Genomic DNA, 101039 nt, shown 5'->3' with positions numbered 1-101039 from the left:
AGTTTATTAAAATTAAGTTTTTTTTTTCTTTTCATATTATCAAAATAATTAACGAAAAAAAAAGTTGGTTGCATGCATGCACAAAAAACTATGCAAGAGAAAGAAACTACCCCTGCAATTTGGAGTTGTGGGGTATAATAAGGACAATTTTTTTTCCACTTTTGAGGCTACCTCGCAACTCCAAGTAGAGTGGTACCAAAAAATCTAAAAAAGTAAGGTATTTATGTAATTTTTTAAAAAAGTATGATAGTTTTGAATTTTTTTGACAAAAAGAAGGGTAGGAAAAAAAATTCTTGGATGAATGTTGAAAAACATACCCATTTTGTCACCCCTAATTCAAGTGCATTTTCAAGATCATAAATTACCTCTAAGAAATGTTTCTCAAAAATTGAAATGGTTCTTTTTTTTTTTTTTGTGACAAAAAAGACCTAGAAGAAAAAGAAGAACCGACCAATCATTAAGAACTAAAATCCAAAAGAAAAGCAGGAACTAAGTCAAAATTTCTAATCAGGCCATCCATAGAGAAGTCTATACTTTGTCAGACCATGAACCACGTGATTGACTTCTTCAAGCATATGATATGACACCAAATGCATTATCTGCCAAGGAAAGCAAGTATATCTTCAGATTATAGCAAGCAAGGGTGGGTATGTTGACACCAATAAGAAAGAAGCATGTTGCCTTGTTGGCTACTTGAGAGTGAGATTCTAACAAATTATTTTTTTGTGTTTGCTCTTGGCACTTCCAATGCTAAGTAAAATAACTCATTTAAGGTTGGTCTAGTGGTTGATTTGAGATCTTAGAGTGTGATTCTCTCAATATCTTAAGCTCGATTTTCTCTGGTGTCAATTTCGGTGGACAAGTCTACACAGAGCTTTGCTCTAGCTTAGAACGTGACCCCTGCAAATAGGCGATGATATTGATCCCCTCGAATTAATCGATCCTTAAATCGGATATTAAATTTAAAAAAAAAAAAAGAAGGTAAAATAACCCAATGCTCAATATGAGCAATAAAACTAAACACCCAAATTAGAAGGAAAGATAAGCGATTAAACTCCCCAAAACCCTTATTAGTAATCTTTTTAATAACTAACACCATGTTATTTTATTTCAAATCAGTAGAATAACTAACTGGATAATCTCTTAAAAAAAAAAACTAACTGAATAAAATACAATTTCAAACGTAGTGATTTCTAAAATGATAATAAATGCGGAAAGAAATTGTTGACAAGAGATAGAGTAAGAGCCAATCAAAGGTGGGTCAAGTGGTAATCATCTTGACCACATAAAGAGAGAACAAAGCTGTAAGTGAAAATCATATCGGTCTTATAAAGAGGACACGGTCATGAGAACATATGGACCACGGTCATGAGAACATATGGACCTGGTACCTATTAACTACTTTCGTTAGGAAGAATCTTATCAAACCAAAATCTTACTTAAGACCTCAATCTTAAGTAAGATCCTCACTTTTTTTTAATATTAAAAAAATTAAAATGTAATGATATAAAATGTAGGGGTGCTAAACCTTGAGTTTATTTTAAAAAATTAATATTAGTAAATCTCATTTAAAATTTTTTTGTGAGATGCTAGGTTGGATGCAGTGGTGGATCTTGAGTTTATTTTTTTTGGAGTGTCAAACCTTTTTGAAATATATAATGAACTCTGCCAAAAAATTGCATATGTTATAAACTGAAAGAGTGGTAAATTTTGCTTGAATTCAGTGTAGGGGTGCTCCTACCTTTTTCAAACCGACCTCATTCCTCTACCTCCCAACCGATCCAAATCCTTGAGTTCCGATGTAGCTGTTTTGTTTTGGTGATGCGACGAGTGACTTCCGTCCTCCGCATCACCATTTTGCCATCCTCTCCGATGCCGATCTTTCCTTTACACTCTGCTCCTTCTCCCCCATCAGCTTCCTCCTGGTTTGTTCTGTTTTCGCTGGCATTTCTTTTGACGGCGGTTATGGAAGATCCAACTTTTGTAGGTGGTTTGAAGGTGCAGGCTGTTGCAGTTTGCTCCGGTTCCTATTCTCTAGGTTGGTGGGCCGTTTGGTCTCTAGGTCAGTAGGATTGGGTTTTCGTTTTTGTTTTCGCCGATTATTTATGTTCGTCGGTTTTCTGTCATCGGTGGGTTGTTGGTTCGTTGGGTCTCCGGCTTCTTGGTGTTGTTGTTTGCGTTGTAGGTTGGTGGTTGGTGGAGTTGCCATGTTTGTGTTTGGTTTGCTGGTGGTGTGTTACTATATGTTCTTCACGTGTGGTATGTTTTTTGCTTTTTGTTCGTGATCAGAGACTGGGTGGTTGAAGACTTTGACCTCTTTTGATGTGATTTGGCTTCAAAAATCCCAAAGGGTGTGATTCCGTTAACCCGAAAGGGTCTGGTTATTAACGTATTGGACTCATCCCTGGATCTGAGTTCTTACGCGTCTGTTTGAATTCCGTTGTGTTTGGTGACATGACTGCTTTGATGTTTTTAGGTATGTTGAAATCTGCAGGTTTCAAGTCTTCGTGTCTGCCTACACTTTGGTATATGATGCTCGAAAGAGCTTTTATGCTTGCTGCTTTGTTCAGGGAGCTTGACACTTGAATTTTGATACTTTCATATTATGTTATATTTTATACTTTCAATCATATTTTTTTTTCATTAATTTTATTTTATTAGTATATATTAATTTTTCATATATTTAAATGAATTATTATAAACTAGAATTGAAATGTCGTATAATATAATACATAGTTAAAAGGTTAATTAATCTCTTTCATCTATTATTGTATTTTTTTAATTTGTACTCAAATCAAATTCAATATTTAAATATATTCATATGAAAGAGACTTTTAATCAGACTAATAAATCATAACATCATTTCAAAAAATAGATTCAATCTCAAAAATATTATGATAGACTCTGCAGACCCCAATCTTAAATTTTTTGACAGAATAAATTTAACTCACTTATAGCTTAGCTTGATCCAGCTTATCTCCATCCTCACTCGTGAACTTATGATAGTGAAGCACCCTAATTATAATAATTTGTTAATATAAAAATAGTGAGAGAGAATCAGAAAGAATGACAACTGTATAAACTCTGACATAAGTATTTTTGTGCGTATGTATTAATTATTGCACAGAAGAAGTCGTATTAGGTGTGCTAGTAAAAGTAAAATTGGCAAATTTGTTAATGATTAGGTTAGCTAATAAACCTCTCAAGCCGATTTGTTTGGTTGTTGTCTCGTGCGTGCAATTGTCTCTATTCTCTTTATTTTTATTTTTATATGATGATAGCTAAGTTATCTAGAAGATAGAATTCTTCACAAAAAAATAATCAAATCATAGATAGAACTCTTCTAAAACATAATCAAATCATACATATAATTATTCTAAAAAATAATCAAATCATGTGATAAAATAAACAAGCTAAGATTGATTGTAGTTCCTTCAAAAAGTTGGACACATTCACGCAGTTAAAATATTCGTGATCGTTTAATCAAGATCAGATGATTCAGATTTTAAGTTTGATATTTTATACTTTGAAAATTATATTGAAATTTTTACAATCCAATCTCAATTAAACAATGATAAATGTGTTGAATGTGTGAATGCTTCAAATTTTTTATTAGAGGGAATTGCAAGGAATCTACTTTCAAAATAAACCATGTTACATTGGAACAAAATCACATGATTAAAAAAGTGTCAAAGTAAATATACAAACATACATACATAGTACTCGAACTTGTCCTAACACATTTGACTATACAATATAATAATAAATTAATAACAACTCATTTTATTATCTTATATTAAGAAAAGTGAACCATACCTTTCATACCAAACAAAAAAAAAAACAATATGTGAACTATAAATTAAATATTATGTCCCTAGTTTGTGCACATCCATTCACTTAGATTCAATTAATCATCTATCTATGGCAATTTCAAAAGAAAGGTACTTTTTATGTTTATTTGGACCAATAAATGTTAAAAGACCCCTTTAATTTCTTTTATTAAAGTGGTAAGAATTTGTTTGTGCTTTTTCAGATATGCTGTTGTTACAGGATCAAATAAAGGTATAGGATTGGAAACTGTTAAAAGATTGGCTTCAAATGGAATTAAAGTTGTTCTTACTGCTAGAAATCAGAAAAGAGGGATTCAAGCTTTTGAGAAATTGAAGAAAGAATTTGAATTTTGTAATCTTGTTGTTTTTCATCAACTTGATGTTACTGATCCTTTTAGTATTGCTTCATTGGTTGAGTTTGTTAAGACTCAGTTTGGAAGACTTGATATCTTGGTAAGAATGATCCTTTTAGTATGATTTAAGATAATGCATATTAGAATTTTGGAAACTTTGTTATTCACTTTCTATGTTTGTTTAATTGTATAAAATGATTCTGAATTACCATTTATTTTGGTGAATCTGGTGAAGGAGTTTTCTGTGTTTCAATGATTTTCTTGATTCTTCATGCTCATAGGCCTTGTTTTGATAAACAACTTACTTAAGTGCTTTTGCTATAAGTTTTTATCATATAAGTGTTTATGTATAAGCCATTTTTGAACGTGGGATAAAATAAAATCAAACTATTTTCTTATTAGTTGTAAGATGTTTTCATAAGCTATCCCAAAAAGCTTCTGAAAATAACTTTTGGACATGTCATAATTTGTTTCCATAAGTTATCCCGAACAGTCTCTCAAGTACTTATGCTAGTAGATCAGCTTAAATAAGTCAATATATACAAACGCTTAATACTTTTGTAGACCATATAAATATTTTAAACTACGACAATTAAGTGGCATGTAGCACAAACACTTCAGATTAAAGGAGTGTGTGTTGTCTGCTGAAAATTTTGAATGAGTTCGCCATAATAATAGCCTGGAATTTTCCTTCTCTTTATTATATACATGAATTAATCATTTTAACCGCGTTCCAAATTCATGTGCAGGTGAATAATGCAGGAATCAATGGTTTCAACGCAGACGATATGGTAAGCGAGCTTTGTTTTCTTTAAACCGTTTGGGATGATAGAATTGTTCTTCTGTGTATAATAGAATCTGAATAAGCTTTGGTTTCTTTGTTATGAATATTCAGGTGGAACCAATTATTAATTGGAGAGAACTGAGTCAAACTTATGAGATGGCTGAAAATTGCATAATAACAAATTACTATGGTGGTAAAGAAACTACTGAAGCTTTTCTTCCTCTTCTTCAGTTATCTGATTCACCTGTGATTGTTAATGTTTCCTCGGCTGCAGGATTATTAAAGGTAAGGAAATGACAGAATCGTTGTTTTTTAGAAATTCTTTTGAGATAGATTAAATGCACAAATTAGTCCTTCAGAAAAATTCAGACTTATATAGTCCGCTAGAAAAACGAAAAATATTGATTCAGTCCTCAAAAAATCTCAATTGCCAGTCTAAATAATCTCTGATAGCGACTAATTTGCCTGATATCTGAGACTTTTGAGGACTAAATTGGTACCTTTCGTTTTCCGGGGACCAAATAGAGTTCATCATTTTTTCTCAAGTACCGAAATCTGTCTTCACTCATAAATATGTGTAGCGGTATCACTAGTCTCTGAATGTATCAAAATTACAAAAATAAATTGTGTTATGGTCTGTTTCATTTCAGTACATATCAAATGAATGGGCTAGGAGTGTGTTAGATGATACCGAAAATCTAACCGAAGAGCTAATCGACGAGGTACTGAAAGAGTTTCTGAAAGACTTCAAACAAGGTTCACTTGAAAACAAGGGTTGGCCAACTTATCTTTGTGCCTATAAGCTCTCAAAAGCAGCTGTGAATTCATACACAAGGCTTCTAGCTTATAGACATCCAAACTTATGTATTAATTGTGTTTGTCCGGGTTTTGTTAAAACAGATATGAATAGAAACACAGGTGATTTATCTGTTGAAAATGGTGCTGCTAGTGTTGTTAGATTAGCATTACTTTCGAGTAATTCAACTTCTGGAAACTTCTTTGCTCGTCAAGATTTGTCTTGCTTTTGAATGGTTTTCAATGTATTAGAAGCTTGCATATTAAAATGGGGGGATATGATAGGATATATGTCTTGGATGGATTTTTTTTTACCCATTTGTTCATTGCTGTTTATTAATCAAATGAAATGTGGGGAGTATATCTTTTCAAGTTTATTTCCTGTTAAATTTTAACTGGTTTTAGTCCCTGATAAATCGACTATTAGCAAAAACGCTCCGCAATGTTAAAATGGCGTTGACATGAAAGACGGAAATCTGACTGAATCTCTATACGTGAACTTTTAAAACAATGTGATGTCCACATATCAAGTATTGAATATTCTGGTGTTAAAATGGTACAAAATTTTATAATATGATTGACTTTTTTCTAGGATATAATATGATTATAAAATTACATATTAACGAAATTTAAAGGATAATAAATTACATAAACATGTAGTTTTCAGATAACATAACAGAAGATTGTTTACTTATAGTCCAAATATAAAATTTTATGTACATGTTTCCACTGGTTAAGACCCATTCTATGAATACACCGCCAACACATGAACTTGCCATAAATACATTCAATTAGGGTCGGCTAAAGGGATCTGAACCGTCTACTCCGGATCCTATGCTAACTTGCTTTAATCTGCTCACAGGTGTCCAAAGATAGTTGTTCGAGTTAGGATTGGGAGGACCCTAAACCTAGTTCAGTACTATAAAGGTTAACTCACATCCTCGATCAAGTTACATACACTTTCTACCCTCAAAACCTCACACATTCGGTGTTTTCTTACTTGATCTTCGGAGTGTTTGCAAGTACACCACCTCTCTAGTGAGACGAAGGAGGAATTTCAACAAATCTCTAGTCCAACCAGATTACTGTGTATAAACACTCCGCATTCTTAGTTTCAAATTTAAAAAAATAAAAAAAATCATCTTCCATTCAAATTCATGATGTTGAGAAAAGCCTTTCCATTTCAATATTTGGTTCTTCTTCTCCTTGTATTCAGCTCTTCTTTACATTTAGCATCACATCATGAAAATGCATTTCCTTTATCAACTTAATCAAGATGGAATGGATCATAGATGAATCAACAGGTGAACGTGTGAAATTTCTCACCTTCAACCAATGATTCTTGAAGGTCTTGATAAAAGACTTTTAAAGGAATTTGTTGACGAGGTTGTGATTTTTTTTTTTTTAATTGTGTTAGATTAACATATGCAATTTTACAAGTGGACAAGACATGAACATGACATTGTGAATGATACTTTTAATGCTTTGGATGCACCTTAGGTTATGGAAGGTATTGCTAAGTATAATCTTCTACTTTGAAAATGACCCATACTGAGGCTAAGTTCCTTAACCTTCAACCAATGTATGAGACACATTTCTAGTCTCATGGTTAAGAATTGGGAATCCTTCAAAAAAATTAAAAATTGGGAACACTTAAATTGAAAGAATTGGGAATACTTATGTTTGGCTTTACCTTAACTTTTTGTCGACAACGTGTTTAATGTTAAATATATAACAACATCCTCAACCACACAGCAAAGCACCAGTGGTCTAGTGGTAGAATAGTACCCTGCCACGCTACAGACCCGGGTTCAATTCCTGGCTGGTGCAACCCTTGAATGAGCTATGATGATAATGTTTGTGGTGTTGGGTAACATCCCTATCCTGAAAAACTTGATGATAAATATACCTCTGAGCTCCTTCTGTTTTTTTTTTTTTTTTTTTTACTTCCTCAGATTTATGAGTCTTAAATATCAGCTTCATTTAGAAAAACATGTATATTTTATATTTATTAACAATCTCAACAACAGAACAAAGACCACGGTTCAGACCCGGGTTCAATTCCCGGCTGGTGCAATATTTGAAGGTGCTATGATGTGATGATAATGATTGTGGTGTTGGGTAACATCACCTATCCTGAGATACTGGATGACCAATATATCTCTGAGTTCCTTCATTTTTTTTGTCCTTCTTGCAAGGAAATAATCAATGAATTACCACATAATTTATTTTTCAAAAATAACTTTATATTAATGAAAAACATTCTATAATTACATCTACTTTTACACTAGCTGACTTCTTAATTAATGTACCTATCAAAAAATAAAACTTTTTAAACATTATAGTTAGTATTTCATTTGTAATAATATTCTGGATACAAGAATCGGTCAAGATTTGGAAAGTAGCAAACAACGTGACGATCCTTGCCAAAGTATTAGATGTCTTATTGGTTTTTCCTCCTAACAATCTCTACTTTTTAGTTTCTAAAATGAAAATTTATCAATGTTAAGACAACTACTAAGAATACAACCAAATTCAATAACATATTTGTGTTGTTATGCAATACATCATTAACTCTTTTAGAATCTAGTTCTAACCGTAGATCTTTAACCCACTATAACCCGGTAACATGCCAATAGCTTCACCAATATTCTAACTCCCCAGATTTTGGTTTAAAACATTATTTTTAAAAGTATACGTAGTTGTCCTCATGCTGCTACAACAACATGATCCGAATATAGCATCATCCATACCAATAGAAAATTCCGCGCAAAGCTGGACAAAGTCGTAACCAAAATACGCATGAAGCCACAACACACACAGAGCCATAACCAAAATACGCGCGAAGCCAAAATATGCACAAAACCATAGGCAAAATACGCGCGATGCTAAAATACACACCAAGTCATAATCAAAATATGCACGAAGCTAAAATACGCACAAAGCCATGAAGATGAATACGTCATGTGATGTGGATCCAATAAAGATTCTCTATACAAGGATCTTTAACCTTAGTTTAAATTTCTTGAATGAAGATAGAAATGAATGAAAATTAAAGAAAGCCTAAGAAAAATCTACAATGAAGAAATAGAAAAGAAACCTACGAAATAGAATTAGATGATAAGTGAGAAGAATGATCGGATAAGATCAACTGCAAATCCGCCAAAAAAAAAGAATGATTATAATAAGAATATAGAATTGGTTCACCCAAGAATCTTGAAGAGCAAAACTATACCTCTCTTCAATAAAAAAAAATTGAATATTAAAAACCCATCTATCAACCTAATGAAAGATTATGACAAATTATTTATTTATACCTAAACCAAGGAGGAACTTGACACATCACCTATAAGGGATAAGAAACTAGAAAAACAAGGAGTGCTATACAACTTCAAAATAAAACAATCTAAATTTTAGACTAAATATCAATACAAACAAACACAGGAATATTAAAAGAAATTGTCTTCACATTTAGTGTGGATACACCATACGTTGATCCTCATTATAAGTACCGGATAGAGCATCACAAGACAAGCCATTAAGATACTAAGCAACTTTTTTGTCATGTAAGATCTTTGGTAAATAATGAACATCACACACAAAATGAGATCAAATTTACTACAATACCTTCAATAAATGTAAATGTTAACTGAGGTGAAAGAGTGAGAGAGACGGGAAAGGGGGGAGTGACAAAGAGGCGAGAGGAGGGAGAGATATAAAGATAGATAGAATGGGGAGAGAGAAAAGAGAGAGAGGAAAGACAGTTTTAAAAACTAGATCGGTCAATCCGGTAAGGTCACTAGATCACTGAGTCGTTGATTCAACCACGGAGTTATATTGGTTGAACCGCATGACTGAACCAGATTAAACATGATAACATGGGTATATAAACCGGTCTCTATAAAAAAAATTAAAAAATCAGTCCTCCATTTTTTAAAAATTAAAACAAATGTAGGAGGGAGTACTATCTTTAAAATGTTAAGAAATGGGATCAAATTTTGGGTCTATACTAAAACAAAATAAACATCTATTGTACTCTAATAAATTAATGAGATGTGAATATATTTAGGTTCAATTGGTAAGCAGTTGTCTTATATTTCGTAAAATGTGAGTTTAACTTCGGCTATTAACATAATAATTTTATTGTTGAATAATTTATAAATACGTTTATAAATATTTTGTGGATTTGTCTAACATGTACAATATTGCACAAGTTAAAACAACTAAAAATGATAACTTTTTATTGTAAAACATTAATTATTTATTTATTAAAAAGTTATATATTTAATATTTTAAAGACCTATTTTCTTAACATGTGCAAATTTACACATGATAGAAAAATCCATATTTTATCATCTTCTTTAACTTTGATGAACCCCGTGATAAATTCAACTTACCTGAACTTTTTACTTCAAAAGACACCAAATAAAATTGATCACATCTCATGTGACAATTTAATTTAGGTCCCCCCCGCACAAAAATTATGCAACTCAAATTAGATGCTTGCATGAGAGATGTTTTATAAATTACATATTAAAACGAACAAAATATTGCGGGCCAACGGCAATTGATTTTGTTGATAACAACAAACCTTAAAATCCATAAAACGTACAAAAAATAACATAATTAAAACAAAAATTATTGAACACCAAATTTGACTTAAAACTCTTGAATATTTAAAGACGTACGGTTGGTTGATTGAGATAAAAATAACCACAAATCCCTTTTAATTTGTGTTAAATATGTTTTGGTCCCATTAATATTCTAATCTTTTATTTTAATTCCTTTAAAATTTTACTTTGACTTTTGTTGTTTCAAAAATTTTCAATGCAGTTTTTTATCTCTTCTTTTAAATCAATATGTTTCATTCAAAATTTTGATTTTTTTTTTTACTATAATGTTTAGAATATTATTAAAATATCATAAAAAAATATTATTAAAATATCTCCTAAAATAATTAGATTTTTTTTTTTATCAAAACATGAATTAAATATGAATTTTATGTTTTTTCACTGAAAAATTCATACTTAATTCATGTTTTGTTAAGAAATTTTAACTTTTTGAAAAATATTATTATAATATTCTAAACTTCCCTGCAAACTTTTGAAGGACTAAAAGTAAGGACTAATATTGTAAACTGAAAATTTTTGAAGGATTAAAAGTCAATTCTTTTTCTGAGGAGGACTAAACAAAAAGTTGGAAATATTTATAGGAAACAAAAATATATTTATTCCTTTTAGTTAACATCATCATTGCTATTTAAGTACACTCACATTTGCTTGCACTTCACTCTTACCAGAGCAATGACAGAAGCATCAAAAAGGTATAGTACCATTTTCCTTAGCCTTTTTTTCTTCACATATATATGCAATTAACAACAAGCTTGATCATAAGGACTAATAATGTTACCTTGTTAATCTTGTTTCTAGGTATGCACTTGTAACAGGAGCTAATAAGGGAATTGGTTATGGGATATGCAAGAAATTGGCTTCAAGTGGTGTTATGGTAGTGCTTACTGCTAGAAATGAGAAAAGAGGTTTAGATGCTGTAGAAAGTTTGAAAGAGTTAGGTCTTTCTGACTTTGTGGTTTTTCATCAACTTGATGTCACTGACCCTACAAGTGTTTCTTCTTTAGTTGAGTTCATCAAAATCCAATTTGGGAAGCTTGATATCTTGGTGGGTATATATATATATATATATATATATATATATATATGATAGTTTTCCATTTCTAATTCTTAACTTGTTAGTCAATAAAGTTTATTTGCATATTTGGAATCATTGTGTAGGTGAACAATGCTGGTGTTGCTGGAGGAATAGTGAATGGAGAGAATGTTGTTAAACAGGTAAGATTCTTTGTTGTAGAAAACATGTTCTTTGTTATTGGAGATTTTTCCATGCAATCTTGTTGTTAGCATATAAGCATCGTTTAGTCTTGATCGGACGGTTCAAATATTAATCTCAACTAATAAATTTTTTAAATAAATTAAAAAGTAGGCTTGAAAGTATCATTTAATTTTGATCGGATGGTTCAAATATTAATCTCAACAAATCAAATTTTTAAATAAATTTAAAAAGTAGGCTTGAAATTGAAGTTATCAAATCCAACTAAAATGGTGCAAGTCATCTTTTATTTATTCATGTATGTTGTATTTATTTTTTTTGAACAAGTTATATGTGTGTGTGTTTTCTTTTTTTTTTGATAAATTGAACAAGTTATATGTTGTAAAAAAAGAAGACATGACAACTTCAATTGTACAGTGTTTGATATGTAAAATTGTTTTATGGAGATGACAAACTAGAGGCAAGAGACATAGTAAAAACTCAAACTCTAGTTCCCCACTAAACCACACTACAACTTTTTGTCTCATGTACAATTTGTCTAAAATACCAAAATAGTCTTTTTTGCCTCAAAAATTGTATAAGACTAAAAATACTATAATAGTTTGTCCAATATTATTCGGCCTTATGTTGTGTTGTTATGTCTTGTGTTCTATGAAGCACGAACACTCATCGGATTAGGCGTGTCTCGGTGTCGGATACATGTCGTGTATGACATCAACACGACACCGACACATATAATTACACTGAGTTATGTGATTTTATCAAATTATTAACAGTGTCGGCGTGTTAGCATCCGTGTCGTGTTTGGTGTCCGTATCTGTGCTTCATAGCTTGTGTTGTTCCATCCAGTAGATAAGCGCACCTTTAAAGTATTTTAGAGAGAGCTTTATGTTCCTGCAATCGGAATAATTTTTTGGTCAAAGACAAAAAAAAAATTGATTACACCGTATTGATTTGATTTTGTAGGTAAGGGGTGAAATATCTGATTGGAATTTAGCACTGCGTCAAACTTATGAATTAGCCGAAGAATGTGTTGAAATAAACTTCTTTGGTGCTGAAAGAGTAACTGAAGCTCTTATTCCCCTGCTCCAGTTATCTACTTCACCTAGAATTGTCAATGTCTCCTCTAGACGTGGAAAATTCAAGGTAAAACTATTTCCACATTTTTCTCTCTCTCACATGGTATCGGACACGCTACTGACACGTTGACACACTGCCGATAATAACTTTTAAAAATAGAATAATTGAATGTAACCGATTGTGTCAATATCGTGTCAGTGTCAAACACCAGACGTACACATCTTCAATCTCAAGTGTCAGTGCTACCTAGGGTTTTATTATTTTCTTCTTTTATCCTTTCAGTTTATGCCAAATGAGTGGGCAAGAGGAGTATTTGATGACATCAATAACGTTACAAATGAAAAACTTGGTGAAGTGCTTAGAGAGTTTCTGAAAGATTACAAAGAAGGAGCATTGGAAACAAAAAATTGGCCAACGTTTGTTTCTGGTTACACAATGGCAAAAGCAGCTTTAAATTCTTACACAAGGTTGCTAGCTTTGAAGCTCCCTCGTTTCCGCATAAATTGTTTATGCCCTGACTTTGTTAAGACTGATATTAATGAGATGAAAGGGTTTTTAAGCATTGATGAAGGCGCTGAATGTCCTGTTAACCTAGCATTGTTGCCAGATGATGGCCCTTCTGGTCTATTTTTTTTACATGATGAAGTTATTTCATATTAATAATCCATCAACTTTGTCCCTAAATCAACACTCTCTCTCCAATTTAATCCTTAAAGTTTATACATATAATGTAACAATCAATACTTAGGTATTGTTTGGTTCTAAAGATTGTGTGAGGACAGATAGCAATATTAAGGAAAGTTTTTTGAAATCTGTGCCTTCCATTGTTTGGTTATTTGTCAGAGAGGAAAGAAAGGTTCAGTTATGTGGGACCCATGGGTTGAAAACTTTCCGTCCAGTAGAGCGAAGAAAGCAGCGTGGGAAGTTTCAATGTGCTGAAATGTCATAACTGCCCTTCATTTTCCACTTACATTTTTGCATATCATTTTTATTTTTTATTTGCGATTTTGGCTAACACGTCACTTGTTTTTCCTTTTTTTTATGTTATTCTTTCATAAATATTTTTTTTATAGTATTATTGGTGCAGTGGCAGTTTTTAATAAAAAATAAATAATTACAAATACAAAATAATAATCAAATTAATATTATTCTATAAATATATACGTATATAAGGATAGTTATGTCTTTTACTAAACATACATCTTTCTTTCCTCTCACTATCCATGCACTTTCACTTATACCAAACAACTAAAAAAATCATCTAACTTTCCATTCAATTTCTACTCACTTTCATTCTTTTAACAATCTTTCCTCTTACTATCTTTCCTTATACTTTCTTTAGTCTTCCAAACAAAGCCTTAAAGTATATGAAGTTCGTCGATTTAGTCTTTGATATTAAGATGTTAAGGACTAAATCCACTTGGATAATGTTGGTATTGGCTTGAGATCTGGAAATGTGCTCTTCCTTAAGGTCTCAGTTCAATTCTCTCTGATGCCAATTAAGGTCAAAATACTTTAGGTCAAAATAAACGACTTCATACGTACTACTACTTATTATTTTTATATATTTAAGGACTAAATTGGAGATAGAATATTAATTTAGGACAATGATTTCTTTTGGATTCATATGACTGCCCTGCTTGTTTGTGGCCTATTATATGTGTTGTTTATGATACTAGCAAAGTTTCTGAATGTGACTGTATTAAATAATAATCTGTGCACTATAATTAATTTTCTAGCTAATGTGTTACTGTCAAATAACATATATTGGTTGTTTCATATATATATATTTTTTTTAAGAAGTTAAATTAACCCATCCAAATTGACACTGGTAAGAATCGAATATGAAACCTCGAGAAGGAGCACACTTCCAAATCCTAAACTAATATCATTAGACCAATTCAAGTGGGTTTTAGTTGTTCCATATTGAAATCATAGGCTAAATGTTTAGCATATCTTAATCATTAATATCTTAATAATTTATTTTAGACATTCAGTTTTACTTTAATGAAATTAATGTGAAAATTGTAAGATTGTTTTTTTTTTTTTTTTGACAAATGAAAATTGTAAGATGAAACTGATGGATTTCATCACCCCCTCTTCAATTTAATAAATAATATATAAATATAATGAAATAATTAACCAATACTTAAATATAAGAAATCCATCAATTTAGTCCCTGATATCAAGATTTTAAGGACTAACACGATGAATTAACGATTTAATACTAATTATTTTTAAAGTTAATATATGTTTACCTCCTTTTTTTTTTTTTTTTGAGATTCCAAGTTTTACTTTCCTGTAAATTGAAGTTTTTCAAAGGGGAGAGGAGAGGATCTCTTTAAAATTTTATTGCATTACCAAAATTATCTTTAGATTAATTTTAAAAACTCAATATTATCTTTGTGATAACTTTTATTATTATTATGTTTCTTTTAAACATATTATTATTAGATTATATTATCCTTGTAACAACTTTTATAATTATTTTTTAAAAATAAGTACAACTTTTATTATTACTAGCGAAAAGACGGGCACCCACGTGTACGTCTTTCCGCTCTTTTAATTGCGCTAACATTTTTTTTTTGACACGGATTGTGCTAGCATTTGAAAATTATAAACGGTGTTTTTATTGAAATTTTGATTTTGATGAAAAGTAAAAATATAAATGTTTGTTGCATTCAAATTATAACAAACCAAAAAATATAATATAATTTTTTTAAATGATACCAACAACAATATTTATCATAGAAAAAAATTGTTTAAGGGGATAATTGTGATAATGAAAAAGTAAGTATAAATATACTCATCTAGTTTGTTACACTTTTTAAAGAATAAAGGAAAATAATTGGAAATATATATACTCATATCGTGTTTGTTAAACTTTTATTTTAATATTTGAATTTACTCTTATCTATTTGTTATATGTGTTATTTGTATTGAAAGTTGAGGGTAATTTTGAAAAGAGAAAAACGTCAGTGCAAAAGAGCCAAATCATGCTATTTTCTATATATATAGTATAGAAGATTATGTTATATTATCCTTGTAACAACTTTTATTATTAGGTTATATTATTCTGGTAACAATTTTTGTTATTATTAGGTTATATTATCTCCGGTCTATGAAATCGTAAAAACAAGCATTTTCAAATATTTAATTAAGTTTAAGGGTAAACAATAAATAAATTTTAAAATCCGTCTCTTCTCCTTGTGAATCAAACACACTTTTAATTAAAATATCTCCTCTCCCCTCCCCTTTTCTCTTTTGAACCAAACATATATTTAATTAAACAGTAATGCTAAATGGTGCGACATATATATGCACGAACAGTTAAAACATGTGATTTCTAAAAAAAGAATTGGTGCATGTTTATAAATTGTCTTTAGCCTGTGTATTTCTTAAATTAAAATCAAAATATCAAACAAAAATATAATATCCCACATCCAAGATTTTCACTCGACATCTTATCTTTTTTAAGACATCACCTCACTGCTTCAACAAAGGCTACTGTCCCCATGTTGAGATTATCTTTCAGAGTCTAGTATTAAGCACTTTTGAAAACATAATACATACTTTGAAAACCTAAACCCTAAAATCTAATCCTAAAAAGGTAGTCCGCAATACATTTATAATGTTGTGGCTCTGGCTGGAATTCCAGGAGGACAATTGGACGGAGAGGCAGTTTTACTTAAATTATCATGATTTACTTAACATGTCCATTGGCAATAAGTTCAAAACAATATTATAGTAAATTTTATTAATACATTTTAATTTGAGAATGATTTGTGGTAATAGGAATATGAAATTTTGTGTAGTTATTAACCAAATTTTAGAAAAGGTCAGTGATCGCAATAGATGGGATGTGATATTATGGTTTCTATGTCATCGCAACCATGGTTGAAACTGCATCAACCTCTTTGTGATTCACCGCAATGCCAAGAATTGCGATCGTGCGACTGTTAAAGCAAATTAAAACATTGGTTATTACTTCATTCAATATAGAGAATGATTATTTGTGTATATATGCCAAACAATTAAAGACATCTGAAAATTATTTCTCCCTTATATTTTATTTTTGCATTAAATTTCCGGTTTCCAGGGAAGCGTTCCCTTGGTAATCCTAAATTATGTCGAGGAGTAAGAAAAGTCGGCCCAAAAATTGTTTCATCAAATTTGAGCTCTCAGAACACACTACAAGAAATTATGTGATTTGCTACACCCATTTCCGGAGCTAATTAGTAGCTAATTCCTAGCAAATGAGTTTAGCTAGATATATGCTAGGGAATACCTATTGATTCGGCCGTAGCATGGATTGAGAGGCAAATTTGCTAGGGAATTATTTCCTAGCAAATACATAGCTAGTAAAACAAAATTCCTAGCAAATATTTAGTTAATCCGCAGTAAAAAAGCATTCAAAATGAATTTTTCGCGCGAAATAACCATGACTTATCATATCAATTTCGCAACAAATCTACAACAACATAACTAAGACTCGTTGTAGCAATTATATAACAAATCAACAACAAAAATTTAACAAAATTTTCTTTAATGGATCCCCCTGATAGATCTAATTAACCAGTTGAGGAAATCACTTGACTAGTTATTCCCCCTTGTATGAAGAAGAAACATATTGTTAACAATAGTCAAATTTACTAACGGTTTGAAGTCATGCCTTCTTGACATTTCTGCGCATTTCAAATCACCCAAATTGTTCCTTGCCTAATAATCCAATAACATTTCCACAATTTTCCATTTAAAGCTTCGCTACTACAACATTCAAGTGAACAAACAAATTCGAAGGAGTGATAAACATAAACTCTAACCATCGCATAGCCAAATTCCATACCTTTCTCGACACCTCACAAAACAAGAAAAGGTGACATGAAGTTTAAACTTCCATCTCCCACAACGCACAATTCACCGATGCATCTAGAGAAATAATATTTCGAATATCAAGATTCGTTCTTGTTGGAACATGATCAAGCAAAAGTTTCAAAGTGAAAGCAACCACTCGAGTAGGAGCTTGGCCTTTCCAAAGGTAACGAAATACCTTCTTCTCAACTTCACCCCATCTCTCTTCCCACACCATCAATTTTTCCAATAAAATATATGTTGAATTCACCCAAAGTAAGCCATTCTTCTCTGGTCTCCACTTCCAAGAATTCGTCCCTTGGGAACAATAGAATCCCTCCAACATATCATTTAGTAGCCTCCTCTCCCATACAAAGTTCTCCGCCATGATAAATCAAATTCCTCAAAACCAATTGTCAACTCCGACATCTCCCTAAAGGAAACTTCTTTATAGATTGAAATAGAAAATAGTCTAGGAAATTGTTCACATAACTTTGAATTCTCCCTCCATTTATCTTGCCAAAAATTAGACCACCCACTATCACCAACGCACCTCACCACTTTCAAATTGAACCAACTAAAACCTACACTTTCATCTTAAAACAATAAGTCCTTCCACCAAGTAGATGCGTACCACTACTAGAAAAAGCAAAATTAGCGAGGGAAATTAGTGACGGAAAAATGAAATTCCTCACAAATTCCTTGGTCGCAAAATTTAGTGACGGAATTAGAGAGGGATTTTACGTTTTCCCTCACTAAATTTAGTTTTTTTAGTAGTGTACCACGGGCACGTGGCGCCACCTCCTTCCAACAACCTCCCCACTTCCCTTTCGTATTTCTCTACCAACACCTCTCTCCACATCGGTTTCTCACTTTGTAACAACCTCGATCTCCATTTCACCAACATCCCTCACACCTAGTCCTCCATTCTCCTTCGGTTGACACTCCTAGTCCACCAAGTTTTCTTGTTTTTGGTTGAAGGAAAAAGGTGGCCAAATTGATTGGAGTAAAATAATAACTCAAACCTATGAACAAACTTAAGTTGGTATTAGAACAAACTTCTATGGAGGCAAGGACTTGACCGAAGCACTTATTCCTCTTCTATGAACAATAACTTTGGTAACTTTGGTTACTTTGCCTCCTTTGATAGCTTATTTGGAAACTTAAACTAATAAAAAATATCTCAATAAAATGGTTTATTGTAGACAAATTTTAGCAAGTTAGTGGTTTATGTTAGTACACAATATGAATTTTGGATATCCTAAAAAACCATTTGTTGTCCCTTAACTAGGCAGGTTTCGTGATAATACAACCTTTCATAAATATTTTTTCTCTGACACGTTTCAACTCCGCAGCCTGTTGAGAATTTAACTAGATGTTACGGATTATCAACGATATAACAATTTGTTATATAGATTATATATCCTAGTGAAAAGACGGGTACATGCATGAGTGTCCGTCTTTTCGCTCTTTTTATTGCGCTAACGTTTGAAAATTATAAATAGTGTTTATTTTATAAAATTTTGATTTTGATTAAAATTAAAAATATAAATGTTTGTTGTTTTCAAGTTATAATTAACCAAGTAAACTAACTATCTATTTCATGGTTAGTTAACAAAATAACAAAATATATAATCTGTTTTTTTTTTAATGACACCAACAACAATCTTTATTATATGATAAATTGTTTGAGGGTATAATTGATATAATGAAAAAGTAAGTATAGAATACTCATCTAGTTTGTTACACTTATTAAATGATAAAGGAATAATTGATATAATGAAAAAGTATAGAATACTCATCTAGTTTATTACACTTGGAAGAAAAAAAATAGATGTAGATTGTTACACTTATTAAATGATAAAGAAAAAAGTAAGTATAGAATACTCATCTAGTTTGTTACATCAAAAAAATATTACTGTATTTGTAGATGTAGAATAGATTTATCCTTCAAAAAATTTATACTTATCTTCTAAGTGTTTTGAATTGTATTTTATTTTTATTTTTATTTTTTTTGAAAAAAGAAAAGATATCATTAATGAATTAAATCATGAAAATACACCTCACTGATTTGGGGAGGAATCTCCTCTAACCAAATCTCATTGGGATTTAAATGGGCTAATTTGGCCATAGCATGGGCCGTTTTATTACACTTCCTAGAGATAGATTGGAATTGCCACGCGTCAAAACTCCATTGCATGGCTTGGATTTCCTTTACAACACTTCCCAGATAAGATATGTCTTCTATATTGTTACTTTGAGCCAGTCGAATAACTTTCTCATTGTCACCTTCAAAGCAAACACGACGAAAACCACAATCAACTGCGAAACAAACTGTTGCAAGTAGCGCGTGTGCCTCTGCTAAAGTAGCATCTTCAAAACCTTTAACCTTCCACGTTGCAGGTGCCATTGCTTGACCAGCCTGGTCTCGAATCATGGTGCCTAAACCCCACCATCCATGGTGTTGCAAATTGGCGTCACAGTTCGCCTTGACCCATCCATTTTCTGGCGAATTCCAAAAGCTAGATTTTGACGAACGCTGGTGAACTGAAGCAGCAGCGAGAGAGGTGTTACTAGATGTATCAGTTGCAATCCTTGCCTTTTGATAGTCATGTATACTTCGTTCGGCTCTTCGGATGATTTCATCTTCAAGTAAGTCTTTATCTTCATAAATACTTAAGTTACAAGCAAACCAGATGTAGTAAACGAGGCCTGCTATTTGAATTAGAACATCTTCACTGTTGTTTAGAATAGCGTATGTTATCTAGTCTTGGAAGTTAGAAATGGGTTGGTCCGTAATTCTGAGATTAAGTTGTGAGCCAAACCAAATTCTAGTGATTTTTGGACATGTCATGAAAACGTGCTCCATAGACTCAATTTTTGAGTTACATCTTGGACAAAGGGGGTTGCAAAGGATGCCCCTTTTCCCCAATTCACTTCTCAATGGTAGAGTGTTATTTAAGACTCTCCACAAAATCATTTTGTGTCTGGGAATTGTGTGTATAGTCCACAATTTTTTCCATAAATTAGTCTCAATGTTGCTATTAGAAGGCTCGGAAATAGTAGTAATTTTCCAGTTCTGTATAGCTTGATAACCACTTCGCACTGTATAATTGCCATCTTGGTTAAAATGCCATATAATCTCATCATCATTGGCCAGATTAATAAGAGGGATACATTCTATTTGATCTTTGTCAATAGAAAGAAAATGTGTATTGAGAATACTGTTATTCCAACTAGGCTCGTCCGTGTTAATTAAATCCTTAACCAAAACAACATCTGGATTCCCCATATTGGGAGTGAAAATTCTGAGATTTTGATGAGTGGGTATCCAGTTATCCTCCCATATTCTCACTTTTTGCCCATTTCCTATTTTCCAGCAACTCCCTTTTTGAATAACCCAAATAGAATGGAATATGCTTCTCCAAGCATAACTTAGGTTATAGCCTAAATTAGTCTGGAGAATGTCTTGGTAAGGGAAATATTTTGCTTTGAAAACTCTGGAAATAAGGGATTTTTGATTAGTCTGAAATCTCCAGACTTGTTTGGCAAGCATGGCCATATTAAAATCTCTAAGAATTTTGAAACCCATTCCACCCTTATGTCTGGGTTTAAAAAGGTTTTCTTTTTTGGTCCAGTGAATCTTCCTTTTACTATCACTGCCACCCCACCAAAAGGCACAAACAGCTTTCTCAATCTTCTCACATAAGCCTTTAGGAAGTAAGAAACAGCTCATAACATATGTGGGAATTGCTTGGGCTATTGCTCTTATGAGAGTACCCCTTCCTTCAAAAGAAAGGCTCTTTTCTTTCCAACCCTTTAGTTTTTTCCATATTCTGTCCATTATGAAGTGAAAATCCTGCTCTTTAGATCTTCCAAATTGAGTAGGCATGCCCAAATACTTATTGAAAGACGTGTTGATCTTAACAGGTAGATTGTCTTGAAATATTTTCTGAAGATCAATAGAAATGTTTGGGCTGAACACCATCTCTGATTTATCCAAATTAATTTTCTGACCAGAAGCCTCTTGATAAATCTGAAGGATGTTCATAATAATACTAGCCTCCTCAGGTTTGGCCCTACAAAATATTATACTGTCATCAGCATAAAATAAATGAGATATAGTTGGGGCATTAGTGGCAATGGAAACACCATGAATTAAACCTTCATTTTGACATTTAGAAATTAAACCAGAAAGAACCTCAACACATAATATAAAAATATAAGGGGAAAGAGGGTCCCCTTGCCTTATCCCTCTTTGGGGGGAGAAAGGTTCAGTGGGTTGACCATTAATAAGAATAGAGAAAGTGACAGACCTAATACAAAGCATAATAGTGTTAATAAGATTGATAGGAAAGCCCATGGCTGTCATTGTATTTTCAATAAAATTCCATTCAAGACTATCATAGGCTTTTGCAATATCAAGCTTTATACCAACATAACCATTGTTATTAGTCCTAATCTTTCTAATGTAGTGAAGAGTTTCAAAAACTATAAGGGAATTATCAGTAATTAATCTACCAGGAACAAAAGCACTTTGAAAGTCATTGGTTATGTTGGGTAAAATATACTTAATTCTATTAGCTATAGTTTTTGTAATGATTTTAATAATAACATTACATAAACTTATAGGTCTGAAATCAGAGGGAGTAAAAGGGGAGTTGCTTTTAGGGATCAGACTAATAAAAGTGTGATTTATAGTTTCCATGTTACCCTTATTATTAAGGATGTTTAGAATATAGTCCATAAGGTCTTCCCCTATGATATTCCAGTATTTTTGATAGAATAAAGCAGTTAAGCCATCAGGTCCTGGAGCAGAATTTGCCTTAAGGTTTCTGATGGCTTCTTGTACTTCTATAGCAGTAAACACAGCATTAAGGTGCTCATAATCAATAGGGGATACTCTATTATGGATCACATTGAAAATATCCTTATTATTATTAGGGAAGGAGGAAGTAAAGATATTTTTAAAATAATTTTAAAAAATAGAATGGATATTGTGACTATCCTGCCAAATGTTTCCATCTGAATCAGCAATTTTGTAAATGGAATTTTTCCTCCTTCTTTGACTAGCTTTGTGATGGAAATATTTAGTGTTAAGGTCCCCTTCCTTAAGCCAATGAACCTTTGCCCTCTGTGCCCACCAGAGCTCCTCTTGCTTAAGCAGATCATCTAAAATAGTTTATGTATGTTTGATTTTATTGATGCAATCCTGATTTGGGATATCTTGTTTGAGTCTGCCAAGGGTTGATTGAGTCTCCTTTATTCTTTTAGGAATGTCTCCATATTTGTTTCTGCTCCAGTCAACTAGTTGGGAAAGAGTTTGAGTAAGTTTCACTGGATTAGTGACCTTAGACATTTTCCAAGCCTTTTTAACAATCTGAATGCTTTCCTTATCTTGAGCCCACAATTGTTCAAATCTTTGGATTTTTTGAGAATTGTAAATGGGATTGTAATTGGTTGTAACTTCAAATTCTAGGAGGATAGGATTATGGTCAGATGAGTATCTGAGAAGGTGCTTGTTGACATATATGGGAAACAAATTAAGCCAATTAGTGTTGGCACAAAATCTATCAATTCTTTCTTTAATATGCATATTGTTTGTTTGGTTATTAGCCCAGGTGAATATGTTACCAGTGAAACCTAAGTCTTTAAGATCACAGGTATTAAGAGTTTCATTAAACATCTTGGTATGATGAAAATCTATACAATTACCTCCTAATTTTTCAGAACTATTAAGGATAAGGTTGAAATCATAAAAAATAAGCCAATTTTCATTAACTCTAGTTTGATTAATATCCTGAATATGTTTACATGTAAGGTGTTTAGAAGAATAGTAAGGATATCCATAGAAACCAGTAGCATACCAAGCAATATTTAAATCAAGAGAAGTAATATACATGTCAATGAAATTTTTATTAGAAAGAATTATATCAATAGTTACAACATTATTCCAAATCAGGGCCAAGCCCCCAGCTCTACGACCATTAGTTATGGTACAATCTGACATATACAAGTTTGATAAGGGACCACATAGTAAAGATGACTTAGCTTTTGAATCTGAGGATTTTAATCTTGTTTCCATGAGGAACACAAAGTCTGGACAGTGTTGTTTAAGGATCTTCTTAAGAGCCCTGACTGCAGCAGGGTTCCCAAGCCCTCTGCAGTTCCAGGATATACATTTCATTGCTTCTGGCTGGCCTTGTCCTCAAGGCCTGCCATTCCTTTTGTTTGTTGTTGATCTGAAACAATATGAGTAATTGTTGAGTCTGCACTATCTTGCTTCCTTTTCATAGAGTTGTTAGCAGCTAGAGTATACCTTCCATTCATCTTCATATTATCATGATGACCTTCCTTTCTTTGATTAATCTGAACAGAAGTGATGTTATTTGAACTTGGCTCTTTGTAGAAGATATGTGTAGGAATAGTTGGAGTGTTATTATGAGCATTCTGAGTTGTAGTTTTCCTTAGGCTCATAGTTGCCATTTTGTCCATTAGTCCCTTTGGAATGGGACTGAATTGACCCCCACTCATTGATTTTCTGGGGTTACTGCTGAAGTCCTGTTCTTTCTTCTCTATAAGCCTTCTTCCATAGCTCTTTGATCTCAGCCAAGCTCCTCTAGGGTTAGTACCTTTTTCAAATGGCAGAGGGGAATTCCTGCAGTTCTCCTGGTTATGCCCTACTAATCCACATCCAAAACAAAACATAGGTAAATTTTCATATCTGAAATCCACCCATGTTATCCCATCCTTGTCATTTCCAATGAACATACCAGCTCTAATGGGGTGATTTTTGTTGAATAAAACTTTGACTTTTATAGTCTTAGCATTATCAATAAATTCATATAACCCCACATCTAGCACAGTTCCTAGTTGATTGCCCATCTCTTTTCCCATGATAGTATTTTTACAATGAAGAGGGAGATTCCAAAATTGAATCCAGAGAGGGACATAAGAGAAATCCAAAGAAGAGATGTCCACATTACGCTCCCATCCTTGTAATTTGAGCCAACAGTTACGAATGATCCAAGGACTACCTTTGAGAATCCTTTGCATATCTTCCTCTCTATCAAGTTTGATTTGGAGAACTTTACCTTCAATTTCTATGATCTTGAACCCTGGGGGGTTGCACCAAATCCCAGCCAAAGAACTATATAGAACCTGAGATGGTATATATTTATCTGCCAGAATTTTTCCAAAAAGACTATTTTGACATTAATGAACACTTTCTTGGACATGACTGTCTTCATAGTAGAAAAAAGGTTCTGCACAAGATCTTCATTTACATTTTCTTGATTCTGATTAAACTGTTCTTGTGTAGGTGATGAAGAGAATTGATCTTGATTTTGGTGATTACTGCTAGTGCCTTCTCCTGTGTACTGTTGCTGCTGATAAGGGGTAAAGAAATTCATCTGATTTGGTGACTGAATTTGGAGTTTTTGTATTTTGTAGGGGCGCTGAGTTTGGTTAGGATTCTCAAGAGGAGAATCAGATTGTACAATATCATTGATGATATCCTTTTGTTTGGATTGATCCATGGGATTTAGAGAGATGATAAAAGCAAAGAATAGATGAAGGAGGAAGAAAAATTGAAAAGGGTGAAACAAAAGAAAACTCAAGCAGAGAAAAAGAAAAAAAACAGCACAAAGATGGGAACAGAAATATCAGATGGAAGGTAGAGAATCAGATAGAAAACTAGGGTACAAACACCAATAGGAGAAAACTCACCAGGGGAAGATGGAAACAGAAAATCAACTATCAATGATCATACAGGATCAAAGAAGGAAAAGAGGGGAAAAGGAAGAGCTTGAAGGAAGGATATTTGTTCTTGAATTGTATTTTATAATATTAGGTAGATTTTTTTTATTTTTTTTTTAAAAATTGGGTAGGTTGTTATTACACAGCGAATATCTTGATAATTATTTTCTCTATTCAAGTAGGATTGTGTCCCTATAAATTGGAGTTATTGGTGCTTCACTCTTTGCTTATTCACAACAATTCTCATAGAAAAAAATGTCTCGCTCATATGCCTTCAAATACATAATAATCGGCGATACTGGAGTCGGAAAATCATGTCTTCTACTTCAATTCACAGACAACCGCTTTCAACGCTTCCACGACGTAACAATTGGTGTCGAATTTGGTATCAGAACAATCAATATAAATAATAATTCAGTCAAGTTACAAATATGGGACACAGCAGGTCAAGAAAGGTTCAGATCAATAACAAGATCATATTACAGAAAAGCAGCAGGTGCATTACTAGTTTATGATATAACTAGGAGAGAAACATTTGATCACATGGCTACTTGGTTAGAAGATGCAAGACAACATGCAAGTTCAGATATGATCATTATGTTGGTCGGAAACAAAAGCGATCTCGCGGGTAATCGCCTTGTTAGTACTGAAGAAGGTGAGAAATTTGCAAAGGAGAATGGTTTGATGTTTATGGAGGTTTCGGCGAAATCTAGAGAAAATATTGAAGAGGCATTTGTAAAAACTGCAGAAAGTATATATAAAAATATCCAGGTTAGGGTTTCTGATTTGTTGGATGAGACTCATGAAATCAAAGTTGGATATGGTGGACTACCAGCAGAAGGTAGGGATAATCGTGAAAGCTCTTATGATTTGGGTAGAAGGTGCTGCAGTTGAAATCATTAGTGAAGTTTATAATGTTTAAATTATTTGCGGTTTTTTATTATTTAATATTAGTGAAGTTTGTTAAATGTAGTTGCAAGTTCATTAATATTAGTACAAATAAGTTTAGTTATCACTACTAATGAAATCCATTGTATCAATCGACTTCCGAACGTGAGCAAAATAGATGATTGATTCAATGACTCGATAGTTGAATATTAATACAAACCTAACCCTATGACTAGGCCTAAGTATACTTGGTTCAAAAAGAGATCCTTTGAGTAACAAGTAGATGTATCACACTTGCTAATTCAAAACATTGGGTACAGAGTGCACGTCAGAGAAAATATAGTAAAGATTTAAACCAAAGGTTATATTGAATACATAAATCATATACAATCGACTAGATTAAAAGTAATACATTAGATTCCTAGCTAACTAAAAAAGAAGAGATGAATGTTGTTCGAGAAGCATCCATAAGCTTGAACTCAAGCTCCAAATCTCTCCAATAGTTGAAATTGATGATCTTATCTCTGTTCACCTCTCTCTTTATTTCATGTTTCTTAACTTAAGAAAAAACATTAGATGATTGGTTAACGAAGCTTAATCCCAACAATATGATCTCTTTTGTTACATCACTTAGATTCAATGTATAAAGTATATTTTACACCAATCCTAATCAACTTTTTCTCATTTATTCAATTTTAAAGCTCATCATTTTTATTTAAGTTTATTCTTCTATTTGTTTTTCTCTACCAAACTATTCAACATTAGTTCTGTAAGTTCTCTAAATTAAAAAAGTTTATAATTTGACTTTTAACCTTTTTCTAATCGAGCATTAGTTTATGAATAATTTGTTATTTAATTCTTCAACCAGAAAAATTCAACCGGATTCGTAAACTTTTAGAACATTTTTAATTAATTTCCTTGTAAACTTTTAAATACTCAATTCTGAATACTTCCCAAGTGATATCAGTATCTACAGCTTCCAACCTCTGACGAGTGTTCTCTCGCCAATATTCAGCTTCTTTAGCCAGCATGTAAGTCTCGAACAACACCTTATATGCATCAGGGAACATCATCATTATGTAAATCTTCTCAATCGCTTGGATCCAAATCTGGAATTTTTTTTTTTTCTGACCCTATTGGTCAAAAAAATTTCAGCTCTGACCCCCTTTGAAAAAAAAATTCCAAAATGACTCATTTTTTTTTTTTTTGTCCTTTAGCGCGTTCCCGCCATTTGAAACGGCGGGACTGACCGCCGGTCTGACACATGTCACATCGTGACTGGTCAGCTTTTATTTTTTATTTTTTTTTTGTTTTTTGCTTTTTTTAATTTATTTGAGAAAAAATTTGAATTTTGTACCCAGGGGAATCGAACTAGGCACATATGGGTCATTGCCATTCAGTGTTACCACTAAATCAATGTACATTTGATGTTAATTTTTCGCATCCAATAATATATATACCATTTTTTAAATCAGTTTCACACACCATGAGGCATGAACCATCCAATTTTTCATTTTTGTTCCCTCAAAAAAAAAAAATCATTTTTGTTTTTCTAATATAAGTCTTATAAAAAAAATAAATATAGGGTCCCCATGAGCTTAGATTTTAAGGTAAATTTCTCTAGCTACTAGGCTATTTAACAAAAAAAAAAAAAAGGAGATTTTATAATTTTAATTGGATTCTATATTTTATTTTGAAAAATTACTCGAATATGAACAAAATCTAGATTTTATTTTGAATATATATATATATCTTGAAATAATATATATGTCATTTCGTCGGATAATTTATCGGTGAAAAATATATATTTCGTCGGATAATAATAATATATATATATATAATTTATCGGTGAAAAAAATTATTTCTTCGGATAATTTTTCACCGATAAATTATATATATATTCGTCGGAGATCCTAAATTATCCAATTAAAAAAACAAAAATGAAAAACTGGATGGTTTGTGGTGTGTGAAACTGATTTAAAAAATGGTATATATATTATTGGATGCGAAAAATTAACATCAAATGTACAATGGCTTAGTGGTAACACTAAATGGCAATGACCCATATGTGTCTGGTTCAATTCCCCCTGAGTGCAAAATTTAAAAAAAAAAAAGCTGACCAGTTTCGATGTGAGGCGGGACCGTAACAAAATTTTTAATAGTTAAGAGACCAAAACGAAACCAAAAAATAAGTTAAGGGACCAAAAGAGTAATTAAGCCAATAAGTTATCATCATATTCTTCTAACATTTAACCGTATATTAGATTTTTATTACGTACCTCCAATCGCTCCAATTGAGAAAAGAACAAAACATTGCTCATATAAAACCAGTGCTGCTATCATCCATAGAAGAATAGATGATGCCTTTTCCATTATATCTATGTAACCTCTCATTCTACCTTGGACTGACAAAGAAGCTGATGCAAACCCTTTATTTTTCAGGCGTAACAAAAACTATGCAAAACAGACAATGATAGCACCCATCCTAGTTGATTTAACATACTCAGCTGTCACAACAGTAGGAGCAAAACATCTAGCACTACAAAAATATATAAATTGTGATGAAAATGAAATGGAAAGTGAATTAAAAAGGCTTAATTACATTTTTGGTCCTCTAACTATTTATTTGGTTTTGGATTGGTCCTCTAACTTTAGAGGACCCAAATAAATCAATTTTTAGTTAGAGGACCAATCCGATACCAATTAAATAGTTAGATGACCAAAAAGGTAATTTAGCCTAGTAAAAATGTAATTAAACATGTGAATTAGTTACCAATCATAGAGAGGAAAGTAAGAGAATAGCAAAGGATATCAGGGGATAATTTGTGGTATCCCAAAAACACTGAAGTGATTCACGAGACAAACTTACTACACTATGGCGTAAGTTTGTCTCGGGATCTTCAATATCATGCTGCTGAAGCTTTCTTACTGCAAGTACAACGCACACACTTGCGATAACAGCTGCAAAAACTACGGCAATCTTTGTCTTTTTGCCACCATAACCAAGTTTCTTAAAAGAACATCAGCAAGGAAACTTAAAATTAGCTATTAAAAAAAGGTAATGACGTAGTAGGGTATAGAAAAGTAAGCATTTAAATCCATGGAATTCTCACACAAGGGAAGCATTTAGAGCCCACACAAGGCAGGGGCGGATCTAGAGAGTTGATATTGGTGTGGCGAAATTTGCAAAGAAACTATATATATTAACAACGTAAAGCTTTGACTACTTATAAACTACAGCAAAGTGGTTTGGGTGAGAGCATTATACCATGGTGTTACAGGTTCGAATATTTTTAGAATATATATTAAACAGTTTTACAAGAATAACAAAATTGTGAATTGGTGTAGTGGTTTGCTTTGTTGAAACTAACATGGAAAACAGCGGTTCAAGTCCAATCAGGACCACTTTTTTTGAATAAAATTTTTTTAATACAAAAGAAAATAAAAATGATGGCTACAAGGATCGAACCCACATCCTAGAGGAGTTAAGGAGCGCGCCTATCCGCTGCAACACCATATATCACATGATATTTTGTGGATAATATAATAATTATAGGTAAGTTTCGACTGCAGTGACACCTATGGTCTCCTACGAGATTCGGGACTGAGCCCGGGCACGTGCCCAGGCTAGCTGGGTGGTAAAACCGCCCCTGACACAAGGTAAGCATTTAAAGCCAAATGTAGCATATTTGTAAAATAGGCAATAGCACTTGATAGCAATCATGCTTTATTTCATCTATGCATAAGCAACACAAATGTCAAATCTAATAAGGTCTAATTCTGATTCCTATCAGTTTCTAGCTCAAATGCTAACGATTCTTCATCTACGAAAAAATCCTTTTAAGTTACTAAACTAAACTGGCACAATTCGAAATTAACATTCTTCTATTAGAGAAACAGAAATTCCAATATCTAGATCGTTTAGTTTTTACCTTCGTAGCAGTTGTGATAGCTTCATGCAGAGAACTCTGAGAGAAATGAGACAAAATTCTTCGCTGAGAAGAAATTCCTTGAGAAAACGGATGTTGCAACATCGTATGCAAATTTGATGCATTGTTCATATTCCTATAAATTTTCCACAGAAATCAGTAATATTCCTTAGCATATCACAGTTCACATGATTCAAACATAGCGTTATGCAGAATAAGCTAAACTCGGAAATTCCGAAGTTCAAAATTCGAATTTAAAATTTGTTGTTTCAGATTGAAGTGAAGTGAACCTGGAGAAAATGTGAGGAGCAGGGACGACGGAGATGGAGGAGCGATCGGTGTTGAGAAGCTTCAAATGCATTTCTCTGAACGACGGAGATGGAGGAGAGGTGGAGGAGCGATCGGTGTTGAGAATTAGCTTTCCGACTTGGAATTGAAGTGAACCTTGAAAAAACGTGGGGAGGAGGGATGATGGAGATGGAAAGATCAGAGACATTCATTTTCTTTGGAATATGAAGAAAACGGTTGGCTTGCCGATGGAGAAGAATACAACCAAATTCAATAACATATTTGTGTTGTTATGCAATACATCATTAACTCTTAGAATCTAGTTCAACATGTCCTAACCGTAGATCTTTAACCCACTATAACCCGGTAACATGCCAATAGCTTCACCAATATTCTAACTCCCCAGATTTTGGTTTAAAACATTATTTTTAAAAGTATACGCAGTTGTCCTCATGCTGCTACAACAACATGATCCGAATATAGCATCATCCATACCAATAGAAAATTCCGCACAAAGCCGGACAAAGTCGTAACCAAAATACGCATGAAGCCACAACACACACAGAGCCATAACCAAAATACACCATACGTTGATCCTCATTATAAGTACTGGATAGAGCATCACAAGACAAGCCATTAAGATACTAAGCAACTTTTTTGTCATGTAAGATCTTTGGTAAATAATGAACATCACAAATAAAATGAGATCAAATTTACTACAATACCTTCAATAAATGTAAATGTTAACTGAGGTGAAAGAGTGAGAGAGACGGGAGAGGGAGTGACAAAGAGGTGAGAGGAGGGAGAGATATAAAGATAGATAGAATGGGGAGAGAGAAAAGAGAGAGAGGAAAGACGTAGTTTTAAAAATTAGATCGGTCAATTCGGTAAGGTCACTAGATCACTGAGTCGTTGATTCAACCACGGAGTCATTGGTTGAACCGCATGACTGAATCAGATTAAACATGATAACTTGGGTATATAAACCGGTCTCTATAAAAAAAATTAAAAAATCAGTCCTCCATTTTTTTTAAATTAAAACAAATGTAGGAGGGAGTACTATCTTTAAAATGTTAAGAAATGGGATCAAATTTTGGTTCTATATTAAAACAAATTAAACATCCATTGTACTCTAATAAATTAATGAGATGTGAATATATTTAGGTTCAATTGCTAAGCAGTTGTCTTATATTTCGTAAAGTGTGAGTTTAACTTCGGCTATTAACATAATAATTTTATTGTTTTTTTTGAAGGAAACATAATAATTTTATTGTTGAATAATTTATAAATACGTCTATAAATATTTTATGGGTTTGTCTAACATGTGCAATATTGCACAAGTTAAAACAACTGAAAATGATAACTTTTTATTGAAAAACACTAATTATTTATTTATTAAAAAGTTATATATTTAATATTTTAAAGACCTCTTTTCTTAACATATGCAAATTTGCACATGATAAAAAAAATCCATATTTTATCATCTTCTTTAACTTTGATGAACCCCGTGATAAATTCAACTTACCCTTAACTTTTTACTTCAAAAGACACCAAATAAAATTGATCACATCTCATGTGACAATTTAATTAAGGTCCCCCCCGCACAAAAATTATGCAACTCAAATTAGATGCTTGCATGAGAGATGCTTAGGTACCGTTTGGTCCGGCTTTTTCCCAGTTTCTCTATGTTTTTAAGGAGAAGTTAGGTCAAACACAATATCAATAAAGTACTTTCGAAAAAAAGTACTTTTTTTAGAATGCATAAAATTGAATGAAATGAGCTTTAATCAAAAGTTGTTGAATGTTACTTCAAAAAACTATTTCTCCTCAATTTATTTCACAAGCACCTCTCTTCAACTCACGCTAGAAACCTTTTATTTTATTTTTTCAATATGCTTTTTTCTTCCATTTTATTTTATTTTATTTTTTGAACCGATCCATTTAATTTTTTTTTAATGACGGTCCATTTAAGTTTTATTATCTATTTTTTAAGGAATTTTATTATCTTTTTATCACTTATATATTAATTTCAATATCTTTTGATTATCACAACCTCGCAAATATTTTATTCACGTTGTCAATGAATGACACCGAATATTTTTATTCTCTTCCTTCAACCTCGGAAATATATACACACACATTAGCGTTTAGAGTAATACTTTATGTTCGTCTGTCTGTTTATTTTGTTACGCTAATGGGTATAATTTTTTTTAGTGTTGTATAATGCGTAATGCGTATAATTATTTTTATAAACTTTTGATTTTAATTAAAAGTACAAGTGTAGTTGCCTAAAAAAATTATACTTTATATATTTTACACATTTGTATTGTAACAAACTATGCATATCTTTTTCTTATTAAAAAAACTAAACATATCTTTTTGAATGACACCAGCAATGTAACAAATATAATATTATATAATATAAATTCTTATCTTTTTGACTGACATTAAAAATATGGTATTCTTATAACAAAATTTGTTATAGAGTATAATTGGAAAAGAAAAAACCAATTATTCTCATTATATGTACACACACATATACATATTATAGATGTTATCTCTGAATATATGATTGAGCGTGACGAAGAAAGCAATATAAACGAAGAAATCAGTTCATATAATCCAGGAAGAGTACAAGATGGAGGCTACATGAATAAAGTTAGAAATTAAATAGGAGTTGCATTGATGGAGAGTAGAAATGTTTGAGTTTGTAATGATTTATGTTTTTTTTTTTTTTTTAAAGATGACTATTGTTTTTAATTTTTCAAACTACTTTGATATTATTTATGTTATTATTTGAGCCTCCTTAAATTATTTCTCCTATTCAAATATTTAACAAGTCCTTTATATGATGATACAAATTTGTATTCATGTTACACAAAATAAACATCATTGAGTAAATATAGTATTTGTAAAAATATATCTTTTATATTTTAAACATTTTTCCTTCAAAAAATATTTTAGACATTTTTTTATTTATTATGTTAATTCATAATGATTTTTTTATTTATAGACAATGCATAAATATATACAAGGTCCCGGGTTCGAACCCCAGACACCACCAAGAAAATAATAAATTCAAAGTTTTGTACAATATTTTGTCAAACAGCTTTTAACTTAAAAATAACTTTAGAACTGAAAAAAAATAAAAAAACCAAACAGCTTTAGCTTTTTTCTTAAAGGGTTTTATTTTAACTTTGTTTTAAAGTAGCTTTTAGACCGAAAAAAAGCCTGGTCAAACGATACCTTAATAAATTACATATTAAAACGAACAAAATAATGCGGGCCAACGGCAATTGATTTTGTTGATAACAACAAACCTTAAAATCCATAAAACGTACAAAAAATAACATAATTAAAACAAAAATTATTGAACACCAAATTTGACTTAAAACTCTTGAACATTTAAAGACGTACGGTTGGTTGATTGAGATAAAAATAACCACAAATCCCTTTTTCCCTAAACAAAAACCACAAATCCCTTTTAATTTGTGTTAAATATGTTTTGGTCCCCATTAATATTCTAACCTTTTATTTTAATCCCTTTAAAATTTTACTTCGACTTGTGGTGTTTCAAAAAAATTTCATCGCAATTTTTTATCTCTTCTTTTAATCAACATGTTTCATTCAAAATTTTGATTTTTTTTACTATAATGTTTAGAATATTATTAAAATATACATAAAAAAAAAGAATAAAATAATTAGATTTTTTTTATCAAAACATGAATTAAATATGAATTTTATGTTTTTGACACTGAAAAATTCATACTTAATTCATGTTTTTGTTAAGAAATTCTAACTTTTTGAAAGATATTATTATAATATTCTAAACTTCCCTGCAAACTTTTGAAGGACTAAAATTGTAAACTGAAAATTTTTGAAGGATTAAAAGTCAATTTTTTTTGAGGAGGACTAAACAAAAAGTTGGAAATATTTATAGGAAACAAAAATATATTTATTCCTTTTAGTTAACATCATCATTGTTATTTAAGTACACTCACATTTGCTTGCACTTCACTCTTACCAGAGCAATGACAGAAGCATCAAGAAGGTATAGTACCATTTTCCTTAGCCTTTTTTTCTTCAACGTACCTTACATATGCTTGCAATTAACAACTAGCTTGATTATAATTAAGGACTCATAATCTTACCATATTAATCTTGTTTCTAGGTATGCACTTGTAACAGGAGCTAATAAGGGAATTGGTTATGGAATATGCAAGAAATTGGCTTCAAGTGGTGTTATGGTAGTTCTTACTGCTAGAAATGAGAAAAGAGGTTTAGATGCTGTAGAAAGTTTGAAAGAGTTAGGTCTTTCTGACTTTGTGGTTTTTCATCAACTTGATGTCACTGACCCTATAAGTGTTTCTTCTTTAGTTGAGTTCATCAAAATCCAATTTGGGAAGCTTGATATCTTGGTGGGTATTATATATGATAGTTTTCAATTTCTAATTCTTAACTTGTTAGTCAATAAAGTTTATTTGCATATTTGGAATCATTGTGTAGGTGAACAATGCTGGTGTTGCTGGAGGAATAGTGAATGGAGAGAATGTTGTTAAAATGGTCAGATTCCTTGTTGTAGAAAACATGTTCTTTGTTATTAGAGATTTTTCCATGCAATCTTGTTAGCATATAAGCATCGTTTGGTCTTGATCGGACGGTTCAAATATTAATCTCAACAAATCAAATTTTTAAATAAATTAAAAAGTAGGCTTGAGAGTATCATTTAATCTTGATCGGATGGTTAAAATATTAATCTCAACAAATCAAATTTTTAAATAAATTAAAAAGTAGGCTTGAAAGTATCATTTAATCTTGATCGGATGGTTCAAATATTAATCTCAACAAATCAAATTTTTAAATAAATTTAAAAAGTAGGCTTGAAATTGAAGTTATCAAATCCAACTAAAATGGTGCAAGTCATCTTTTATATAACATCCATCTCTAGTCATCTTTTATTTATTCTTGTATGTTGTATTTTTTTTTTTGAACAAGTTATATGTGTTTTTTTTTTTTTTGACAAATTGAACAAGTTATATATGTTGTAAAAAAAGAAGACATGACAACTTCAATTGTACAGTGTTTGATAAGTAAAATTGTTTCATGGAGATAACAAACTGCAGGCAAAAGACATAGCAAAAACTGAAACTCTAGTTCCCCACTAAACCATACTATAACTTTTTGTCTCATGTACAATTTGTCTAAAATACCAAAATAGTCTTTTGTGCCTCAAAAATTGTATAAGACTAAAAATACTATAATAGTTTGTACAATATTATTCGGCCTTATGTTGTGTTGTTATGTCTTGTGTTCTATGAAGCACGGACACTCATCGGATTAGGCGTGTCTCGATGTTGGATACATGTCGTGTATGACACCAACACGACACCGACACATATAATTACACTGAATTATGTGATTTTATCAAATTATTAACAGTGTCGGCGTATTAGCATCCGTGTCGTGTTTGGTGTCCGTATCTGTGCTTCATAGCTTGTGTTGTTCTATCCAGTATTTACTGTTTTTCAGATAAGCGCACCTTTAAAGTATTTTAGAGAGAGCTTTATGTTCCTGCAATCGGAAGAATTTTTTGGTAAAAGACAAAAATAATTGATTACACAGTATTGATTTGATTTTGTAGGTAAGGGGTGAAATATCTGATTGGAATTTAGCACTGCGTCAAACTTATGAATTAGCCGAAGAATGTGTTGAAATAAACTTCTTTGGTGCTGAAAGAGTAACTGAAGCTCTTATTCCCCTGCTCCAGTTATCTACTTCACCCAGAATTGTCAATGTCTCCTCTAGACGTGGAAAATTTAAGGTAAAACTATTTCCACATTTTTCTCTCTCTCACACGGTATCGGACACGCTATTGACACGTTGACACACTGCCGGTAATAACTTTTAAAAATAGAATAATTGAATGTAACCGATTGTGCAATATCGTGTCAGTGTCGGACACCAGACGTACACGTCTTCAATCTCAAGTGTCGGTGCTACCTAGGGTTTTATTATTTTCTTCTTTTATCCTTTCAGTTTATGCCAAATGAGTGGGTAAGAGGAGTATTTGATGACATCAAAAACGTTACAAATGAAAAACTTGGTGAAGTGCTTAGAGAGTTTCTGAAAGATTACAAAGAAGGAGCATTGGAAACAAAAAATTGGCCAACGTTTGTTTCTGGTTACACAATGGCAAAAGCAGCTTTAAATTCTTACACAAGGTTGCTAGCTTTGAAGCTCCCTCGTTTCCGCATAAATTGTTTATGCCCTGACTTTGTTAAGACTGATATTAATGAGATGAAAGGGTTTTTAAGCATTGATGAAGGCGCTGAATGTCCTGTTAACCTAGCATTGTTGCCAGATGATGGCCCTTCTGGTCAATTTTTTTTACATGATGAAGTTATTTCATATTAATAATCCATCAACTTTGTCCCTAAATCAACACTCTCTCTCCAATTTTATCCTTAAAGTATATACATATAATGTAACAATCAATACTTAAAGTATATGAAGTTCGTCAATTTAGTCTTTAATATTAAGATGTTAAGGACTAAATCCACTTGGATTGGTGATGGTATTGGCGAGATTTAGAAATGTGCTCCTCCTTGAGGTCTCGGTTCAATTCTCTTCAATACCAATTAAGGTGGATTAATTTAGTTTTTTCAAAAAAATATGTTAAAGACTAACATGATGAATTTTCAAATACTTTAGGTCAAAATAAACTATTTCATACGTACTACTACTTATTATTTTTATATATTTAAGGACTAAATTGGAGATAGAATATTAATTTAGGGACAATGATTTCTTTTGGATTCATATGACTGCCCTGCTTGTGGCCTATTATATGTGTTGTTTATGATACTAGCAAAGTTTCTGAATGTGACTGTATTAAATAGTAATCTGTGCACTATAAATAATTTTCTAGCTAGTGTGTTACTGTCAAATAACATATATTGGTTGTTCCAAATATATATATATTTTTTTTAAGAAGTTAAATTAACCCATCCAAATTGACATCGGTAAGAATCGAACCTGAGACCTCGAGGAGGAGCACACTTCCAGGTTATAAACTAATACCATTAGGCCAATCCAAATGGGTTTTGGTTGTTCCATATTGAAATCATAGGCTAAATGTTTAGCATATCTTAATCATTAATATCTTAATAATTTATTTTAGACATTCAGTTTTACTTTAATGAAATTAATGTGAAAATTGTAAGATTGTTTTTTTTTTTTTTGACAAATGAAAATTGTAAGATGAAACTGATGGATTTCATCACCCCCTCTTCAATTTAATAAATAATATATAAATATAATGAAATAATTGACCAATACTTAAATATAAGAAATCCATCAATTTAGTCCCTGATATCAAGATTTTAAGGACTAACACGATGAATTAACGATTTAATACTAATTATTTTTAAAGTTAATATATGTTTACCTACTTTTTTTTTTGAGATTACAAGTTTTGCTTTCCTGTAAATTGAAGTTTTCAAAGGGGAGAGGAGAGGATCTCTTTAAAATTTTATTGCATTACCAAAATTATCTTTAGATTAATTTCAAAAATTCAATATTATCTTTGTGACAACTTTTATTATTATTAGGTTTTTTTAAACATATTATTATTAGGTTATATTATCCTTGTAACAACTTTATTATTATTTTTTAAAAATAAGTTCAGCTTTTATTATTACTAGCGAAAAGACGGGCACTCACGTGTATGTCTTTCCGCTCTTTTAATTGCGCAAACATGTTTTTTTTTACACAGATTGCGCTAACATTTGAAAATTATAAACGATGTTTTTTATGAAATTTTGATTTTGATGAAAAGTAAAAATATAAATGTTTGTTGCATTCAAATTATAACAAACCAAAATAACCATGTTTATTTATTTCATTGACAACAACAATATAACAAAAAATATAATATAATTTTTTAAATGATACCAACAACAATCTTTATCATAGAAAAAATTGTTTAAGGGTATAATTGTGATAATGAAAAAGTAAGTACTAATATACTCATCTAGTTTGTTACACTTTTTAAAGAGTAAAGGAAAAAAAATGGATATATATATATACTCATATCGTGTTTGTTACTTTTATTTTAATATTTGAATTTACTCTTATCTATTTGTTATATGTGTTATTTGTATTGAAAGTTAAGGGTAATTTTAAAAAGAAAAAATGTCAGTCCAAAAGAGCCAAAACATGCTATTTTCTATATATATATATATATATATATATATATATATATATATATATATATATATATATATATATATATATATATATATATATATATATATATATATATATATATATATATATAGTATAGAAGATTAGATTATATTATCCTTGTAACAACTTTTATTATTATTAGGTTATATTATTCTGGTTACAATTTTTGTTATTATTAGGTTATATTATCTCCGATCTATGAAATCGTAAAAACAAGCATTTTCGAATATTTAATTAAGTTTAAGGGTAAACAATAAATACATTTTAAAATCCATCTCTTCTCCTTGTGAATCAAACACACTTTTAATTAAAATATCTTCTCTCCCCTCCCTTCCCTCTTTTGAACCAAACATATATTTAATTAAACGGTAATGCAAAATGATGCGACATATATATGCACGAAGTGAGCACGAACAATTAAAACATGTGATTTCTAAAAAAAGAGTTGGTGCAGGTTTATAAATTGTCTTTAGCCTGGGTATTTCTTAAATTAAAATCAAAATATCAAACAAAAATATAATATCCCACATCCAAGATTTTCACTCGACATCTTATCTTTTTTAAGACATCACCTCACCGCTTCAACTAGTGCTACTGTCACCTTCTTTTGTTGAGATTATCTTTCAAAGTCTAGTATTAAGCACTTTTGGATAAAACAAATTTAAAAAAGACAAGAAGAGAGAATGGGATATAGGTGTGTATTGTACGTAAAGTTATTTCGTGCATTACACGTTATGTTTCGCATAATTAAGTATTTTCCTTAATTAAAATATCTTCACTCCTCTTCCCTTCATTAGAATACCTCTCCTCCCCTCCTCCCGTTGAACCAAACAGGGTTAGATGAGACTTAAAATTTTAAAAAATAAGTATGGTGTTTTCTCATTGAAAGAAAACCCTAATTTTTTCCTTATTTTTTAAACATCGACCTCTTTTCATTCCAATGAATTCTACCCAAATTAATGTCCTTAATCGCCTTCTTGCAGTTTGATTCCATTCTAATATTTCAAAAACAAGCATCGTTTTGGCTTCATACGATTGATTCGATAATTTCATGCACCTTGTTGTTGCTGGAACTCCTTGATCTTATTATAACTTACTAGGTTTAGGTCCGGTTTTTTTAAGGAAGAAATTCATTGCATTTCATTAGCTAAAATGTACCAAATACATGAGAGCTAGGATTAAATGGGGCTTCCCGAGCTAACTCGTGGGGGACCCCATTCGTTTACCTCCTATTGAACTCGACATGAGAGTTTTGAAAACTATTAATTAACTATTGTCTACATACAAATATGATACAACCAAAACTCGCTATTATCATCGATAGTTGAATTTACTTGATCAAAATCTCTTTTAGAATCAAGAGCAAACTCCACATAGTCAAATTGAATATCTGACACCCATTCCAAAGTTGTATATAACCTGACAGCCTCCCCTGCATCAACGTCACACAGAGGAGCAAACCAATCTGTTTGTGCAAGGACAAAATCACCAGTATTATCTCTAAGACACATTCTCAACCCGACCTTATTAAGTGAAGAGGAAAAGGAGGCATCAATGTTGTATTTACTCCTACCAGGTGCCGGTGTCTTTCATGCTTCTCATCATGCCTCATGAGATTATTCTTAACCGTGACCGACCTTCCAGAGCTGTGAGATCAAGTCCGCTTTTTTTTTTTATTGCGTTAATGCGTATAAATTACAAACAATAGTTTTTGTAAAATATAGATTTTTATTTTGAATATAATCCATACTATATATAAAGAAAATAGAGTATTTTGGGCTGACTTTTTATTATTCCAATTATACCCTTAAATAATATTTTCTATATAATATTATATTGTTGATGTTATTAAAAAAGATAAGAATTTATATTACATTTTGGTGTTATTGAAAAAGATACATATGATTTGTTGGGTTTGTTACCATTTAATAAAAGTCATAAAATATTTCTACTTGTAATTTTTATCAAAATTTCATATAATATACCTTACATTGTTTACATGCATTAGCAGAAGTCTTATTCCGCATTTTCATATTGTAATAAACTATACTTATCTTTTACAATAAAAAATAATATCAAATATAATAAAAAAAAAATTATCTTTTGAATGACGACACAAAAAATATTATAGTATTCTTATAACAAATTTGTTTTAAAGATATAATTGAAAGCGAAAAAGGCAACCCAAAATCATATATTCTATTTATATATATAGTAGACGACTTAAGATTTTAGTTCGGATACCCTAAACTCTCGTCCCGACTTCCTACCCTCCATCTTATCTTATAACTTAATTTATTTTTTTTGTGGTGATTTTATAACTTAATATTATTTAGCTTTTCCTTAAAAAAAAAAAAAGATTATTTAGTTTTTTTTAGGCTATTAAGATTATTTAGTTATTATTTTCTCCATCTATCATATATATTTTATCTTATTATTTTGAGTTATTATTTCAGAAAATTAGCTAGGTTGTTATCACTTAGTAATTATCTTGATAATTAGTTTTTTTTTCCTTTTTATTTTTTTGACAATACAATTAGTTTTTCTCTTCAATTTTTTTTTTTAACAGAAATTTTTTATTAGGCATCACAAGAACAAGAAGTGGTTCGCATCGTTTATTATAAAAGCTTGTACACAATAGCAAAACAAAAACAAAAACTCCTAGCCCTAACCGAAAGAGCAGCAGAGGGATAAAACCTAAAAGGCTAAAACTAGTCTTCACCCTTTGTCACTTCTTTATTCTCTGTTCCAAAAAACCTAAAACCCAAGAAGAATAAAATGTCTTGCTCATATATCTTCGACTACATAATAATCGGCGACACCGGTGTTAGAAAATCATGTATTCTACTTCAATTCACAGACAACCGTTTTCAACCAATCCACAACATAACAATAGGTGTCGAATTCGGTGTCAAAATAATCAACATCAAGAATAAGGGAATAAAGTTACAAATATATGACACAACAGGGCAAAAAAATTCAGATCATTAACGAGATCATATTACAGAAGAGCAGTAGGTGCATTACTAGTTTATGATATAACCAGGAGAGAAACATTTAATCACTTGGCTACTTGGTTAGAAGATGCAAGACAGCATGCAAGTTAAGATATGATTATTATGCTGATCTATTATGTAAAACCCTAATTAATTGATAAATATGTATGTTGAACTTTTCTTTCAAAAAAAAAAAATGCATGTTGAACTTGGTTTTTGAGTGTACCGTAATGCATGGGATCTTCTATTAAGTCGGTCCTATTGTTTAACTATTTAATCGTCATTCCATCATACGGTTAAACATAATACATACTTTGAAAACCTAAACCCTAAAATCTAATCCTAAAAAGTTAGTCCGCGATACATTTATAATGTTGTGGCTCTGGCTGGAATTCCAGGAGGACAATTGGACGGAGAGGCAGTTTTACTTAAATTATTATGATTTACTTAACATGTCCATTGGCAATAAGTTCAAAACAATATTATAGTAAATTTTATTAATACATTTTAATTTGAGAATGATTTGTGGTATTAGGAATATGAAATTTTGTGTAGTTATTAACCAAATTTTAGAAAAGGTCAGTGATCGCAATAGATAGGATGTAATATTATGGTTTCTATGTCATCGCAACCATGGTTGAAAACTGCACCAACCTCTTTGTGATTCTCCGCAATGCCAAGAATTGCGATCGTGCGACTGTTAGAGCGAATTAAAACCTTGGTTATTACTTCATTCAATATAGAGAATGATTATTTGTATATATGCCAAACAATTAAAGACATCTGAAAATTATTTCTCCCTTATATTTTATTTTTGCATTAAATTTCCGATTTCCAGGGAAGCGTTCCCTTGGTAATCCTAAATTATGTCGAGGAGTAAGAAAAGTCGGCCCAAAAATTGTTTCATCAAATTTGAGCTCTTGGAACACACTACAAGAAATTATGTGATTTGCTACACCCATTTCCGGAGCTAATTCGTAGCTAATTCCTAGCAAACGAGTTTAGCTAGAGATATGCTAGGGAATACCTTTTGATTCAGCCGTAGCATGGATTGAGAGACAAATTTTCTAGGGAATTATTTCTTAGTAAATCCATATCTACTAAAACAAAATTCCTAGCAAATATTTAGTTAATCCGCAGTAAAAAAGAATTCAAAATGAATTTTTCGCAGCGAAATAACCATGACTTATCATATCAATTTCGCAACAAAGCTACAACAACATAACTAAGACTCGTCGTAGCAATTCCATAGCAAATCTACAATAGAAATTTAACAAAATTTTCTTTAATGGATCCCCCTAATAGATCTAATTAACCAGTTGAGGAAATCACTTGACTAGTTATTCCCCCTTGTATGAAGAAGAAACATATTGTTAACAATAGTCAAATTTACTAACAGTTTGAAGTCATGCCTTCTTGACATTTCTGCGCATTTCAAATCACCCAAATTGTTCCTTGCCAAATAATCCAATAACATTTCCACAATTTTCCATTTAAAGCTTCGCTACTACAACATTCAAGTGAACAAACAAATTCGGAGGAGTGATAAACATAAACTCTATCCATCGCATAACCAAATTCCCTACCTTTCTCGACACCTCACAAAACAAGAAAAGGTGACATGAAGTTTAAACTTCCATCTCCCACAACGCACAATTCACCGATGCATCTAGAGGAATAATATTTCGAATAGCAAGATTCATACTTGTTGGAACATGATCAAGCAAAAGTTTCAAAGTGAAAGCAACCACTCAAGTAGGAGCTTGGCCTTTCCAAAGGTAACGAAATACCTTCTTCTCAACTTCACCCCATCTCTCTTCCCACACCATCAATTTTTCCAATAAAATATATGTTGAATTCACCCAAAGTAAGCCATTCTCCTCTGGTCTCCACTTCCAAGAATCCGTCCCTTGGGAACAATAAAATCCCTCCAACACCTCCAACATATCATTTAGTAGCCTCCTCTCCCATACAAATAAAGTTCTCCGCCATGATAAATCAAATTCCTCAAAACCATTTGTCAACCCCGACATCTTCCTAACGGAAACTTCTTTATAGATTGAAATAGAAAAAAGTCTAGGAAATTGTTCACATAACTTTGAATTCCCCCTCCGTTTATCTTGCCAAAAATTAGTCCACCCACTATCACCAACGCACCTCACCACTTTCAAATTGAACCAACCAAAACCTACACTTTCCTCTTAAAACAATAAGTCCTTCCACCAAGTAGATGCGTACCACGGGCACGTGGCGCCACCTCCTTCCAACTACCTCCCTACTTCCCTTTTGTATTTCTCTACTAACACCTCTCTCCACATCGGTTTCTCACTTTGTAACAACCTCGATCTCCATTTCGCCAACAAACTTAAATTGACTATTCTTACATCCCTCACACCTAGTCCTCCATTCTCCTTCGGTTGACACTCCTAGTCCACCAAGTTTTCTTGTTTTTTGTTGAAGGAAAAAGATGGCCAAATTGATTGGAGTAAAATAATAACTCAAACCTATGAACAAACTTAAGTTGGTATTAGAACAAACTTCTATGGAGGCAAGGACTTGACCGAAGCACTTATTCCTCTTCTATGAACAATAACTTTGGTTACTTTGCCTACTTTGGTAGCTTATTTGGAAACTTAAACTAATAAAAAATATCTCAATAAAATGGTTTATTGTAGACAAATTTTAGCAAGTTAGTGGTTTATGTTAGTACACAATATGAATTTTGGATATCCTAAAAAACCATTTGTTGTCCCTTAACTAGGCAGGTTTCGTGATAATACAACCTTTCATAAATATTTTTTCTCTGACACGTTCAACTCCGCAGCCTGTTGAGAATTTAACTAGATGTTACGGATTATCAACGATATAACAATTTGTTATATAGATTATATATAATAGTGAAAAGACACGTGCCCGTCTTTTCGCTCTTTTTATTACGTTAACGTTTGAAAATGATGAACAGTGTTTATTTTATAAATTTTTTGATTTTAATTAAAACTAAAAATATAAATGTTTGTTGTTTTCAAATTATAATTAATTAACAAAGTAAACTAACTATCTATTTCATGGTTAGTTAACAAAATAACAAAATATATAATCTGGTTTTTTTTATGACACCAAGAACAATCTTTATTATAGGATAAATTGTTTTAAGGTATAATTGATATAATGAAAAAGTAAGTATAGAATACTCATCTAGTTTGTTACACTTATTAAATGATAAAAGGAATAATTGATATAATGAAAAAGTACAGAATACTCATCTAGTTTGTTACACTTATATAAAGGAAAAAAAAATAGATGTAGATTGTTACACTTATTAAATGATAAAGGAAAAAGTAAGTATAGAATACTCATCTAGTTTGTTACATAAAAAATATATTACTGTATTTGTAGATGTAGAATAGATTTATCCTTCAAAAATTTTATACTTATCTTCTGAGTGTTTTGAATTGTATTTCATAATATTAGGTAGTTTTTATTTTTTTTTTTTTTTTTTTTTAGAAAATTGGGTAGGTTGTTATTACTCAGCGAATATCTTGATAATTAGTTTCTCTATTCAAGTAGGATTGTGTCCCTATAAATTGGAGTTATTGGTGCTTCACTCTTTGCTTCTTCACAACAATTCTCGTAGAAAAAAATGTCTCGCTCATATGCCTTCAAATACATAATAATCGGCGATATTGGAGTCGGAAAATCATGTCTTCTACTTCAATTCACAGACAACCGCTTTCAACGCTTCCACGACACAACAATTGGTGTCGAATTTGGTATCAGAACAATCAATATAAATAATAATCCAGTCAAGTTACAAATATGGGACACAGCAGGTCAAGAAAGATTCAGTTCAATAACAAAATCATATTACAGAAAAGCAGCAGATGCATTACTAGTTTATGATATAACTAGGAGAGAAACATTTGATCACATGGCTACTTGGTTAGAAGATGCAAGACAACATGCAAGTTCAGATACGATCATTATGTTGATCGGAAACAAGAGCGATCTTGCGTGTAATCGCGTTGTGAGTACCGAAGAAGGTGAGAAATTCACAAAGGAGAATGGTTTGATGTTTATGGAGGTTTCGGCGAAATCTAGAGAAAATATTGAAGAGGCATTTGTAAAAACTGCAGAAAGTATATATAAAAATATCTAGGTTAGGGTTTCTGATTTGTTGGATGAGACTCATGAAATCAAAGTTGGATATGGTGGACTACCAGCAGAAGGTAGGGATAATCGTGAAAGCTTTTATGATTTGGGTAGAAGGTGCTGCAGTTGAAATCAACATACTCACTCAACAAGTCGATGTATCACACTTGCTAATTCAAAACATTCACGTCAGCGAAAACATTAAGTAAAGATTTAAAACAAAGGTTATATTGAATACATAAATCATATACAATCGACTAGATTAAAAGTAATACATTAGATTCCTAGCTACTTGCTTTTAATACCTCGTACAAAGAGAGTTTACGTACCCTGATTGGAATAACTAAAAAAAGAAGAGATGAATGCTGTTCGAGAAGCATCTATAAGCTTGAACTCAAGCTCCAAATCTCTCCAATAGTTGAAATTGATGATCTTATCTTTGTTCACCTCTCTCTTAATTTCATGTTTCTTAACTTAAGAAAAAACATTAGATGATTAGTTAACCAAGCTTAATCCCAACAATACGACCTCTTTTGTTACATCACTTAGATTCAATGTGTAAAGTATCTTTTACACCAATCCTAATCAACTTTTTCTCATTTATTCAATTTTAAAGCTCATCATTTTTATTTAAGTTTATTCTTCTATTTGTTTTTCTCTACCAAACTATTCAACATTAGTTCTCTAAGTTCTCTAAATTAAAAAAGTTTATAATTTGACTTTTAATCTTTTTCTAATCGAGCATTAGTTTATGAATAATTTGTTATTTAATTTTTCAACTAGAAAAATTCAACCGGATTCGTAAACTTTTAGAACATTTTTAATTAATTTCCTTGTAAACTTTTAAATACTCAATTCTGAGCCCGAAGATAAATGTAAATACCTTTCTAAGTGCTCTTTGAGCTCGAAGGTCTTCCCTGCCTTGGACTGGGGCACCATCCCCTCACCCTAAAAATTTTGTAACCAAAAAAATTCTGAATACTTCCCAAGTGATCTCAGTACCTACAACTTCCAACCTCTGACGAGTGTTCTCTCGCCAATATTCAGCTTCTTTAGCCAGCATGTAAGTCTCGAACAACACCTTATATGCATCAGGGAACATCATCATTATGTAAATCTTCTCAATCGCTTGGATCCAAATCTGAGCACCTCGAGGATCGTACCTCCCCTTGAAATCTTCACGGTGCTCGGAACTCGTCGTTACTTCCCTGCTGATTTGGATGCCATCGCTGGCAAGGCTTCAGCAATTGCCTGATCATTTCTGCCTCCTACCGTTTCTTATATGCATCACCATAAATCAGAAAATTACTAAGGAGTTAGGCATTTGTAGTGTTCACACACATGTAGCCTAATATGACATGATAAAAATATAAAACCTAGGCTGTATATGGACCGACCTGCTCTAGTACAAGCTATGTAACACCCTAAGACCCCGACTTTGTTTAATAAATAAAAAAGAATTTATCAATCATACATGTGCTACATTTACTCAGGAGTTCACTATTTTATAAAACAAAGATCATAATTTAGCAGCTAAATAGTTCAACAATTTCAAGGAAACAAATTAAGTTCTCAAACACCAAATAAATAAATCAAAAGTTCCAAAAACTTTAACCAAGAAAACATAAATCAAACGACAAAACCCCCGACCCTAGTGTTACATATCATAACACATATTTGACTACATAGTTTTTTCACTAATAAATGTTTACCCCCTGCAATTTTAACGGTTTATGGTTTACCCGTTAGAAAAAATTTATTTAGATTCAAACCCTATAAATCGATGATATGGCAGGAGGGTAAACCAAAATATGCTCAAATTACAGAGGACAAAAGTACCTTAAATTTTGAAATTTGATGCCATGAAGGTCCTAAACCATAGAATCTTCAAATTACATGGTTGGAATCTAAAGTTTTTCTTTTATAGGGGGTGAGCTAGAAACCGCTAATATTACATGGGGGTAAACATATATTAACCCAAATATTAATAGAAATTTTATCTAGCGAAATGGAACTCGCACAACATGACGAACAATATTTAAAAGTGCTCGCACTTAGTGTCCGAAATGTATCGAATAAAATTTTCTATTATGAAGTCCAGAAGTTCTAACTCAACTGTCAAAATATCAAAACTGTTAGGTCGAACGCCATAATCAGAGTTTCAACTTCAACACCTCTACTCACGTATGCAAGTTTATAATGGTTTTGTTATTTTATCTATCTAAAAAAATATCTATTATGAAAAGTACCTATTAAAAACCAAAACATTTAAACAAAAAATAAAAGTTAACAAATAAAAAACTAAATAAAAAAAACTTCATGTAATTGTAAGTTGTAGAGCATTCGTGCATGCGACGACAAATAGTGTCGTGGGCTTTAGCATTAATCTTTTCATATTAAAGTTATTCAAAACAACTTAAGTAAATGATATACAACCGAGTTGTTAAGAGAAAAATAAAACAAGTAATACAATAACAACACAACCAAAGTTTTTAGCTGAATTTTCAAATATAATAATAATATATATTGAAGATTTTTGGGGAAAATTTGAGAAGATGTCAAAATAGGAACCGTTGATAGGAGTGGAAATCTACGGCTGTGAGTTTATAAGGGAAAGGGTATTGAGATCTTGATCCGAGACATGAGAAAGGAACCAATAGAAGAATAGAAGTTTTTTTTTTTTTTTTGTAATTTAAGATTAGCTAGTTTGTTTTTTTTAAGGAAGATTAACTAGGTTTGTTATCACTCAGCGATTATCTTGATGGTTAGTTTCTCTATTCAAGTAGGATAGTAACCCTATAAATAGAGGTTATTGGTGCTTCCCTTTTTTAAACCATCACAACTCCTTACTTTCATTCGTTCCTTGTTCCCTCTTTGCTTTTTCACAACAAATATCGTAGAAAAACATGTCTCACTCCTATGCCTTCAAATACATAATAATCGGCGACACTGGAGTCGGAAAATCATGTCTTGTACTTCAATTCATGGACAACCGCTTTCAACGTTTCCACAACGCAACAATTGGTGTTGGATTCGGTTTCAAAACAATCAACATAAACAACAATCCAGTAAAGTTACAAATATGGGACACAGCAGGTCAAGAAAGGTTCAGATCAATAACAAAGTCATATTACAGAAAGGCAGCATGTGCATTACTAGTTTATGATATAACAAAGAGAGAAACATTTAATCACTTGGCTACTTGGTTAGAAGATGCAAGACAACATGCAAGTTCAGATATGATCATTATGTTGATCGGAAACAAGAGCGATCTTGCGTGTAATCGTGTTGTGAGTACCAAAGAAGGTGAGAAATTCGCAAAGGAGAATGGTTTGATGTTTATGGAGGTTTCGGCGAAATCTAGAGAAAATATTGAAGAGGCATTTGTAAAAACTGCTGAAAGTATATATAAAAATATCCAGGTTAGGGTTTCTGATGTGTTGGATGAGACTCATGGAATCAAAGTTGGATATGTTGCTGCAGAAGGTAGGGATAATCGTGAGAGCTCTTATGCTTTGGGTAGAAGCTGCTGCAGCTGAAATCAACAATATTCGACATATTCATTTAACCTAGTTCTTGAATGTTGTTTTTTTATTTTATTTTTTATTTTTTTAGAGGTTGAATGTACTTCTTTATCACTATTTTCTATGTCCGCTGATAAGAATCATATATTATAGTTGAGTTATTTGAGGAAATAGTTTTCAGAATTAAAAAAGTTTGTAATTTAATTTTTAACTTTTTTATAGCACTTTCAATTTATGAATAATGTCAATAGTTTCCGCAACTAAAAAAAAATTAATCATTTGATGGTGTCCGAGGTTCGAACCCCAGACCTTGCATATAATTAATGTCTCATGTGAAGTTTTCAACAATTTATATATTAACTCTTTGAAATTTTAAATAATATTCATAATTGAGTCCCTAAATTTAGAGATTTAATCGTAATTATTTAAATGTCCTGAAACTTTTCTTAAAAAAAAAGTGCAGGCACTTTACTTCAATGACCTCAATCCAAATTATTGATTAATAAAAAATATTAATTAATTCCAGAAGGTAGAGATAATCATAAGAGCCCTTCTAGCTTTGAGACTTCTTCGTAAAAGGTTGCCGACTAATGACAATTTGATGGCGCATGGAATTCTTAATCATGACGCGCATATGTGTGTAATCGGGTGTGGAGAAGTCGAAACAACTCAACATTTATTCCTTTCTTGCACAATTTTTAGGGATCTTTGACATTTAGTTTGTGATTGGATATGTGTTTCCACGGCCAATCCTTATAGTATTTCTGATCATTTTGTTCAATTTACTCACTCGACAGGTGAATTGGTAAGCGATCTTTTATGCATATCATTTGATTTTTATGCATTTGGGTTTTGTGGAATGAATGTGATAATAGACTATTTAACCACAAGGAAAAAACTATGTTGATCAGTTGTTGGATAAAGTAAATATTCATTCGTATTGGTGGATGAAGGCGGCCAATGCCAATTTTGTGTTAGGGGTTCATAGCTGGTTTGTCGTGTCCATTTACTTGTCTGGGCATTGGCTAATTCAGTTTTTTGTTCTTTCTGTGTAAGGACTTTGTTGTGAACTTTAGTTGTCTTCTTTGACACGTCTTGCTAGAAAAGCTTCTATTTTACTGTTAATATATTTTATTTTTGTCTATTCAAACAAAAAATCATAAGAGCCCGTCTGCTTTGGGTGGAAGCTGCTGCAATTGAACTCAACAATATTCAACATTATTCATTTAACCTTTGTTCTTTTTTTTGTTGTTGAGAGATTTACCTATGTTCTTGAATGTATTTTTTAATATTTTTTTTTTTTAGGTTGAATGTAGTTCTTTAATTATAACCATTTTTTTTCTCTTCGGATTTTGATTAAAATTTTATCTCTTCTGTCGATCTTTTTTGGTTTGGATTGGATATGAAGATATACATGTTCTATGTCCGCTGATAAGATCATATATTGTAGTTTAATTATTTCAGGTTTTTGAAATTTTTCACACAATTAAAAAGTTTGTTATTTAACTATCATGATTGATGGCGTTACCCTCTTCTTTGTTTGGGCCTATTTATGTAATTTTGTCGTTGTGCTTTCCCAGTTGTCGGGTGCCACTGTGTTGGATTTCATATCTTGTATTTAACTTTGTGTGTCTTCCTGTAGCACGCCTTGTGCGAAGTCGACCACTTTTGGTTTATTAATATAGTTTATTTTGGCTTGTTAAAAAAAAAGTTTGTTATTTAATTTTTAACTTTTTTATAGCACTTTCAATTTATGAATAATTTTAAAAAGACACTCATACACCCAAGTAAGATAGGATGCTAGCAGATAGCAACGTGACGGATAATGTTTCATGAACACCCTTTTCTCTATACACACATTGTACCACTTCCATGTGAGAGTGTTTGAGAGACACAAAAGATGAGTTTCTTGTGTGAGTAGGGACCACATGGACACATGTCACAATTATATGTGGGTGTACAAGTGGTATATGCCACCTAAGGTGGTTTATGTATCACTACCGCAAAGTGACTAATTAGTGAGTGTAAGTGTGGTGATCGTACCTATGGGCAAGGGCCCCTATAGTAATGTACTTGATGTGACATTCTTTATTGTTTTCTATCTTCTCTTCTGAGATTTAGTACGGGTCATTGAAGTGACAACTTGAGAGTTGCATCGCTTCAGTGCCGGAGCATTTTGACGCGTGTCTCTGTGGCTACGTTTAACTTAAGTAGCAATTTGAAGGTTTCTTTTTAGAGGCGCAATTTCAACACTTGAATTTGATGGTGTAAGATCATATTGTTTGATCGTAATAAGTGCCTCCGAGTCATTCCCTACCGTAGAAGAATGATGGTTCCCTTGATTTGAATATGTACCTTTTATATTTCCTTTTTTGCCTATTTGAATATATGACCAGAGCCACCATGTGAGAGTCGTGTCTTTCATAGCAATTGCAACCATGGGTATGAACCATTGCTTAAAGTATTTTTGAGTTTTTTAAATTGTAATAAATCATATTTATCTTTTTCAACAAACATCAAGAATATATCACATATAATACATATTCTTATCTTAGTTAAAAAAATATATATATATTCTTAAAAATATTCTTTCCGATCTCTTTATTGTGTTAATTAACGTTTGAAAATTATGAACAGTGTTATTTTTATGAAATTTTTATTTTGATTAAAACTAAAAAAACATATAAATGTTTGTTGCTTTCAAATTATAAAAAATCAAACTAATCATGATTAACTATTTCAACGACACCGACAATAATACAATATAACAAAAAAATCTAAAAAAAAATTTAATGACACCAACAACAATTTTACTATAGAAAAAGTTGTTTAATTAAGGGTATAATTGGAATGATGAAAAGGTAAGTATAAATGTACTCATCTAGTTTGTTACACTTTTAAAATGATAAAGAAAAAAATATATATTCATATCATGTTTGTTACATTTGTTTTAATATTTAAATTTATTCATGTCTTCAAAAAAAATATTTAAATTTATTCTTATCTATTTGTTACATGTGTTATTTCTATTGAAAAATTGAGGGTATTTCTGAAAAGAAAAATTCAACCCAAAAGTGCTGAAAAATGTAGTTTTCTTTATATATATAGTATAGATTATATCAAATATATCAAATTTATCTTTTAAAGCGTAGTTTTATTATAGTTTAAGTTTTTTAAATCATATTTATCTTTTACAACAATATATCAAATATAATATAAACTCTTATCTTTTAACACTAACAAGATAACATTATTATATTTAAATTTGTTTAAGAGTATGATTGAAATGATGAAAATTTCAACTCAAAATCTCATATTTCCTTTATATATAAACTAGCGTTCAAACGTGTGTGTGTTCTTTTTATTGCTAATGCGTATAAATTATGAACAAAAGTTTTCGTGAAATTTTGATTTTGATTTTGAATATAATCTTTGTATAGATATTTTGCACTTTCAAATTCTAACAAACTATACTTATCTTTTTTAATGAAAAACTCAATCTAGCAAAGATAATATAAATTCTTATTTTGTCAAAAAATATAATATTATAAATTCTTATCTTTTTGAAAGCAACAATATAACATTCTTGTAGCAAATTTAAGGGTATATTAGAAGTGAAAAAGACAGCTCAAAAATATCATATATTATCTTAATATATAGTAAGTATAGAAATAGAGTATAGATTATAGAAAATTACAGATATATAGTTGTAAAATAAATAAATAAAATAAATTCCTTCAAAAAAAAAAAGTTGTAAAATAAATATTTTGAATAAATGATAAGGTAGGTTTTTTTTTTATATTTTTGGTCAGAAAGCTAGGTTGTTATCACTTATTAATATCACTTCCGAGTATTTTGAATAATTTCATAAGAGAGGTTGTTATCACTTAATTAGGGATTATCTTGATAATTAGTTTCTCTGTTCAATTAGGATTATATTGTATCCCTATATATAGATTTATTGGTGCTGCACTTTTTTAAATCATCACAATTCCTCGCTTTGAATCTTCACACTCCTTCCTACTTAAAAAAAAATAAAAAAATCTCTGCATTCCTTCCTTGTTCCCACTTTGCATTTTCACAAAATTCTCGTAGGAAAAAATGTCTCACTCATATCTATTCAAATTCATAATAATCGGTGACATAGGAGTCGGAAAATCATGTCTTCTATTTCGATTCACAGACAACAGCTTTAAACCCATCCATGACATAACAATAGGTGTCGAATTCGGCATCAAATTTATCAACATCAAGAATAATCGAATCAAGTTACACATATGGGACACAGCAGGTCAAGAAACTTTCAGATCAATAACAAGATCATATTATAGAGGAGCAGCAGGGGCATTGCTTGTTTATGATATAACAAAGAGAGAAACATTTAATCACTTGGCTACTTGGTTAGAAGAAGTAAGAGAACATGGAAATTCCAATACGATCATTACATTGGTCGGAAATAAGTCTGATCTCGCAAAGAAACGTGTTGTGAGTACCGAAGAAGCTGAGAAATTCGCGAAGGAGAATGGTTTGATGTTTATGGAGGTTTCGGCAAAATCTAGTGAAAATATTGAAGAGGCATTTGTAAAAACTGCTGAAAGTATATATAAAAAGATTGAGGATGGAGATGTTGGTGTGTTGAATGAGACTCATGGAATCAAAGTTGGATGCGTGTTGGATAATCATAAGAGCCATTCTTCTTTGGGTAGAAGCTGCTGCAGTTTAATGTAGTTTTTTTTTGTTTTTTTAGGTTGAATGTAGTTCTTTATCACCATTTTTTCTCTCTTCTTTTTCTGATTAAAATTTTATCTCTTTTCAGTGCACTTGGCAAATTATGTATCAAGTTTTTGGCGATGTTGTCGGGAATTATTGATATTTTCAATGAAACAATTCGCTTTATTTTTTTTTTCTTTTTAGGTTAGGTTTTGAAATTTTATTATTATATTTGACTTATTTTTGTTTATTTCTAGGGTTTGTTTCTATTACAATTCGCTTTATTTTTGTTTATTTCTAGGGTTTGTTTCTATTTCCTAGGGTTAGTTTTATCTTTTGGAATTAGGTTAGTTATTTGTTTTCCTCTTATCTAGGACATGTTTGTTTTTAATCAGGATTAGGATCAGTTAAGTTTTCCTTAAAAAAAAAAAAGTTGTTTAGACTTTGTTTGTTTTTAACTAGTTTTGAGTGAGTTTTGGTTTGAGGGATTTTGGGTATTTTATTTAAGTTTGTGAAACTGAAGTGCATAAGTGAAAGTAGTGAGAGATTCGAAATGATATATATGATGTGTTTAGATTGTATAATTCAAAAGGCTTAATTACTTTTTTGGTCCCTTAACTTATTTTTTGGTTTGGTTTTGGTCCCTTAACTATTAAAAGTTTCGTTTTGGTCCCTTAACTTACTTTTTGGTTTCGTTTTGGTCCCTTAACTATTAAAAGCTTCGTTTTGGTCCTTTAACTTACTTTTTGGTTTCGTTTTGCTCCCTTAACTCTTCCTCCGTCAACCACTTTGGTCATTTATGTTAGGATGAATGTATTAGAGTTAAGGGACCAAAAAATAAGTTAAGGGACCAAAACGAAACCAAAAAGTAAGTTAAGGGACCAAAACGAAACTTTAAATAGTTAAGGGACCAAAAGAAAATCCAAAAATAAGTTATGGAACCGAAACGAAACTTTTAATAGTTAAGGAACCAAAACGAAACCAAAAAATAAGTTGAGGGACCAAAAGAGTAATTAAGCCAATTCAAAATGAAAAAACAAAATCTACATTTAATAGTTCGAGAAAAGTATTTTTATTATAAAAAAAAAAAAAAAAAAAAATGAATCTAAAAGATGTTTGGGAGAATTTCACGACTACGTGAACAATAAGTCATTTCTACCTCTTCAATCTTCATAACTCATCCATGACTACCGTTGAGCGAGTACTACATAACCCATCATTCCATTAATTTAATTTCAAGTTGTGTTTATTTTTCTTTGCGATAAGTTGTGTAAATAAAATAAAACTAGTGATTAAAATATTAAAGAAGATAAATACAAAAAAAAAAAAAAAAGTATTAATGAGAAAGGAAACCACACAAAATATTATTGAATTTGTATTTTTTTTTTTTTTTGACGAATTGAATTTGTATTTTTCTGTTTCTTTTTTGTTAAGAATTGGTATTTATTATTATTATTATTTCAAATAGTTTAGTGGCTAGAATTCACCTTTTTCAAGATGAATAAGTGGGGTATCTGTGTTCAAACCTCAACCCCTGCATATAATAATGCATGTTCCTGCCAACTGAGCTATATTCACAAAGACATAATTGTTATTTTTTTATCTACAAAAAAAATGGTATTCTTTTATCCTCATGAGTTAAATTCGGTTGGAAGGGATATTGTATATTATATGCAGGTGTTGGGATTCGAATCCCGGACATCCCACCTCTCCACAATTAAATTGTGTGCATTCTAGTCACTAGGCTACTTGACAAAAAAATAGTATTTTTCTATGGTATAAAATACTATGGTATTTTTCTCTGTCGTTCTTATTTCAATGCAAAACCTCCAATTTCTTTCAAACCATTTTATTTTGATGGAACAATTCCATTAAAAAATTAATATTAATTTAATTAGATGTCTTGATGGATTGGGTGGAACGAACGTGGTGAAACATATGCCAATCACAATTTGATGTCACGGAATGATAAGGTCCACTCATATAACTTTTGCCTTCCACAATTTTCTTCAAAACCACACTCTGTAAATTTATTAATCTGAATAAAAAATATATATTCGCGTATGAAAGTGAATCTCAAGAGAAAAAAAAAAACGGTGTTTCTTTTGTCTAAATGAATAAATTTAGGAGTAACAAAACAAAAATGAATAATTTGGGAATAAATTTTAAGAATCACGAAGTAGCAAAATTTGATTTAGAATGCTTTTCATTTCTTTTCCAATATTAAAATTTATAAATGGTTTTAAATGTACAAAAAAGATTTAAATTCATTTAATATCAAGTCTATATTTATATTTTCAAAACTATACTATTAGAGAGAACAGAAGGAATAAATCAATGGATATAATTATTTGCAACCGTGCTTTGAGTATGTAGAAGCGTCGGAATTAGGCATGGCAATGGGACGGGGTGGGGACGGGTATCGGCTTCCCCATCCCCACCCCGTACTTCTGTATATGTACCCGTTACTCTACCTATATTTAACGGGGATGAAAAATTGAATCTCATCCCGGTACCCGTCCCCAATGGGTTTGGGTATTACCCCCATCCCCGTCCCCAATGAAATTCTAATTTAATGCGAGTGATAAAATGGATGAAACGAGGGATAAAATAGATGAATGTTCTAACTTCTAAAACTTTATTTATTTATTTATTTGATTTTTTCTTATATATATATATATATATATATATATATATATATATATATGTACCCATTACTCTACCTATATTTAATGGGGATGAAAAATTGAATCTCATCCCGGTACCCGTCCCCAATGGGTTTGGGTATTACCCCCATCCCCGTCCCCAATGAAATTCTAATTTAATGCGAGTGATAAAATGGATGAAACAAGGGATAAAATAGATGAATGTTCTAACTTCTAAAACTTTATTTATTTATTTATTTGATTTTTTCTTATATATATATATATATATATATATATATATATATATATATATATATATATATATATATATATATATATATATACCCATTACTCTACCTATATTTAATGGGGATGAAAAATTGAATCTCATCCCGGTACCCGTCCCCAATGGGTTTGGGTATTACCCCCATCCCCGTCCCCAATGAAATTCTAATTTAATGCGAGTGATAAAATGGATGAAACGAGGGATAAAATAGATGAATGTTCTAACTTCTAAAACTTTATTTATTTATTTATTTATTTGATTTTTTCTTATATATATATATATATATATATATATATATATATATATATATATATATATATATATATATATATATATATATTTATTTATTTATTTATTTATTTATTTTTTGATAGATGATTTTTTCTTATATATAGCAGCACTGTTTAAATAAATCTCTTCTGCACCGGTATTTCCATCACATAACATTAGTCACAAAAAGTCGTATTAACCAATAAACACTAATACAATTGTGTTGTTGTTCGTGTGTTTGTACGTGTTACAAATCTCATTCCATTGATTCCACCAAACTTTAAAATTAACAAAAATATTGATAGTCTTCGCAAACAGAATCGAACATAACAAAAAATAAAATAATAAACAAACAAACAGAGAGAGATAACAAACGGAACATAACAAACCGAATCGAACATAACAAAAAATAAAATAAAATCCAAAAAAAATTAAGCATAAATCATTAAGAAAAACACCAGAAGATGATGGTGATAATGGTGTGAGATGTCCAAGAAGAAGAGGGATAACTCGAGTGAGTGCCATCGTCTGACAGACACATGTGGTGAAATGGTTTTTAGGGTTTGAGTTTCTATTTATATAAGAGGGGTAATAAAGGGGTAAAAAGGTAATTTTCTTATATTTGGGTAGGGTTTGGGTATGGATTCGGGGTGGGTAACTATATCCCCTCAAACCCAGTCAAAACGGGGTTGGTTTGGGCGGGTATCCGTGGACATGGATTTTGTTGCCATGCCTAGTCGGAATGTGAAATTAAGGAAAAAAGTAGACGAAACGACCACCAAGTATTCAAACATGTTTTGCATATGTTAGAACACTAGAAACTTGCACAAGAATTGTTCAGAACAACAACTACTACGAATATACTAGGGTTGAGCAATATACATTGTGCACGATGACAACAATGTGCATCTGATAGATTTAAATGTAACGTTGATGCATCATTCTCTTCTATCAATAATAAGTAGTATGTGTATTCGCGATGCCGAAAAGTGCTTTGTGTTTGTGCTAGCAAAAACCCCCTGATTCTCCCCATTGTGTTCAGTGGATGTCGATGAAGCGTCAGGACTTTGTCAAGCTTGTAATGGGTGACTGATTTTGGTTTTGTTAACACGAATTTTTCTCTTGATTCAAAGATTGTTGTCGATGTATTTAATGTTAATAACAGTAATAACAATGAGTTTGACAACATCATTCATCACTGTAGACGGTTGTTCATCACATCTTTTAACGACTCTAACTAAGGTTGACTTTATTAAAGGACAAGCAAATGGGATCGCTGAATAAGCACATACATTACCATTAAAACTAGCTCTCAATTGTTTATTGAAGTACCGCTTTGTATTGACACTTTATCTAATGCAATGAGATCGATGAATTTTTTCCTCTAAAAAAACAATGGAGAGAAACTTATAAAATGTGACAACTTGTTTTTGTTTCAACCAAAGAGTGGTCCAACAACAATTGATGTTCATGATAAGTTGAAAACAAAAAGAAACATTATTGGAACCAAGGTTGTCAAAATCGGGATTTTACTTCAGGTCAAAAGGGAATAGTAAAATCGGAACTCGTAAAATCGCAATCAAAATCGAAGGATTTTACCTAAGAACTTTTATAGAATCGATATAGAAAATTGTAAAATCGCATTCAAAATCGATGGATTTTACCAAAAAATAATAATACTAAATATATGTTATAAATGGTATATAGTCATAAATTACTTAGTTTATAAGAAATCGTAAAATCGCAATCAAAATCGATGAATTTTTCCTATTTTAGGATTCTACTATAGATTTGAGTCGTTGAAAGTGAAGAAAGTTGCAAAATCCTGAATTTTAGGATTTAAGTCAGAATTTTGACAACAATGATTAGAACATTAACTTTGACATTGCATTTACTATCAAGAGAAATGATATATGTACGTCCACTTTGTGACAACTTTTTGACAACTTTCTCTCTCATACTCACATTATCCTCTTATTCTCTCTCTTCCTTTTTCTCTCTCCATTATTTTTAACCAATCAAAAGAGAGAAAAAGGAAGTTGTTACCAAAAATTGTATGAAATGGTTTTTCAAATATCACTACTCTACTATCAAGTATCAACTTTTACTTGAAACTCTTGATAGTATAAAGTTATTATTATATATAAACACAACCACAACCCCATTTTTATTTTATTTTAGTCCACTCATACTTGCTAGCACTTTTCTTTATTCATATCAATGGCAGAAGCAACAAAAAGGTAAATCCTTTTATTCTTCAAAATACCCTACATATATATGCCATTAAATTAACATAAGCTTAATCATAATAACTCATAATAATCTTGTTTCTAGATATGCAGTTGTTACAGGAGCAAACAAAGGAATAGGATTTGCAGTATGCAAGCAATTGGCTTCTAAAGGGATCACTGTGGTGCTTACTGCAAGAGATGAAAAGAGAGGTCTTGAAGCTGTTGAGAAATTGAAACAGCTTTCTTTGCCTGGTCTTGTTGTTTTTCATCAACTTGATGTCATAGATCATGCAAGTATAAGATCATTTGTAGATTTTATCAAGAATCAATTTGGTAATCTAGATCTTTTGGTAAGAGAATTCAAATTTATATCAAAGTTTGTATAAGTAGATAGAGAGTATATCTGAATTTTGGATTTGGTTGATCTAATATGAGTGATTTAATTTAGTGCTTGTTTGGATTCAATTTTGAGAGGCAAAAGTGATTATAAAGATTTTTAAAATTGTTTTTGGTGGTATGTTTGAAGTTCATCATTAGAATTAATTTTGTCTTTAAAATTGATTTTAATGTAAAACTTAGTATTTGTAGGCTTGTAGCTTGACTCACTTTTCAGTGAACGTTTGCAAACACAAATCATAACAAGTAACAACAGAATCAACCGTTGATATTCGAGTGCATTTTTTTTTCATTAAAGGTTGAAATTGTTTACTTTACTGATAATTTTAGATGAGCTATATCCATTGAGTTTCATTGATATACCTTGTCAAATAAAATATTTTACAGTTGAAAAATTATAAGCTATTATTATATGGTTCTGTCTGTGTGTGAAATAGTTTTCAATTCATCTTGAATGATCACAAATATTTGAAACTCCAAACTTTTCTTAGGTAAACAATGCTGGAATTCCTGGAGCACAAGTCGACGGTGAGGCTCTGGCTGCTGCTAATACTGCGGTATGATTTCTTTCCCCGGAAAGCCGAGGCAGTTTAACTTAAATTAATGAGATTTACTTAAACATGCTAATCCATTAAGTTCAAAATGATTGTGATTCTCCGCAACATCAACCATTGTGATCCTACCGCGACTGTTAAAGCGACTTAAAACCTTGGTTATTACTTCATTCGATATAGAGATTGTTAACATTAGTTAAATTTATTAACAATTGCAAGTCATGCTTAAGAAATAAAGTTTTCTTGTTTTTGGTTGTAGGAAAATGGTGGCCAGATTGATTGGAGTAAAATAATAACTCAAACATATGAAGAAACTGAATTAGGTATTAAAACAAACTATTATGGAGCCAAGGACTTAACTGAAGCACTTATTCCCCTTCTCCAGCTTTCAAGCTCACCAAAAGTTGTCAATGTTTCCTCATCCATGGGAAAGTTGGAGGTATATGATACTAATAACTTCTGCTACTTTCTTTGGTAACTTATTTAGATTTTTTTTTAGGGAAACTTATTTAGAAACTTATCTAATGAAAATATCTAAATCAAATTGTTCGTTAGTTTTTTTTTTTATAGACAAATGTTAGTAAGTTAGTGGTTATGTAAATTTTCAGGGTTTGAACTCTCGACAACCTTTTTAAAAATTCTTTGTTGTCCTTTAGCTCACTAACCGAGCCGAGGGTTTGAACTCGAAACTACTTAAAATGTATTAATGCTTCATTCATTGGATTTAAAGTGCTATATGTTATTTCACTTTGAACTATTATGCAATTGGAGGATAATACTCATTTTCATGCAATTTTATTTGCAGAAACTTCCTAATGGATGGCCTAAGGAGGTACTGAGTGATATTGAAAACCTTACAGAAGAAAAGATTGATGAAGTTTTGAATCAATTTCTAAAGGATTTTAAAGAGGGATCACTAGTAGAAAATAAAGGTTGGCCTATTAATAGCATGTCTACATACATTATCTCAAAAGCTTCTCTAAGTGCCTATACAAGAGTTGCAGCCAAGAAGTATCCATCAATATGCATCAATGCTGTTTGTCCTGGCTTTGTGAAAACAGATATAAATTACAATACAGGTTATCTAACACCTGATGAAGGTGCTGAATCAATTCTGAGGTTGGCATTGCTATCTGATGGTAGTTCTGGTCACTTTTTTGTTAGAAATGAGGAGAAACCATTTTGAGCAAGGATTAATATTTGTTGTAAGAAAACAATGTGAAAGATAGATAATTATTGGCTGAAAACAATTACTTTGTATTGATTTTTTTTTAATATATGTTGTTATAATATTCTTAAACTTAAAAATATATTAATCATAAGTATTAATTTATCACTCTCTAAAAAAAATGTGAAAGTCTCTGGCACCATGATATGATATGACCAAATTTTGAAACATAAGGTTTGTTGGAGTAAAAAATGTCGTTGATTGTTTTAGAATCCACAACAAAGTTGACAATATCCATCTTCATGCACTTAATCATTCTACATCATTAAACAAACCTAAAGCTTCGCCAACTGGAGCAGAACTCAAGGAGATAAATTTATGGTTTTGGCTAGAAGAAAAACTTCATCATCATCAGACACACATATACCAATGCTTATAAAATTCATAGATTGCGAAAAGGAATCATCAATATTGCGCTTGAACAGTTGCAGTTTATACATGTGGCATTACTAATCCAAAATCATATAAATTATTATTGAGGAAATAAATAATAACTACTACACTAAATCTGGATTTTGGGCAAACTTTTTTGTTATTTCAATTATACTCTTACATAAATTTTTCTATAATAATGTTATATTGTTGTTGTGATTAAAAAATATAAGAATTTTTTATTATATTTGTTATATTATTGTTGTCATTGAAAAAGATAAATATGATTTGTTGAGTTTGATACATTTGAAAGTCACAAATATCTATACTTATCATTTTAATTTATATAAAAGAGTTATATAAAATATCGTTTGCAATTTACACGCAAAATTTCTATAATATTTCGTTGATAATCTACACGCGCTAGCGCAATAAAAAGATTCCTATTAAAACGTAATTCCCACAAAACTTCATAAAAAAAAAAACATTATTAAAACAAAAATTTATTGCTTATACGAAAAACGAAAAATTATGTCGATTATTTTTGACTCAGTTGGTAACAAGTTAACTCTCTCACCTCTATGATAGCTGATTTGTAAGTGTACCTCTATAAAGACTCTTTAACTTTGAGGTCCGGCTTTCAATTCACTTACTCTTTTTTTTTTTTTTTTGGTCAAGTAGCCTAGTGGTTAGAGCTCACACAATTTAATTGTGGAGAAGTGGAGTGTCCGGGGTTCGAACCCCAGCTCCTGCATATAATATGCAATATCCCTACCAACTGAGCTAAGCTCACGGGGATTCACTTACTCTTTTTATCATAAAATAAAGAATATTTTCTTTGGCTGGTAAAATAGTTGTTGGAACTAATATTTAAAGATAATTAATAGAAAGTTATAAACATATAACTACAAACCCATTTTAATTTATAATCTTCATTTTGGTCAACACATATTTGCTAGCACCTCACTCTTACCATATCAATGGCAGAAGCAACAACAATGTAGAATCTAATTTTTCTTACCCTTTTGTTTCTTCAATATACCTTACATTTTTTTTTTTTTAAACACACCTTCAATATATATATATATATATAGACACACACAGTTAACCAAAAGCTTCATGACAATGACACATAATACAACCTTGTTAATCTTGTTTCTAGATATGCAGTTGTTACAGGAGCAAACAAAGGAATAGGATTTGCAGTATGCAATCAATTGGCTTCTAAAGGGATCACTGTGGTGCTTACTGCAAGAGATGAAAAGAGAGGTCTTGAAGCTGTTGAGAAATTGAAACAGCTTTCTTTGCCTGGTCTTGTTGTTTTCCAACAACTTGATGTCATAGATCATGCAAGTATAAGATCATTTGTAGATTTTATCAAGAATCAATTTGGTAAACTAGATATCTTGGTAAGAAAGTTCAAATTTATCTTGTCTTTTGTCATTTTCATGTTTCTTATGTGTTTCTAGAGAAGTACACAAAATATATCTGAATTTTGAATTTGCACATGATCTAAAATAGTGATTCAATTTATTGTATGTTTCATTCCGTTTTTAGAGAGGTAAAATTGAGTTTGTGGTGTAGAATTGATTTTGACATGTTTGGACATATTCAAAAAGATATAATTTATTTTGTCCTGTGAATTGATTTTAACTTCAAACTAGAATCTACATCTTTTGACTCTACAATATATTTTAGGTTTGAATTTATTATTTAATTCACCTTTACACATAATGTATCTAAACATAAATTACGCTATATTCAAGACACATCTAGCTAGAATCAAATTTAGAGACAATATTTGTCACCCCAAAACCAAACACACGCTAAAAAAGTGAAGGGCATGTTTAGATTCAATTTTGAGAGTCAAAAGTGATTCTGAAGACTTCAAACTTATTTTGATGCTAGGAGGTTCTCGATTATAATTGAGTTTGTCTCTAAGATTGAACTAATTCGAGGTTCTCAATTAGAATTGACTTGACTTTGTTTCTGAAAAATTGAAGTCATTTTTTCAAAAAAAATTTCTTTTAAGGTTGAAAAATATTTACTTTGTTGAACACTTAAGATGAGCTATATCCATGAGTTTCATTGATACAGTCACACAAAATATTTTACAAATGAAAAATTATAGGTTATTATTATATATGCGAGATAGTTTCTAGTTCATCTTGAATGACTACAAATATTTGAAACACTTTGTTTAGGTAAACAATGCTGGGATTCCTGGAGCACAAGTAGACGGTGAAGCTCTTGCTGCTGCTAAAATTGTGGTATGATTACTTTCCCCCAAAAGCTGAGGCTGTTTTACTTAATAAATGTACTTAACATGTCCATTAATTTCAGAATAATAATTAAAACCAACTTCGGTTGATTTGGTGGTATTGGTTTGGATTTGGGTGTCTGTTCCACCAATTGAACTAATTTAATTTTTTTTTTTTTTTAAATTGTTATTATTATAACTTTTGTTAATACAATTTCATTTAGGTTTTGGTTGATTGTGTTTGTAGTCCAAGCAAAAATGGTTTTACTTTGAGATGAGCTTTATTTGATTTGTCGCAATCCGAATATGAAATTTTGTGTAGTTATAAAGTTATAGAAAAAGGTTAGTGATCGTGATCCATGGACTGCAGCATCATGGCTTTTGATGTCATTGCAATCATGGTTGAAGCTGCATCAACTGCATTGCATTTGATTGTGATTCCTCGCCATGTCAAGAATTGTGATCCAATTGCGACTGTTAAATTAATATAAAGATAGTTTAGTTACAGTTTTGACCCTTAAGTATTACAGTTTTATGATTTTGTCCTCCTATAATAAATAATAACAAATTAACTCCTAAGTTTACCCCAAGTAAGGCCCCTCAGACCAATTTTAATTAGGTCAATGCTTACGTGGCACCCAGATCATTTTATTTATTAGACTTAATTACAGTTTTGGTCTCTAAATATCACCATCTTACGATTTTGACCCCCTAAGAAAATATAAAGTCACACGTGGCACCTCATTTTAAGTGATGTGGGTGTCACGTATACATTGATTTGGTCAAAATTGGTCTGGGGGACCGAAAGTGCAAAATGGGGTAAATATATGGGCTGATTTGATATTTTTTTTATAAGGGATAAAAATCGCAAGATTGTGATATTTAGGAGGCCAAAACTGCAATTAAGCATATAAAGAATGATTACTTGTAGTCAATATATGCCAAACATATGAAAATTAACTGAAAATTATTTCCTCTTGTATGAAGAAACAGATTGTTAATATTAGTCAAATTTATTAACAATTTCAAGTCATACCTTGAAATTTGTGTCTTCCTTCACAATTCAATCATAAGAAATAAAGTTTTCTTGTTTCTGGTTACAGGAAAATGGTGGCCAGATTGATTGGAGTAAAATAATAACTCAAACCTATGAACAAACTGAATTAGGTATTAAAACAAACTACTATGGAGCAAAGGACTTGACAGAAGCCCTTATTCCATTTCTCCAGCTTTCAAGCTCACCAAAAGTTGTCAATGTTTCCGCATCCATGGGAAAGTTGGAGGTATGTGGCACTGCTTTGGAAGATTATTTAGAAACACTTAAACTAATGAAAATTTTCTAAGTTAAATATTTCATTGATTTGATTTGAGGTATATATGTTGTTTAACTTTGAGAATAAATAGGCAAATTAATCCTCAAATTGTGAGCATAGTCAAAATAGTATTTAACTTTTAAAAGAAATGTCAATGACTGTTCTAAGGCACTCCTTAAGAACTTTAGATAGTAAGTTTTTATAAAAACTTATACATTCAATATATCGAAAATTAAAATATGAAGCTTTTCCGTTAAGAATTAGCAAATACATTTTTAAAAACTAGAAATGTAACACATTAGCAGGACTATATCTAAGGCAGGGTGAAGAGGACAACAATCCTATATCCCAAAAAATAATTCTAAAATATGGGCCCCAATATTTAAAAAAAAAAAAAAAAAAAGTGTAAGGTATAATCTTATACTTTGAAAAATATAGAAATAAAACCTAGTATGATCGTAGCCAAAAGCCTTGCATTTGATATGAGTGTAGAGCCGACACTTTCGACAAAGTGTTGCAGCTTTAGAAAAAGACAATATGGTGATAATGATAATGATAAGCAAATACAATCACCGAGGAATCATTTAGAGTCAATCATTGCTTTTATGGTTGTTGATATGACAATAGTTTTATTGAAAATTAGTTTTGAGCAGTTTGAAGTATTTAAAAGTATTGTTGAACTTTTATTTGCTGCAAGAACCTTAAAATCATTGGAAATGATGAATTAAAAAAAATCTTAAACAAATTATGAGGCTGCGTTTTTTCATAAGTATTTGTCGAATGTTGACGCAAATGATTTTTTATGTATTAAAAGTATTACAAATATCTTTGTTAAATGTGTTGATGTCAACATTTGAAATTCATGAGTTTGTCAAATGCTTCAATTGCTTATCAAATTCTCTTAACTATGTCGATGATTTTTTTTTTTTGTCAAATAGTCTAGTGCCTATATTTAATTGTGGAGAAGTGGAGTGTTCGGGGTTCAAACCCCGGCCCCTGCATATAAAATGTAATATCTCTACCAACTAAGCAAAGCTCACGGGGATCTATGTCGATGATTGTTGCATGTGTAGAAATAAGTTTTTCATTAAAATTATTGAAAAACTTCACATCTTTTTTTTTTTGTTGAAGAAAGATATGATATAACATATTGTTGCGTACATAATTATTATTGACTTTGCATTTATAAATGCTCATAGCGTCCAAGTTGTGCTTTTGCCTCATACCATCAAAATCTCAGAAACAGAACTGCACATGTGTCAAAATGTCCCTCTACTAACTTTTATATATTGTTTGAGCCTATGAGGTGATACCTTAATTGAACATGTGGCCTCTTACATAGATCTCAAGTGGCAATAAAATATGAAATATAAGATGCAAGTTTATTTGTGGCTCCCGAGGTGGTAGCTCTAGAGATGATATAATATTAATGAATTTAATGTGCCATAGAAGGTTTTTGGTAACATGACATTTATGTGGCATCTGCACACTAAGGCCACACGTTAATATAACATGTTACTCCTTCTGGTAATATGTATAAGTCATTATTATTTTTTAAATTTATTAAATAATTGATATATCATATATAAATATATATAAGTTATTTTATGAATTTAAAAAAGAAATAGTTGCTTATATGCATGACAAGAAGGACTACATCATAACTTCTAACAGTACCAATTCAACGAAAGGATCCTTTTGACCAATTTGTAAAATTCAGAGACTATATATGACCGGTTCTAATAATTTTGAGAATCAATTTATAAATTCACTCTTATTTTGATATATTAGGCTATTGTAGATGATGCTCATTTTCATGCAATTTTATTTGCAGAAACTTCCAAATGGATGGCCTAAGGAAGTATTGAGTGATGTTGAAGAACTTACAGAAGAAAAGATTGATGAAGTTTTGAATCAATTTCTAAAGGATTTTAAAGAGGGGTCACTAGAAAACAAAGGTTGGCCTGATAATAATTTGTCTACTTACATTATCTCAAAAGTTGCTCTAAATGCCTATACAAGGGTTGTGGCTAGAAAGTATCCATCAATATGCATCAATGTTGTTTGTCCTGGCTTTGTGAAAACAGATAGTACTTACAATACAGGTTATCTAACACCTGATGAAGGTGCTGAATCAATTCTGAGGTTGGCATTGCTATCTGATGGTAGTTCTGGTCACTTTTTTGTTAGAAATGAAGAGAAACCATTTTGATCAAAGATTGGTTGTTGTCAAAAAACAAATTGTGAAAGATACATGCAGGATAATTATGGGCTGAAAACAATTACTTTGTATTGATTTTTTTCTACTTGTGTTTCACTAAAGAGAATAAAGTTCGACCAGGAATTGAACCCTAACCAAATAGTTAAAGATGTACCCCTGGTGTCACACCATATTAGTAGATGTCATCTATACTATTGTTGGTCCTCCCAATTTAAAATACACATTTTTGGTCCCTCGAGTTTATTTTTTATTTTTTTTACCAAAATAAAGTTAACTATTATTATTAACCAACAAATGTTCAATACAAGTAGGATAAGAATAAAAAATATGGTGATTAGCCCAAGAACAGGTTGCCCTAGCTAAAGTATGAGCAACCATGTTCGCTTGTCTCCTAACAAACTTCACCTCGAAGTTAGAATGTAAAGATAACTGATAAATAATACTAGAAACAATAGCATAGAAATCCGAATCACCATGGCTCCGAGACAATAGAGCTTGCACAAGAGTAGCTGAGTCAGACTCGATGGAAATCCAGTCTCATCTGTTCCCATCAACATGGTTCCTCGAGTTTTAAAACATGTCAAATCATAACTTTTAAGCGAGTTGTATTTTAGCGGCTCATTAGGACCGTGAGGTTAGTTACTTACATATTACTCATCAATGAGATTCTCTCATCAATTGTGGGATCCGAATTCAAGTCTTTGTAGTATGTTAATTGATATGTTAGTATTTTCTCCCTTTTTAGGATTCAAACCCTATACCTTTAGCTTCTTAACTTTTTAATATCTTAACTTAACCAAGTGCGCTACCCATCCCTAGCGATATCTCCTATACATACATTTGAGAATAGGGCACTAAAATACTTTTTTTTTTTTAACAAGGCAAAATGAAATATATTACCACAAGGGAAAAAATTTACTCCCTATTTTTTTTATTGAAAGAAGAGATGTTTATAGCATTTTATTAATAATAATATCAGTAGTACAATGCGGGATATGAAAATAAATAGTGAGACTAGTTGATAACACGGCTTCTCCAACTAAAACATGAGCTACTGCATTTGTTTATCGCCTGTTGAACTCCAACCGAGAGTTTGCGAACTGTGAATGAAAGGGTCTCTAGAACCCTGATAGGATATGACCAAATTCTAAAATATAAGATCTATTGAAGTGAACAACGTCATTGATTGTTTTAAAATCCATCACAAAGTCGACATTGTACAAACCTAAAGCTTCTCCAACAGGAACATAACCCAAAGAGAGAAATTCATGGTTTTGGATAGAACAAAAACTCCATCATCATTGGGCACACATATACCAATGCTTATATAATTCATGTATTGCGAAAAACCAAAAAAGAAAATTATGTCAAATATTTTTGACTCGGTTGATAAGAAGTTAACACTCTCATCTCTTTTGATAGTTGATTTGTATGTGTAACTCTATAAACATTCTTTAACTTTGAGGTCCGGCTTCAATTCACTTACTCTTTTTATCATAAATAAAAAATTATTTCTTTGGCCGGTAACATAGTTGTTGGAACCAATATTTAAAGACAATTGATACAAAATTATTTTTTATTTTTTTGAAGGAATTGATACAAAATTATAAACATAACGTACCACAAACCAATATTAATTTATAATCTTCATTTTGGTCAACTCATATTTGCTAGCACCTCACTCTTACCATATCAATGGCAGAGGCAACAACAACGTATAATCTAATTTTCCTTACCCTTTTTTTCCTTCAATATACCTTACATATATATACGATCAACCACAAGCTTAGTGACAATGACTCATAATACCACCTTGTTAATTTTGTTTCTAGGTATGCAGTTGTTACAGGAGCAAACAAAGGAATAGGATTTGCAGTATGCAATCAATTGGCTTCTAAAGGGATCACTGTGGTGCTTACTGCAAGAGATGAAAAGAGAGGTCTTGAAGCTGTTGAGAAGCTGAAACATCTTTCTCTGCCTGGTCTTGTTGTTTTTCATCAACTTGATGTCATAGATGCTGCGAGTATAAGATCATTTGTAGATTTTATCAAGAATCAATTTGGAAAACTAGATATCTTGGTAAGTTCAAATTTATCTTTGCTTTTGACATGTTTGGATCTATTCGAGTATAAATAATTTATTGTCTTATGAATTGATTTTAACTTCAAACTAGAATTTGCATCTTTTGACTCTACAATAAATCTTAGGTTTGAAATTATTGTTTAACTCACTTTTACATAATCATAATGTATCTAAACATAAATTATTTTACAATCAACTCACATCTAACTAGAATCAAATTTAGAGTCAGTTTTTGTCAATGCAAAACCAAACATATACTTAAAAAGTGAAGTGCATGTTTAGATCCAATTTTGAGAGAATCAAAAGTGATTATGAAGACTTCAAATTGATTTTGATATGTTAGGAGGTTCTCGATCATAATTGAGTTTGACTATAAGAATGAACTAATTAATTGGAGATTCTCAATTAAAATTGACTTTGTTGATAATTTAAGATGAGCTATATCCATGAGTCTCATAAATCATTGATACAAGTCACATGAAATTTTTTACAAATGAAAAATTATAGGTTATTGATTGATGACTACAAATATTTGAAACACACTTTGTTTAGGTAAATAATGCTGGAATTACTGGAGCAGAAGTGGACGGTGAGGCTCTTGTTGCTGCTAATATTGAAGTATGATTACTTTTCTCCAAAAGCTGAGGCAGTTTTACTTAATAGATGTACTTTTGTTAATAAGCTTGATATATCCGTCGGTCCCTTCATTATTAAACCTTTTAATTTGGTCCTTATCTTTATTTTCGTTTTCGATTTGGTCGTATTTTATTAATTTTAGGCTTATTCAATCACCTGGTCCTTAACTTAATTGATTGTCTCAATTTGGTTCCTTAACTATAATTTGTATCAATTTGGTCCTCTATGTTTTGATTTGTCACTAGTTTTAGTCCTTTATGTTAGTTTCTCTCAAAAAAACGTGAATAGAAAGGACTAAAATTAGGAACAGAGCAAAACATAAAGGACTAAATTGGTAAATAAGTTAACGTTTTTTTTGAGAGAAACTATCAGAAAAGATTAAAACTAGTAACGAAGGGTTACGGTGCTAAAAGGATGCTTTTCATGTTGCTGTAATTATTATTATTATTTTTTACGGTGCTATATCAAAATTGAATTAGGTTTATTTTGTTACTAAACACGACGTGATTGCCTTCGGATAATAAATATTTGCCTGAAATCTATATGAAATCGATGATTAATAATATAAAACTTATGTATTCATGCTAATTTGATTTTGGATCACTGTAATCAAACAATACATTTTGAATTAATTAAGTTTGTTTTGTGAATGCTATAAACCAGTTGTTTTGACTAGTAACAAATATGTTCCTGAAAATCGATTTATTTGAATTATATTTTTTTTATATCAAACGATTTTTATATTCTTTTTTACATGTTTTGAATTGTGAGATTCTTGTGGTGGAAACCAATTAAGAAGACATCAGTACTTTTTATATGTTTTTTTTTTTGAGCAAAGTACTTTTTATATGTTAATTACTAGTAATATTCTTAACCGTGATAAATGTGGTAGTAGCTTTGTATTTGTATTTATGTGATATGATTATTGAGAATAAGATACTTGATGTGGTCAAAAGTAAGTAGCACCGAGTTTCGGAGGATGGCATTGGAGCTTTCTCTTTTTTGTTTATCGCTTTTAGGAGTATTTATTGAGTCAAAGCTCTGATCAGTGACACTAGGGATTGAGGATTCTTTTCATTTTAGACTCTATTTTAGAATTCTTTTGAATTTAGTTTTGGTGTTGAAATTGTGATGCAACATGTACTTTAAAGTTTTTGAAAACTATTCCATTGTTATGTTTTTAATTTGAATGAAGTACTTTTGAAGTTTTTTTATAGAAGACGTGTGACACCCTTATGTGTTTCTTTATTGTAAATGTATTTTTATTATAAAAATAAAATGTGGGAATTAGGGTGTTAAAAGTTAGCATTCCCTAAAATTATTTGTGTTAAAGTTAGCATTCCCTAAAATTATTTGTATTCAATATATTTTTTAACAATTTCTAGCCAAGCCTTGAAATTTGTGTCTTCCTTCATCAATTCGATTTTAAGAAATAAAGTTTTCTTGTTTCTGGTTGCAGGAAAATGGTGGCCAGATTGATTGGAGTAAAATAATAACTCAAACATATGAACAAACTGAATTAGGTATTAAAACAAACTATTATGGAGCCAAGGACTTAACTGAAGCATTTATTCCCCTTCTCCAGCTTTCAAGCTCACCAAAAGTTGTCAATGTTTCCTCATCCATGGGAAAGTTGGAGGTATGTGGCACTACTTTGGAAGCTAATTTGGAAACTTAAACTAATGAAAATTTTCTGAGATAAATGTTTCATTGATTTGATCTGAAGTATATATGTTGTTTGACTTTGAGAATAATTAGGCAAATTAATCTTCAAATTGTGAGCATTAATCAAAATATATTTGACTTTTAAGTATTGACAAATACATTTCTAGAAACTACAAATGTAACACATCAGTCAAAATGTCCCTCTACTAAATTCTATCTATTGTCAGACCCTAATCCTATCGCGTGATACGTTAAATGAACATGGCCTCTTACATAGAGCTCACGTGGCAATAAAATATGAAGTATAAGATGGAAATTAATTTGGCGTAGAAGTTTTTGGTGACATGACCTTTATGTTGCAACTGCGTACAAGGTCGCGTGTTAATTTAACATGTTACTCCCTCCAATAATATTTATAAGCTATTATTTCTTTTTTCAAGTTCATTAAACAACTATCATACATCAGTTGTTAAATGATAGTTGTTTAATGAATTTGAAGAAAAAAAATATACATGAATTTAACGTGTCATAGAAGTTTTTGGTGACATGACCTTTATGTGGCATCTATGTACAAGGCCACGTGTTAATTTAACATGTTACTCACTCCAGTAACATTTATAAGCCACTATTTCTTTTTCAGATTCATTAAGCAACTGATGTATGATATATAAGTTGTTTAATGAATCTGAAAAAAGAATAGTTGCTTATAGATTTTACAAGAGGGAGTACATCATAACCTCTAATAAGACAAAGTTAACGAAGGATCCATTTGACCAATTTGTAATATTCGAAGACTATTTTGATAGGTGCTCATAATTTCGAGAACCAATTTATATATTCACTCTTCCTTTTGATATATTAGGCTATTGGAGATGATGCTCATTTTCATGTAATTTTATTTGCAGAATCTTCCAAATGGATGGCCTAAGGAAGTATTTAGTGATGTTGAAAACCTTATAGAAGAAAAGATTGATGAAGTTTTGAATAAATTTCTAAACGATTTTAATGAGGGTTCACTAGAAAACAATGGTTGGCCTATTAATAATGATATGTCTACATACATTATCTCAAAAGCTTCTCTAAGTGCCTATACAAGGGTTGCAGCCAAGAAGTATCCATCAATATGCATCAATGCTGTTTGTCCTGGCTTTGTGAAAACAGATATAAATTACAATACAGGTTATCTAACACCTGATGAAGGTGCTGAATCAATTGTGAATTTGGCATTGCTACATGATGGTAGTCCGTCTGGTCACTTTTTTGTTAGAAGTGAAGAGAAGCCATTTTGATCAAGGATTAATTGCTGTTAGAAAACAAGATGTGATATATATATATATATAATTACTTCTATTGTTAGTACTTTTTTTTTTTTTTTTTTTTGAGAAGTCGTGTTTTATACTTATCATCAACATTACATTTTTTCCCTTAAAAAAAACATCATATTTCTTTTGTTTTTTTGTTGTTGTAAAGAGCATCACATTTCTTTATTCCCTTTAAAATGCATATTCAATATTAATCTATGTAGGCAATTATTCTTTTAGAAAACTTTTATTATAGCTCAGTTGGTTTAAAATTTTCAAGTTAAGTAATCTCATTTAATTTTGTTTGTTAATCAGAAAAATAATTTGATTCTTCCAAACGATTTTAATAAAAATTTGTCTAAAATAAAACTAAAAAAAAATGTCATTGAAAAATGAAATACAAATTAATTGAATGATTAAGCTAACGTCGATATTTAGGGGAACATTACGAAGTTTAAGCGAATTGAGTTGTAAAGTTTCCCATGATTGTGAAAAATCTCAAAGTTCAAGGAAAACTGACATAACTACTTACAAATTACTCATCAACGAGGTTCTCTCATTAATATAGGATTTAAACTGTGGTAGTAGGATTTGACTTGAATACTTATCAATTCGACTAATTCACTGACAATATTATAACATAAAAATCAAAATAAAATATAAGTGAAACTCGTTTAAAACTTTTTCATACAATCTATACTTAAAGTCAATGAAGTGTCATCTTAAGGGTGGGAGTTTGATTTTGTAACCTCAAATGACAAAGGTCAAATCTCATGAGATAATAATTATAAAATGACCATATAAATACTACTTTTTTTCTTATGAGTGAAAAAAATGACCATAAATACTACTGTTATTAAAAAAAATTCATAAGGACAATCAAATGACTATAAATACTACATAAAAAAAAATAAAAAAAATAAACCAGTCAGACATGTCAAGAAATATGATTTCATAAGACTTCTATAAGGTTTAAGCCCAACAAGTATGACGCTTTGCAATGATGCAAGATATTAAACAACACAAAATGAAGAAGACAAACATTATGAGCAATGATGTATGCAGGGTAAAGTGTATTTTAAAGTGCATAATTTTTCATAATATTTAATTCAACGTACAAATTAAACTATTCTATCCATATGATTAGGGTGTTCGCGGTGCGGTTTGGATTGGTTTTGAGGTAAAATGTCAATCGATCCAAAATAAAAATTACATGCGGTTCGGTTTGGTTCGGTTTGGATGAGTATTCTAAAAAAATCTGAACCGAACCGATCCAAATATGAAGATAATCCTTCCGAGGTACTCTTACACATTATGAAGGTGCTGAACCAATTGTGAGGTTGGCATTGTTACCTAAGGATAATCCTTCTGGCCTCTTTTTCTCCAGATATGAAGATAAACCATATTGATCAAGAGTTCATTGTGATGCTAGAAAATAAGTGATTGATACAAGCATATTTTAGTACAATGCTATTGTTTGTATTTTTTGTGTTTTTTTATGAGAACAGATCCTTTTCTTTTTGGCATTGTTGTGTTTTGGTTGGTCATCAGACATCTAATTGTATTTATGTTTAAATTAATTTTTCATGGAAGGTACTTTAAGGACACACTATATGTAGATGTTTTAAGTTTTATTTTAGACAAACTTCTCAGTATTGTCACTTTGTGGATATTTTAGATAAACTTTTCATTTAAAATTTGGGGATAATTCTGGCGGTTGGCCAATGTGAGTGAATAATTTTGGATGGACATAAGAATTTAGACCCTCTATTTGGTCACACAAAAAAAAAAGTAGACATGTTATAATCATTTGAAAATTAATGATTATTAAATTATTTATTTCTTTTTCTTTTTATGTGTGTGTGATCAAATAGAGGGTTTAAATTCTTGTGTCCATTCAAGAGTTGCTCAATATGAGTTTGAGTCTTGAGCCAACATGACACACTTAACAAACCATCGGAAAAAAAATCTCATTTGGAGAAAAATCTCAAAACTCGTTGAAACCTCACTGACTTAGTGTTCGAGTGTCTTTTCGGGTATATATCCTTGCTCCGAAGAAGAACAATCATACCTCATCCATTCGGCCTTCATGGCCGTCTCTGAGGAGGTGCAAACAACTCTATTGAGCTAAACCTCCCTAATTTTGGGGCCCAATTATATATATATATAAATGCACCGAAGATTTTAATATATACCAATAGCATTGAAAAGTTTACAACATGGAAGCCATGGCCCTAGTGGTAAAATGCGGAGATGTTGAACTTGTGTACTCGTTTAACTCCCATTAGGGCTGATTTTTGTTTTTTTATCATTTAATTTTCCCCCCAGCATAACAGGGCCTTTTTTTGCCTAATTTTTATGGATTTGAGATTTATATATCATAAATATTATCTCCTCTTCTTTCAATAAGCTCTAACAACAAACATTATAATTATTCTCTCAAAAAATAAAATAAAAAACATATAATTTTTTTTGCTCTTTTAAAAAATATGTGTTTTTATTTTGACTAGAGGCCTATTTTTATTTGAGAGCCGAGCCTCCATTTTTGTAGGAACAGCCCTGCCGGCCTTCATCTTCGATCATAGCAATATCATATCCTAAAATGTCAATGTAAAAAGATGAATACTTAAGATGGCCAAGTTACGCCACTTCCACATGTACCAACAAATAGAGAGGAAGCGACGTTAAATTCATTTTCAAAGTAACGTGATCACATATATTTCATTCAATAAGAGATTAAGCGTAAGAAAAAATATGTTAAAATGAGTGTTGTTAGTATTACTCATCTCTTTACATATGTGGTTAAATCCATCTTTGAGTCCTTTAAATTTAATGTATGTACTAAATTAGTGTATTAGTTTTAAATTGGACTTTTATTTTAGAAATAAGTTGTACTATTCCTTTAAACAAAAACTAAATAAATAAAGAACGAAAATACGCATATATCATCATACTCCAATTCCAATACGACCCTCCACTTACACCTTCTTCTCAATTGAATTGAACTGCTGCTACTCCTCAATTGCAATGGAGGAGGATGGTATTACCGCTGCCACCGTCACCGGCAGCAGCAGTGAGAAAAAGAGATTCTTTGTTGCTGTTCATGTAGGCGCAGGTTACCACTCTCCTTCCAATCACAAACCTCTCAGATCCGCCATGAACCGCGCTTGCCTTGCCGCCGCTTCCGTCCTTCAACACGGTTCAGGTCTCTCCTTAGATGCTGTTGTCGCCGCCATTCAACTCTTGGAGGTATATCAATTCACTCTAATAATGTCTCACTCATAGTCATTCGGAGACTTTGTTCGGGAAGATTTATGAAAACAACTTACATAATTTTCAAAAGCTTTTTTTAACGTATTTTCATAAGTTCTCTATTATAGCTTATAAAAACAACTTATAGCATATACAAAAAATTAACTTTATTTTGTTCTTTGCTATAGAAATAGCTTATGTGAGCTTATACATAAGTGTTTGTTCTATAAGCTGCAAATAAGCAGTTTATCCAAATAGGCCCCAAAAATGTTTGCTTCTTGTATATTTTTATTATTATGATTAATATTAATATTATTACTACTACTACTACTGTTATTATTATTGTCGTTACATAACTTTTAAAATCTTACAAACCTTCCGAAGTTGTTAAAAAAATTAAAATGCAAGAGAAATATAAAATGAAGTGTAACAATATTATGACTAAATATAAAAGTATAAGTTTAGAAGTAAAATAAAAAATATTTTTCAATGTGGCAGTTAAAATATTCTGATAGGCGGTAGGTTTAGAAAGAAAATGTGTTATGCCTGAATTGAAGGCCATGGCGTTATGTCTAGAATTAACAGAGAAGAAGACAAACAAAATAATGTTCTTGGCTACCATATTTTATTTTGTTACCATCATATTAGAGTACAAGCCATAGCTACAAGGTTCTTGAAAGTAGAAAGAACTTTTTTTTCTTCAAATTATTGCGTTCCAACACGATAACTAAATGACATATCATAATATTCTCGCAGGGCGTTTGTGTATTCTCTTGGGGTTTAGAACTAAATAGTAAATACAAACTCATATGGGCACAAAATATATTGCCTGTGTTAATCCAACGCATATATTGCCGGTGTGAATCCAATACATGAACATTGGTAATTTATACACTTCAGTACATAATTAGGTGGGCACCACCATTCATTTGGATTACAATCATAATCTCCATCACATATATTTTCCGCTGTAATGGAAGAAGAGAATAAAAGAGTGTTAACTAAATGGGATGGAATATTGTTTACTTAGTAAAGAAGAAAATTTGAAAAGGATAAAAAATGGCTTACCGTCAAGGTTCATTGAAAAAAGAAATGGGGAAACAAAGATAATCATAACATAAACAAACTTGACAATTTCAGCCATATTCCTCCACTCTTCCTCTGGATGTAACAAATAGTTATATCACCTTATACTTTATAAATCTAATACTCTCCTTACATCAATTAAATAGTTTTTAGCCCTTGTACCAAAAAAAAAAAAAAAATAGTTTTTAGCCCTTTTGGAGTTTTGAAAAACCATTTCTAAAATTAAAATCATCATTAATTGTCTCTTCAGCACATCAATGTGTTGTGTTTGTTCCTTTAGCACACTTTGTAAAGAGGTCACACAAAAAATTACCAATCATAAGAATTCATTCTTTTTTTTAATAAATTTCCATTATTTTATAACATTTCATGAAAGGAAAGGAAAAATGGCAAAAGATATATTTTTGCTTGGAAAAATTAGAGTGCAAATATAATACATTGAAAATTTTCATGATCTTTGATCCGAGCTCACATTTTGGTGTACTCTGATTGCCCTGTCCTGTAATAATAGTTTAACGTGAGCTTCTTTTGTTGAAGGATGATCCGAGCACAAATGCTGGCAGGGGGTCTAATTTGACAGAAAATGGTAGTGTAGAGTGTGATGCCAGTATAATGGATGGAAAATCTGGAGTGTTTGGTGCTGTTGGAGCTGTGCCAGGTACTTTACCCTAAGTTGACATTACATATAGTACCTGATCTAGTATCTAGAGCTTTTATATGCTAATTTGATAATGGTACAAATTGGTTGAGTTAGTAGCTGGAAAATGAAAGCGTATATCGATACCATTATATCTCATTCTTTTTCACATTCACACTTTGTCCATTTGCACGAAAAATATGATGTATCTCGTTTTTCACGTGCTTAGCTGAGTAGTTTATAAATTTTTACTTATCAGGGAAATCTAAAATCTTGTGCATGGCTATTACTCACTTTGGAATTTACTTTCATATCTCAAATTTTCTGTCATGTTTTTTTATGTATTTATTCCATTAATTTTAGACCAGGTGTGCGAAATGCTATACAAATTGCTGCTTTATTGGCCAAAGAGCAAACGATGGGATCTCCATTGCTAGGTCGAATTCCTCCAATGTAATGACTTCTCAACCTTTCTGTTTTTGTAGCCAAAATATTTTTGTTACCACAACACTTACCACCATAATTAATGTTTAAGAATGCCTTCTCTATTTCACCTCATGTGACAAATCTGTATTGATATGGGAATTTGTGATATCTCTGCAGCTTCCTGGTGGGGGAAGGGGCTCGTGAATGGGCGAAATCTAAGGATATTGGTTTGCCACCAAGTATAGCAGAGGCCAATGAGGTCTTATTTTCAATCATGATTTAAATTCTGCATAGGAGCTTATTATTAAGTCATATCATTTCAGAATTTTGAGTGTATCTCATAACAGTGGCTGATCACAGAAAGGGCAAAAACACAATGGATCAAGTACAAATCTATGTTTGAAGCTGCTAGATCGAAGACAGTGAACTCTCTTTCAAATGGCAATTCTTCTCCATGTCAAAGTACTGAAATGCCAGGTATTTAATAGCAAACTTCCAACAGAAGTAACCCTTCTTTGTGCTTCCAACTAGAATCACACTTGTTTTCAATCATCAAACTAGAATCACAGTCTATACCTTGCAGAGTCATATGATTGAGCACAACTGGAATTTGATGCAGCAACACTTAATCCTAAATGCATTTACACTTTTAGCTACCTTGAACTGTAAAATTGGCCTTTGTCAATGGCATAAATGCATTTGGCACCCAAGTGTATTTTTCCTCTCATGCTTCAATGCTAGTGCCTATATGAACAAAGCTAATTGGCGAACAAATTTTATCATTGTAATTTATGAGAAGAGAAAACAAAGATTTTCATCAGCATTATTTCCAATAAACTGTTACATCAGTATGCCACCCCATAAGAACTTTAACATGCCAAAGCCATGACCCTTATGATGCAGATTATGCTTTGGAAGATCAAGTAATGGATACCGTTGGGGTTATTTGTGTAGACAATGAGGGGAATGTAGCATCTGGAGCCTCTAGTGGTGGTATTGCTCTAAAGGTGATTAATGATTTTCTTGGTTTGATTTTTTTTAGTGCTCCAGTTTGCAGATTAGAATTGAAAGTGATTCTCGTAATTATATATAATACAAAATATTCAACAGGTTAGTGGACGAGTAGGGCTAGCAGCAATGTATGGTTCAGGTTGTTGGGCGTCATCAAAAGGTCCCTTTGGTGCTCCATTCATGGCTGGCTGTTGTGTGTCTGGTGCAGGAGAGAACCTAATGAAAGGATTTGCAGCTAGGGAATGCATTGTTTCAATCTCACTGTATGACCGTCTCACTTATAAATGATTATATTTTTATAAGAAATAGGGAGATGTTTTTTTTTCCGCAGTATATAGGATTTGTTTTTAGTTTTTTTTAGTGAAATGCTAGTGGTTAGTTTGTTAGAGGGAGGGGGAATTTGTTAGCAGCATGGATCGAACCCCGAACTTCTTTAATACTTCTTCAGTGCTTAACCCATACCACTAGGCTACACCTTCGGGAACATATAGGGTTTGATTTTGTTTCAGTTGTACCATGCCCTTTTTGATTTACTATTTTTATATTTAAAGGAAAGTGTTATGGTGATTCATTGATGTGATGAGATATGTCACACTAGGGACCTTTTCTTTCATCATAAAGAATGAGCTGGTGTTTTAAGGGCACTCCAGCAGAGAAATAAGGCAGTATGTTGAGCGTCTAAAATCCATCTGTGCTATCTTTTCTATGTTTGACGCTGAAGACATGTGATAAAAGGATGCTTTTCATTGAAGTTTACATATCAAACATATATGTTATGCTTTTCATTGTATTTTACACTTGTTTAATATCATATTGATGAACTATGCAGTTGCCAAGTATTTTACTTACTTGGTTGAGAAATTCAAAGAATTAAAAATGCATCATTTTAATCTTAAAATTTTAAATGTACTTGTTGTGCAGTGTTGGATTACATAATTGAAATTTGTATTTTTAGCTTTCTTGTATAGTTGATTGAAGTTTCAATTTTTTTAATTAGCTTTTCATTTTATAGCAACACTGCATGCACCAGATTTTCTGATATTCATTTTTCTTCAGCTCACAGTCTGGTGCTGCCTCCGCCTGCACCAAAGTTCTACGATCTGTTTCTGAGGATAGCAGTAGATGCGGTACTGATAGCAGCGCAGGGATCTTGGTTGTGCAGTCAGATACATCTATAGTAGTGAGTCTCTTCAACTTTTCCAGTCAATAGTTTTGGGAATATTACTTAATCTTGTTTTCTCTAGGGTCAAGGAAAATCAAGGTTAACAGCGGTAGAAATTGCGGCTGCATACACTTCCTTGTCTTTTGGAGTAGGATATTATGGAAGTTCTATGGAACGACCCAAGGTAGCATAATCATGACTTTGTAATTTTTCATCATATGAAGCTTTAATATCATAATCATCATCATTAAGGATAATTAAAATAAATCATCACATGGTAGTACGCATAGCTTTCAACATCTGGTTTACGGTTTTGTTCAACATCTGGTTTATCTTTTTATGTCCTCCAATCTGATACGTTGTGGTATGATCCAGGTTTTGATTCTTAGGAGTACAAAACAACAAAGCAGGACTGCTATAGATCAATTTGGAGCACGAATAGATCTTTCAAATGGATAATAGATGTGGCTAGAATGGCTAATTGATTTGGCCTAAAGATCTATTGCAGCTAGAATGCATGATTAAGATTTCTTGATTTTGCCTGAAATATGTTAGGTTGGGATATTTTGGTTAAAATAGAAATTGGTCTTTAGATCTGGGGATTTTGAGCGGTACTGTGTTTAAATTGTTTTATGTTGAGTCAAATTTATTTGTATTAATGAAAATTTCCCAAATCTATAATAATCTATGGAAGGGCATTCAATTGAAGAACTATACAAAAATGTGTTCAGAATTAGGATCTTATCCATGCGTATATATGCATGCGTGCACATGACTTCAATTGTTCGCTCTTGAAATTTGAAGCGAAAAGTATTTAAAAAAAATGTCATTTGCTTGCAAGAAGTGACAAATGCTAGAAATGATCATGTTTACACTATGACGTGTAGGTTGTTATCATTCACCTGCGAAATCAAACATGCCTATCTCCATGTACTCATTTAACAAGTAAAAGATAACATCACTGACTGAAAAATTCAGGCTCCTCTCATGTTTTCTATAGGTTCCTCACATATAGAACATCACCTGCTCCAATCATCTGAGAAGTCAGGAGTAGTTGCATCTTCTTATACCTATTCATTTCAGTTTAGTACCACTTTTGACCATGAAAGTGGGGCGCCGTTTGAGGTAGGCAACCCTTATGGGTCATGTATGGTAGGACATGCATTTATAAGTTTTTTTTTATTTTTTATTTTTTATTTTATTTTTTATGTTGGTCTTATAACTTGCATTTGTAGGTCAAGCCAGTATTAGTTACCTGTTGTTGCAGGTCATCAGTAATATATTAATCACATGTAACTTTAAAAATAATTTGATGTATATATGTATGTGGTTTTTCCAAACTACAAAATTAATAGTTAACTTTAATATTTAACTATTAATTGTTTGTTTTTAAGAAAAAAATAATATAAATTTTTAAGTTTGGGGGGCATTTTGCATATAAGTGCAAAATTTCAGGGGGATATTTGCAAAACGTCATGTTCACTAACAGAAAAATTTGACGGAGGGGGTAAATTGACTAACATTGTGAAATTTTTGGGGGGTAATTGAAATTTTGTTAATTTCAGGGGGATAATTGATGAAACTTACAATTTCAGGGGGGAAATTGACTATTTACTCATTACTTTATTTAAGACAAAAATTAAACATTATACTCCCTCCGTCCCTCAATAAATGAGATTTCTTCGAAATAAAAAATAATCTGATTTATTGTATAAATTTAAGTATCGTTTTAAAATGTAACATTAACTTTTGCAAGTTACAAAATTAGATTATTTTAATATGTAAAGTTGTTTGAGAAGTTAAAAAAACAATAAAAAATCTCGGTTTCTCTAGAACTTGAAAACTTACCTTTCTTAGTATTTTATGAGAGTTAGAACAACATACTAAATACATTTTTACGTTAATATAGAGTCACATATATTATAAATAAGAATATGTTGATAACCAATACAACTAAGCAAATCATCTTCAAGACTTTGATTAAAGTATCATTCTCTAAATAGGCATGACATCATTCAATGGCTTTTACGATGTTGTAACTATTATGATCAGTTTTACTTTGCTTTTCACAACCTCATTTTGTTTTCAAATTTCTCAGCCACCTTCTGGAGGTCCTTCTAATGATGTTGCTTCTGCCCCAAAGCCATTGTCGCCGTATGAGAAGTATTTAACTAATTGTGCAAGCAAATTAAAGCCTGCAGAATGTGGGAAACAAATATTCTCTGGTGTATTTGTTGGAAATCAGATTATTAGTGATTATTGTTGTCATAGCCTTGTGAATGATGTTGGAAAATCATGCCATTATGACTTGACAAGAAATGCACTCCAATGGCCAGCATATGCCAAAAACAAAACTGAAATTTTGAAGAGGAATGACAAAGTTTGGAACGATTGCATTGCAGTTCGTCCCATTTTACCTTGAACATAAATTCAGTGAAAAATAAATGATTTAATTATAGCCACACGATGTATCATATGAATATTTTATATTATAATAAATGAATTTTGATCAACTTGAATATTTTATATCACAATGATCTATTTTAAGATCTCTACCCGTTATTTTAATATCATAAAATAAAAATATATTTGTACAAACAAATATAGTATAAGTTTTTCTTATCAAAATTACTATGAAATAGTCATTTCTTACAAATTACATAAAAACAAAAAAAAAAATCATATGGACCACCTTTTGGAAATATTAAAGTAAATATGCTCGTAATTACCTCAAAAAGTAGACTAATCTCTCTCATTTTTCACTATATCTCTCTCTAATTTTCTATCTCTCATTCCAAAATATCAAGACGAAGATAAATAAAAAAGAAAACAATATATCACTAAAATAACACAAATCAACAATAATAATATTACTAAGAAAGGCTAGTCGATACTTAATATACCTTAACCATATTTTTCTACTAATTCACAAAGATAAATAATATCCTGTAAGATGTTGTTGGAATCGTCTCAATGAATATTTTTAAAATATTAAGTTTTCATAATTTTTTTTTAATAGAGAATTGAAGATATCAAAAATAAAATATATGCATTGGTACGTGTGTCGAAGTCAACTAGATCGTTTAATATGGGACGGAGGGAGTAATATACATTGTTAGTGGGTCAACATGTCTAAAGATCTATGCCATTAAAAACTTCTTTCTAAATCCAATGGCTAAAAAGCATTTTAGAAACCAAAAAAAAAAAAAAAAATGTAGTCACCTACGGTAGGAGACTGTCTCCTACCGTAGTCTAAGCCATGAAAGTGGTTGCTCTCCATGTTAATGAATGATTCTTAAATCCGATGAATAATGTTTGATTTCATTTAGATGGGACAAAATTGATTCTATAGGTGGAGAATTGATTTTTAACATGTTTGTTTATCCCCCAAACTTAAATTTGTAGCTTTGGACCTCAAATATGACTTTTACACTTATATTCAATTGCTTCACATTCAACCTACTTTTAACAAAAAATTAATTCATTTAAAATCAATTTTCATAACCGTAGAACTTGTTGTGATGTCAAGTTCTTTGGTGCATTCTCATATTATTTTCAATTTAGATAGAATTATCGCCTATACTCTAAAATTCATATATTGTTCTTCTGCTGTTAATAACACAATGTCCCCTCAAAAAAAAAAAAAAAAAAAACACCATTCGAATTACAGTAATATTTTTTGCCTCTGGTTTTTCTTCACCTCAACACAATATTAAACGCATTATTTGCAAGTGGATGGTCATCTCCTTGCCAAACACTCGAAACAGATGAATGGATTGAGTATGTGAGAAGAAAAAAATTAAGATTTAGCCGCAGCATTTTTGCTAAAAACATGAAAAAAAGAACGGAACCTCACTCAAAGGTAGTATTAATCATTAAAGAAAATGAATGAAAAAACAATAACAGTGCCACTGAATATTGGAACAGCAAAAAACAAGCTGGTTGTGTAACACAACATTGGATATGATTTGGGCTTAAACCTAGACGAGGATCAACATTCTACATCTCTGATGATAACAAGGAAACAAACATCACATCATCTCATAATTTGTCTAGGGTTACCATCTGGGCACGAGAAAAAAACACTTTCTCCGGCTGGATTAGCAAATCCGGAGCTGCGTGGCTTTTAAGAAATCAGTGCAGGGTTTTAAAAATTGCTCTCAACTAAAATAAAATATGGTAGAAAACAACAATGCAAGCAAAGTGACAAATAACAATTTTCATTTGATTGAAACAATAAAGTAAGCTGGTAAGAGAAAAACAATACTTTTGAATAAACACAATTGACACCCTCTGGACAAGGTAAAACAACCCTCATAGTATAATAAGGATTATAAATAACCAATAAGTGATCTTGAGCTAACATTCGCTTTTAAATAATAATAAAACATGTCAAAGGAAAAAGATGGTCCAGGATTCAAATAACTAGGTACTAGTAGACCTTCAAAATTGGATTCCAAGTTTAGGTTTAGGTTGTTCTTGGGGTGGCCCATTCAACCTTCAGGATGAGATTGTCGTAGCCATAGCCATTCAGTTTGTTAATAGCTCTCTGAGCATCTTCCCTGTTGACAAAGTTGACAAAGCCAAACCCCCTACTCGTGCCAGTGTTTTTATCTATAGCAACATATACTCTGCTCACAGAACCAAAAGTGCCAAAAAGCTCATGCAAATCAGGCTCCCTCGTGTCCTCCGAGAGATTGGTTACCCGCACAGAATTCTCATCATTCCTCCGCCTCATGTCTGACCCTCCAGTCCTATCTGCACCAGCTCTCAAGCTAGGAGGTACATATGCATTGTTAGTTGAAACAGGTGCTGCTGCTGGAGGCTTATCAACAAATTCGTCAGCCGGCTGTGAGAGATTCCTAATTGGACACCTTGCAGTCCAATGGTCACCCTTCTTCCCACAATTCCTGCATACCATGAGAACAGCATCTGGGTCACCAGGCTTTGTCTCAATAGTTGTGGAACCTGTTAACAAATGCAAGATATAGAGTTAGCACAGTGAGCCACTATTTTTTCAACGCAACAGTGTAGTGTAGTGAGCCACTGTGATTCTGGCAACCCACCATGATACCAACATGCACTTAAACCTTTAACCATAATTTTTTATGACAAAACCCTATGAAGCAATGAACCAGACACAAATACCAATCACGATATTGACACTAACATGTAAATATGAGCAATAATTTAATTGACGAATATAACAAAAATGTGTTGGTGTCATAGTATTGGACAATGTGTCAGACACACCTTTAATCTAAAGTATCAATGCTATATAAACAAAACCACAATTACACCTTGGCCACATAAGCATAATTTGCATGTGTTTGTCTAAAATATCGAGAATCAACAGCCTCAAATGAAAAGCCTAGTTATTTAATGTTTTAACATGTGGTACCATTTTTTATTTTTTTTTAAGAAACTATAATGGAATATATTAATAACAACCGAGACGCCTTTTAAGCACAAGGTGTACTTAAAAGACGCTCAACAACAACAAGATGTCTGACAAATATTTACAAGGACTAGCAATGGTACCATTTTAGCTTTGGTGACAACTTCAAGTTTAATTTTGATGTATATTTGGTTTAAAAAGTTTTACACCATCAACAACTATTCATATCTGTAACCTTTTTTATGAGTAGTTATCAACACTATCATCAATTTTATCCAAGTCCGACTCGGTAACAATCAAATTAAGAGATTTATCCGCATGTTCACCAAAATCAACATGTGTGACCCTTACAATTTCGGGGGTTCCAACAACTCTCATCGCTCATTCAGAGTCTGAAGTTTATCAGTCTCAAGCAATTGCTATTGCAATCATTTTTAGGTTACAATTCATTCACTCCCTCTGTTCCCATGGATCATCCACATGTAGTGATTTGGGGGTTTGAGATAAACTAATGTTTTCAATTCACAAGAAACTACCCAATAAAACTATTTTACGAGAAACAATTTTCATAACACGACTCAATGTAAAGAACTTTCCACCTTAATATGGTTTAAGATATCATCACAAAATATGAAAAACACAGAATCAACAAAAAGGTAAAACAAACAAAATAAAAAAAACAAGAGTGGGAGAAAGATACCAATAGGCTTAGGACGTTCAAGAACAATTTCTTCAGTGGAAACAGCAGTAAGCCGACTACCAACATCTTCATTCACAGCATCACCAAATTTCGACCATTCACGTCGTTCAACAGCGCGTTTACTAACACGCGCGCTAGCCAGTTTCCTTGTGCGAGTAACTGTTGTGATCTTAACTCTATTATTATCTTCATCAAATTTGTATTCAATCACTTTCTTGATTCCGTTTTCGTCTGGTCCGATTACCTGACGCGGTGGTAACAGGAAATCGAGATCGTTGCCGTCGTCGTCTTCTTCCAATTCTCCCCACCGTAGCTTCGTTGGTTGGTTGATCAGAGTCGCCATTTTCGTTCTTCGATGATTTGGGAAAGGGGATTTTTGAGATTGCCGTGAAAATTTTAGGGCTGAAGATTATTTATTGTGAGTGAAACTGAAAAAGTAAATAGGGGTATATATATATAAGTGGGAAATTGGGAATTTTGGAGCCCAAGTGTTGTAAACTAATTTAATATCTTTTTTTTTTTTTTTTTAGCTTTAAAAAAAGAAATTGTGTTAAAAAACAAATCTTGAGATTAAGAAAAATTTGAAGGTTTGTTACATATTAAAATTCAAATAAAGGTGATTTTTTTTGGTGAATAAATAATAGTGATTTTAGTATTTAATAATACATTCCTTCAAAATAGTATTTAATAATACATAAATTAATAGTCAGTAACTTTATAAAAAATTTATGTTTGTTTATCGGAATAATAATACTAATTTTTTATAAAATAATTTAGTTTGTTTAGAATAAAAATCATTTTTTTTATCCCCGTGATCTTAACATAGGGATATTGCATATTATATGTAAGGGTGGGGGTTCGAACCCCGCACGCTCCACTTGTCGATAATTAATTGTGTGAGCTCTAGCCACTAGGCTGCTTCACGAAAAAACAATTTTTTTAAATTATTTAGTTTGTTTATATACAATTATATAAAATAAATTTTTATTACAAAATTAGCTCTATATTTTCATAAATACTGTATGTGAGGTAAATTAGTTCACCAAAGAACATTATACAAAACTCGTGAGCTTACCAATAAGTCAAAGATCACCTTAATAAGACAACATATTTTATGGTCAGGGTTCGAACCCCAAACTTTACATATTTTATAATTTATTGTCTTTACCAACTGAGATAAACTCACAACGAGTATTGTAATAATTAACTACGTTTATAATTCTACTACATGGTCTGTGAGTTGCCATAAATAATCATCTACTAGTAGATACTGAAAGTACAAGGCCATTTTATACATTCTTTCAAAAGCCAAACAATATGAAACAACATCAATGATTGTTACATACAACAGTTATATTCATCCTTATCAGAAATCTGAGAAAGAATATGAATGATAATTTACAACAAGTGAAAGAAATAACAATTACAGATTTCGCATCTTCGATGCAGATATATTTCTGTACAATGTTCACAAATAATTCGACCAATTGATCTTCTATACAATTTCCCAAAATTATTATTTTTCTTTTTGCCTTCTGCTGCTTTGTATAAATCGCGTAAAATCTTCATGTTGACCCTTCAGGGACTTGGGAGTCGTCAATTGAATCGGGAGATTGTGTTTTGGGTTTGCTCATCATTCTACTATATCCATAACCAAGAGAACTTCCACTTGTTTCAGATAGCTGAATAAAAAGACCAAAAGTCATATACATTCATTCAAATATATAAAGTTGATAGTGACAAAGTGTTCTCATCTTGTGTGCATGGATGACTTTAAGAAACACGCACTTCTGTAAGTTCGGCCAGATGGCGGGATCTGAATTCATTAATTGTTGCCGCAATCTCCGATGCAGGAAGTTTAACCTGAAGAGAGGAATGTTCAGATAACAGATTGTCTATCTCAATGCTTCAACATTTCATCAACTAGCAAAGTCATATGATAAAAACCCTTTTGTGCAGATTTGTTCATTTGATTAACAGAAGCAACTAAAGGTTTTGTTCAATTTGGTACACTTTCGAAATTGCTATTATGAAGCTAATTTTTCCATGCAATAAAGAGCAAAAATATGCTCATACAATTTCTAAGAAAATTTGGCCAGAAACTTGAGTAATACATACAATGCGGAGAAAACAAGCAGATTTTTGGCAAGAGCCATTGTGACCTAAAGTTTCAATCACGACGATAGACAAACATAATCATTTACTGGTGTTTGTCATCATAAGAGAAGGGTGTAACAAAATATTGACATAAAATGTTTTTCCATTAGGTCAATATATCTGCTCCAATAACATTATGATATTTACCTCAGAAAGCACTGCTGCGGCTAGTTGAAGACTTGGTTCCAAGGTCTCTGGGACAACCTGCAAATGCAAGCAACAGAAAAACAAGATGCATAAGAATGACAAGATCTACACTAAGTAGTCCAATAATAGCCAATTTTTCAATAGATATGCAATAATCGAATAAAAAAGTGTTAGACAATGACCATGTAAAAGTTACACGATAAGGCAATGATAACAGAAATGATAGAAGAGGTATCAAAATATTACCGCTGTAGCTCCAGCTTTTTCTAAATTCAATCCATGAGTAACATCATGAGCGCGAACAAAAGTCTTCACATTTGGGAAGTGTTTGCTCAGAGCCCAAACCGTTCTATAGTTTGCACCAGGGGAATCTAGAGTTATTGCTGCAGCACTTGCCCTTCCAGCCCCGACTTTGTGTAGAACCTTAGCACGCAACACAAAGCATGTCAAGTAATGAACACCTATACGAGCTTAATTATTTTAGTCATGTGCACTACCTCTCGACTACCAGCATCGCCGAAGTACACTGGGAGATCCAATGAACGCCCAATTGCCACTCTTTCACTGAGAACATTAGAAAATATTATGGCAAGTTAGGACAATAACTTCCATTTCCCATCCAAAATTGCAGACATGATATATGGTAGACTGGTACTTCATGCATTTTATTTCATGTTTGGATGGGGGGAAATGAATGAATTATGGAGATTGAAGTATTTGGAAAGAATATCAGAAATTAATGCATAATCAAACAGCATAGCTCGGCTAATCAAGATGCTAATTCAATGTAGCAATGGTATTTTATTTTACAACATAAACAATTTTATAAGTAAAGAAAATAGTTTCAGTTAGATCAAGTTACCTTCGCACATCTAGTGCGACAAAAGGAATAAGTCGCTCAGAAAGAAGTTGTGCAATGATCTGAGAATAACAAAAGGTAAACTTTTATGCTTAGATTGATTATGGAAACTAATAAATATAACATAAAAGAAACAACTCACCTGGCCAACTCGCCCAAATCCACAAATAATGATATGATCACGCAGATCGTCTGTCTGAAAAAGAGGTAAACCAAACCAATGTCAACCGCTAATCTTTTGTCAAATCTAAATAAATAATAACATGCTAAATTATTATGTTCCTAAAGTAAAGTAAACTAAAAAATTTAATAATAAATACGTTTAACTAATTGGAAAAAGTTAATCCTGATCAAAAGACGGGGTTTAGTCCACCAGCAGGAAAGCCAAAAGTGGGTGGTGTAATTGCTGTAAATTTCACAACCATTTGCAATTAATATAAGTCCATGTCAGCCAATAATGAAAGCAATCTCACCTCACTTTCTACAGGTAGTAAGCTTCGAACATCATGTTGCTCAAAACGGGAAGCAATCAGCTGGCCTCCTTCGCCTAGCCATGGCGTAAGGGCCATTGAAATTCCCACAACAAGGAACAGCAAAGAGGACAACTGGGAAGACATTATACCCTACAAAAATGTCAATTAGGAAAGATATTAGTTTTTTTTAAAGCGTATTAAATTTCAAAGAGGAAGAAAATTCTTAGCAGAAATCAGAAAATTGATCTATGTTTCTGGTTTTTTCAACCACCCTTTTTCCCAAGATAAAAAAGAATCCAAAAAGTATAAGACAACAATAACACAATTTGAAAAAACAACCTTAGTTTATCAAGAAATGTCCGGTAAGAACAAATTATGTATTCACTTATTAGTCTATTTTCGGGGAAAGATGACATAGACGTAAACCTCTATAATAATCTCAAGTAAAGAACACCAAGAAGCATATTCTTAGATCCTAACACAAAGAGCATGGATTTGTTTCACATGAATATGAAGATATATGGCAGATGCTTATTTATTAAACCAGACAAACTTGTCATGAGAAATAGTTTTTAAGGACAAAAACCTGATTAACAGCTTCGCCAAAAGCCACAAATGCAAATTCTCCTCCAGGAGCAAGAAGAAGCCCAACTCTGATGGCGGATATGATTGAAATACCGAAAATTTTGCCAATCAAAGCAACCAAGAGTGTCTTGCCACATATCAAGAGTCCCAATGTCCCTATGATGACTGGAAAGTTTGAAAGAAGAAGTTTTGGATCAATTGACATTCCAACCTGAAAAGTTACAAACCTCAAGTCAGTCATTCCTTTCTGTTGAAAATTTATATATAGTTTTTTCTTTTTTTTGAGAAACGGCAAGATTCATATAAGAGTTATTCCAATGTAAGTAATTGAACAGAAGTTTAATAAAGTATAAAATAGATGATCCATGAATAAATAAACCATGTGATTGATTAACTTTTGAATTCGAACATCAAGCACCCACCGTCATAAAGAAGAGGCCCAATAGAAGGCCACGATATGGAGCAATATCAGATTCGACCTGTAAGGAAAATTCGGTTTCTGCCAGTAGTAAACCAGCCAAAAATGCTCCCAAAGCCATGGACAGGCCTGCCTGTTTCAAATAAAATTTACATTTGAAAAAAAGTAACGGAGTCAGGCTAGCACAGTACAGACAAATTATGACTTCAATGGTCACATGAATAACTCAAAGGAAAAAAGGAAAAGCAGCGATCCAAAAACTACCCTGGCTGTGAGAAGGCTGGTCCCAAGAACAACGAAGAGTGTATTGGCTGAAAATATTTCTGCATTCTGATTTTCTGCAATTTGCTTGTATATAGGTCGAAGGAGCTGGACAAAAGAAGAGTGGAAAATCACATTCCAAAAGTCATGTCTGTGACAAAGTAACAACGTAAGATGCTTTTAGAATGAATGCAAGAGCAGAAATAAAGAGATCATCCTCTGAAAAAACGTATATGTTTCGAAATGCCTGCTACAATTAATTAACCCCTCTAAGTCTACAAACTTCAACCAGGACCACATGTGTATGTGTAACAGTACAAAACTCATCTCAACCACTCTAAGCAACTGAGTTGGTAACTTCCATCCACCATAATAAATACAATATCTGAATTTTCATGACACCAGATTACTAATCATTATAAAATATACAAATCAATCCGCAGCATTCAGTCGGTAATTTGTACTAAAACTCATCCTTATCAACTTTTAGATGTCAACATATTGAGTGCTACAAAGGATCATTTATAATATATATCATGCTAGACCTTAAAGAAGATGTTCTTAAAAATCACCTTCCAGATTCAGATTACATTTTAATAATTAGAAATTACACTGCTCACACCTCAGTTCTAGTCAATACAACTTACCAATCGTCCACCTGCAATTATGGCAGTGATGGAAACTGCAGCCTTAACGGCAGCCAGACCAAGAGCTTCAGCAATGGCTTGAAAGCCAACCTGAAAACAGATACTAATATTTTACAGAAAGATAATGGTAGCAGCAACTACAGTATGTGCATAGAAATGACGGTGATCGTCATAACTGAATGCAAAGTTAATGGCTTCCAGTCAAGAATTTAACATGAACCAACTTCAACTAGAAAGAGTGAAATGTGTCCCGACCCTTCTAATTCAAATGTAAAAAAATTAAATTAAATTATCCAATTAAATGCAAGTTCTCTGAACAACATGGAACACCCTTGTTATACACTTTCTCATGCTACACAGCAGTTCATACAACTTTAACTAGCCACTTTCTTAACTTCATGAAAACATCTGATGAAGTATTTTAAACAAAAGGTGCTAGAAAGTGTTACCCCTCCTTTGGAAGAATTAGGTGAGATAAGAGGTATGAGTATTAGCAAGACGACGACAGCCAAATCCTGTGTATAAACAAAGAAGAAATAGTCAGTTTCGGTCAAAATATAGAAATCAACAAGATAGGGAAAAAAACAGACAGAGAAGACGCTAGTTGTGGATCTATAGTATACTTAATCACATACTAAAAAAGACAAAGTTTAGCCAAGATGTCTCTCATAAGACAAAGCTTGGTCAACTATATGTCACAAGTGTTAACATATAATATATAATACAATACTGTATTTTACCGTGAAATCCTTCATTTTTCTACTTTCTAGATAGATAGGTAAGGTATGAAGTAACCTGAAAAAGTAATACAGAAAATGTAGCTCGTCCATGTCGTGATGTGCTCTCACCTCTCTCCTGTAACACCTGTAAAACAAGTTCACTTGAAATATTGCAACATGGAGGACTCAGAATACATGAAAGTAAAATTATAAAATTATAATATAGAAAGGACAAAGTCTTGACTCCAACCCTAAATATTTAAACTCGTATCAATGGAGTTTTTTGAAGGTGGACTAGCATTATAGCAAATTAGCTATAGAACATAGACTTCAAGATTTATCAATTAATGACTACCATAAATGTATTTATATTTGTTAACAGATACATGCCAGAGCAAAATCCTTTTACAATCCATTTGTGTTTTTAAAATAGCTAGATATCACAATCTCATAACATACATTAAACAATGGCATAAAGCTGGATTGATTAAACTGACTAGACTGTGTGAATGTATACCCTATAGTAAGAATTTAAAAGCAAACAATACTCAGGATATGTACCTGCAGAACAACAGCAGTTGATGATAATGCCAATCCATTCCCAATGACAATAGCAGCAGGGCCAGCTTGGCCACAAACATAATGAGCCACCAACCCAATCACTGCGGCAGTCAACAAAACCTGCATTTATTCAAACATGGTGAAAATTGTTGGCTTGTAAATTACTAGTATGTAAATAGAACATCATCAGGTAAACAATACTAACAAGTTTTGAGGTTTTAGGATTTAGCCGTTTAGGTGTGGAGGGCGGAAAAGGAATACTTAACAGTAAAATTATATTGTTATGCAGTGAATTATATATTGGATGTTGTTACATAAGACAAAGCACTAATGACTAATCCGTATTTATATTAATATTAGACTCTTAAGCTTAACTAAATAATGAACAAATCATGATATGTAAGGAGATGCGGAGATAAAATCCAACTGATGGTCTAAATTCTTCTTAGAATCAAATAATCAGTATATTACAATATAATTTTTATATTTTCTTACTACAAAGGTGAAAGACGGAGTTTCACAATCACCTGAGCAGAGCCTACTCCAAAGACATATTTCTTCATTGAACTAAGTCTTTCCACAGAGAGCTAGAAAAAAACAGTTCAGAGTTTCAGTTTGCTTTTCAATAAGGAGATAATCAAATTTATGGTACAACAAGATCATATGTCGAGCTCCACCTCCAGGCCAATATTAAATAACAGGAAAACAACTCCAAATTCAGCGATTGCTTTTGTCCCATGAACATTGCGAATGATTGAGAGTCCATAAGGCCCAATCAATATTCCAGCAGCCAAGTAACCAAGAACAGGACTGCCTACAGATTTTTGCAGATAAAGGACCACAGAATCAGTGAAACAATACGTGAATGTTAGACAATCAATACACCAAAGCTTCATATGAGCAATATATAAAGTTTGTAGCTAACCAAATTCAAACTAAAGTAAAACATTGGTCATACTTTGAAAGATTATGTTGAAACCATCATTTAGAAAACACGGCAACCAATTTACCTCCAGGAATTTTTTGAAATAGAGGGACAAATATAACACTAGCAAGTAATAGCCAGAGCATGTCAAAGAGGGAAGCTTCCTCGTCGCTCACCTACAATAAATACAATCCAGTGTCAGATGAAACATACTGAATCGAGCATCAAAATAATGAGTAAAAAGATCGGACCTCTTGTTCAGGTATCGACGCAATAACTTTCTTAATTCTATTGGGGAGTTCCTGAAGTTGTCTAACTAGAGGCCTTGCACTTGAGGAAACTTCTTCAACTGTGGTTGCAACGACTTCTGGCTGCCGAAGCAGTTGAGAACTCCTATCTGCTCGATTGGCATAAAAGGTGAGCCTGAAAATAAAAGTCCACCGGTTCTAGTAAAACAGCAAAACCTTCATATTGATCTTTTCGCCTATAATGACAAATCGTAATAGTCATACTTAAAAAAGACAGAATAACTTTCCCATCCCCATGGCAGAAAATTTTATTTCATGATCAGTTTTTAAACAAAGCAGTGAATATTTCATACTTTTCCATCATGTTGCACTAAAAGCTAAAAATTATAACCTGAATATTTCAGATCTATTACTCTGATATGCATTACATATTCTAGGCCAGCCATATGATTTATATATACTTCCAAATAAATTGTTTCTACGATGGTCTAACAAAAGGTAACAGCAAGAAAAAGGAGCAAGATAAATAAATATCATACACACCCTGCTCCAACTAACAATAACCCAACAATCAGCTTTGGTAATTGCTTCTGTGCAGATTCCACAAGATCATTGAAAGCTGATGCTAGTGAGTAATCAAACTCATCTGTACTAGACGAGAAAAATGATGCAGGAAAAAATCGGGACGACTTCTTCAATGATGACTTGGGAGAAGATGGTGAATTATCCCTAGTCGATTCTTTTTGTGTTTCTTGTTTTTTTGTTTGAACTACATTCTTCGACTTCTCTACTTCGAGTTCAGCTTCTTTAGAAGAGTCTAAGCTTAACTGTTCATTATCAAGATCACTTAGATAATCAGATTCAGTTGTCTCTTCCAAGGTTTGGCTGGTTTTATTGGACTGTGTCTCTAGTGATTCCGCGGCAAGCAAAGACTCATCATTACTTGATAAATCGAGCTCTCCTTTAACAGCAGCATCCCCAGAAAAATGTTGAACCAATTTCTCCTCCTCGGGGAGGGCCACAACATCTTCTACTGGTAGAGTGTCTGTCGTGTCAGAATTAACGCTAACGAAAGACTTGTTTGCTTTCTGAAATGCAATCTCTGCATCGTTAACACGCTTTGCAGCCTCAAGTTCAAGGGCAACAGCTTGCTCAGCTAAATGCATGATGTCATTCACATCCTCTTCCGCTTTCACAGCAGTCAACTGAGCTTTTTCAGCAATTTCATGCAATTTATTCACTTCATTCTGCAACTCCTCTTTTCTACTTTGCAATCGCCTCAACTCAGCCTCACAACACGCTAAATTTGTCTGACAATCCTTGATATCTTCCCGAGCAACCACACGTTCTTTATCCTCTTGCCCTACACCTTTGCCACCATCACTCTCGTTAGAACCTCGCACGGAATTATAATCTTCATTTACAACTTCCAAAGATTCAACGGCTACTTGAAGCCTTGCCTCAGCTAAAGAAAGAGCCATTGTTGCGTTTTGAACCGCTTCTTTCACAATAAATTCTTCACTCACAATTTCCTGAATAATATCAAGTGTAGAATTAACATCAGTCCAAGCTCTTGATGCTTCATCTTGCAAAGATATTGCGGTTTCTGATATCTTTTTAACCTTTTCCTCAAACACAATACTATTAACTCTAGCAGCTTCTAATTCCTTCAACGCCTTTTGCAACAATTCTTTCAATTCATCCACACTTTGCACATCTACTTCCACCTGACCCCCAACTTCTCCCAAAGGTTCACCTGATTCCGCACCAGAAATCGACCCCAAATTCGATTCTTCATTCAAACCTTTCAAATTATCAACATTCCTACCATTTCCATTATCATATGCAAAAGAATCATTTCCCTGACACTTAAGCCAAACTCCCCTATTTCCCCTAAAAAGTTTACTACTCCTACACAACAAATTCAACTTCAAAGTCGAAACTCTCAACTCTCTTCCACAACGAGCTTTCAAAACGTTCCTCGAATTACAAACAAAAGCACAACAAGAATCGAGACCGTTGAAAGCTACTTTTGACTGCGGTAAGCTAAAACCTATATCCATTTTTTCTTCCAAACCAAACAACTCATACAGAATCCTTTCTCAAATCATTCCTGAAACAAATGATAAAGAGTACATAAATTAGCCCCTAATTGTAAAAACAACTTATTTTCCACCTTATAGAATAAACAATTAACTTATAAGCACTTATGAACAAACTATTTATATAACACATGATAAAATAGAGTCAAATTGTTTTCATATAATCAACAAACAGTTTTCATCATCTATCCGAAACACTGTTACAAATGCTTATGCCATTAAATAATCTCAAACAAACTAATCCTAACAAGCATTAATCACAAATAGTTCAACCGTCATTCAAGTACCAACTCACTGGTAAAGTCACACTGTTTTCGTATAATCTATAAGTAGTTTTAAACTATCGTAAACAGCTTATTTTCATAAGCTGTTTTATTTAAGTTCTCCGAAACACTGTAAAAAAAAATGCTCATGTCACTAAATAAACTAAACCAAACTAATCCTAACAAGCGTTGATCACAATTAGTTAAACGGTCATTCAGATACTAACTCAGTGGTAAGTGTTTAGCCTTATAACCTCAAGGTACAAAGTTCAAATTCTCTCGGACAAAATGACTATTAACGTTACTTTAATTAATAAGAATTTCTTTAAAACAAATAACTATTCGCATTAACTTTTTTTTTTCATATTTTAAGTAGGAAAAAAAAAAAAAAACAGAAAGCATAGAAATTAGAGAGAGAAAGAGAGAATCGAATTACCGAAGAGACGAAAACTGAAAGAAAAAAAAGTGGAAAATGAAATGAAGCTTCCAATTTCTGTTTTTAGAAATTTCGTTGCGTGTTTTTTTAAAACGGTTATTAACGAGAGCGAAAGGATATTGTTTAGAAGATTTTTATCTACACTCACAGATACGGAGCGTGGGAAACACGTTCCAATCATAACGGTATTCGCACTCAAACGACCCTTTTAGCGCGTTAAATGGTTAACCATTCGTGTAAGGAAAAGTTTAAGCACAGTGGCAGTTTCGATAATTTGTGTTGGCGATGAATGGATGTGGAAAGTGCTAAAAAAAAATTATCCAAACACAAAATTTGTCTTTAAATGTTTTTTTTTTTTATTTAAAGTAAAGTCCTATGATATTTTTTAAATCGAGGTATGTTTATAACATTTTATTAACAATAAGTTGTTCAATACAATGAGGTACATAATAATAGATGGTAATTTGTCAAAAAAATTAAATAATAGATGGCAAGACTAGCTAATAATGAAAATTACTAGAATTTTATGGGCATTTTTATTTTATATTCTGAAAAAACTATGTCATTTACACGGTTTAAAATAACTTAGACAAAACTAAAAAACAAATAAAGTATGAAAAAATATTAAAAAAACTATCTTGATTTAACTCATTCTCTGTATATCATATTCAATTGGCACGTAAACTTTTATTTTAAACCTTTTATAATTAATTTAACCCATCATTATCCGAATTTAATCTTAGTCCAAAAGAAACCCATGATATCGTGGACCGACTTGATTAAATAGTTTATTTTTTTAAATAAAAGTATGACATCGATATAATTTCTAACTAAAGATAAGTCAAAATAGGATAGCAAATGCGCAGGTAAAATTGAGATTTCTTCGAAATAAAAAATAATCTGATTTATTTTATAAATTTAACTATCGTTTTAAAATGTAACATTAACTTTTGCAAGTTACAAAATTAGATTATTTTAATATGTAAAGTTGTATGAGAAGTTAAAAAAACAATAAAAAATCTCGGTTTCTCTAGATCTTGAAAACTTACCTTTCTTAGTATTTTATGAGAGTTACAACAACATACTAAATACATTTTTACGTTAATATAGTGTCAAATATATTATAAATAAGAATATGTTGATAACCAATTCAACTAAGCAAATCATCTTCAAGACTTTGATTAAAGTATCATTCTCTAAATAGGCATGGCATCATTCAATGGCTTTTATAATGTTCTGACTATTATGATCGGTTTTACTTTACTTTTCACAACCTCATTGTGTTCTGAAATTTCTCAGCCACCTTCTGGAGGTCCTTCCAATGATGTTGCTTCTGCCCCAAAGCCATTGTCGCCGTATGAGAAGTATTTAACTAATTGTGCAAGCAAATTAAAGCCTGCAGAATGTGGTAAACAAATATTCTCTGGTGTATTTGTTGGAAATCAGATTATTAGTGATTATTGTTGTCATAGCCTTGTGAATGATGTTGGAAAATCATGCCATTATGACTTGACAAGAAATGCACTCCAATGGCCAGCATATGCCAAAAACAAAACTGAAATTTTGAAGAGGAATGATAAAGTTTGGAACGATTGCATTGGAGTTCGTCCCATTTTACCTTGAACATAAATTCAGTGAAAAATAAATGATTTAATTATAGCCACACGATGTATCATATGAATATTTGATATTATATTTAATGAATTTTGATCAACTTGAGTATTTCATATCACAATGATCTATTTTTTAAGATCTCTACCCGTTATTTTAATATCATAAAATAAAAATATGTTCGTACAAACAAATATACTATAAGTTTTTCTTATCAAAATTACTATGAAATAGTCATTTCTTAAAAATTACATAAAAAAAAAAAAAAAAACCATATGGACCACCATTTGGAAATATTAAAGTAAATATGGTCGCAATTACCTCAAAAAGTAGACCAATCTCTCTCATTTTTCACTATATCTCTCTCTAATTTTCTATCTCTCATTCCAAAATATCAAGACGTAGGTAAATAAAAAAGAAAACAATATATCACTAAAATAACACAAATCAGCAATAATAATATTACTAAACAAGGCTAGTCGATACTTTCTATTGATGACTTAAGCTTAGTTGATACTTTTTAGGATATTTAATACGAGCCAATATATTTATTTAAACTAATACTGGAGTGTCTATTCCATTACGTAAGTCTCAAAAATTAATAGAAAAATTATTAAATTCCAAAAACTTCAACAAAAAAAAGATTAAACCATGCATTTTAAAACAAGTAATAAAAGTACAGGTTGACAACTAAATAAGTAAGCTAATATATATGTTCGATTAATTGAGTTTCCTTCCCTAATTCTTACAATCTGCAAACAGATGCTAGTCGTGAAAAAAAATCATATTAAAAAACGATAATTTAAGTAAAAAAATAGTAGGAATTCATGTAAAAAAAAATGTACATTCTTATTTTATATTTCGGAAAAACTATTTCATATGCGTGGTTTAAAATAACTTTAAATAAGTCAAAACTAAAAAAACAAATTAAAGCATGAAAAAATAATGAAGAGCTTCAAGAACGTTATCCTAAAGTTTAAATTTTTAATGAAAAATAGCTTTTATACAGTTGATTTAGAAGACACAATACATAAAAAGGTATCATATTTCTATATGTGAATTAGTTGGGTGCCTAATGTAAGAATAGTAGAAAATATGATCACCTCGCCAACCACTATTTGCTCATGTCTCTTTCCCTATCGTTTGGATTTGAATGAGGGCGTATGGAGATGATAGTACCATATACATGCTTTATGTATTTGTTTCTAATCATTGTTTTGTGGGAAAATGATTTAGCTCAAGGTAATGATTAGTTCTTAAAAATATGAACAAAATCTCTTTGTCTTAACATAGTTGATTATCTATCTTGGTTTAACTCATTCTCTATATATCATATTCAATTGGCACGTAAACATTTATTTTAAACCTTTTAGAACTAATTTAACCCCTCATTATCCGAATTTAATCTTAGTCCAAAAGAAACCCATGATATCGTGGACGGACTTGATTAAATAGTTTTTGTTTAAAGA

At 31.6% G+C, this 101039-nt stretch overlaps 14 protein-coding genes and 1 long non-coding RNA gene across 16 annotated transcripts; 12 read left to right on the top strand and 3 right to left on the bottom strand.

Moving 5' to 3' along the window:
* Positions 1-3798: 3798 nt before the first annotated feature.
* Positions 3799-6139, top strand: LOC11409642 ((+)-neomenthol dehydrogenase). Its single transcript, XM_003627546.4, has 5 exons — positions 3799-3941; positions 4034-4283; positions 4933-4974; positions 5079-5252; positions 5618-6139. The coding sequence occupies exons 1-5, from the start codon at positions 3922-3924 to the stop codon at positions 5993-5995; spliced, it is 864 nt and encodes a 287-aa protein (XP_003627594.1). The 5' UTR covers positions 3799-3921; the 3' UTR covers positions 5996-6139.
* A 4885-nt stretch (positions 6140-11024) lies between these two features.
* Positions 11025-13497, top strand: LOC11446195 ((+)-neomenthol dehydrogenase). The gene is made up of 5 exons (XM_003627545.4): positions 11025-11085; positions 11192-11438; positions 11552-11608; positions 12573-12752; positions 12969-13497. The coding sequence occupies exons 1-5, from the start codon at positions 11066-11068 to the stop codon at positions 13344-13346; spliced, it is 882 nt and encodes a 293-aa protein (XP_003627593.1). The 5' UTR covers positions 11025-11065; the 3' UTR covers positions 13347-13497.
* A 12053-nt stretch (positions 13498-25550) lies between these two features.
* Positions 25551-26189, top strand: LOC11440400 (ras-related protein RABB1c). The gene has a single exon (XM_039829000.1). The coding sequence runs from the start codon at positions 25551-25553 to the stop codon at positions 26187-26189; it is 639 nt and encodes a 212-aa protein (XP_039684934.1).
* Positions 26190-34389: 8200 nt separating this feature from the next.
* On the top strand, positions 34390-37302 carry LOC11440399 ((+)-neomenthol dehydrogenase). Its single transcript, XM_039828536.1, has 5 exons — positions 34390-34451; positions 34572-34818; positions 34907-34963; positions 36042-36221; positions 36437-37302. The coding sequence occupies exons 1-5, from the start codon at positions 34432-34434 to the stop codon at positions 36812-36814; spliced, it is 882 nt and encodes a 293-aa protein (XP_039684470.1). The 5' UTR covers positions 34390-34431; the 3' UTR covers positions 36815-37302.
* A 7981-nt stretch (positions 37303-45283) lies between these two features.
* Positions 45284-45799, top strand: LOC11443412 (ras-related protein RABB1c). The gene has a single exon (XM_024773507.2). The coding sequence runs from the start codon at positions 45284-45286 to the stop codon at positions 45797-45799; it is 516 nt and encodes a 171-aa protein (XP_024629275.1).
* A 2899-nt stretch (positions 45800-48698) lies between these two features.
* LOC25500943 (ras-related protein RABB1c) lies at positions 48699-49331 on the top strand. Its single transcript, XM_013589449.1, has one exon. It carries the CDS (start codon positions 48699-48701, stop codon positions 49329-49331), a length of 633 nt encoding a protein of 210 aa, XP_013444903.1.
* Positions 49332-53417: 4086 nt separating this feature from the next.
* On the top strand, positions 53418-54044 carry LOC25500942 (ras-related protein Rab-2-A). The gene has a single exon (XM_013589448.1). It carries the CDS (start codon positions 53418-53420, stop codon positions 54042-54044), a length of 627 nt encoding a protein of 208 aa, XP_013444902.1.
* A 5299-nt stretch (positions 54045-59343) lies between these two features.
* Positions 59344-61700, top strand: LOC25500941 ((+)-neomenthol dehydrogenase). The gene is made up of 5 exons (XM_039828535.1): positions 59344-59467; positions 59562-59808; positions 60346-60411; positions 60668-60847; positions 61214-61700. The coding sequence occupies exons 1-5, from the start codon at positions 59448-59450 to the stop codon at positions 61592-61594; spliced, it is 894 nt and encodes a 297-aa protein (XP_039684469.1). The 5' UTR covers positions 59344-59447; the 3' UTR covers positions 61595-61700.
* A 1219-nt stretch (positions 61701-62919) lies between these two features.
* LOC25500937 ((+)-neomenthol dehydrogenase) lies at positions 62920-68011 on the top strand. The gene is made up of 5 exons (XM_024773505.2): positions 62920-63008; positions 63171-63417; positions 64213-64278; positions 65372-65551; positions 67416-68011. The coding sequence occupies exons 1-5, from the start codon at positions 62989-62991 to the stop codon at positions 67791-67793; spliced, it is 891 nt and encodes a 296-aa protein (XP_024629273.2). The 5' UTR covers positions 62920-62988; the 3' UTR covers positions 67794-68011.
* A 1376-nt stretch (positions 68012-69387) lies between these two features.
* On the top strand, positions 69388-73638 carry LOC25500936 ((+)-neomenthol dehydrogenase). The gene is made up of 5 exons (XM_013589443.3): positions 69388-69517; positions 69635-69881; positions 70437-70502; positions 71980-72159; positions 73091-73638. The coding sequence occupies exons 1-5, from the start codon at positions 69498-69500 to the stop codon at positions 73472-73474; spliced, it is 897 nt and encodes a 298-aa protein (XP_013444897.2). The 5' UTR covers positions 69388-69497; the 3' UTR covers positions 73475-73638.
* A 2790-nt stretch (positions 73639-76428) lies between these two features.
* Positions 76429-81774, top strand: LOC25500935 (putative threonine aspartase). Its single transcript, XM_013589440.3, has 10 exons — positions 76429-76735; positions 78362-78482; positions 78830-78914; positions 79065-79146; positions 79235-79364; positions 79791-79894; positions 79998-80161; positions 80955-81078; positions 81143-81244; positions 81436-81774. The coding sequence occupies exons 1-10, from the start codon at positions 76514-76516 to the stop codon at positions 81517-81519; spliced, it is 1218 nt and encodes a 405-aa protein (XP_013444894.1). The 5' UTR covers positions 76429-76513; the 3' UTR covers positions 81520-81774.
* Positions 77342-77945, bottom strand: LOC112417057 (uncharacterized). The gene is made up of 2 exons (XR_003007515.2): positions 77807-77945; positions 77342-77706 (listed from the first exon to the last, which is right to left on the bottom strand). It is a non-coding gene; the product is annotated as an uncharacterized lncRNA (long non-coding RNA).
* Positions 81775-85264: 3490 nt separating the features above from the next.
* Positions 85265-87586, bottom strand: LOC25500933 (eukaryotic translation initiation factor 3 subunit G-A). Its single transcript, XM_013589438.3, has 2 exons — positions 87159-87586; positions 85265-86028 (listed from the first exon to the last, which is right to left on the bottom strand). The coding sequence occupies exons 1-2, from the start codon at positions 87499-87501 to the stop codon at positions 85529-85531; spliced, it is 843 nt and encodes a 280-aa protein (XP_013444892.1). The 5' UTR covers positions 87502-87586; the 3' UTR covers positions 85265-85528.
* Positions 87587-88426: 840 nt separating this feature from the next.
* LOC25500932 (K(+) efflux antiporter 2, chloroplastic) lies at positions 88427-98064 on the bottom strand. Of its 2 annotated transcripts, none has more exons than XM_013589436.3 (21): positions 97960-98064; positions 95702-97271; positions 95162-95333; positions 94996-95086; positions 94663-94799; positions 94513-94572; positions 93986-94105; positions 93501-93569; positions 93155-93220; positions 92706-92795; positions 92062-92166; positions 91802-91930; positions 91381-91590; positions 90795-90944; positions 90464-90517; positions 90325-90383; positions 89960-90026; positions 89709-89885; positions 89463-89519; positions 88947-89021; positions 88427-88840 (listed from the first exon to the last, which is right to left on the bottom strand). In XM_013589436.3, exons 2-21 carry the CDS (start codon positions 97219-97221, stop codon positions 88724-88726), a joined length of 3525 nt encoding a protein of 1174 aa, XP_013444890.1. In that variant the 5' UTR covers positions 97222-97271; positions 97960-98064; the 3' UTR covers positions 88427-88723. The 2 variants fall into 2 exon arrangements, with proteins under 2 accessions (XP_013444890.1, XP_024627840.1); XM_024772072.2 differs by lacking the exon at positions 97960-98064 and adding an exon at positions 97751-97882.
* Positions 98065-99165: 1101 nt separating this feature from the next.
* Positions 99166-99582, top strand: LOC120577462 (uncharacterized). The gene has a single exon (XM_039828999.1). The coding sequence runs from the start codon at positions 99166-99168 to the stop codon at positions 99580-99582; it is 417 nt and encodes a 138-aa protein (XP_039684933.1).
* Positions 99583-101039: the final 1457 nt, after the last annotated feature.

The sequence above is a fragment of the Medicago truncatula genome, chromosome 8 (assembly GCF_003473485.1).
Source record: "Medicago truncatula cultivar Jemalong A17 chromosome 8, MtrunA17r5.0-ANR, whole genome shotgun sequence".
Taxonomy (NCBI): domain Eukaryota; kingdom Viridiplantae; phylum Streptophyta; class Magnoliopsida; order Fabales; family Fabaceae; genus Medicago; species Medicago truncatula.
The sequence above is the reverse complement of the archived record's forward strand: the minus strand, read 5'-3'. Positions and strand labels throughout refer to the sequence as shown.

Bases quoted from the DNA above. Each gene is read 5' to 3' on its own strand.
- LOC11409642 (XM_003627546.4), top strand. From the start codon at position 3,922: ATGGCAATTTCAAAAGAAAG. The intron at 4,975-5,078 runs GTAAGCGAGCTT...ATGAATATTCAG, and splicing joins GTTTCAACGCAGACGATATG to GTGGAACCAATTATTAATTG. The intron at 5,253-5,617 runs GTAAGGAAATGA...GTTTCATTTCAG, and splicing joins CGGCTGCAGGATTATTAAAG to TACATATCAAATGAATGGGC.
- LOC11446195 (XM_003627545.4), top strand. From the start codon at position 11,066: ATGACAGAAGCATCAAAAAG. The intron at 11,439-11,551 runs GTGGGTATATAT...ATCATTGTGTAG, and splicing joins TTGGGAAGCTTGATATCTTG to GTGAACAATGCTGGTGTTGC. The intron at 12,753-12,968 runs GTAAAACTATTT...TTATCCTTTCAG, and splicing joins CTAGACGTGGAAAATTCAAG to TTTATGCCAAATGAGTGGGC.
- LOC11440400 (XM_039829000.1), top strand. From the start codon at position 25,551: ATGTCTCGCTCATATGCCTTCAAATACATAATAATCGGCGATACTGGA.
- LOC11440399 (XM_039828536.1), top strand. From the start codon at position 34,432: ATGACAGAAGCATCAAGAAG. The intron at 34,452-34,571 runs GTATAGTACCAT...TCTTGTTTCTAG, and splicing joins ATGACAGAAGCATCAAGAAG to GTATGCACTTGTAACAGGAG. The intron at 34,819-34,906 runs GTGGGTATTATA...ATCATTGTGTAG, and splicing joins TTGGGAAGCTTGATATCTTG to GTGAACAATGCTGGTGTTGC.
- LOC11443412 (XM_024773507.2), top strand. From the start codon at position 45,284: ATGTCTCGCTCATATGCCTTCAAATACATAATAATCGGCGATATTGGA.
- LOC25500943 (XM_013589449.1), top strand. From the start codon at position 48,699: ATGTCTCACTCCTATGCCTTCAAATACATAATAATCGGCGACACTGGA.
- LOC25500942 (XM_013589448.1), top strand. From the start codon at position 53,418: ATGTCTCACTCATATCTATTCAAATTCATAATAATCGGTGACATAGGA.
- LOC25500941 (XM_039828535.1), top strand. From the start codon at position 59,448: ATGGCAGAAGCAACAAAAAG. The intron at 59,468-59,561 runs GTAAATCCTTTT...TCTTGTTTCTAG, and splicing joins ATGGCAGAAGCAACAAAAAG to ATATGCAGTTGTTACAGGAG. The intron at 60,412-60,667 runs GTATGATTTCTT...TTTTGGTTGTAG, and splicing joins TGGCTGCTGCTAATACTGCG to GAAAATGGTGGCCAGATTGA.
- LOC25500937 (XM_024773505.2), top strand. From the start codon at position 62,989: ATGGCAGAAGCAACAACAAT. The intron at 63,418-64,212 runs GTAAGAAAGTTC...CACTTTGTTTAG, and splicing joins TTGGTAAACTAGATATCTTG to GTAAACAATGCTGGGATTCC. The intron at 64,279-65,371 runs GTATGATTACTT...TTCTGGTTACAG, and splicing joins TTGCTGCTGCTAAAATTGTG to GAAAATGGTGGCCAGATTGA.
- LOC25500936 (XM_013589443.3), top strand. From the start codon at position 69,498: ATGGCAGAGGCAACAACAAC. The intron at 69,882-70,436 runs GTAAGTTCAAAT...CACTTTGTTTAG, and splicing joins TTGGAAAACTAGATATCTTG to GTAAATAATGCTGGAATTAC. The intron at 70,503-71,979 runs GTATGATTACTT...TTCTGGTTGCAG, and splicing joins TTGTTGCTGCTAATATTGAA to GAAAATGGTGGCCAGATTGA.
- LOC25500935 (XM_013589440.3), top strand. From the start codon at position 76,514: ATGGAGGAGGATGGTATTACCGCTGCCACCGTCACCGGCAGCAGCAGT. The intron at 78,915-79,064 runs GTAATGACTTCT...ATATCTCTGCAG, and splicing joins CTAGGTCGAATTCCTCCAAT to CTTCCTGGTGGGGGAAGGGG. The intron at 81,079-81,142 runs GTGAGTCTCTTC...TGTTTTCTCTAG, and splicing joins AGTCAGATACATCTATAGTA to GGTCAAGGAAAATCAAGGTT.
- LOC25500933 (XM_013589438.3), bottom strand. From the start codon at position 87,501: ATGGCGACTCTGATCAACCAACCAACGAAGCTACGGTGGGGAGAATTG. The intron at 86,029-87,158 runs GTATCTTTCTCC...ATTTGTTAACAG, and splicing joins TGAACGTCCTAAGCCTATTG to GTTCCACAACTATTGAGACA.
- LOC25500932 (XM_013589436.3), bottom strand. From the start codon at position 97,221: ATGGATATAGGTTTTAGCTTACCGCAGTCAAAAGTAGCTTTCAACGGT. The intron at 92,167-92,705 runs GTAAGTTGTATT...TCTTTTGTCCAG, and splicing joins TAATTGCAGGTGGACGATTG to CTCCTTCGACCTATATACAA. The intron at 90,027-90,324 runs GTAACTTGATCT...TAATGTTCTCAG, and splicing joins GTCGCACTAGATGTGCGAAG to TGAAAGAGTGGCAATTGGGC.
- LOC120577462 (XM_039828999.1), top strand. From the start codon at position 99,166: ATGGCATCATTCAATGGCTTTTATAATGTTCTGACTATTATGATCGGT.